This window comes from Onychomys torridus, chromosome 18 (genome assembly GCF_903995425.1).
Source record: "Onychomys torridus chromosome 18, mOncTor1.1, whole genome shotgun sequence".
Taxonomy (NCBI): domain Eukaryota; kingdom Metazoa; phylum Chordata; class Mammalia; order Rodentia; family Cricetidae; genus Onychomys; species Onychomys torridus.
In genome coordinates, this window is record NC_050460.1 from 35,289,112 (window position 1) to 35,400,457 (window position 111,346).

At 43.3% G+C, this 111,346-nt stretch overlaps 1 protein-coding gene and 1 long non-coding RNA gene across 2 annotated transcripts; one reads left to right on the forward strand and one right to left on the reverse strand.

Moving 5' to 3' along the window:
- Positions 1 to 10,272: 10,272 nt before the first annotated feature.
- Il1rl2 (interleukin 1 receptor like 2) lies at positions 10,273 to 50,382 on the forward strand. The gene is made up of 11 exons (XM_036167125.1): positions 10,273 to 10,329; positions 11,036 to 11,105; positions 11,887 to 12,121; positions 13,442 to 13,637; positions 23,465 to 23,627; positions 26,068 to 26,139; positions 32,731 to 32,860; positions 33,630 to 33,766; positions 38,949 to 39,092; positions 46,629 to 46,790; positions 49,234 to 50,382. Exons 2-11 carry the CDS (start codon positions 11,042 to 11,044, stop codon positions 49,644 to 49,646), a joined length of 1,716 nt encoding a protein of 571 aa, XP_036023018.1. The 5' UTR covers positions 10,273 to 10,329; positions 11,036 to 11,041; the 3' UTR covers positions 49,647 to 50,382.
- LOC118569357 lies at positions 47,868 to 88,723 on the reverse strand. Its single transcript, XR_004943070.1, has 4 exons — positions 88,534 to 88,723; positions 55,975 to 56,111; positions 53,716 to 53,943; positions 47,868 to 50,190 (listed from the first exon to the last, which is right to left on the reverse strand). It is a non-coding gene; the product is annotated as an uncharacterized LOC118569357 (long non-coding RNA).
- Between the last annotated feature and the right edge of the window lie 22,623 nt (positions 88,724 to 111,346).

The following is a 111,346-nucleotide window of genomic DNA, read 5'->3' on the forward strand; positions in this document are numbered from 1 at the left end:
TTATAGAAATGGGTTAATTTAAGATGAAAGAGCTTGCTGGTGAGAAGCCTGAGCCATTAGGCCATATCATTTGTAAATAATATAAGCCTCTGTATGTTTATTTGGGTCTGAGCAGCTGCAGGACTGGCGTGTGAGAGGTTTGTCCTGACCATGGGCCAGGCGGATCACAGGAAAACTTCTGGCTACATTCTACTGAATATCATTGAAAATCTGTCTGTCCTTTCTTCAGCTTACATACACTACAAGGCCTGATATAAAGGACTATGCCTTTTGCTGGGTGTTCTTCTTGGGGAGGGGCAGTAAAAGTCTGTGCTGGTTAGTTTTATGTAACTTGACACAAGCTAGAGTCATGGGCAAGGAGGAAGTCTCATTTGAAAAATACATCCATAACATCAGGCTGTAGGCAACCCAGTAAACCATTTTCTTAATTAGTAATTTATGGGGAAGGGCTCAGCCCACTGTGGGTTTGTCCACCCCTGGGCTGGTGGTCCTGGGTGCTATAAGAAAGCAGACTGAGCAAACCATGAGGAGTAAGCAACAACTCAACAACTCCTCTGCATCATGGCCTCTGTATCAGCTCCTACCTTCAGGTTCTTGATCTGTTTGAGTTCCTGTCCTGATTTCTTTAATGATGAACAGTGATGTGGAAGGGTAAACCAAATAAACCCTTCCCTTCCAAGGTTGCTTTGGTCACTGTGTTTATCACAACAATGATAACTCTAAGACAGGGTCTGAGGTCACTGGTCAAACAGTCCCATAATCCCTGATTTCCCTTATGTAGCCCCATCTGTTCCTTTGTTTATGGAGTGGATTAAGGTCTAGGCTGTTGCTCAGTGGTAGACCAGTTGTCTAGCATGTGGGAGTTTGATCCTCAACACAGCACTAAATTGGTCAGTAAACATATATAGATCTTATATCCTGTTACTGTTACCATTATTATTATTATTATCATTGCCCCTTTACCCTACATGCTTCATGAACCATCTATGGACTAAATCAAATGCAGTAAAGATGCTTGACTTCAATGATCAGAGATTGTAGTTTCATTGAGTATACCATTCAATAAAAAAATTAAAATGTAGGAGCACAAAAGTTTGCAGTCTGGCATCTAGAAATCTTGCCTTTTCTAAATTTCCCATAAAAAGAAACCAATGTTCCAGCATACTTCTGTTCTTTGACAGTATTTGTTTTAGCAATGTGTTAGGTCAGATCTAAAACTGTTAATAAGTCATTTGTAGCCCCTCTCCATAAAATAACATTCCCTGCTTATTTTAAACTAGCTTCTCTTGGAGGGAGAGGTCTCTGGAATTATTTCTCCATAAAAGTGCCACCTGCTTAAAAAGACCTGAGTTATGAATTCCTGACCAGGCATAATTCTGAATGAGAGCAGAGCACCGGCTGCTTTGGACCCCAGCTTTGGTCTCTGTAGTAAGACTTCATATGCGTCTAGGTCATGTGAGCACCTCCGTCCAGAATTCATATGTATCTAGGTCACACATGGAACACCTCCATCCAGTATCTGGGACAGAATCTCCAAATATACCTTCTTAGTTTTAGCAGCTAGTGAATGGTACATTGAAAGGGGTTTTCATGTTCACTAAAGTAAAATGCACCGCTACAGCAACAAGATCACATGGGAGAGGAAATCATAAACAAAGAAACAGCGTGCAAGATGGGGGTGAGGAATTTGGGGGCGTAATAATATCATTTTATAAACAGAATAAAGGCCTCCCTGTGTGTAGGAGGGAAGTGGACATTTGCATGTGTGCCCAAATAAGTTTTAGAGGAGGAAAACATTACAGGAAATGGATGATTCTGTTTAAAGTGAGCACTAGTCTTTCCCCAGGCTGCTGAGGGGGTCTGCTGAGCAAGGCTTGGCAGATTGAAGCGTCTAATTCCTGTACATTGATTCATCTTAAATCTGAAGGTGAAACACTAACTCTGCCTCTCTGAGATGGGAAGCTGTTAGACCAGTTGGGCCTGAACTACTAGACTCTGGGCAGGAAGGATCCTGTTGACTCCCCACTCTGAGCTCAGCCTGCTGGGAGCCATGTTTACTCAACCTTTTTAAGGAACTTTTACCTAGAAGTGGCTGTGAGTATCATTTGGGCTCTGTTTCCTGGTCTAGGACTGGGGGGGGGGGGCTTATCTGTTGTCTGTCACTCGCACATCTAGAAAAGGACCCCTCAGACTTCGCTGGTGACAGGGATTGCCTGTTTCCAACTCACTTGGGACTCCACCTCTACTTTTGTCCTGTGCTTATTTCTTATTTCTGCCGGGCTCCTGCTCTCTCAGCCCCCTCTCTAACTCCCCAGCCATCTTACTTACGTGTTGGCTGAGCCTGAGTCAGATGCAGCACCCTGTTTACCCTGAGGGCTGTGGACAGTGGCTGTCTCTCTGGAACACTTCTGATAGTTAAACAGAATTCCCTGTTCTACTTGGTTGCTTCTGAAGCCCCAGTTGCCTTTGCAATTAGATCTGCGGGCTAATCTCCAGACTCTAAAATGAATTGCAAAAACCAAATGCCAAGGAAACAAAATGGCTACTAATTGAATAGCTAGATTGCAAAAAAGGAAACATAAAATGGGCAGTAAATATTTCTTTAAGTGCTCAAGATCCAGTCATCAGGAAAATACAAATGAAAAACTACTTTGAGATAGGATCTCACCTTAGTCAGAACAGCCGTCATCAACAAATCTGGCAACAAACGTTGGAAAGAACCTGAAGGAGAACCTTATTCACCACTGGCGGGAATGCAAGTTGATACAGTCATTATGGAAATCAGTTTGGAGGTTCCTAAAATTGAAAAAAATAGAACTCGTATATGAACCAGCTATTTCATTCCTGAGCATTGGCCCAGAGGACTTCATACCCTTCCACAGAGGTATCTGCACCCCAGTGTTTATTGCTGCTGTATTCACTATAGCAAGGAAATGGAACAACCTAGTTGTCCATCAGCAGATGGATGGATAATAAATATGTAGTTCATATTAAAAAAAAAAATCCTACTCAGCTCTAGAGAAAAATGAAGTCACAGGAAATGGATAGATGGCTTTAGATGTGTATGTGTTTGCACTCATGTGCATGTGCCCAAACACGTTTTAGGGAAGGGGAAAATTACAGGAACTGTCATCTTTCTCCTCTTCTTCAGCAGTTAGACAGCCAGACACCTTTCCTCTTCGACAGCTTGGCCTCTTTCTGTCAGGCAGCTGGCTGTCATGTCCCTTTCAGTGCCCAGCTTGCTGACTGCTCAGCTGTCTCTGCTGCTTTGTTCTTCAGGCAACCAGCTCAGCCAGCCCCTTCTTAAAGTTGGCAGGAAGAGACCATGCAGGAGAACTCTTTCATTGAGCTAATGTTACAACTAAAGGGAGTTAAGACGGTGTCTCAGCCAGTACACCAAGTGAGTCTGAACAGAATGCTTAGGTAGATAGAAAAGGGGGTTCGGAGCCAACTCAGCACAACACATGCAAATGAAGACATTGATATCACATGTTATACGCAATCCCTCTACTAGGCCACCAGGGCATGTGCTCCCTCTCTGGTCTGGGTGGACGAGGATGCAACAGCCTTTGCCATTCACTAAGGCCCAAAGTAGCAATTAATCTAGTACAATGATTTGAAACTACCTGGCTGAGGCTACACCTTCAGGAGTCAGCACACTCAGTGGAGATCTTGAGGTGCTTTCTCAAGGCATCCACGGAGAGTTCAAAAGGGCCAGTGTTGTCCCACCTATAGTCAGGCTGGCTATGTGACTGACAGTCCATTTCCTGAAGGCAACAAGAGCAGCAAGATTAGCTGTAGCAAATTAGGTCGTCAGATCACCTCATCCTAAGTATCTTTACTCATTTACAGAAAACTTACCAGGAGTGCTTACAATGTTTACAATAAGATTTTAAGGAATCCAGCATTAACACCAATAGCAAATTTTTAACATTTTTCAATGGCGCTTTCACAATATTTAACACCTGTCCAGTGCCGAAGTGAGCAGTGGGCTCCCCTTACCCATCTATGCATGATAAAATGTCTTATCCTTCACTGAATTATTTTGACTGCAACCTTTGAAGTAAGTTTTCTCAGAGGTTATAGGTTAAGTGCTCATTATAGGCATAGAGAAATTAGGTGGCATTATTGTGAGTGGAAGGAGAAGACTCCATCCTAGAATGCTTGTCTAGCATGCCCTCTCTTCTCTCCCACCCAAGACATCAAAAGCTGAGAGGGAAAAGCCAGTAGGCAGTGGCTATGGCAATTCATTTGTTTTTTTTTTTCTTCTCTCATTATTACATCCTGACCAGTTTCCTCTCTCTTCCGTCCTCTCAGCCCCTTCCTGGATACCTCCCTTCTCCCCTACATGCACTTCTCCTTTTCCCTTCAGAGATAAGCCAGCCTCCCAGGGATATCAACTAAATATGGCATAGCAGGTTACAATAAGATTAGGCACATACTTTATATTGAAGCTGGACGAAGCGACCCAGTAGGAGGAAAAGGGTCCCCAGAGCAGGCAAAAGAGACAGAGACAGCCCCCCTCCCACTGTTAGGAGTCCCACAGGAACTTCAAGCTAGACAACTATAACATATATGCAGAGGATCTAGGTCAGACCCGTATAGGCTCCCTGATTGTCAGTTCAGTTTCTGTGAGCTCCTAGGAGCCCTGGTTAGTCTGTGGGCCTTGTTCTCCTGGTGTCCTTGACCCCTCTGTCTCCTACAATTCTTCCTCTCCCTCTTCCATGGGATTTCCTGAGCTCAGCCTCATGTTTAACTGTGGGTCTCTGCATCTGCACCCATCAGTTGCTGGATGAAGCCTCTCTGATGACAATTGTGCTAGGCTCCAATCTATGAGTTATGAGTTTAGCAGATTAGGAATCACGTCATTGGTTTTTTTTTTTTTTTTGGCCAGTCATGTTTGTTTCTATACTAAGCTCTCTGGGCTATTCAGCAGCTAGTTGCTGGCCATCCAGGCAGTGTCAGGGGTAGACTCCCTCTCAAGTTAGGTCATTGTTTGGCCACTCTCAAGTTCTGCGCCACCTTCACTCCAGCACATCTGGCAGGCAGGACAGATTGTAGGTAGAAGGCTTGGTGGCTGGGTTGGTGTCCCGGTCCTCAAGTGGAAGCCTTGCCTGGTTACAGAAGATGGCCAGTTCATTCAGGCTCTGTGTCCCCCATTACTAGAAATTTGCTCTAGGGGCACCCTCGGAGATTCCAGGGAGTTTCCATTGCACTAGGTGTCTACCTCATCCCCCAAGTGTCCCCTCCCCCATTTCCAGTTGTCTCTCCCAGTACTCTGTTCCTCCATCCCTCCCCTGACTCCAGCTCCTTCTCATCCCCACCTGTCTCCAGTCTACCAGAGATGATGAAGATAAGAATAATTAGTAACTAACCAAATAAAAGTTAAACATGAAAGGCTGAAAGTCAAGGACTAACTCCTAAAAGTTATCCTCTGACTTCCAAATGTGTGCCATGTCATTTGTACACCTGCACACACACACACACACACACACACACACACACACACACACACACACACACATCCACATTCACATACATACAAAAACTTAGCCCACATCTTTGTTCGTGCTAATATACTTGAAGAATGCGCTCTAAGTGGTCATTAAGGGCTGCCAAATGGATGGCTTTTCTGTTTTTGTTGGCTCTCTAGATCCCTCCCCGCTCAGTTTTTAAATACACACAGCCTAAATGATAAAAACATCCTTCTGAAAATAACTTTGGTCCCCTCCCTGATGATTTACTTGGCGTGACTGCACAGGACATGGGTTTTTCAGGTTCTTGGCTGACTACACTCCCCCAGAGACATTGCACAACACTTTCACATGCAGGGCAGCAGTGGAATTGAGTACTCAACTGGGCATCATTGCAAATTTGGTGGTCAAAAACAATATCCTTTGAAATGAGTATTTCTTTAGTTAAGTATTAATGTGTCTAAAAACTGCAGTTAGACGTACCTGGCCTTTGGGACAGCCTTTGCTCACAGTTCATGCCAGCCCTCATCAGTGAGCAATCATGCTGAGACAGGAGGCAGGTGCCCTAACCACCCACTTTCTCCAGATGGCATTGATGCGGCACCGATATGAGCCCTTTCATTTTTGATATGGAAATATATCATGGCTGGTTTGAAAACATGGCCCAGGAGCAGCCAGAGTAAGAAAGGATTTGGGGTGTTAATGGTAGTGCTGGGTGGAACCAAAATATGCCATCAGCTTGTGGATCCTGTGACTATGAGCCTCACCTGCAGAGTGCTAGGAAAGATGGCTCCCTGTTGTCCAGGCTTGAAGGACCAGGAGCCATCAATAAAAGGTGAGGGTCCTGAAGACTTGTCTGCACCTCTGACTTTGGTTTCTTGTTCTGGAAAGGAGGGTCATCGAGGAATCCCAGCAAAGTTAGATACACAGCTATCAGACAAACTAGGTTCCTCTTTCTACAGACCTAGAGTACCGAACAAGAGTTCCCAACTGAAAGCCACACAGCCAGGCTTCCTTTTTCTGCAGGGGGAAGTGATCTGCTTACAGGACTTTACTTTGGAGTGCGATGTCTTGGAGGCAGTGGATTCCTTCAAGCACAAGCTGAAGAACTTGTGAATGTGTGCCTGCATGGGTGTGAGTGTAAATATAACACAGAATCCATTAAACTCTATGGTGGTGGTTATTAGACCAGGCAGTGCCCCATCTAGAATCAGGTATTTGCCACTCTACCCGGCAGATGTCCAGACTTTAGTTTCTACTCCATTGTGTGGTTTGCTGCTCTCTAAATTTCATATAAGTTAGACTGATATGAGAAAGAGCTGAGACATTGGTTCAGACCCAAACTGTGTCTCCAGATATTAATCTCCACTGTCATGGGTAAACCCCAGCCATGTCACCTATTTCATAGGCTGTGTAGGAGTCGCCTGACTGGGGCCCTGTAACCCTACCTCCTAAGAGTTTTTCCCAAGGGATTTTCTTGGTTTATTGGGGTGCAGGTTTGGAAAACGTACTCTATAAGTGAGCAAACCAATGTCACAAGCATACAGGTCCAAAAAAGACCCCAATAAGGGAGCATCTTCCTTGGGTATATATTGATAGATAGTTTGTCTGACTGCTCAACTGAGGCTTTCCTGGAGGCCCTGATGCATGGAGAAAGAACATAGCTCCTTCTCTAAGCCAGGAATCTACTTGGTTGAGCCAGTAGTGGCCTGAGGCTAGTGCCCTGGGGGAGCTGTGGCTTCAGAGCCTGAGAACCCAACTCCTCCCACTGTTTGGGGCTATTGCTTATCAATCTCAAGGCCACTCTGAGCTTGGTCTGTTCTTGAGATACCCTGTGTTCCCCTTGTGAACATTGTTTGATTAGCTTCCTGCTGACCTTGTCCCACTGTATGGTAGCTCCTTCTGACCACCCCATTTCTCCCTGGGAAAAGTATATAAGATGCTGCACTTTTTAATAAGCTTGTGTGGCATAAGGTGTAGCTTGTACAAACTTCCTGATCCCAAACTTTCTTATCTTCTAGCCTTTTTATTTTCTGATATTGTGGTCCTCTCTCTCAGGACCTTGTTACTGAAGAACGACCTGCTTGCTGGTCTAGGTCCCAACCCCCACCACCAGTGTCCCAGGGGAACACACTATCCCGATGTTTATTTAGTAGCATATACCGACTTTGCCTGGTTTTGAATATGATGTCTACCCCTTTCCTTCCTCAGATTGTCCCCTACCCCACACCATACCATTCCTTCCCAACTTCAAGTATTCTTTGTTTTCAAAACCCACAGAGTCCACTTAGTGGTCTCTTTTGGTGGTCTTTAGTGGTAAAGATCACATTGAAACAATGAGTTTGAGATTATACTTTCCCGATGTAAGTATTCTAACATCTTTTAATTTTATCTATAATAAACTCAGTCATTCTACTGTTGTTCTCTGGCCCCATGTGATCTTGCCCCATCTCCTTCCATACCCCTTCTTTGCTGTGGTGACCACATTACATTCATTCCAGTTTTGTTGGAATTCTCCAAACTCTGTCCTTTAGAGATTTTGTACTGATTTTTCATTCTCCAGGAGAGCTCTCCCCGGCAGGGGAGACAGCTCAGCTGTTGCAGAAGACCAGTTTGGTTCCCAGAACTTCTATCAGGTAGCTTACTACCCCTTGTAATTCCAACCCCAAGGGATCTGACATCCTCTCCTGGACCCATGATTACTTGCACTCACATGCACGATTAAAATAATAAAAACAAACCTTAATAAAGAAAAGGAGAACTCTTCTCCTAATTGTGTCCCTACTGGGCTCCAGGCCACTGCTCAGGAGCAAGGCTGTGACTATGACACCCTTCCTATCCTCTCATTGGATTTTCTATCTTATGTGCTTCTTAATTGTTGACTATCCTTCAGAACTGGATTTACCAGAAAACAATGACTGCATGCTTTCGAAGAGTCCATCTCTCTAAATCTGTTTCCAGCACTCAGCGTGTCATCGGGCACATTGGGAATGCATTTAATGTTTGGCAGGAACACCGGGCAATGGAATCCTTCTCTGGAGGATGCTACCATGGAAACAATTAGAGGTCTGCCAATGCAGATGAAGACACACTCATTTAATAATCTGGGAACTGCTCTCAAACATGCAAGAGGACATTGCCAGGCTGACACAGCAACACTCTTTACAATGAATAGCAAAATGGAAAAAGTTGGAACAACCACAACAGCCAAAGGAGAGGGACCTGTAGGTTGCACACACTCATACAATTGTATGCTATGTAACAGCATGCCTGTGTGAAGAAGGACGACACCTCGAATGTTTAAATCCCACAACTATAATGCTTCTATGAAGAAGACAGTTATATAGGCATACAATTTTATACAATGACTAAGGAAGCCTACTTAAGAATACCTTATATTGCTTACAGAACTCTCTCTCTCTCTCTCTCTCTCTCTCTCTCTCTCTCTCTCACACACACACACACACACACACACACACGCACACACACACACACGCACGCACACACACACACACACACACACACACACACGCGCACACACACACACACACACACACACACACACACACACACACACACAGTGGGGAGGAGGGGAGAATAAGCACCTAATTTAAGATGAGAGTTTGGGCACGGAGGATAGTTACAGGAAGCCGGGGAGAAGATTCCTTCCTTGTTTGCTGCTTACATGACACAACTTGCTTGGAATTACGTTGCCCTTGACAACCGCATGGCACACACTTAACCGGAAAGACATGAAAGTGAAAAGCAGAGTGGACGAGGGAAGAGACTGAATTCAGAAAGTCCTACCAAAGCAGGCTTTCTTCTGGCCATCACAAACAAAGCTAAAGTTGTTCTTTGGACCTCTGCAAGTTTGCGTTCATCTCCTTCCTACCTGCTGTTCTGGGAGATTTTGCAGCCAAACGTTATAGTTTCTCATTTTCATTTTTAAAACTTTAATCAGTTCTGTGTTAATTGTTTACATTACAGGTATTCGGTTTATACTGATCAAATCTGGCCTCCCCTTACCGGTTTCTCCCACATTTGAGTTTTCTTTTTATTGAAATTCCATACTGGCAGGACCTGTAGCATCTATTTCTTAGACTGTTTCTTATTTTGCTTCACATCATGTTGTTTATTGAAAAGCTCACAATCCTCAAATCTGTTCTGTATCCCAAGCCCAATGATTGATTCTTCAGGAGTCAAAAAACTTATCCGACACGGAGATCATCCTGGAAGTGTAAGGTTTGGGTCCAGAGTACTTCTGGTAAGGCAGGATGTATGACACCTGTCCGTCCACCTTAACTTCGTGAACCTGGGACAGCTCACAGACAAGCCTGACGCTGTGGTTGTTTTGAAAGTCTCACTGTCCCTAATTCCACAAAGAGCACTAGGAAAGCCTGGCTAAGAAGGTGGTGGGCTGATTGCACTGATGTCTTTCTCCTCTTATCGGTGCCCAATGGGGTGGGGGTTGGAGGGTCTCCGCTGTCTCAGGACAACAGGTCTGGGTGAGCAGCGCTTTAAGGCGAGTTTAGACCGGAGCGGTTCTCAACCTGTAGGACATCTGCTTTACAGATCTAGCGTGACGACAGAGGGTTAATGCCTTCCCGCAGAAGCCATGGGGAATGGCTTCTTCCACTTCTGGGATAGTCCATATTAGGGCAGTGCTGGGCATGTAAGAACCACTCTAATAGAGCTGGAAAGGAAAGGAACTTAAAAAAAAAAAAAAAAAGCGATAATCTGAAGCAGATTTAAGCCGGCATTCCCGATAGATGAACATGTTAGCTTGGAATCAGGCAAAAAGGACTGAACGTCTCTCTGGGGCTAGGTTCTTTCTGTCCTGCTCCACTTGGGAAAGGTGAGTCTGCTCCGCCCGCGGCAGAGAGGCGATGCCCAGGCTGCGGAATGCGGTGACTGACGGGGATCCGGTCCCTGGCGGGGTTCCCGCTCTGGCCCACGAGACCCCGCGCTCTGCGATCCCATAGGCAGGTGGAATCTCTCCTCCCCAACCCCCCGCCTCGCTACCCCTGCCCCGGGCAGCATCGACGCTAGGGAAGGGCAGAAGGGGAGTTAGCGATCTCACTGGGGTGGCTTGGCGACTGTTCCTGCCCTGGCGTGTAGCCCGAACGTGAGTTGGGGTTTTCAGGCTCGGGTCATTCTCTCCGCCTCCTGCCCGCCCTTCCCAGGATGTACCTGGGACCACTGCTCAGCTAGGCAGAGTCTGATGTTTCCCGGGAAGTTCAGCTAACCCAGGCGGATCTCAGGCGCACGCTGGGCGGATCCGCTCTGGCTGCGGTGGGATCGCTCTAAGTGGCAGAAATATATGCCACTATATCTGCCCCCTGTCCCCCAAACTCCCCTACTGGTCCTCTCCACAGGCCAGTCTGAGTTTCCTGGCTTCTGAGGATCTGGCACAGTAAAGTGGCGTGGAATAAGGGTGGGAACAGGCCAGCTTTGGAATGGTGAGGCCACCATGGAGGACTGGGTTCTCAGAAGTCTGAGCCTTGATGCCTGTGGGAAGGGGCATCCAGTCCAGCTGCACCTCTTTCTTTTTCCTTCTGTAGCTCAAAATGGGGATGTTGCCCTTGCTGCTTTGCGGGGTGTCTTTCGCCCTTCCACTTTTTGTGACAGCAGGTACGTTTGTTTGGGTCCCAGAGGCCTGTCACTTTGCGGGGGGGGGCATCCTTTATTACCCGTCTCCAGGCCTCTGACTTAACCTTCAAGGCCTCAACTAAGCCCCAGCCTTGCTTATCACTCTTGCCCCCCAGATGATCTGGTAGGCAGAGTCCAAGACAAGGGGAAATAGAAAAATTTCATTCCCAAGTTCTTGGGGGCTCAATCCCAAATGTCATCTTGGAAGTTAGGAGTAATTTAGGTGATATGGAGAAGTCCAGATGCTCGTGGACTCAATTCCAGTGCTTAAATGGCTGGATTACTAGTGGCGTCTGTTTTGTATAACGGGTTATTTTATGGTCCAAAGCTACCAGAGACAGAATGAATTTCTAAGAAAAACTAACTTGGTAGAAATGCGCTTTAAAAGGAAGGCCTCTTTAAAACCATCCACTGTGGCATGAGGATGCCTTTAATTCAAGGCAGTAATGGACTGCAAGTCCGGAAAGAACAGATGACCAGGATGGGTTGGTGCTGAGGAGTAAGTCAGAGAACTAAGGACAGAAGATTAGAAGAATAAAGGCAAAAGGGAGTGGTGGTTTCGTGGAGGGGCCTGTGTCCACGATACGTTTGAAGGCCTTGGCATTATGCTTCTAAACGACTGGGTTAGTTTTGGGAAACTCCCAAATAAAAATTCACGTTGCCCAGAACAAGATGTTTTCTAAAATGAGTAATGACACCAGTTTTTTTTTTTTTTTTTTTTTTTTTTTTGTCACGGTTCTTGTCCTTTCCTTTCCTTCCCTAGGGACGTGTAAAGATGCTGATATGCACTATGAGATCATTTCAGAGGGCCAGCCTTTTGCTTTCAATTGCTCATATCCTCCAGCAACAAACGGGGCAGTCAATCTGACATGGTACAAAACACCCAACCAAAGTCCACTCTCCAATAACAGACAGCTTAGAAATCACCAGGACCGGACCTGGATTTTGTTTCTTCCCTTGGCAAAGGGGGACTCGGGCATCTACCAGTGTGTTATAAGGTAAGTTCATTTAAAGGAGAACCAATCCACACACTTCCCTCTTCATTTCTATATACATCTTTGAAGGAAATGGGTACTATTAACCTTGGTTTTTGAGATATGTTACATAGCCTAGACCAGTTTCCGTCTTACCCAAGCCCCTGAAGTACTAAATGACAGGTATGAGCCACCACAACCAGCAAGGATGTGTGTTGAGGCAAAGCGCATTGAGTCAACATTTCAGGATGGCCTTAAATGGTTATGAGGTGACTTCCAGCGAGCACATTTGAGAGCAGAACTGATTTATGAATCAGTTTTGGAGCACAAGTTGCATCCTTTTCATTGAGATGTTGTTTCAGCCAAGACCAGCTTACAAGGTATGCTGATATCAGTATTATCGCTGCCATTTTCTCAGAATATCGAAAGGTTTTTGACCACTGGTTGATCTAGATCAAAGCGAGCCTCCTTCAAAAGGTTTTCATAAGGCACCTGCTTAAAGCCGGCATTGAAAAGGTAGCCAGCCTAGGAGATGTTCTAGAGTCTACATGAGCCCCTGTGCCAGACGTAATCCCATTGAGTGACAGTGGCCTTTTGAGCTATTTCTGTGAAAGGCAGTTGATCTTGGAGAGAACTATAGTCAATTGGAAGCACATGCCCCACCAAAGGTGCTCTTTTTGCTCATATATTCTCTGTTTGTCTGTCTGTCTGTCTGTTCGTCTGTCTCTCCTCCCTCTCCCTCCCTTTCCTTTTCAGTTTGTAAAGCTTTTCAAGATTTCGGTAAAACCCACCTGTAAATCACGTTTGGCTAGGGAGGTCTAATTCTGTGACTTCCCACCCTAACTTGACTGACAACAACGATATTGTGCGATCTCTCCAAACCTTGCCTTTCCCACCTGTAGAATGGGCGTGTCCCGTGTACCTTTAATCTTTATTAATCTGGAGCAGCTCTGGGTCTTTGGTTTTCACACCACCCACATTTTTAAGGAATACAGAGAGTCATTTCACATTTCACCTCTGACTTGTCAGTTACTTCTTCAGGAGTAAGTATAGGTGGCTTTTGCGGCTGTGACAAATCCAGTGCAAACACTGTCTAGTCTCTTCAGAGAAACAGTGCCAGTGTTCATTGGCCCCTCCTGGGCCGTACTGAATGAGATGCCACTGTCTCCACTGTACAAATACCTCTTCTCCTTGGGTGATGCATGGTTTGTGGGCTGCTTGTTATTTCCTATGAGGCACAGGATCTGTACAATGTCTAGAAAAGAATTAGGAAAGGTGTGAAAATGGCGTATTGAATTCTGGGACTTTGCAAGCATTCACTGGGCTCAACCTGTTTTCTTACAGGGATGCCCACAGCTGTTACCGAATAGCTGTAAACCTGACTGTTTTTAGAAAGCAGTGGTGTGATTCTTCCACGGAGAGCCCTACAGATTCATCGGATGAGTATCAACAAACCTTACCCCTGGGAAAATCAGGCAGTCTGATGTGTCATCTGTACTTCCCAGACAGTTGCATCTTGGATTCAATAAAGTGGTATAAGGTAACAACCAAGAAGCAACAACATAAAAAACTCTATTGATACTATTTTCTCCTCTTCCATAAAACATACTTTCTTTTCGAGGGAAAATTAAGTCCTTCAGGGCAAATTTGGTATTTTGTCTGTCTAAGACAACAAGTGGTAATGACCCTGATAATTACTTTAAACTTATGGTTGTTATTGTTTTGCAATATTGTATTTTCTCTATACTCACGATTATCCATATTTTCAGGCTTTTGCTATCTTTTTTCACTCACATTGATTTGTTTGAGTGACTGCGATGTCCCGATGCTATAAAAACTAGGAATTATACGAAGTCACGCCTGAGAAAGACCCCTGCCATCCGTGTTCTGTGTTACTTGCCAAACATTGCCCCCAGCCGGTGGCTGCCACTATCAATTCTGGTCGCAGCCTCATATAACGCTGTATTTGGAAGTCAACGTCTGTGTCTTAGCCGGTCCCCTTGAAATGTGAACAGTTTCTCATGCTTGTCTTTCCTCATCTCGTTTTCACTGCAACCTTGGCTTTGTCTTGACAGAAGAGCCACAGTTTAACGCTGGATCTCGGGTCCCTCTGCTTGCTTCCTAGTCCCCACTCCAACCACTTAGGTTGTGAGTTTCCTTTATGGGTTTTTCATTGTCAGGTCCCCTCCCCTCATTTGTTCTGTGATGACAGGATTACTCACATGTCTTCCTTTTTTCTTTGCTGAGTTCTGGTAGGATTTTGTTTCCTAAGAAATGGAACATTTCACGCAAAGTTTCACCTCTACTGGCAAATTGTCTACTAACTCTTTTCTCTATTGTCTGCTTCAGAGTGTAGTCCTCGTTCCAGGGTAGGGTATCACTCCCACCCTCTCTCTTTCCCTGACCTGGTGCAACTACCTTCCCATGCGAGGTCATTCAGAACAAAGCCTTTTGTCCTTCGGAAAGCTCACCTGTGGCATGCTTCATCTTCACTTATGTTCGTTGGCTCCCGACGTGAAATGTGGAAATCAATGTCCTTACACCTGTCTTAGGCATATTTGACAGTGTGACATTCTCAACATGACAAAGGCGCAAATCAGTAATTCATTCTGCTTCACTGATGTCAAAAATTGCTTCCAAAGTTTTATATCAAATTGACTCACTAGGCCTGTAGGCGATTCCTTGTAAGGTTAGGATAACTTTGTCTGTAATTACAGTTTTGCTGCCTGGCCCACAGTCAGGACAAATCTCTCTCACCCGCCAGGCCCATAGACGCTCAGAACCAACCAAGTAAACACACAGAAACTTATATTGCTTACAAACTGTATGGCCGTGGCAGGCTTCTTGTTATCTAATTCTTCCATCTTAAATTAACCCATTTCTGTTAGTCTGTACTTTGCCACATGGCTTGTGGCTTACTGGTGTCTTTACATGTTGCTTCTCCTGGCAGCGGCTGGCAGTGTCTCTCCCCCAGCCTTCCACTTCCCAGAATTCTCTTTTCTCTTGTCCCGCCTATATTTCCTGCCTGGCCACTGGCCAAACAGCATTTTATTTATACAGAGCAATATCCACAGCATTCGTCTGTAAACTTTAATTTTCAAAAATCAGTTTGATTCAGGAAGCAGAGGCAACTTTGTGAGTTCAAGGTCAGCCTGGTCTTTATGAAGAGTTCCGGGCTATATAGAGAGATCCTGTTGGGAAAAAAAAAAAAAAAAAATCAATTTGGTGAGCATGAAATGCTGCCTTGTAGTTTTTATTTTAGTTTTTTTTCTCTTAATTATAAATGGGATCGACCATTTGTTGAGTTTATTGCCTATTTTTGAATCCTCTTCAGGTCTGCCTATGTCTTTTGCTGTATTTCTTAATTTTTCTTATCGTTTTATTGTAACTTATAGCAGATTTTACACATTTCTTTGTCTCGGGAAACAAATGACATGCATTAAAGTATTTTCATTGAAGCTTAAAATATGTGTAGAAAATAGGTGAATGACATACAGCTAGACATATGATGACGGGTTGTCAGAAAGTAAATGCATCTTTAATTGCCCTTACCACCAAGGTCAAGATTAACTACTACCATTAGCTCCAAAGACTGCCTCTGTTGCCTTGAAAAGCCAAACCAAAATATGCCTTCCTCATTCCCAGGACCACCACTTTCTTAATTTAGACTCCTACGTTCCAATGTGTCTGTATCTGACAGCACAGGGTGTGATTAATCTGAGTTTCCTTCCTCTCCCTTCATCCCTCAGTGCTCGGAATGAAACCCAGGGCCTTGCACGTTCAAGACAAGGGCTTTGCTACTCAGCTCCCTGCAGCCTCGCTCTTTGTAACATTTGCTTTTCAGGTGACAGACTATATCCTATTCTGTCTTGACTACATTTCCTGATGAATGATAGTGTTTGTCCCTCTTGAGTTTGATTGTTGTAATTAAATATGAGTGTGGTGTGGTGGTGTGTGTTCATGTACTTGCTATGACATGCGTGTTAAGACAGCTTGTGGGGCTCAGTTCTTACCCCTTTACCATGTGGGTCCTGAGGATTGAACTCATGTCCTTAGATTTGAATGCAAGCACTTTAATGATAAGCCTTATCATCAGTCCTTCATTGAGTTTTTTCTTTTAAGTGCATAGTGTTAGCTGGGCCCACCCCCAGTGACCGACCTCCTCCAACAAGGCCACACCTCCTAATCTTTCCCAAATAATTCTGTGGACTGGGGATCATACATTCAAGCCTATGAGCTTATAGGGGCTTTTCCATTTAAACACCACAAATGACAAGATCACTTTGGGGATCTTACATTCATCTTCCATTCCTGGAATCCCTCTGCATGGTGTGTACACACTGTTAACATTTAACTTGCTAGATTTTTTTTTTTTTTTAATTTAGCTTTCGTATCATGAATGTTCTGGGATCTTGTTTCCTGTGCTATATCTATGTCACATTTTCACACATGGGCAGTAAATAAAGCGAAACTTCAGTTTTCTTTACTCTAGAAATGTTTCAGATTTTTAGAAGAAACTAGAAAGTAATAAACCCATTAGCTCTCCTATTACATACATAAAGACCTGAGTAGTGACATCACCCAGGACGTGGACGGACATTCTCTGAGGACAAGGTTCATTGTCCTATGCAGTTGTCTTTAAGAGCTAAAGAACTATTCATCTTACCCGGTTCTATTTGTGACAGAGTTGATAGGGTGTGCTCATTTAGAAATTTTGATTTTGATACACTAAGATGATACTATTAAAATATACTTCTATTTTCTTTTTAATGTCCATAGGATTTAGTTTCCAGTGTCTTTCAGCTCCACTTTCTTCTTTTCTTTAGTTCATTACTCTGCCCGGAGTTTGTCAATTTTAGAGATGTCTTCAAGGCTCTGACTGCAGACCTCATAAATCTTCTCTTAATTTGTTCTTTTTTTTTTTTTTTTTGCTCCATCAATCTCTGTTCTTGTCTAGTTCTCCCCACTACTTTATCTGATTTTTGGTTTTAATTTGTCATTATTTTGTGAACATTGTGAGACAGACTTTTCTGGAAGCCCAAGTTTCTAATATATAGATTTAATGTTGTGGCTCCCTTTGAAATGGCATCTTGGTTGACTTCTGCAGGTTTTAACCTATCATTCTCAAATTATTCCGATTTTCCTTGTGACATCTTCTTTGATTCTGGATGTTTCTGAAGGGTTGCTTTATTTAGAAGTGTCTCAATGTCTGGGTATTCTGTAAGGTAACATTTCTGATTGTGTCATAAAGTAGCATGACGGACAGCACGTTCTAAGAAATTTCAGAACTCTGAAATCTGAGGCTGGCTTTTTGGACCAGCCTATGTTCAACTTCTGTCACTGTTTCTTGTGTATGGAAGAGATGGCAAACACTGACATTCAGGCTTGTGGACTGCGTCATGCAAGTCAGCAGGTGCATCCTTCCCCATTCTCTTTTAGTTTAACTGAGACTTGTTAACACAACTTAGTGTGATTATTGATTCTGCAATACTTCTGACTTTATCAGTGTTTGCATTATACTTTTGAGATGTTATTTCCGGGAATATTTCAAGCTACTTTGGCTTCCTGCTGCATTGAGCTTCTGAGGGTTGCCTTTTTCTTTTTTTCTTGAAGTTTACCTCCCTTTGGTCCTAATACCACAACACCAGCTTTCTTGTGGTAGCTGGTGGGATACCGACTCTCCTTTCCTATATTTTTACTTTTAACCTTCTGTATTTATGTACTCTTAGGGCATGTTTATTTTAAGAGGCAGGTGTCTGGGCCTTTAAAAGGTCTAGATTTTTAGTCCTCAGATTTTCTGGGATTCCTGATGGTGGTTTTCATTCATCATTCTGGTTCTAAAATTATTCCCTTTCTTTTTCTTACTTTTTAAAAATCAAGCACTTATCGTTCTTCTTTATTTTTATGAATTTCATAGTGGACATCTTCAACAATTTTTGGCTGGTTACTCCATCCCCAGTCAGCCCTCAATTATTGACACTTGATATGAAATAGTATTTTATCACCTTCTGAAGAAATGGAAGACTGTCATGTTTTAAACCCTCCCTAAAAGGTTTTTTTGGCTTACACGCTATTGTAGCTGCTGGTTTTAATTTCCTGATAATTTAAACACCAAAAGACATTCTTGCTATAACTAATCAGTATTCTTTTAGAATTTCCCCAAACATAGAACTTTCTTTTCATCTATAGTCTAATCAATATCTCTGAGCTTGTGCATGGAATCGTTTTTTAAAGATTTCTTTATTTTCAGTTTACGTGTGTCAGTGTTTTGACTGACTGTAAGGTATCCCACATGCAGTGCCCACAGAGACCAGGAGAGGGCATCAGATCCCCTGGAACTGGGGTTACAAATGATTGTGTGTTCAGCTGTGGGAGCTGGAGGCTGAACCAGGTCCCCTGAAAGAGAAAGAAGAGCTCTTAACCCTTACACAGGGCCATCTCTGCAGCTCCTGGAATGACTATGTGTAATATATGTGTCCAACTAACATCACTCATGTATTTTCTGAGTGTGAATTATCATTTTCTGAAGATGTTCTTATTTTAATTTTTTTGGTGCGCTATTCTTTATTCGTGGCTAGGTGTTTATTTTCACTCTGCAGTTTGAAAATATTATTCAATGGTTTATGATTTCCAGCACTTTTCACGCTCCATGGACAGGGTCACCTTTCTTATTCTTGTCTTCCTGCCCTTTTTGAAGATGATAGGCCTCAATCTCTGAAATCCTTGAAAATACTCCCCTCAACTTTGCAGTTTAGTAGTGTGGCTCCAGTGAGTTGAGACAGAGACTCCTCATCTATTCTGCACAGGCCTTTTGAAATGATAGCTTATCATGTATTTCCTCCATTATTCCTTAGTTACTACTTCCTTCGGTATATTCTTATTGTCTCCTTGGGAACTCTAATGAACTATATATTCCATCTGTTTTTTTAATGCGATTTCTACATCTCACATGCATTTTCCTGTTCTCAGTTACTTTGTGTGCATGTGCCTTAGTGGGTACCTCTTCCTTGCATGCTTTCCAACATACTCCTTTTTTTCTCAGGTGTGTAAAACCTTCCATGAAATTCACCAGTTCACTTAAGTGTAGCTATGGTAATATTCAAGTCTCTATATAACTCTTTTACTTTTTCCATTTTGCATGTATGTTTTTTCATGTGTGTGGGTGCACATGGGTATGTGTGCAAGTGTGTGCAGGAAGTTGGTGTCAAGATTCATCCTCCATTGCTCCCTTACATTATTCAATGAGGGAGGGTCTCTTAATCAAACCAAGCACTTACGTATGCAGCTAACCTTGCTAGTGAGCTAACTATGAAAGATTCAGTCTCTGCCTTTGGAAGCTGGAATTACAGGCGGTGGCCTCCCCCACCTGGCACTTAGCTGGGTTACTGTAGATCCAAACTCTGATGCTCAAGCTTGCACAGCAAGCCCTTTCACCACTGAGCCAGCTACTCAGCCTGAACTCTGTAATTTGTCTTTGTCCTTTCCCGTAATTTACCGACACATGGCTGAGGTTCTCAGAGCTGCTGGTAACCCCGTCAAATCAAGCACCACCACTTTGCGGCCCCTGTCTGATCAAGTCATTGCTTGCTTTTCCTTTGTGCCTTCCATTTCTCTTAATTTAGATCAAGTTGAGGCCATGAAACGTCCCTGTTTCAAATTTAAGCTTCATTATTGATGTTTTGCTTTCTTTTTGTGATCTCTACTTCGGCCTTGTTTTGGGAATGGTGTTCTAAACTGCTTCCCAGTCTTCGGGAACGGCCCATTTGAAAACCAATGTGACTCTCTTCGTCTCTTGCCAGCTGTTCTTTCTTTTGCTGTCGCTTTAGGTGACCAAACTCCCGCCTGTCTTACTGACTTCATCTTCATCAGACTTTTATATCCAGTGTATATTAGAATATTCTGGAGCATTTTGCATTTGGGAAATACTGTACTTGCTGAGCCAGAGGTACAAAACATATTTGAATGCATGTTGGTAAATACTGTATTTTCATAGTTGTCATTATCTGACTAGATAAGACATCTACATTTACATGGTTCCCTAGAGCTTAGATTATTTACAACCTGCATTAGTTAAATGCACTAAAGACATACCCAGAGGTCCTCAAATGTGCTGGTGTCACATAAAGGAAGGAAAATTCAGCACTTACCCTTGGATTAATTTGACCAGGAGCCAATTCCAGTTTGAATTCTTTTTTCTCCCTGTGTCTTCTGTCTGTTTTAGTTTGTGTTTTGGGGGTTGTCATTAGTCTGTTTGTTGCTGAGTCTGAAGCTATCCTTGTATCTGTGTCTATCTATGCCTGTTTGATGTCTTTCTGTCTCTTGCCGTGTGTCTCCAACAAAGAGCTCTGCTCTGTATTTATTGAACATTGTAGCATCATGTGGGAAAGGAATGAGGGATACTTAACAGAATTCCTTAATGGAGTTTTACAAGACTCCCACTGACCCCAAAGCACTCGGTACTGAAGGCATACCATTATCAAGTGATATCTGGATGCTATTTCCAATGTTTATGCTAGATATTTGTTGCCTCAGATCTCTTTACATGTGTTTGATGTTTCCAGCATTTACTACTGTAACATGCATACATGCATGCATTCCTCTCTGGGTGAGGAAGAGTACATAATTTGAAATTTCAACCCTGTATTAGTTATGTTGTAAAAGCTGATACATGGAAATCCAAGACAAGTAAGGCTGGTTGTTACGTTGTTCTCTTAAAGGTAGGTTATACAACCAGGCTGAGGACACAGGAGGATATCAGATTAAATCTTAAGAGATCTTAAGGTGCCTTAGTAACTTGGCTGTATGCTTCAAAAAAAAAGTTCCAGTCTCTTAGAATATAAGATATATTTCCATAATAATGCATCTCCCTAACAATCTAACTAGAAAACAGTAGATGGATGCTATTGTTATTATTTATACTTTAAATGTTGATAATGAGATATTTCCTGAAATAAAGAAAAAAATCAAACCAACAGAAAGTCTGTACACTCTGGTAGATTGGAAAAAAGGTGTTGTTAGTCACTGTAGTGGGGCAAGACAACCCTCACACCGTGAGGTTAAGTGTTAATGTGATTGATCATTTGGCTATGTGGAAGAGGTTAAGTGTTAATGTGATTGATCATTTGGCTATGTGGAAGAGAGAATGAGTCAGAAGTGGAGTGCCCAGCCATGAAGCCCAGCACAGATTGTGCCTAGCCAGGCATCACCAGTTAAGTCTTCACAGAAAAGAGATTTTTGAAATCCAAAGCATTCAAAATGTGTGACTCTGTACTCTGAAAATTTCTAAAAAAAAAAAAAATATGAAATTTACATAACTGCAAACTGAAGATAAGCCCCAGACCCCGAACTACACACAGACAGAAGACACAGGGAGAGAAGAGGAGAATTCAAAGTTGAGTTTGCTCTTGGTCAAATTAACCCAAGGGTAAGTGTTGATTTTTTCCCCATTAATGTAACACCAACAGATTTTGATGCCTTTGAGATCAGCTTTAGCGTGTCTAATAGATGTAGACTGTAAATAATCTAAGCTCTATGGGACCATGTAAATGTGGATGTCATGTCTCCACCCCATTGCTAACTATGAAAACACCCAGTATTCCCCAACACTCATTTGAATGCCTTTTGTATTCAGAGCAGCAATTTTATTATGAGGGGCTGATGCTTTCATCCTTCCACTTCCTAATAGTAGCTCCCATCTATTGGTGAACAATTGTCAAATGATAACTGGAATTTTCTTACATTCTATTGGAGCAATGTAAGAAATCTAGGAAGACATGTTACACAAATCATGTACTTATTCTGACATTTTTTTAAATTTGAATTTTGCTTGCAAAATAGATTTATTCTCCTTGTTCTGGGCTGGAGAATAAGGACTCATTTGTGGCTGGCTGAGTCTGGAGAGAATGTAACACCGACTCGGTTACATTTTTATTGAATTAGGATTTTTATCTGTTTTATCTATTAGATTATGAGCTTCCTGAGGACAGTCACAATGTCTAATTCCCCCGTGGTTGAAGTCTCTCACAGTGCTGGGAAAGATAGAAACTCAAATATTTTAATTAAAAAAATGGACTTAACTAGTCGAGCAGCCTCTCTGAGGAGTGGGGCTTCCCACAGGAAGGGGAACAGGCTTGGGCAATAGTCTGGAAGTGGGTATGTGAGGTGAAGATGATTAGCTTGATAAACTGAGATTTGGGAACAGAGAAGGTGGCTCCCTTGGTTAGATGTTTGTTTTAAAAACATGAGTACCTTTGTTTGACGCCCCCCTCCTTTAAACACATATAAAAAAGCTGAGTATGGTGGTGTACTGGAGACTGGCAGATACCAGAGACTGGCAGATCCCTGGGGTTTGCTGACCAGTCAGCCAAGTTGGTGACTGTCTCAAAAGACAAGGTGGACAGCAGCTGAGGAAGACACCTGATAGTGACTCTGGTTTCTGCATGTGCGGAAAGAGAAGAGGAGAGGAGAGGAGAGGAGAGGAGAGAGAGAGAGAGAGAGAGAGAGAGAGAGAGAGAGAGAGAGAGTGGAGATGAGTGTCCACCCCCCCTCTTTCTTTCTCTATGTTGATTGTCAACTTGAGTTGATTGAGAAATACTTAAGATTTTAAAGAACACCTCTGGGTGTGTCTCTCAGGGCATTTCCAGTGAGGACTAATTAAGGGGAAAATACCCGCCCAGGGTGTGGGTTGTACCATCCCCTAGGCCATGTTCCAGATGAAATCAACAGGAAAAAGAGAAGGCCTGTTAATGCAGACATTCTGTATACTTCCTGGCTTCCTTAGTATGTTCTCTGATGCTCCTCCACACACTTCTCAACATGATGGAGCAAAACCTCTGAAGCCACAAGTACATTAAATGTTTTCTTTACGTTGTTTATGTCAAATGTTTTTGTCAAAGTCACAGAAAACAACTGGCTAGCACAACAGCCTTAATCTATTTGTTTATTAATCCCACTGTCCTATCTATCTATCTATCTATCTATCTATCTATCTATCTATCTATCTATCTACTATCCATCCATCCATCTATTACCTATCATCTATATATCTATTATCTATCAGTCAATCAATCTCTCTCTCTCTCTCTCTCTCTCTCTATCTATCTATCTACTATCCATCCATCCTTCCATCCATCCATCCATCCATCCATCCATCCATCCATCATCCATCCACCTACCCATCCATCTAGCATCTATCTGGCATATATTATACATTGTATTCTGGTTAGATTGTTAATAACTAAGGTTTGAATTGTTGGTGACCATGTGGATATAGAAGTTGTGTCTCCCTGGAGCTGATAGGAAAATGCTAACTAATACAGTGACCAGCATTTGCCATTCCTCATTCAATTCTCATGTGTGTGTCTTTAGGGTTGTGACGAGATTAAACCAGGGAAGCAGTATACTTTTTCGGGAACAAAGCTTCTTGTGAACAATGTCGCTGCAGATGACCATGGGAGCTATTCGTGCACGGCCAGACTCACACACTTGGGGAGACAGTTCATGGTTAGAAATTACATTGCTGTGAGCACCAGTAAGTTTACTTAAATGTTGCTGTCTGGTTCTCAGCTTCACGGGAGCTGCATGTGTCCTGGCTATCTGCTCCCATGGTGGCTTCCTGCTGACCACCTGCAGCCTCTCCAGGGCAACTCATGGTGGACCCTTTATTACAGAGATCCAGTCCTCTGTATCTTAGCCTTGTTCTTCCCAACATGGCTCTTCCTGCCTTATCTTGCATTATTTTTTGTTGATATTACTCACGAGATTGAAATATTTTTGGATGGTCTTCAATTTTAATATTGTATCTCTTCATTAAGAAAACAAATTGCAGTCTATTTTGTGATTGTCCCACTCTTGGGCTCTCCTGCTGATGGTGTCTTCTGGAAACAGCCCCTCACCTTGTTCTTACTCGGATCCCCTACTCTCTGTTAGGAATAGATCCATTCGTTGCCTGAATAATTGATGGCCACAATCCTTTAGTCTTACATGAGTAGCTGAGGAAATTTCTTCAAAGGATAAGTTTCTAAGAAGTTGCTGGATCTAAGAGTCCTCATGCCACATCAGTAGAATCAATATTTATCCACAGTCTGTTATATGCTTAGAATTATGTTTGAAACTAATAATTAAAAATTAAATACGTAATTCTTCTATTGGGAAGCCTCAGATGCATGGGTAGTGAGCTCAGAGCTACAAAGGGGCTGTTTGGGCATTCTGTGCTAAAATTAGAATTACAGTTCATGTTCTAGGGAACAGAGAACAATCAGAAGAAACTAGAAGATTGGCAAACAAGCAGGCCAGGCAGACTTCCAAGAGGAAATGAGTTCTCTGTGGGGTTTGGAAAGATGGACGGATCTTTAAATCATAAAGAGAAATAAGAAGGGCTATCTAGCCACAGATAAGGCAAGGGCAACAGTGTCAGACACCATGGTTCTTGTTGGATCCACAGTGAATTTCACTACAGTGTAAGTGTGTCAGGGAAGAGGAGGGTTGGGAGCTGAGTTCAAGTTGGGAAAAATTTCAGGTGACCACCCATCTGTAGCCTTTGTCACACGCAAACTGAAAGGCCTTTGGGAGGATATGAGTGGGGAATTAGGGGGCCGCTTTGGAATGGGAGAAACTGACCATGGGATGGTTTGAAGCAAGAGCGGTTGAAGAAAGCATTGAGTCCTGGATACCACCTAGGATATCATAGTAACATCCAGAGAGTGTTGGCAGTCACAGCTCGGGTGCAATGGTTATTCAGTGACTCTTAACTGAGGGCATAGGAAAGGCCAGACTTATGGTAGGTAGAGAGAAAATGATGATGAAGGGAAGAAATATCTGTGTACTGCCATGATGAAGCTTGAAGTCTGTGAGGCAGCAGAGGCAGAGACAGATGACAATCCACTATGAGATGTGTCATTACAGGGGAGGTGATTGCATGCCGATAGGCAGGAAAGAGTTCATAGATTGACAGAATGACCAAGGTATTTACAGACAGAAGATGAAGAAAGTGTGGAGGCCCTAGAACAAGAGGAACCATGTTGAGTATGAAGGATGTAAAACAGGCAAGTTGGCCTTGGTTGATGAGATCATGAGAGGTGATGAGGTTAGAGAATCAGTCAGGAGTGAGGGGTAGGTGGAACTTGAATTCCAAACAGGGCAATGTGGATTTTGTTCTTAGAACATGGCAAGCAGCAGACAGTGGTTAGGAGGCAGGTGCAGAAGTACAGGTGAGACATCATGCAGGCAGAGGCACCATGGTAATATGGTTGATGGGTGGTCCAGATACAATCACAGCATCTCCAAAGGGGGGACATAAGAGTTAATTGAGTAGCGAGGAAGGAAGGAGTCATGGATTCTAGACCTTTGGGCATATGCTGCTGGGTAGAAGGTGACATTAATCAATGAGACAAGACAGCTGAAGGAGAAAACATGTGTGGGAGAGGTTTAGTCTTTAGCAGGATGATCATGAGACATGCAAAGGGAGAGATAGGATAGGCCATGACCTCTGTGGCTCTGGAACGCAGAGGGAGTCCTGGAGTTAAGACTTTCTGGGCATTGGACTTTAGAGGGTAATTCAAGATGTGCATGGGTAAACTAGTCTAAAAGAAGTAGAGAATAGAAAATAGATGGTTCTGAAGTGAAGACAGAGGCCCAGCCTTTGAAAATTTAGGCGATAACATGTGATGTGCTGTGAGGTGAAGAATGGGAAGAGGATGAGGAAAAAGCCATTGACGAGAATGTATGTGATCTAGTAGGTGGCTAGCTGATGATGACTTCTACTCATGAATAATGAAGTGAAGAGCTTTACAGAATGCAGCATCATTACAGTCATCCTGAGTGTCATACTCTTGAGTTTTGGCTTTTCTTGACCAGTGCTTGTGAAGCTCTTCTCTCACTGTGCTTCATGCCATCACATTGGGTTTCTGGGAAGCGTATCATTTTCTTTGTAGTTCTAATGAGTGGTTCCTGTGGGTGTGATTTCTTATCAGAGGAAGTTGTGTCTGGAGGAAGGATTCCTAATATCACATATCCAAAAAACAACTCCATCGAAGTTCAACTCGGTAAGTAAAGCTCTCGGAGCCCTCTCTGGGTCACCATAGGTAGAGCTCACCACACCCACTTGTTTCAATGAGTACATTAAATGTTCAAGGTGTAGATAACCTCAGTACATGTTTAATTTCCAACTCTGGGTGGGCCTTGGCTCAACAGGAGGCGTATCAAAGTGAAAACTGAGAGCTTGGGATACTATGGCGTTGACATTCTGGCACCGAGGACTGTAGTACTGTGAGTCTCAGTGACTTCTGTGAATTCATTTATCCAAAGGCAACGAGAGCATAGACACAATTACTGAAATGTGAAACTACTGCTACTAGATAATCTGGATCAGGAATCCTGGGTTATTTATTCATTATTATTATTTACTTATTATGTTATTTATTTATTATTTATTCTGGAAAATCCATTCAAGGGGTAAGGGAAATGACTACAGTATATCCATCATTCACACAGTAAAAGACCAAAATTCACTGACTCAGAATAGGGGCTCAGATTTTTTTTTTTAATGTAGAGATGTCACCAATAAAATAAACAGAGAGAGCACTTTCTAAGAAAGAAAAAAAAAGTGATTAAATCAAGTCTTCATTAAAAGGAAGCTCCTCAGATACAGTCAATATCACAATCCAGTTAGGATTTTTGTCAATCCAATAATATGCTTTTTCAAAAGAGACACATGTAAAAGTGCATGATCTAAAAGATTAAAAATAACTGCCCTAGCAGGGTACCATTTGCAAAAATTATCATAAAAATCAGTTTGGGTGTCTTAATAATTTTTCAAGACCCCAAATCTTAAATAACAAATTGAGTCATTTTATTTTAATTAAAACTGCAAAGCCTTTTAAAATACCTTTTTTGGTTGTTGATACTAGGGCTGACCCACACTGGACGAGTAATCTACTGCTGGGTTATAGTCTCAGGTCTTTTTGTTTCTTTATTTGGAGACAGGGTCTCACTAACTTGAACTCACTCTCTATTCCAGGCAGGCCTTGCATTTCTAACTTTGCTGCTTCAGCTACTTCTCCAGCAGGCCTAGAAAAAATACCATTTTTATGTCACCGTGCACTAAATACATAAGGCTAAAAGTCTTAGAACTGCAAGAATAATACAATAAGGCAGAACAATTGTTTCCATGTAATGGGAAACTTTAATATACTTATTTGACCAGTTTATTAGATAAGTAAGATCCCAAAAGATTAAAGCAATGTACTTAACATCACTATCTGTGGGAGATGCTGCCTCAGGAGAGGAGGCTATATAGACTGTAGTCATAGCATAGTACCTGGGAACCTGCAACTAAAATCAAAACAATTAAAAGCTTCCTCATTAGATCAGTGAGATAACGCATGTGTTACTTAGCTTGTGTCTTAGGGTTACTATTGCTGTGATGAAACACCATGACCAAAACAACTTGGGAAGGAAAGGGTTTATTTGGCTTACACTTCCATATTACTGTTCATCATTGAAGGAAGTCAGGGCAGGAACTTGGAGGTAAGAGCTAATCCAGAGGCTATAGAGGAGTGCTGCTTACTGGCTTGCTCCCCATGGCTTACTCAGCCTACTTTCTTATAGAACCCATGGCCACCAGCCCAGGGATGGCACCACCCACAATGGGCTAGGCCCTCCCCCATCATCACTAATTAAGAAAATGCCTTATAGCCAGATCTTCTGGCACTTTCTCAATTAACTCTCCCTCCTTTTAGATAACCATAGCTGTGTCAACTTGACATAAAATCAGCCGGCACAGCATGATTTAGTTATTCTACAATGTAAACATGTACAAGCATCATATTATACCATATAAAAATATGCTATTCCTATTGTTCAATTAGAATATTAAAATTTAAAAGAAAGAAAAATTAATTGGCCACATGCTTATTTTCTAATTATTAGCATCCTTAGTTAGAAATTATGTCAGAAAGTAGTGACAGTGAGACACCTCCAATTAAGTGTCATGGCACATGGCCAGTCCTGTTCTCAAAAGACAGTTAATTACAATTATAATTAAGTATAGAAATAATCAAAGCAAATAAATAGCCACTTATGTCTCTTTTTAAACAACACCTTTCATGGTTTGAATGAAAATGGCCCCATATGCTCATGGGGAGTGGATTAGTTGAAAGGATTCAGATTTATGGCCTTGTTGGAATAGGCGTGATCTTGTTAGAGGAAGTGTGTCAGTGGGGGATGGGCTTTGAGGTTTCAGAAGCTCAAGTCAGGCACAGTGTCGCTCTGTCTCCCTGCTGCTTGCCTATCTACATGTAGAACTCTCAGCTCTTGCTCCAGCACCATGTCTTCCTGCATACCACCATGCTCTCCACCATGATAATGGACTAAACCTCTGAAACTGTAAGCCAGCCCTCACTAAATGTTTTCCTTTATAAGAGTTGCCGTGGTCATGGTGTCTCTTCACAGCTAGAACACTGATGAAAACAGCATCTAAGCAGCAAAGATGAAAGTAGAGATGATGCATTTACTGTGCTACTTCTGCTAATAATGGTAGTAAGTAGAATGAAGTCCTCGAGCTTGTTCAGGAGGAAGGCCTGTGGCTATGAGGAGAAAGACTTAAACTTCCGGAGAATCATAGACTTAGAAATGTGAATGTCTGCAAAACAGATAGCGTTAAAGAGATACAAATCTGCTCGACAGGCCCAAGCTCGGTTGTTTTAGGTGTTCCTTTAAGTTTTTAGAGAGGTATGAACGTTCCTAACAACAGACACTAGTGTACTCTGGTTCTTCACCATGGGGACACTCCTAGAATTTTACAAACACCTACAAAGACTAGCTAGTTCTAATTTAACTGAATCCCCCGCCCCCCATGATTGTTTTTGGAAGTTGTAGGCCATATATTTAAACAATTAAGAAAACCTGGAGGGGATAGAGCAGTGATTCTCAACCTGTGGATCAACACCCCCTGGGGGGGCAGTCACATATCAGATATCCTGCATATCAGTTGTTTATATTACATCACAGTAGCAAAATTATAGTTATAAAGTAGCAATGAAATAAGAAATTTATGGTTGGGGGTCCCCACAACATGAGGAATAGTATTAAAGGGTCACAGCATTGGGAAGGTTGAGAAGTACTGGGCTAGAGAGATAGCTCAGCAGGTAAAATGCTGAATAAGTATGAAGACCAGAATTTGATCTCCAAAACCCATGTAAAAAAGCAGGGTATAGCAGTACATGCTCATAGGAAAGGCACAAACATGAACCTCCCTGGGCTTACTGGTCAACCAGGTGAGCTTATTTTGCTAGGATCCAGGCTAATGACTCTGACTAAAAAACCAAATTGGACAGTTTCTGCATCCACACATATACATACGCATCCCCACACATGTAAAGTTGCCTGAATATATATCACCTACACACAAACATGCATACACATACACACAAATGCACATAAGAGAGGCAGGGAAATTGAAGTTTTTAAAAAGAAGGGTAAACATAATTATGCTGAGGGATCTTTGGATATCTATGTAGCTATTCTAAAAAAAAATTATCTAAAATGCCCAAATCACTTGTACTTTTTCTTTAAAACTATTCTAATACAATAAAAAATTTCAAAGCTGATTTTACATGTCTGAAACACTAGTATAGTATCTTGACATTAACATGGTTTGTTAATGACTCCGCCAGGCTGTTTCTTCTGGGATACAAGTACTATAGAAAATTATATGTTGGCAAATATCTGTCCTATTGGGTGCTCTTAGCATCACCCATCTCTGAGGCACCAAGGACACTTTTCCAAGAATATTTGTACAACTATGTTGATATCAAGATAGATGTTAATTGCAAAAGCATTATTACAGGCCAATAGAGATGTAGTGATCAAATTTTGATTTTGAATCTGTGAATACATAATATGATAACATGACCTTAACAACTTGTACATTCAGAGGAACAGTGTTCAGTAGTCAAGTACTGAACTCTTTATCAGTATTTCAATGGATTTTAAAAAGTCAGATTAATATGCTCTCTTCCATAGCTTTTTAATAGTTTTTTGGTTGTACAAGGATAAATGAAATTTAAATTAGGAAGAACTAGATTGGATTACTAATAATGTCAAGATGTTTTAGGAGGCTAACACATTTATACACTCTATAGCTGGTATAAGCAATGACTACAGAAGAGAAAGATCAGAAATACTCTTACACACCAGTCTTTTGGGTTTTGATAAAGGTACTACAGAAAAGTAGATAATTTATAATAATGAGAGAGAGAGAGAGAGAGAGAGAGAGAGAGAGAGAGAGAGATCATGTATCCTGGACTTGAACTCCTGATCTTCTGACCTTCATCTCCCCAAGTGCTGGGATTATAGGTGTGTGTTACCATACAAGCTGGAAAATTAAAAATCTTTAAATAAGTAATACTTGTTTATTAGATGTAATATATACTAAAAGGAAGTTTGACCTCTCCTTCACAGCATATAAAAATAATTCTGGGTGAGTTGTAGACCTGAATATGATAGTCAAAACACAGAAAAACATCTTCGTGATTCTGAAGTAATAAAGGATATTTTTAAAATTGGGACAAACAAAACCTTAGTTGTAAAGGAAAAATGTATAGGTAAGATGCTGTTAAAGATAATTTCTGTTTATTAAAAGACTATTAAAGGTATAAAAATTTTGGAGCAGAAGGAAATGCTTATAATAGGTGAACATGGACTCTCCACATTTATAGGGAAAATAGAACCTGGGAGAGGAGGGAAAATGGACAGTGTTCAATCAACACCATCCATGTGACCAACAAAATCTAAGGTGGCTGTTTGCTCATGTGCACTGTAGATAAATACAAATTAAATTCAGAGCATGGACATCTATAATAAAATGGTCTGACCGTTAGTACTATTGTGTATATGAAGCAACAAGAAGTTTACACAGAGCTGCTGTTGGAGCCCATCGAGGTTTCCTAAGTCTCCTGCTGGTGGCTTTACCCAGCAGGACTGCATAAGAGGATGGTTGGACCACGGGCCTGAGTACCAGGTGTTTGGAAGGGTCTGCATTGGCTGTATCCAGCAAGGGGAAGGTCTTTGCCCCTCCCCTTGGCATTGTTATAAAAAGCTCTTTGGAAGAAAGTTCTGGGCTGGTGGATAAGGATCCAGGCCCACCTGAGGCTATTCTGCATTTCTTTCTGTTTCTCTCCCCTCTATTTCAATCTAAGTATCTTATTTCTCATTCCTCAAGAGTCCCTGGGGTGAATAAATGTGGGAGCTGGTCTACCACAAGCTGGTAAGGGTGGAGCTTGAAGCAACCCTCTGGGAAACAGTCCACCATAATCTTGTGAAGTTGAGTATTGTATATATCCAATACTGGAGAAGTTATGTGTTCCTATCATGTATATGGATCATATGCATGTATATGTACACACACACACACACACACACACACACACACACACACACACATACACACACAAACACACACACATACACACACAAACACACACACACATACACACACAAACACACACACACACACACACACACACACACACACACACACACACACACACACACACACACACGAAATGGGTTCATGCATGCCTTAGGAAATATACACATGAGAGTTCCTAAAAGATTTGCCAAGCAAATATCAGAAACACATACAACACAAATGACTTTGTAGTGATTTTAGGAGAAACAAATAGACAGAGTATATTCCCCTGTGTAACACATGCAACAGCCTCCAAAGTAAATGTTAAGCAGCAGAATCTGGTGATAAATATGCAATCAGTGCAATACAAATGAAGGAAAGGGAATATTGGAAAATCTCAGTTCTGGAACTACACTGTTTTCTCCATGGAGGGAAGATGAGGGGGATGTTTACTTTCTTTTAACCCACTGATGTTTAACTGTACTCTATGTTTTTTTATTGTATGTGTTACACATCACAATAAAATGTAAAATACTACATAGACTGAAGAACTCCTTTTGAAAGGTGAAGTAGGCCTTATTAGACGTAAGGGTAAGATACATTGAAAATACAGACTTACTAAATATTATTTGGGGTGTTTGGATATAGGATAAGGGAATGAGGAGAATGGGTACAGGGGCTGCATCTGTTAAAGTTGGGCATCACTGGATTAGAGACTAGGAAACAGCTCATGTCTCACGTTTCCCTACAATGCATGTGTCACCTAGAGCAAGCCCCTCAGGCTGTCTGAACTTAAGTTTTTCATTTGTCACAAAAGGAGTACCTTCCACTTTTCTTTACTGAATTATTTCAAAGATGCATGATCTTGGGGGTGGCGGCTGAGTAGGAAACACTCTGTAGACTGTAAAGTACTTTGCTAACATCAGTAGCGGTAGACGAAGTAGTGCTTATGTTTCCTGTTGTGGGAGACTCTCCTCAGAGATGTTGCTGTCGGGGAGTGTGTGCAGATCTCTTCACAGCCCAGCCTGGAAGGCTTCTCCTCCATCCCTGCCTTTTATGCAGAAAGAGGAGCAGGCACTTTTATGTCAACCTGGGGGATGTTTCTGGTAATTAAACATCTCAGGCTCAAAAGCAAGGCGTATTTGTTCATTGCATGATCAACCAGGTCGACAGCCTGAGAATCTGTAGCACTCTTACTCAGTGTGGGTGAATTTGATTGCTTCAGGCTCCAGACTTATCGTGGACTGCAACATAACAGACACGAAGGAGAATACAAACCTGCGGTGCTGGAGAGTCAACAACACCCTGGTGGATGACTACTACAGTGACACCAAACGCATCCGGGAAGGATTTGAGTAGGTGCTGATTTGGGGGCTTCTCTGAAAGCGAGCAAGAGTTCCTCCATCCACCTCAATATTCTGCGACCACTGCTTTTGATGGACAGCTCCACTGGCCTTTTGATTTCTGCTCTTGGCTTTGTCTTTTCATGATCATTATGTGCTGTATGTAGCCAGGCATCTAGCTCTGATAATGCAATGCAAGATGCTTATGTTTTCAGCCGAATCAGTGTCAGCAAAGCATGAGCTGTGTCTTAGAGAAACAGCGTCCATGTATGTCAGCCGCCATTCAAATCCAGCCCATCCCATTCAGTTACATTAGGAGCTGCCGTCCTTCACTGTGGAGTTAGCACAGTGAGAATCAGTGCAGGATTTCTTGTGGGAGATTGTGCACAGGCAGTGGGGTTCAAACTCAACTTATGGTGCTATGATTTGTGATGTAAAGGAAATCAGGACTAATGATTGTGGGGAGCATTGCTGTGTGGACACATTAGGGTATTATTGGGGAATGTGGGGGTGGGTGAAGATGCCCATTAGCGTTGCACTTGGGACTATAGTCAGCAGAGTCACACTTTTTTTATGACTGTCTAGATGAAAACGAAAACTTACAACTATATAATTTCTATATATTGAGTCACTCCAGTAAGTATCTTAGAGTAAAATATGGCCCAGAGAGTTCTCTAGGAAAAATGAAACAAAACAATCCCCCACATTGTTTCTAGAAGATAAGCCATACCTTATATTGGGGAAACCTGGCTCACATACTAATGGCTGACTTTCTTCCTAGAACCAATGTTTCTTTGAAGGATCACATTTCGTACACAGTGAACATCACATTCTTAGAAGTGAAAATGGAGGACTATGGCCTTCCTTTCGTATGCCATGCTGGAGTGTCCACCGCCTACATCATGTTGAAGCTCCCAGGTAATGTCCAGCATATCACAGGCTACCCAGAACATTGAAAATGATGGCTGGGGAGGCTTACTATAGAGAAGTGATGTCATACATTCAGTAGGCAGCAACAGGAGGCACAAAAATAGAGAACTTAGGGGTACCACTTAGTGGAAGATGGTGCCGCATCTGACGGCTGTCTGTCTTGGGATAAAGCTGTGATTCTACCAGAGTACTTTTGGCTGGGCCATCTTCATAGACAGTGAGATTTTATGCAGCAAAATTCCAGAATGGAGTTTCCCTTTTTGAACCAAATTGCTCCATGTTTATGGACTTTAACTTGTGACTTTCAAGTTTCATTTTATCATAAATAGTCCGTTAAACAAATAAAATGTTTGTATTTAATTTTCTTTTACCTTGCAACTTCGTGACATTGTCTATGAACCTGGTGTCTGAACAGGAGAACTTTCCACTACAACGGTCTCTTTGTTTCTTCTTGATCATTTTCAATGACTCAAGATCTCTTCTAAATGTTTTCTTTCATCTTTGTTGTCTGCACAGGAAGAGAAGGCGCTGTGATCACATGCAGCCCCCCCCCCCTCCCCCCCCGCGGTCCTTTCTTACCTGTCTCCTGCTCCTGCTGGCTCTCTGATTCTTAACTGGTCTGCTTCCTGCTTCCTGGTCGTCTCCGTGACTATTGGAGAGAGTAAAGCCAGACAGCAGAGTGCAGGGGAGAAGCTGGCCTTGAGAATAACTTGAAACTCAGAACATGCCAAGGGGAAAGTACAGGAAACCTTGTGAGATGCCATGTGTGTGTGTGTGTGTGTGTGTGTGTGTGTGTGTGTGTGTGTGTGTGTGTAGCTATAGGCATAAGGGAGGGCTTGAATTCATTAGAATATAGTGGTAATCAATTAATCACAAGCCGGGTGATGGTGGCACATGCCTTCAATCCCAGCACTTGGGAGGCAGATGCAGGTGGATCTCTGTGAGTTCCAGGTGAGCCTGGTGTACAGAGTGAGTTCCAGGATATTCAGGGATACTCAGAGAAGCCCTGTCTCTGTGAACAAATGAACAAAATATCGATTAATCACATGCATCAAGGTAAAGCAAACACATTCCACATATCCAAGTGTGTTCTCTCTTCCTTCATGGCAGCCTTGCCTTCCTCCTGTGTACAGACAGTAATGATAAAAATAACTACAAATATATTTTATCTCTTAAACCTTGTTTTCTTACCTTTGCAGAATACGCCCTCATATTTTTCATATACTTTAGACTCAACGTCGGATGCCATCTTGATCCTCTTGCGTCCTTATCAATGGCAAGGGCTGACTAACTTGCCTACTCTTATAGTCTTCCTCGGGCCTGCCTGCTACTTCTGTCCCACCTGTCCACTCTACTGGCTAGCTAGATGGTGGGGATGCGTTTGCACCTAAGGACTTAATCATTGGCATTTCTATGTTCAAGTCCTGGCTTTAGCATTGGGCAGCTGCTGACCATCTAGTATCTGAGTTTGCTTGCCTGTAAGTTGAGAATCATGAGAACAAACTGAAATTTTCTTTTTTATTGTCAAAGATAATATACACAGAAAATGTACATACCACAAAACAGTTATACTGCAAATTAAATACAAGTGAAGCTACCATATCTTCCTTAGGGACAATAGATAAACAGTATGAGATGGAAAGCCTCCTATGCCCTTCCTGGCCAAAACATCTCTTTTTTACTTTGACCCATACACCTCTTAATTTTAGGAAAGTCATTCCTTTGCTTTGTGATATCTGTTGATCTTCCTAAAAATAGTTTTTTTTGTTTTTTGTTTTGCCTGCTTAGGGTCTTTATATTGAGAGTATTAGATGACATTATTTCTTCTATGACATGATTCTTTTCTCAGGTACCTGGGATACATTGGTTCATTGATAATGCAGAAAGAAGCTAATTTTTTTTCATCTGAATTCTAGAAACCTATTCCACTCAACAGTCAGGTCATCTTTCATCAATTACATGATAAATATGTGGTTATTTGAACTGTTTTCAGATTGGGACCGTTAATAAGAAAGGGCACTATAGAAGTTCCTGTGTGTATGCCCTGGTCCCAATGTGGAAGCATTCCTTATGATATATTTTTGAGAGTAGAATTGCTAAATGAACCTCTGTCATCAACTTTACTATATAATACCACATGGTGACTGTACCAGATCATACTCGCTTCCTACAAAGTAGTGTAGGAGAGAATCAGATGAGATAAGTTTGCAAAGCAAACACAGAGGCCAACATTCAATGAGGCCTAAGACATTGGGTTACTGTCATTGGTACTATTATGGTTTGGGCCATTATTATGTGCTATTTGCACGATTGCATCAGTTTTCCAAATGATGTCCTTGCCTAGAGAACTTTCTCTGGCCTTGTGTAAGTTATTTCTCCAAGGATGGCTGAAGTCCCACCATTGCTTGTTTCTGCCTGAGATAGAAGAGATCCTCTTGCCTTGGCATTCTTAGCCTTCGTGATCCACCTTTTCCCATTCACTTTTCATCCATAGTCTTTGTCTGGCCTGCAGAGCACAGTAAGCCTAGAGCGAAGAAATCCCTTCCAAAGTCCTCCTGTTTTGATGAAGGAGCCGATTTTAATAATCCAGTGGGAATATGTTTTCTCCGCCAAGAAACAGAGAATAACCTGAAGACACTCTAGTAACTTCCAGAAGAAAAAGAGCCTGGCTTAGTTAGGCCAGGGAGTGTGACCCCAGAGAAAAGAGAAAAGCCCGCTCTGGGACATACCTTAGGGAATGTGGGACACCTAACATGGTTCCAGTTTCAGTCTAACTTAACGTGTAAGTTTGAGCACATTGTTTAGTTACCCAGCCCCAAGATGGCCAATACAGATTTTGTTCATCCTGACTACCTGACTACACTATGCTTGGAAGGATTTTGAGGCCAAATCCAGGCTCAGCGGGGCTAATGTTATCAGCTAACGAGTTAACACCTGTCAGTCATGTGAGAGTGGGAGGGATTATTTGTTCGGTTAGTTTGGACCACTACTTAGGAAACTCTTGCTAAACATCCTTTGGTTTCTCTAAGCATTCCCTCCACAGCCCACACACAGTGGCTTTTTTTGTCAGCTGTATATACCTTGTTCTGTTTGCCTTGAGTTCTTAGGAACCTCACCCTCCTAAATCTAAACTCCTTGGTTTATTTGGTGGCAGCTTCTTCATTTGACTTCCTCATTTTTTTTTTTTTTTCTGAAGATACTTCCAGATTTCTTACTTGGATCATCTGAGGCAAGATCACTAGAAAGTTGTCATTCTGTGAAAGTCTTTTTTCTTTCTTTCTGTGTTTTTTTTTTTTTTTTTGAATCATTATTAACCCTCCACTCTCATCTTATCAGAAAGCTGCTGATGGCAGTTATATGAACTCAAATAACAAATCATTCCTTTTTTTTTTAGATTTTATTTTACTTGTATGTTTGTTTTGCTTTCATGTACAAATGTGCATGCATCACATATATATTCCCAGTGCCCATGGGAGTTGGAAGAGGGCATCAGCTCTCCTGGAACTGGAGTTACAGGGAGTTATGAGCTGGGAATTGAACCCAGGTCGTTTGAAAGAGCAGCCAGTGCCCTTAACCATTTAGCCATCTTTCCAGCCTAGACAGAGCCCTTCCTTAACAAGGGTATCTGGTACAACAGCAGTGAGTTTTACATTTATTTCTATTTCAGAGTACCTGCTCATTAGAGCTTCTTCACTAATAAGACAATTCCAACGCTGTCATCTTTGAACACATTTGCAGAGCAGATCATGCTAACACTATTCAGTGCAAGAATGATGGATTGGAGAGTTTCAGGGCACGCTTTGGTGGCCAAGGGTTCTTTGAATCTCATAAGTCCTGTGGGTTTAGTCATGGGCTAGTCATATCACACTTTGCAATTCCAAGAGCTCTGTCATAGACTTCGACTCTCCCAGACTAGATCCTCCCAAAGGGAGATATAGTATTACTCACACAACTGTGATAAGAGCTGGCAGAGATGATGGGTGGGAGGGGAGACTCCATCTCATAGTAGGAAGGTGGATGACAAAGTTCTAAAGGCGGGCTAGGATCAGATTGGGCAACAGCCTGGGGAGCCGTCTCGACTGGCTAGGCTGCACCAGAACTTACTCAGTGGACTGATTTGGGGTGAGGGTATTACCTAGTGTTTTCTGTCATTGTACTTGATTGTGCTGTTGTATCTAGAGACATTTGAAAATATGCAGGAAGTCTTAAGCCTTACAATGTTTACTGTGTGTGTGGCCTGGGGAGGATTTGATAAGCTCCTTCATGAAGATTTTATAAACTGAAAGTGCTTGTTCTGGGAGACCCAAACATAGGTGCCTCCTCCTCACCTCCTCCCCCACCCTGCCCTGGATCTACCAACCCCCTTCTAGGGTGTGTGGACAATCTGAATGAGCTAATAAAGGAAGTGGTTGGGGAGATGGGTTCCTTATTCTCTTCCCTCATTCCAAGGCACCCCTCCTCTGGCAGCACCCATTTGGGTTGTGGCAAGGTAGGGTGTTGCATGGTTCCTCTTCTTGGTGTTAGCCATTCTGGAAACAACCCCGACTTCCCTTCTGGAGTAACTGATTCTTCCCCCAGCTGTCTGCCCACTTCCCTTCTATTAGAAAGGCTCTGCAGCATGCTCACACAGCAGAGCAGGCAATGGGTACCATGTCAGGAGCTCTCAGACAGACACCAGCCCTGACTTCAGGGGCCCTGGGAAGGGCTGCAAGGGGCCTGTGTCACCTCTGATCTTCTGGAGCCAGCACTGCTGGTTTCTGGGCAGAGGGCCAATGGCTTTTTACCATTTTTACCCGGAGTCCCTCTGCTCAACCCTGAGGGGCCGGAGAAGCAGTATAGTAGAAGTGTAATCAAGAATCCCCAGGGGGAACCCTTGGGGGCCATTAAAGATATGGCCAGACTGTACCCCAGGAAGGCACCTGGACCCACATGCTCTGAAATAGTCCCCGTGCAACTAGAGTCCTGGTGCTCCTGCATCCGCACCTAGGGCGTCCTGGTTTTCAAAGAACTCATTTGTTCCCAAATTCCACAGTCCAAACTGAACCTATCCAACTCCCATACTCACCAGGAAACGTTGAGACATGGTCAGTCAGTGTCTTCATGCTTCCCACCCGGCATGTGTAGCGGCTAAAACTCACCTTTTAACACTCACTTTTCCTTTCCTCTGCAGTTCCGGATTTCCGGGCTTACCTCATAGGAGGGCTTGTGGCCTTCCTACTTTTGGTCGTGTCTATCCTGTGCATCTACAACAGTTTTAAGATCGACATTGTGCTTTGGTACAGAAGCGCCTTCCACACTGTCCAGGCTCTAGATGGTAAGTTATAGACAAATTTCTAAACAGTCTTATTAAATAAGAAACACAGAGCCAAATACAGAGACATTTCAGCATACTTAAAATATCACCACGGTAAGTATGTGTGGTCTTTGGAAAAAAAAAAAAAAAAAAGGCCTCCAAATGGCTGCCCACTCACCTGTGGAAGTTCTCTCTCTCTCTCTCTCTCTCTCTATCTTTTGTTTTTTTGAGACAGGGTTTCTTGGTGTAGTTTTGGCTGCCCACTCACTTGTGGAAGCTATTTATTTATTTATTGGTTTTTTGAGATAGGGTTTCTCGGTGTAGTTTTGGTGCCTGTCCTGGATCTCGCTCTGTAGACCATGCTGGCCTCGAACTCACAGAGATATGCCTGGCTCTGCCTCCCGACTGCTGGGATTAAAGGTGTGCACCACCGCCGCCCAGCAGTAGGAGCTCTTTATTTATTTATTTTTTGTTTATTTTTTTTTATTATATTTGTGCTCCAATCCTACACATCAGCCATGGGTTCCCCTGTCCTCCCCCTCCCGCCCCCACCCCCACCTACCCCCATCCCCTCCCCTCCATTCCCATCTCCTCCAGGGCCAAGACTCCCCTGGGGATTCATTTAAACCTGGTGGATTCAGTACAGGCAGGTCCAGTCCCCTCCTTCCAGGCTGAGCAAAGTGTCCCCTCATAAGCCCAAGGTTCCAAACAGCCAGCTCATGCACCAATGACAGGTCCTGGTCCCACAGCCTGGGTGCCTCCCAAACAGTCCAAGCCATTCAATTGTCTCACTTATCCAGAGGGCCTGATCCAGCCGGGGGCTCCACAGCCCCTGGTTCATAATTCATGTGCTTCCATTCGTTTGGCTATTTGTCCCTGTGCTTTTTTCCAATTTTGGGCTCAACAATTCACGCTCTTATAGTCCCTCCTCTTTCTCGACAATTGGACTCCTGCAGCTCCACCTGGGGACTGGCCAAGGATCTCTGCATCCACTTCCATCAGTTATTGGATGAGAGTTCCAGCTCGACTGTTAGGGTGTTTGGCCATCTGATCACCAGACTAGGTCAGATCAGACTTTCTCTCAACCATTGCCAGCAGTCTACAGAGGATGTATCATTGTGGACCTCTCCAGCTCTCTGCCTATTCCTGTTCTCATGTGGTCTTCATTTATCATGGTCTGTTATTCCTTGTTCTCCCTTTCTGTTCTTGATCCAGCTGGGATCTCCTGCTCCCCTAAGCTTTCTTTTCCTCAAACCTTGCCCTTCATTACTCCCATTGTCTTCCAGGTTGTTCCTGTAGATCTCATCCATTTCTCTGTCATTGGGTGATCCCTGTGTCTTTCCTAGGGTCCCGTTTTCTAGGTAGCCTCCCGGGAGTTGTGTAGCAGTCTAGGTAGGAGCTCTTTAAATGCTCTTCTCGTGTTGTTAGAAGCGAGACTTTCCTCTGGCTGGAAAATTTAGTGTGCAGCGTCTCAGCAGAACTTCATGTGCTTCAGAGGAATGGTCTGTGCCTGGCTATCTGCCTCCTGCGCTAAATAAGCTAGAAGGCGGGTAGTGCCCAGGAAACAGCCACTAGGCGGCAGCAGTAGGCAGCTGTGGGCCATCCTGGTTCTTGGAGCACAGGTGTGAGAAAGGGGCCCATTTTTCTGGGTCTGTGAAGTAAGGAGATGTCTGCAGGAGCAAAGTCTCTCTGACATGATGTGCACTGCACCCCCAAAACTCAGCAGGATAAACAGTAAGAGAGGGGGCGATCTCCTATCTCTAAACCCTGTGCTTGTTACCTGAAGTAATTTACATCTCTGTTGTGAGATTAGAAAGATATTTTCTTCTTTCTTTCAGCTACAGAAGGAGGGTCATAGAGGGAGAGGAATGAAGGGAGGGAGGGAAGGATGGAGGGAAGGAGGAAGAGAATAAAGGGGAAGGAAAGACCCAGACTCTAGCCTTGCTGAAGGAGTCACCACGCTGAGGATGAAGAAGGCAAAGTTAAAAACTGTCTGTCCTTGTTTGGCTCTGCACCCTTAGTGGTGTCTGTGTCTGGCCACCATTTCTTTCTTTCTTTCTTTCTTTCTTTCTTTCTTTCTTTCTTTCTTTCTTTCTTTCTTTCTCTCTCTCTCCCCCCCCCTCCCTCCCTCCCTCCCTTCCTCTCTCTCTCCTCTTTTAGACACAGAAATGTCTCTGTGTGTTCCAGAGTTGGCATTTCTCTCCATCCTGGTTGTAAGATGATGCAATTAAAATGTTAGTCTCAGAATGAATGTGATCTACTAAGAGCTTGAAAAAGAACAAACAAATCTGCTTTGGTGTCCCCTATTTGCTTATACAAATGAATAAAAAGGCAAAAGACATCTACGCAACCATCGCACATGGAGATGAATAAATGCTTACCTTTCTAGGCTAGACATTTTTCTTGAATAGGCACAAGAGAGTGAGGGAACTCAGAGTCTAAAAACATTAATGAGTGCAAAATCCACTGGAAAAAATGCCATTTATTCTAAGCAGCTATTCATGCATAAAAGCCACCACACAAATTATTGTCTACATGTCTGATAAAACACAGCTGCTGTAACTCAGATTGCGCTTAATTCAATGTCAGAATTCAAAATTGTTAACCCAGAGGCTGGGGTGTATCCCAGTGGTGATGATGAGATGCGGCCATGGCCATTGTCTGGCCAGCCCAATACAATTTGAGGTGCTAGAAGCACTGTAGATCTTCAGGGGAGGCGTGGTTAGGACAGGTGCCCTCTTGACTCTGTCCCCTGTGACTATCCTTCTGGCTGTCTCTGTGACGAGAGGGCTCAGCCCCACACCATTTGTTTCTTCTGACCCAGATAGGCAGGGTTTGTCTTCTTTCTGGCTTGACTCAGAGAGCTTGACATTATTTCATGTAATCTTTCTGGAAGCTCCGGCCCCTCTGGCCTCTTGGTGTTTGTACCTCTGACTCACCATAACTCCCAGGAGTGTAACTACAGCCTTGACTTACAGATAGCATGGCAAAGCTGCCTAGTAGAGACACTGAGTTTGACAGAGAGAGACAGAGGAAGAATGACTCACCCCAGCAGGACAGGGGAACCCAAGAGATGACACATCAGGACCTCACCCTCCCTAAGATCAGCACAGCCTAGACTCTGCACAGCTGTGGGGTGGTGGCTTTGGATATTGGAGCTGACAGCCAGCCGGAGGGGGGGGGGGTGTCATGTTTTTCTTTGTTGTTATTTTTAAATTTTGAAATGTGTGCTTCAGTTTTCCCATATTTCCTTCTATTTCAACCACCCTGTATTAGAACTTTGAATAAGGGCTCTAAAGTGAGCAAGTAATGAGCCTCCGAGGTTGATCCTAAATCCTGCTTGGATTCTCTTGAGAGAATTTTCTGAAACATATACAGTATAGTAAATATGGATGCAGAGGAGAAATTGTCCTTCTTGGAAAAGTTTACCACAAGCTAGTTCATCAGGCTTTGCCACGAGTAGGTAAAGGTAATTGACTTAAGAGTTATAATAGGACAGCCATCCACAAACCTGGTAGAAGTCAGGGTGTTCTGTATTTCTATGTGGTCATGGGTGCTTTCAGAACTGGCCTGTTAGGTGTGCTGGTCTCTGCAAGCCTAGAAGGGTCAGTCAGTGACAGGCCATTTGAGAACTACGTGTATGCCTGCTTTTACTCCATCCAGACCTCCCGGCAGTCTGCACCGGGGACAGAGGGGTGAGGACCAAGCCAGCAGGTGCACTGGGAAACAAAGGACAGAGAAGTAAACTAAGCAACCTGCAGGGGTTGGAGATTTAGCTCAGTGGTAGAGCTCTTGTCTAACAAGCACAAGGCCCTGGGTTCAATCCTCAGCTGGGGGGGGGGGGGGGGCGGGGAATGAATAAGCAACCTGCAGAGCTAAGGGGAGCTCTTGGTCTCTAAAGGTAAATTTGCTTTCCTGCCTGACTGAGTTCAGTTGATTTTGGCTTTTCCCACAAGTGTTTCTGTAGTTTGTGAAATAGCATAGCATAGCTCATTCTGGGGGCTCATTTCCAAAGCCTGCAGAGAGTCCCCATTTACAGGAGTTAGCACCCTGTAAGGAATCTAGCCTTCAGTATTCCCAAAGTGAATGTGATCAGGTGTTTTACGTGTCTTTCCTTCTAGTGTCTTCTATGCATGCTGGGGGTAGACACAGCAGTCCTCAGGCTAGACACTGCAGTCCTCAGGCTACTCCGTAAAGGACCTCATATAGAGTATCTTTAAAATTCAAGTTTCATCTATCAACTCTGCTTGATTTTTCCATTACTCTGAGTTTGTCGGGCATAAAAATTAGCAACATCAAATTGAGAGAGAGAGAGAGAGAGAGAGAGAGAGAGAGAGAGAGAGAGAGAGAGATGAGAACTGAAGAAACATTAGGTGATTTTCTGTAACTATCAACCTGTAAAGATAATCTTGTTCGGGCTTTACAAACAGCAATAGAGATGTGTACAGCTGCTTTTAGCTGACGGAATGGTTAAATAGCCTCAGAAAATAGAAGAGCTTGGCCAGGACAGAAATACATTGCCACCTCCACTTTTGAGAGAGGTGGGTATTGGGAACAGGAGCCAGTACAGGGGAGTCTCCTCAGATCAGCCACCAGAAATTCTAGAAATTCTTCAAATCATTTGCTGCTCTCCATTGCTGTTTCCTTCTGAGCTGCTATTCCTGTTTATACGGTTGGGAAACAAGTCACCTTGGAACTTCACTGTGCACAACAGGCCATCCATTATGCTTGTGTGTGTTGTGGGCCTTGCAGACGATCACAGCTGGGTGTCTGGGGCCTCAGCTGGATGACTAGAAGTCATCTTTTCCTCAGTGCCTATCCACAGGGCATCTTTTGTCAGTGTCTCTTGGTGGCAGAGGTGGGCTTCCTTGAAGTATAATGTTGGCTTTCCGGAGATAGGCTGAAGAAGCCTTGTTTTCCATCTGAGCTGTTTTGTTTTGTTTCTTTCTCTCTCTCTCTCTCTCTCTCTCTCTCTCTCTCTCTCTCTCTCTCTCTCTGTGTGTGTGTGTGTGTTCCATCACACACAGCTTTGGAAAACTGCCCAATTCTAAAGGAGTAGAATTACATGTCACTTCTCTGTGGGGACATGGCATATTTCTGAAAAAATAAAAACAAAACAAAAAACAAAAAACAAAACAAAAAACAAAAAACAAAAACATGATCAACCGGAAGTGTTTCTCTCCTTGGAGAATACATCTCTGATGGAGCGGAATAGGTCAAAGCATAAAGAAATCTGTCCTGAGTTTTCTGATTTGGCTACATCAGGGGAAATGGGCAGCTTGGGCTTAGAAAATTCTGCATGCCTTTGGGAAATCATGCAGCCCTGTTGATCTCAGCTTCCTTCTCAGAATCGGAGGACTCAAGGGTATCTGTCATAGTTAGCCAGCAAGTAACTGGTGTTGCTGTCTGTTCCTGTCCTTCAAACTTCAGGGAACTCAGGGTTGGAGAGATGGCTCAGTGATAAACAGCAGTGACTGCTCCTCCAAAAGGTCCTGGTTTGAGTCCCTGAACCCACACTGCAGGGGACAATGGTCTTTAATTTTCAGTTCCAGGGGTCTGATGCCCTCTTCTGGCCTCCTTGGGCACTGCATACACAAACACAAGCCAAAAGCCCCGCACATATGAAATAAAATAATAATAATTTTTAAAAATCGGAGGGCTGTAACAAAAAGGCAGATGTGGATTACAAATGGGTCTTTGAAAGTGGTGGAAACCCAATGCATGTGGAGAGCAAGTCCCTAAATCATACCTTTGCTCCAGATCTTGGTCTGAGGGTTGGTGATGCCGCTAGTTCAGTGGTCAAGTACACTTAGCACCCTAGGTTTGGTCTCCAGCATGGAGAGAAAACAAACTTAGAAAAAAAAAGACATGAAATTTGGGGGCCTGCTTTGCTTTGCGTTTTCAAAACACATGTGACATTGCGCCACCAGTGCCCTCTCCATCTGTTCCGAGGACAAAGTGCTGGAGACCAAGGAGAACTTGTGTCCCCAGATGGCTTGTTTCAAAGGAGAACTGGGATTCTGTCAAAAGAGAGAACACCTGGCAAGTGTGGTTTCTTTGTTTGCTATTTAAGTAAAGTCAGTGCGGGGAGAGTGAGAAACTTTGAGAAGAGAAGCCAGGGGCTGTGCGAGGCTGGGGAGCGATACATTTGGGTACTAACCTGGGAACTGCATTTTCCAAGGATACTTACTCCCTGCTGTTCATGGAGCACCAAGCAGCCAACAGCTCCCAAGGGATGCAAGTCTAAACACTTCTAAATCCTTACATGGGAAGGTTCAATTCCTTCTTAAACTGTCAAGAAATAAGAACTTGTGAGATCTCTGTTTTTCTCTTTATTCTTTCCTTTCACCCTCAATCAAACAAACCAACAAAGACACAACAGCAACAACAACACAACCCCCCAAAACTTGAACTTTGGCAAGTCATATTTAACATTAAATTTTATACAGAAAAAGTTATCTATTTCCCGCAGTTCTATCTGGTGACCTTGAAGATGTCACAGGAGCTTTAGCTGTGTTGGGTTTGATTGTCTCCAAACACACATCAGTCCTCTAGTACATGCTTATGATCCCCAAGCCAAATCAGCTTGTGACCTAGACTTTCCCCACCTCCTACCTTGGTTCTCATAGTCAAGTTCTCTTGAGATGTTCGGTTAGTATTGATGGAGGTCTCCCCACTACAAGGTCCCACTTAGCTCTACAGCGGCTTCCTTGAGTAACAGTGGGCAGGGAGGCAGACACATCTGTGCTGGCTTCTCACTAATCTACACCTAGCTCCTCACCTGCGCCCACCCCCACCCCCCAGCTCTCCCTGTGGTTTTTACATCCAGGAGCTGTTACATAGCCTCTATGAATATTGTCTATCAAGAGTGGCCAGTCAGTGAGATTTTTTTTTTTTCTTTTTTGTGTTCCTTTGGCGGTTGACATCTTGAATGTCACATGCCATTTTGTTTTGCGTGTGTGAGTGGTGTGCACAGTTAGATGGGCTGCATTGTTTATATTTGCCCTGGTGAGCACAGTGATGGGTCTTATAGTTGACCAAGAAATACTTGTCCACAATGAACATATCGACCCCATGTGCTATAGGATTGCATGTGTGGGATTTTTCAGTGATACCTGACAGATTTGGCATCCACTGAGGCTTGTTCTGTGTATGATGAATTTTCTAGTGTGCTAGAGATTAGGAGGGACTCAACTCATTTTGCTTGACATGGTTAGTCCAGGTCTCCATTGCCCACAGCTGCAGTTAATGAGACCCGGGCTCCGAAGTCTCATTTTCAGCCCAACCACAGGCAGTGGGAGACTTAGGATTCAATTAGGAATGGCAGAAATGGCACCACCTGTTTGATCTAGATTTCATTCTCCTGTAGTGAGGATGAGACATGTCTCTGATGGGTCAGCTGTGAGAATGCAATATAGTAGCATGGAATGCCAGTGGGGCATATGGAGGTTATTGAACCCAGGATGAAGTGTATCACAGCAGTGACCCAAGGTTCACTTTATGTACTTGAGGGATCTGATAGGGTCATTTTGTGATCTCGTCTCTTTTCCCTTTCAGATGAGAAGCTGTATGATGCCTATGTCTTATACCCCAAATGCCCAAGAAAAAGTCAGGGCCATGATGTGGACACATTGGTGTTGAAGATCCTGCCTGAGGTGCTGGAGAAGCAGTGTGGATATAAGTTATTTATATTTGGCAGGGATGAATTCCCTGGTCAAGGTATGTTTTAACTGAGGCATTGTACAACAAATGAAAAAAAAAGGGGGGGGGGGCATGCCTGTGATCCCAGCACTGGGGAGGCTGAGCCAGTATAAATGAGAATACAGGGCCAGTTGGGGCTGTATGTAGAGACCCTATCTCAAACAAAAACAAAAAAAGGAACCCCCCCCCTCTGCTTTCCTCTCTAATCCTCTCCTCTCCCTATCTCTCTTTTATGCTACAAATGTCCCTGGACACATGGGACTTTCAAAAGTCTATGCACAGCACCTCCTTGTCCCACTACCTCTTGTATTCACAAGTTATTCCTTTGCTTCATTAGGCTTATTGCTACAACACAGTGTTAGGGAATCCTTGTTTCGGTAATATGAGTCTCTTCAGCATAGGGATACAGTAAATTCAGTCATGGGAACAAGCAGCACTCTTGGTCAAAACTGAAAAAACTGGAAATAGTCCAGTGGTTATTACCTTTACTGTTACTGAGAATAACTGTGGTCTAGTTTCTCATTAGTTCAAATATGCAAATACCATGATGTTTATAGTTGATTTTTATACCAGAATATTTCTTTTGGGCCACCAACCAGCTCCCAAATCATGACATGAAGATTTAATATTAGTTATGAATGTTCAGCTTCATCTTATGCTTGTCCCACTAGCTCTTATAATTTAACCTGTTTCTCTACATTTTGCCTCAGGGCTGGCTTGCTTTCTTCCTTCCTTCCTTCCTTTCTTTCTTTCTTTCTTTCTTTCTTTCTTTCTTTCCTTCCTTTCTTTCTTTCTTTCTTTCTTTCTTTCTTTCTTTCTTTCCTCTTCTTTCCATGTCTGGCTGGAGGCTGCCTGGCTTCTAACATGGGCAAGTCCTTCTCTTTCTTCTTCCTCTTCTTCTCCTTCTCTTCTCTCTCCTTGTATTTATTTTCTCTGCTCTCCAGCCCTGCCTATTCCTCTCCTACCTAGCTATTGGCCATTCAGCTTTTCATTAGACCAATCAGGTGCTGTAGGCAGGTAAGGTGAAACAGCAACACATCTTTAGATAATTAAACAAATGTAACACATCTTTACATTGTTAACAAAGGCAGCAGAAACAAATGTAACACATCTTTACACAGTTCAGGTAATATTCCCCAGCATAAACAATGTAACACATCTTTACCTACTTAAAATAACATCCATAGTAGATTTTATAAACCATAATTTATAGCATCTCTTCCATTGTATAAGATACTTGTCTGTGGCTATGATAAAAAATACCCTGCCAAAGGTGGTAAACGGGTTTACAGTCCATCACAGTGAGGAAGGCATGGCAGTGGGAGTGAGAGGCCAGTCTGGCAGTCAAGAAGCCAACTGATCATATTTCACACTTGCATAGGAAACAGAGAGAGGAAAAACAAGAAGTGGGGCCAGCCTATAAAACCTTCAAGCCTACTCCCAATGACTTACTTCCTCCATTAAGGGTCCACAGCCTGAAGTTTATGATCATCCCAAACAATGCCACCATCTGGGCACCAGTGTTCAAACAGAAGAGCCCAGTGGGGGAAATTTCATATTAAAACTATATATACAGCATCCTCTGTCTAAATAAGATGGATAATTCTTGTTTACTTCTGTTTATTAGGCATGTGGTTTAGAGCAGTTCATGAACACCAGGGTTTGCATGGATGAAATAGGGATGAGAATGTTTTCCTGGCATGTCTGAGACACTGGCCTGGGTAAATGCCATCACAGGGCTCATCCTAAACAAACCCTCCCCTTGTAATTGAATACTGAAATAAGCACCCCTTTCTTCTCACTGGGAAAAAGTATTTTCAATGTTATTTAAAGAATATGTATTGGCTATCTCTAGATAATGGGCTGTTTATACAGTAGAAATACAAAAATAAGCGAACTGAAAAAGAACCTGTCCTTAGAGATAGATGACACTGTCTTCTTACACCTCACAAGAGGCAACCATAGGCCAAATAGAACGTGTAGAGTTAACATTTGTTGGGCCTTTTTCTCCCCTCCCCAAGAAACCATCATGGTGTGCTATTTGGCTTCAAAATTAGTGATATTAACCCTGATCATTTAACTAACTATAAAGAACTATGAAGAAAGGTTCCCTGCTCTTTAAAAATAGGTTTTAAAATGTGCTTATTGTATAGCATACATGAAGATGTCTGCTACTGTGGGAATACAGCCCAACAGTCTTGGGGAAAGAGACATAACAATAGATAACAGGACATATGTAACCACCAAAGGACACAAACAAGAGGTGACTGATGACTCCAGTGGACCAGAGCACAAACCCTGCCCAGAACAGTTGGTAATGAATGTTAATCCACCTGTGCCTCTATCTTGTCTACTTGAAAGTCCCTTTCCTTTTCCTGTGCTCATTTCTCCTATTTCTGGTAGTGTTACAGCCTTGCTGTTTTTTATGATTGATCTTCTGAATTTTTCTTCTCCATTCCAGCTGTGGCCAACGTCATTGATGAAAACATTAAACTGTGTAGGAGACTGATTGTCCTTGTGGCACCAGAATCATCCGGCTTCGGCTTTCTAAAGAACATGTCAGAAGAACAAATCGCTGTCTACAATGCCCTTATCCAGGATGGCATGAAGGTCATTCTGATTGAGCTGGAGAAAATCAAGGACTATAGCATCATGCCTGAGTCCATTCAGTACATCCGACAGAAGCATGGGGCCATCCAATGGAATGGAGACTTGACAGAGCAGTCACAGTACGCCAAGACCAAATTCTGGAAGAAAGTAAGATACCGTATGCCAGCCAGAAGGTATCCACCACCATCTTCCCCAGTCCAGCTGCTGAGGCACACACCCTGCAACTGCAGACCAGGCAAATGGGATGCTGCCACAGAGCTCTAAACTCTGTGACAGAGAGTGGACGGTGTGTGGTGACTCACGGCTACATCCTCTTTGGGTTGTCTACCCCTGCCGCTTGTTCTTTTGAGCTGTGAGTGACTTTGTTCTTGTCCTTGTTGGATTTTTTGGGTGCTTTTAGTCAGACCTGATTCTTTAGTACTCCTGTTTGCTTCATGGCTCTTGTACTCCCTTATTCTCTCCTGAGCGTGGGGTACCTATGACACTGGGCCTCCATGCCAGTGAGATACAGTGGATTGTCAACATGACAGATCAGATGGCAAGGATGCTTGGTCTATGTCAGGGATGAGTGGTCAGGCAGTCTGAGGATACCAAGTGGGCAGCCTTGGGGAAGGCCAGCAAAGACAGTAGCATAGTATTTGTGCTCCTCTCGTTTCTACCAGGCTTTGGTCCCCAGGCTGTGTAGAGTGCTTCCGAATTGCCTCCACACTACCACTGCACTTAGATAACTAACCATAGCTAGCATGATGCCTCTGGAAGCCACTTCAATGTCACCTGGACCAATGGACTCCAAGCTTTGAAAGATAATCTGTCAAAACAAATTAAGAAAGACATTTTCGACTTTTTAAAGATGCTTTGCCTGCCAGAATTCTGAGGAACATTTGAGAGATACAAATTACAGCTCTGTGGTGATGCAATTCTAACCCCAGTAAATCTATGTGAGTGTTTGGTTAATAAGTGCATCCTTTATTATAGGGCAAATTTATAAGGAATATGGGTGAGGGGCATGGTGATATTTTACCTGTGTCTCCCAATAAAGTTTAACTGAGGACCAGAGGAAAAAGCCAGCCACTTTATTAAACATAGAAGTCAGCCAATGGTAGCACATGCCTTTAATCCAATCACTCAGGAGGCAGGGATCCATCTGGATCTCTGTGAGTTCAAGGCCACACTGGGAACAGAGCCAGGTGTGGTGGCACACGCCTTAAATTCCAACACTAGTTTATCATAAAGGTCTGGAGGTCTGTACAGACAGACAGGAAGTGACAAACTGGGCTGGAAGAGGAAGTGATGTAGCTGGGTGGAGAGAAAATGAGTTGACAGAACAGAAAGGCATATAGGCGGGGTGGGGGTGGGTCGACAGGAAGTGGGTCTCTTTGGAAGCTGCGGAGTTGGTGAGGTGAGGTTAGCTGTGGCTTTTCCTATTCCTCTGCTCTCTCAGATTTTAATCCCGATATCTGGTTCTGGGTTTTTTTTTACTTAATAAGACCTTTGAAGAATTGTGTTACAGAGGGGTGAGTTACAAGAGCATGGATAACTCAGAGACAACTGCATCATGGAAGAGCCCGCCGAGCACGGTGACAGCTTAGTTCCTGTGAAGCATTCGTCACAGCCACTGTGTTCTCTCCTGGCAGCTGTTTCTGTTTCTACAGCCACGGAGCAGGGTCTTGAGACTCTTTTTCTCGGATTCCTGAAGACTGAGCAATCTAATCCAGAAGGGAAGTTTCAGAAGTTTGGAGGAGATAACCACGTAATAAAACACTGGGGATTAATAAGTGACCCTTATTGAGGAGGGAGTGGGAGGCGGCTTCCTGGCCACAGGCAGGAAGGGACAGCTTGGGAGGAGAGGGAGCAGAAGGGACAGCAGGGAGAGGAAGGCCTCATGTGAAGTCCGTCTCTCTGCTGTGAGAATTCACCAAAGCAGGCTGGCATCATGGCACTCATGACTTGACACTGGACCTCACTTTTTACTTAAATATTCTTTATTAAAAAATTAATTATGGTAAGATATGTGAGCACCACATTTACGACTAGTCCTTTTTAAGTTGAGTTGTTACTCAAAGCCATTAAGTATATTCATTGTCATCCCCCTCCTCCGAATCCTTTTCATCATAGCAAACTGAAACTCTGTTCTCAATTTAATAACTACGTCCATCCTCCCCAGTCCCTGGAAACCACCTTTCTGCCTCCCATCCCTGGGAATCTGACTATTCTAGGAACTTCAAGGAGGAGAGACATCATGAGGTATTTCTCATTTGATGACCGAATTCTTCCAAATACCACAGTGTCCTCAAGTGCTCCCAAGGTTCATCATCCCTTAGACTTACTTTTTGTTTTATCATTATGGCTAGTCTGTCTTTCTCTTTATTTTCTTCCTCTTTACATTTTGTTTCCTTCCTCAAAGGTGTGCTGAGAGGAGCCTAGATGTTTCTGGATGCTCTCAGAGAGATGAGCTCACTACGGGTCCCTCTAGACACACACTTGTAATATTGTGCTTTTCACCTTCTCTTTGCACCATCAGAATCATAACTTTCTACAGAGGATTTGCTGGTTCAAGTACAGTAAGGTATTCATTGCTTCCAAGAAATATTACTGACTGGTTCTTCATTCTGTCTTCCTCACCCTCCATGGGTCTTTGATTCTGCTTGATTCCTGGAAATTGCCAGCAAGACTGGAGGAACCTAGGGATGGGGCTGACTAATAGAACTCAGCCTTTCTTGTGTGGAGCCCAGGACACAGTGCCTAGTGAGTCCTGGACACACCGGGTGGTACCTCTAGGCACAGGTGGTAACATATCTGCCTGGACGATTTCCAGGCAGTGCAATCTGGACATTTTTGGGTGAGTGATCAACAACTGGTTCTTTGGTGAAGACTTGGGAAACATCTCACCCCATTTAGATTTGGACTCTTACTTCCCTGGTTATTTCCCTCTGATAGATTCAGGGAGCAGTGGCTGAGGCTGTGTCAGGCAGGGAGACTTTGCCCTGTGTCTTCTCTGTGAGGCTGCTTGACATGCCCTTGCCCACACATTTTAGGAAATGTATTTTCTAGAGGCTATTCATTTATTTCATTTCTTCTGGTTACATTTATGGGACATTAGTCAATACTGTCAGAAAAAAAATATATATATATCATCTGAAGACTGTTTTCTGAAACTCCCTGACTTCTGTGAGGCCAATTGTAACAAATTCTTTTAACCTTGATTTTCTTTTTCAGTCAGAAAGCTTTCATCTCGCCAACAGGCCTTGATTTTCCTTTTGTTTAACATTAAAAAAAGGTGTATTATGGGTGCTAAAACATGAATGTGTTACATCAGCACATTGATAGTTTTATTAAAGAATATTTTAATGAAACACAAAAGCTCCGTTGCTCAAAGGAATTACCACCTCATATGTTTGAACATCTGGCACGTGCTCTGGAGTTGAATACATTCTTATTTGTAGGCCGTTGCTTTCATGTGGGAATTGTGAAAACACAGACCCATATTTTAAAGATGGACAAGGCACATTCTACATCAGGGATCCCCAGTCTCTTTGACAGTGACTCCCTGTTGATCATTTGATGCCACGGTGACCATGTGCATAACCATACCCTCTTGACTATACTTACAGAAGGTGGTGGCTTCTTACAGCCTTTCAGTGAGATTTACAGCAGGCCCATGGGATCCACAACCCCAAACTTCCCTTTGCTATTGTATTTATAAAGCAGGTAATGGCATAATTTTTACAGAATTCTGTGTGACAGGCCAGTGATCAGGAAGTGAGTCATTTGGAGTCTTCCTAAGAATTAATCGAAGTTTAGTCATGTTTGATGAGCCATCTAGCCTAGAGCTCCCCAACTAGTGTGTCACAAATGAGTTTCAAGTCTACTGGGGTACAGCCATCTCCCATTATCTGCAGTGGAGTTGGTGCAAGAAACACAGTGGGTTCTTCAAACTGGATAGTGCTGAATTCAGCATATGCCACATTTTTCAAACATGTATGAACATTTACATATTTAATATATAAATGTATATTGAATGTACACTTTAGAAACAGATAAACAGTAGTGAGAACAAAACAAACATTTCTAGTGATATAGACAGTCATAAAATATATGTGAACATGGACTCTCTGTCTCTTCATGGAACAGTTTACCATTCTGAAGGCTCTTGCCAATCTGTGTCGATGTGAGGCTACCACACCTGGGTTGACTGAGTAGCTAAAACCTCAGAACATGAGACCACAGATAAAGATGGCTATTGTGGCGCCTCCTGGTATGTCCAGAATCTTGGCCTCATCTGTTCGTACCCATGACTATGTATACCAGTCAGGAAAAAGATAAGAACACTCACCCTCTGTACCAAGTGGTTCTCATTTCTCCGGGAAGAAATCTGAGGTCCAGAGAAGTGAAGTGAGTAATTGGAGACCCCTGGGACCCTGTAGCAGAGAACCACTGACGAGATTAGATCCCTCGGAAGGTAAGCCAGTCCCATGACACGGGCTGCTGGTTGGAATTATGCAGATCTCTGAGAGGGATGGGGCCTTCCTTGACCTCTGGACTTGACCCAGAGAGTAAGGTGCTGGAAAAAAAAAATCAATGGTCACCAAAAGTCAGCCTGAGACAGTGACTCTCAAGTTTGTTACTTTATACAGATGAGAAACAAAAACAATGAAAATGGAGTAGTGAGCAAGCACAAGCTGTTTTCCTAAGAAGAGGGCAGGGGAGACTGGACCTTCAAGAGTGGGAAGGAGGGAGCTGTCATCAAGCTCTTTGCCTAAGGGTTTTTATTTTTATTTTTATATTTTTAAAATTTTGTATAGGACTCATGTCAGAAGCTGGGTAATGATTAATGTGGTTTCTATCAAGATTGGTTAATTCTCTGGTGTACCATAGATGCAGCCAATGGGGGGCGGCTAGATACTCTTTGCATGTCCCCTTGGCCTACACAGGGAGATGACCACAGGCTGTTTGCCCAATCAGGGACTAAACCTATGTCATGGTCACCTTAATTCATTCTCTCTTGATCTCGGCTAGGTGTTCTAGATGTTTAATTAAGCCGTGCTTTCTTTGTCCTCACCTTTACCTGACCAGCTGGTACTTTACCAGGGACCACTGCCTGTTCTGGACATGGGAAATTAACAGCTAACTCCTATCAGTTACCAAGAAAACTACAATTTTCCTTGGGTAATTACAGGGTAATCTGGAGTGATCTCCTTCCTGGTCCTGGACTCGGTGGAGGCTTTTCTCTGTTGCAGCTGTGAAGACACAGCATGTTCCTCATGGGGGCTCAGTGAGGATCAGCCAAAGCCTGCCAAGACTGACCTTGTTGTTTTGCCAACAATATGGTTCTTTTTCTCATGTGGTCAGCGTGGCTGCCTCAGGCTTGGCTGCAAGCATTCCTATTTACCTTCCTTGGCGTTCCTGACTTTGCTGTTTGAATCTCAACACGTCTTTTAACTTCAACATTTGCTTTTGCTGCTACAGAACTGTGTGGCTCCTCCTGTAAAAATCTGGAAACCGAATTCCGGAAGCACGCAGGGTGGCCTCTGATTTCTCTTCACTTGCTCACAGCTTGGGGAGTTTATAGAGTTTTGTTCTGTGTGGTCTTGCCCAATGGTGAACAAACTGATAGTACTTGCATACACGTGGGATTTAATATTTAGGTCCAAGAATGCCCTGAATGTGTCTTATGTTTCATAAATGCATTCTTCCAGGGTGCTAAGGATTTTTTTTTTTAAAGATAAACAGGGTCAGGGAATGAGACTGTGTATCAATTATTGGTCTCTTGGCACAAGTTCCTAGGATACATATCTGAGACAAACCTTTAACATAGGGCTTCCTGAAGTCAACTGAAGCTCAACTATTGCCTAGGGCCCTGCTTCTTCCTGGGAGTCTTCAGGGTAAACCCCACCACCTTCATGTACACAAGTGGGGGAGTGGGTGGGGGCAGGATGGGGAAGGGGCAGTGAAGAGGGGGAGGAGATGAGGGCTGCTGAGATGCTGACTAGCCTCCCTGACTCTCCTCATTTAGTGACGGGCCTGAGCAATAGAAACGATGTGGGAAATATGGTATGCCATGACAAATGCATCACTCAGAGATCAATTAGATATGCCTGAAAGAACTTTGAAGGTTAGGGAAAGCAATAATTGCATGAGGGGAACTCAGCCACTCAGTAGGCATGGCTTTAAGAAATCCTAGACCTTCTGCTAATTTCTTAAAGTCAGTCAGTCAGTCAGTCAGTCACTCTGTCTGTCTGTCTCTCTTTCTTGAGCATGTACACACACACACACACACACACACACACACACACACACACACACTGGAGGTGGTATGTTCCTGACCTTGCATGGGGACTTATGGACTATATGTCTCTTCCCCATGTTGTGTAAGCTAGGTGGGGTGCAGGCTGCCTGACTTCCCTGATAGCTACTGTCCTGCCCCTGTTAGGTAAGCATCGCAGCTCTTCCTGATCCCCTGGACATTCATAAGGTTCCATTCCTAGTGGCCCTCTCACCTACTCTCCTGATTGTTTGCTTTTGGTTCTGGAGAGGAGGAACTTGCAGCATTTTGAAGGGCAGTCCTGGCAATTTCCCTATAGGACTATGTTACCTTCAGAGTTTCTGTAGCAGGGGTGCAGAGGCATTCTTGTTTGGGGTAGTGGTGGTAGAGAAAAAGCTTTAAGTAGCATTTGTAGAATGGTCTGCTCTCATCAATGATTCTCTCTTCTTGGTTTCAGTCACTGCGTTCTGAAACAATCAAATGGAAAATTCCAGAAGTAAAGAGTAACTAAGTTTTTAAGCTCCATGCCATTCTTAGGAACCACCTCTTTGTCTAAATAAAGTATCTGCACTGTATATGCTACCCACCAGTTAGACACTCAATAGCTTGGGTTCTTGTAATTCTTATTTCACCTAGTGATGGCTCCAAAGTGTGAGCATAGTCATGCTGGTAATTCAGGTTCTTCCTTTAAATATCATATCATCAGCCTAAGAAGGATCAGTATAGCAGGGGAAAGCTCAGGAGAGACCACATTCATGTGACTTTGGTTGCAGTATATAAATGCAATTTTATAAATTGTTCTGTTTTGTAGATATTGTTATTAATCTCTTACTGTATCAAAATTTTAAGTTAAAGTGTATCATTGGTGTGATCATAGAGGAAAGTCGTTATGTATATATTTATGTGTGTGTATACGGGTGTATAGGGTTTGGTATTATTCTTAGTTCCAGGCATCCACTGGAGAGTCTAAGATGAATTCCTCATGGATACAAAATACTTCTAGCTCTACACCTAGAATAGAGATCATCAGTTACCACATCAAAGGTGATGCTGAATCCTAGTGGAGGGCTGGTGGGAACGCCTGGGAATTCCTTCCATTCAAGCTACTCCATCACTTGATTGTGTCCACAAGGCAGTTATTAGAACACACCTTTCTGCTATTCAGTGCATATTCTTTCACTCTTGCATCTTGGATAGTTGTGAGAGGGCAGAATAGGGGCCCTCATGCATGTGGGGGTGGGAATGTAAACTTGGTGCAATGACTATGGAAATCGATGTGGAGGCTCTTCAAAAGCAAGCAAGCAAACAAACAACAACAACAAAAACCAAACAGGCCTACTACGTGACCCAGCTGTCCCTCTCTTGGGCATGTACACAAAGAAATCTCGGCTAGCACACTCCAGAGACACTGGTGCCTCCGTGTTTGTGGTTGCAGTGTTTACAACAGCCAAGATTCAGAAGCAACTGGAACACCCATGACAGAGAGGGAGAAAAGTGGTACATTCATAGGGGAGCTTTATCCAGCTGTGAAGAAGAATGAAATCATGTCATCCGCAGGAAAATGGATAGAATTGTGGATTCTCATGCTTTGCAAAAGAATTTAGATCCAGAGGGACACATAGTGCATGTTTTCTCTTACATGCAGAATTCATGTTTTCAGAACATAAGCCATAAAAATAGAAGGGGGCCTCTACGAGGTGTGGGGGAAATAAGAGAGGGTAAAGATGGGGGAATCTATAATTCTCTTATATATACAACATATATGCCATAAAATCAGAATTAGGTCTATTTTAGGGGCGACTGGCAGGCAGAAAGGGGGGGACAGAAGAGGATTCCATATGGTGAATACAAACAAATGTAAAGATATGCATGTATAAAAATGTCATAAAAATAGTAAAAATTTTATTATTTTGTTTGCTAACCAAAATTACTCAAAAAACCCATTTCAACAATTAAACACACAGCAAGATTGTAAAGACAAAGAATTGGGGCTGGTGAGGTAAATCAAAGGGTGCAAGCCTGGTGAGCTGAGTGTACCCTAAGAATCTCTGTAAGATGCAGGGAGAGAACTGACTCCACAAAGCTGTCCTGTGACCTATACACATACAGATGCCCCAACATACATTACACACATTAGGCACACACCACATAAATGTCTTAACGGAGCAGGAAGTGGAAGTATAAAGCTCACACCAAATGCTTGCCATTTTTCATGCTCAGAAATTCCCGTGTTATTTTCCATTTCATGGAAACATTCATGTTTGAAATTTCTGCTAACTTTTAACAGCATAGTAGGATGGCAATGTGGCAGAAAGAAAGTACTTGAATTGGTTTGGCTTTGCAACTGAAATACAGCTTATCTGTTTACCAGGAGCTGGTTTCAATGTCCATAAGAAAGAGGGGCCCTGTGTTCAGTAGTTACTGCACAGAGGCAGGTTGTGTGAAGGGGAGTGGCAATGTTCATTCCTGCATGCTAGGCCAGAGGGACCTGGTGCAGAGCTACAGGGTGTCAGCGGAAATTCCTGTTGCAGGGGAGTCTCTGTGCTGCTGTGTATCTAGAGCTGACCCAGAGATGGGGCTGAGAGTGGTGAGCATGTCAGAGATAAGGTGAAATACAGGTGCTGAGTCCTGGGTTACTCTGTAGTGACTAAGGCAGCCACAAAATCCACTTTCTTGTGGTCTGTTCACCATGGTTTGTCTGTGAAAGTGGCCTGAGGAGAGACTGAGGCATATGCCCTAGGGGGTCCAGGTAGGTATGATCTTTCTCCAGAAGACTAATTGGAAATATCTATCTATCTATCAAACTATCTATCTATCTATCTATCTATCTATCTATCTACCTACCTACCTACCTATCTATCTATCTATCTATCTATCTATCTATCTATCTATCTATATACATGCAAGCTGATGCAAGCTGAGTGTGATGGTGCAGACTGTAATCCCAATGTCAGAGAGCCTGAGGCAGGGGGATTGTGAGCTCAAGGTGGTTACATAACGAGGCCCTGTCTTGAAAAAGCAAGCCATAGACAAACAGAAGATGCTTATGTGGAAGCTCTTGGTTGACCCCGCGCTATCCCAGGGAGATGAGTGGGGAACTCTAGGTGGGGGTTGAATCTGAGTTTCCTCTACCCATGTGTGGGACCCTGCGGTGACTCAGATGGCTTTCTGCAATGTCACAGCTGACCTTTCCCCAGCTCTTGGCCCTGCTTTCCATTTATAAACTTTTCCCCGACACATGCTTGTCTGGTGAGTGAATACAGGATGTGTTTCAAGATGAAGAAAGTGGAAAATTCCTTTCTGTTCTTTGGATGGCAAACACACAAAGCCAGCTTCGTGTCCTGGCCACTGAATGCTGCCAAGGGGTTGGAGCTCAATGGCCAAGGGCCCTCTCAGCTCAAGGAGAGTTAGTTTTTCTGGGCCCTTGAAGGTTGGAACATTGAGGGCACACCTACCCAGAATGCATTTGGAGATCCTACGAGTTGCCATAATGCAAGGACTTCACAGTCTCCTGGTCATCCACAGCAGATTCCTAATTTGGGAAGGACCTCAAAGCCCTGGGTTTCTCCCCATCCTGGGGTTCTCACACAGCTGCTGCTGTTTAGCTTAAGGCTGTTGTCTAACCACCCCTGAGAGGACAGTTTATAAGAAACGGAGACCAGGGGTTGCCCTGGAGGGCTTAGACTAAGAAGCAGAATTCCCCACTCTCAGCTATGTGTGTAGTTCTGCCTCCAAGCACCCCAGGAAAGGACACTGCCTGTCATTCTCCAGGTCAGACTCCAGCTGGGCCCAGACCAGGGATATGCACAAGTGACTGTGCCCTTGTTTGAACATGCCTTTCTCTGGTGTGCTGTTTCCTACTGTAAGGAGGCTAGGTTTGGAGTATGGACATCTAGTTCATCCTGTTCCCTGCCATTTAACCCCATAGCCCAAGTCTTCTGGCTGGACAGGGTGGGAGGTGGAGGCATCACATGAGATGTAGCCCCGGATTCTGCTGGGGACCTGGGACTGGTTGGTGTTTGTTTTTTATTCCCTATCTTTCCTCAATGAAAAATTAAACTGACTGTGAGAAATGACAGATGTCCCTGAAAGAAGGTTCTGTCCTCACATTTGGAAACAAAATTGTGGTGTTATTTGATTGACACTCATTTGAAAATATATATCATCATTTTTGTCAGACTAGCAAGTAAGAACCAATTTCTGCTCCAAGCAAGTAGCCAGTGTGTGGACATTCAGCCCCCTTTCCATCTGGATTTCATTATCCTGATGGTGGTATCATCTCAAAAGCTTGGCAAGACTCCATATGTGACTGTAGTTCTGGGAAGATGTGAGGCCAGTGCTCAGTATAGACCTGCTCTATAGAATCTACGCTAGAGCAGCAGGAAGAAGCCAGGAAGGCAGCAGGCACCCGTCACCAGAACGGTTGCAGAATGCACACTATACACATAGCAGAAGAACTCAATTATGCTGTTTGCAGGGAGATGGATGGGACTGGAGATCATGGTGTTTGGGAAGCAGCCAGACACAGGAAGATGAATGTCATGGAATCTCTTTCATATGGGACCTAGAGTTTGCAAAAGGATATGAAGCAGAAAGGTGACTTTGTGGGAAGATGAAGGTGAGGGAAACAATGACCCTCACTTCATAATAAGAATCCAGGAAGCCCAGAATAGCGGCAAGAAAGCAGTGCATGTCACAGCCTTGCAAAGTCAGGCATCAGCCTAGAGAAAAGGCAAAAATGGCGGCCTGCAGACTTGGGACAAAACTGTAGCATTTATATACCTGAGTTCTTCCAGGAGATAGAGTCTTGCAGTGTCTATCACTGTCCCCTGCCCCATCCTATTGGTTCAGGACAGCAAGCCTTATCTAATTAGTATTCTGGCACTTGACTTTCCCCTCTTTTCTGGTAAGAGGGCTATTTCATGTAGCAGGCTGCCTGTGACTTCTCAGCCCTAGGATGAACTCCCCAGTGCTTAGTCAAACAGATATCAGCTGTCAGTGAGGGGAGACAGGGTCCGAGTGGCCCCTGTGTATCTGGGATTCTCTGAAGAGCTCTGAGGGAACCTCCCTCTGAAAATGCACCAGGATGATTCATTTCTTAAAAAGGGAATTAGAGTGTGGTCATAGGAAGTGAGGGGGAGCTAATGTGGTTAATGGATGTAACAGATACATGTATGAAGGTGTCATAGAGAATTCCATTATTTTACATGATTAATGTGGATAGAGAAGTTAGAAAACCATGAGGTTGATAGGCAGTGCATGCTTTTCTACCCTGCGAATGGATTGTTTTTCACACTGACATCCATGGCTGGACTTATTCATAGTGCTGGGTAGCTGGGGGACACTCCAGGTCCAAGTTCTTATCTTCTGGTGGATCGGAGCCCCTCATTTCTCTCCTTTCTCTTTATTGCTGTCCTTCAGATTTAACCCCTTCTCTCAGCACGATAAATAGTGTCACTATGAAAAAAAAACAAACAAACAAAAAAAAACCAAGCATTTAAGATGAGGAAGAGTTGGGTAATGGTTCAAAAACCATTCGGTGCAATCAGGCCTCAGGCAGCGTTTTCATCTCTTAACTAATCCCACAAGCAAGACGGTGTGGAGGTGCAGAAGTCAGACTCCAAGTTTTGAGCTAACACACCGGCCTCAACCATCCATGAGGGCCCTCACAGGCTTTAAACTATGAGGAAGTGCTTGGGAAAAATTCGCATCTTATTTTGAACTCAGTAGATCCATGCAAACCCAGGACGTTAAAAAAAAAAAAATCGTTTCTGTGTTCTCTGTTCCCTTTCGTTTTAGTAACTTGTTTTAATGAACAGCTCTTGCTTTTCTGGTGTTATTTGTAACCTTTTAGTTGTCCGACTGTGTGCCAGTCTGCTTTTTTTCCAATGAACACAATTTCCTGCTTGTGTAGAAGGGTGACGTCAAGAGGAAGAGAAAGCAGTCCCGTGGGCGAGGAGCCTCGAGAGAGGAAAGCCAAGAGGCCAGGGAGAAAATCATGCCTGAATGTGCCAACGCAGAGCCAAGATGCCACTTGGCATCACCCCAAGGCTCTGTGGCGCCCTCTCGTGGTAATTATGGAAATGCTTCTGCTCCTGGGGCTGACTGAGACCTTCACCCATCAGAAAGGCTCCGCTGGTAGGTGGACAGGCAGGACACAGGGCTTCTAGAAGGTTCTGCACTTCCGGCTAAAACTGACTTTCTGCTCTTTGGTCTGTGGAGAAAATCGACCACTATGCCAACGAGTCACTGTTTTTAAGCCAAACTGGATTTCTTCTCAGGCAAGCTGCACTGCCTCTGTTAAAGCCCACCACATTTAAGATACCATGTACAAAAATATACTAGTAAGACCTCAATGAACACCCACATGTTGCTGTCACAGATAAGGTAGGCTTTGTGCAAGACCCTTGGGACCATACCTATTTAAGCTCTTTGACCATTGGGAATGGGCTCTGAAATATTTAAATATGCATGGTGAGATACCTTGGGGCTGGGACCCGAGTCCGACAATGAATTTTATTTATGTTTGATCTGTGCCTCATACAAACAACCTCCAGGTAATATAGCTCATATATTCAGTTCTTTTGATTTCTTAACACAAGAGGGCATGCTGGCTTTTCGGTCACAGGTAATGTGTCAACGAGAAGAATGATGCAGATTTGAGAGCATTTCAGAGTCTTGATTTTTGAGGCTAGTGACACTCAGCCTGTACACTGAAATAATTATAATTCTTACTACAGTAGTACTATTTTTATTGCTGCATTGACATTAACAATGATGGTTGTTGATGTTCACTGGGCAGGTATTCTCCTCTACGCTTTATACATGAAAACACCTTATCAGGGCTATGAGGCAGGAGCCCCAAGGATTCTACTTGCAGATGAGGAAGAGGAAGCCAAGTACTGTGCCAGAGGCAGCTTTGGAATCACAGTGCTTTGATTCAAGGTACCCAGACAGCGGGCCTCAGGGTTTCTTCACTACAGCCCTGAGAGTGGTTGTGAGGAGCTAGTGAAGCCAGTGCAGAGCCCTTTAAACACTACAGCCAGATGTGCCCAACCCCCTATGCGGTGACACGATGTCATCTACTAAGTTCATGCTGAGAACTGTGCAGTCAAGTTATAAAAGCCAAGCATCCCCATGTCTCATAATATTGAAGTGATTCTATGGTTCTGTGTTGGGCATATTCATAGGATCATTAGCCACACACAGAGTGACTGGTTATTGTCATTGATTCTATGTGAGCTTGGGAATGTTCTAGGCTACCTGATGTGACTGAGTTAATGAGCGAGATGGCCCCACCTAGAAAAAGCAGAGATATATAGAGAGACCTTAAGCTTTTTACATATCAAATTCAACACACACACACACACACACACACTATGCTCAAGGAACACATTAGTTATCAAAATACCCAAAGAGTTTCTTCCACACTCTTGAAAGTCAGGAGGCTCTTTGTGTCCAACTCTGTGAGCAAATAAAGTGTTCACATCTTGCTGCTTTTACAATAATCAACACATTCAATAAAAGGTACAGCCATGGGCTTCTCTGGAGTGGAGGACTCTAGCATGACCTGGGCAGCCATTGACCAATGAATGAATGATGGGAACCCAGCTGGAAAAGCAAATAAGAAGTTAGTTTCATCTCCTTCCTACCCATCCTCCATCTGGTAGCCATGACTTCTAAAGAGGTACCTGGACCCAGTGTCACTTGTATCTAATTGGAGTGGACATGGGAAGGTACATTAGGTGGCTGAGCTCACATTAAAATTAGAGTTGTACATGAACCCCAAAGCAACTACAAAAGGATTCACAACATGGCAAGCATACCCACAGAGGTGAAGGAGAGAGGTGGTCACAACTGTCCAAAGGACAAGTCAGTATCCACCACTTAATATTTATTCTCAGCAATGCAGGAGCCTCAGCCCTAGGAAAGTCATCAAAAACCTGTTCCACAGGTGACCAGGAACCCCCAAACATGCTTCCTGTGCTCACCCTACACCCATTTCATCAGGTGACAATTTTCCCAACACCAAGGGGAAAAATGACTCTAAATTACTTATTCTGCATCTTTGGAAATAAACGCTTTGGTGTAGTTAGTGTTGGGTGTAACAGAAGCCAACAGCTTGCCAGAAAACAGAATATGACCTATGGTGGCGGGTCTTTCCCACACTCTGCTGTTGCTTCATGGGCTGGGGAGTCAGGCCACCACCGGGCCCCTCTACCAAAACCACAGAGGTGCTGCTGGTCCTGACAAGTGGAGGCCACACTTGAGTCAGTCACATCTCTGGCTACTGTTGTGCTTTTTAAAAGATGTGAGGCATAAACATTCTATTGTTTCTCTCCCATGGTCATCTCCAGTCCCCCCTCCTCCTGCTCTCTGCCCACGTGACTCAGTCTTGTCCCCTTTTATGTAGCATCTCAAGGTTGCTTTCACGGACGCACACATCAGTGAGGCCTCCACAGCTCCTCTTCCATCCAGGTAGGAGAGACATCTGGTCAGTGGATGTCAGAAGATGAGAGTGTCACTCAGAAGAGCCATTCAGGGGCATTTGCTGAAACATATTGATCACACAAGGATGTCTCCTTGCCTGGAGAAGTGTATGAACTTTGGCCTCTTAAACTGTGGGTGGAGCCACTGAATGTGGAGGCCAGAAAATGTGGCAGCAGGAAAAGTGTCTGAATGCATGGGGCACAAATTTCAGCCTCTGTTCTGGGCATGCAGCATGCATACTTTGTGAGGCGTATGCTGTGTCCACTCACAAGAGCCACAGACCCTGCCCAGAGCACCTCAGCTCTGACTGCAGTATTTTTAGTGTCCACACAAAGTGTCTGCTCTTCCAGGAGCAAGATGGCCAAATTGCAGGAAGCCCAGCTTGGCTTTGGGAGTGCATCCCCATTATGTGGTGTCTGTTCCAGCTCTCAAGGCTGTGGCTTGAGATGGAGACTCCAAGGGTCACCTTCTGCTTGGGTTCCTGGAAACTCTGCCTCTGTAAAGGGACAGTGGGGATTTTTAAAGTTGAACCTTACACTTTCTCCCTCCAAACTGAAGAGAAGTGTCATGTGCTGTAGATGGGGTTTCTTCAACTGTCTTACTCTGATCTTTTTAGGCTTGGGAAAATTTTACCCTACTCTAAGTATTTATGTACATAAACAAATTACCTAAGTCAAGAATTTACTACTAATAAACCATAAAAAAGTCATTGCAAAAACAATTCCATTGACATACATATAATTTCATCATTTACTAATGATGAAAACAAAATTGCATATGAATGGGATGAATATACTTGTTTCTCTTTATGTTAAGAATTAAGTCTTGGTTGAGTGACATGCAGGGTACAGGATGTGGGCATCTTCAGAGCTTGGTTTTATAATAAAAAAAAATACTGAGGACTTTGCTTTGCATAAACACAGAGAAGAAATGGAAAGAATATTTACGGCCATTTCAGAAAAGTTTGGAAATTCTGTCTTAATCCCAAGTCAAATTCATTTGATTTTTTTCTTTTTAAATAAAACTCAAGTCACTCACTCAAACAGCATTTTTAGAAAATGAAATATTCTAACACAATACACTCTGAAGAGATACTAATTTGATACATGCTGGGGAATGGCAGGAGGGAAATACTAAAACTGTGTTTCTTGCAATTTGGCCATCTTGCTCCTGGAAGAGCAGACACTTTGTGTGCACATTAAAAATACTGCAGTCGGAGCTGAGGTGCTCTGGGCAGGGTCTGTGGCTCTTGTGAGTGGACACAGCATACGCCTCACAAAGTATGCATGCTGCGTGCCCAGAACAGAGGCTGAAATTTGTTCCCTGTGCATTCAGACACTTTTCCTGCTGCCACATTTTCAGGCCTCCACATTCAGTGGCTCCACCCACAGTTTAAGAGGCCACAGTTCATACACTCTGGAGGTGAGGAGACATCCTTGTGTGATGAGTGTGCTGATTTGAATAGGAATAGCTCTCATAGATTCAGGTGTTTGAGTGGTTGGCTTGTAGGGAGTAGCACTGTTAGGAGGTGTGGCCTTGTTGGAGTAGTTGTGGCCTTGTCATCAAGGGGAATAGTCACTGTGGTGGTGGGCTTTGAGGTCTTATATGCTAAAGCTATGCCCAGTGTGCTAGACAGTCTCTCTCTGGTGCCTGCCAATCAGGACGTAGAACTCTCAGATCCTTCTCCAGCACAGTGTCTGCCTGCACACTACCATGTTTCCTACCATGATGGTAATGGACTAAACCTCTGAACTGTAAGCCATCCCCAATGAAATGTTTTCCTTCATAAAAGATGCTGTGGTTATGGTGTCTCTTGACATCAATAGAAACTCTAACTAAGACAATTGGTTACTGATGTTTCAGCAAATGCCCCCGAATGGCTCTTCTGAGTGACACTCTCATCTTCTAACACCCACTGACTAGATGTCTCTCCTACCTGGATGGAAGAGGAGCTGTGGAGGCCTCACTGATGTGTGCACCTGTGAAAGCAACCTTGAGAACGCCACATGAAAGGGGACAAGACTGAGTCATGTGGGCAGAGAGGAGGTGAGGGGACTGGAGATGACCATGGGAGAGAAACAATAGAATGTTTATGCCTGTCATCTTAAAAAACACAACAGTAGCCACAGATGTGTCTGACTCAAGTGTGGCCTCCACCTGTCAGGGCCAGCAGCACCTCTGTGGTTTTGGTAGAGGGGCCTGGTGGTGGCCTGACTCCGCAGCCCATGAAGCAACAGCAGAGTGTGGGAAAGACCCGCCACCATAGGTCATATTCTGTTTTCTGGCAAGCTGTTGGCTTCTGTTACACCCAACACTAACTACACCAAAGCATTTATTTCCAAAGATGCAGAGTAAGTAATTTAGAGTCATTTTCCCCCTTGTTGTTGGGAAAATTGTCACCTGATGAAATGGGTATAGGGTGAGCACATGTTTGGGGGTTCCTGGTCACCTGTGGAACAGGTTTTTGGTGACTTTCCTCGGGCTGAGGCTGCTGCATTGCTGAGAATGAATAGTAAGTGGTAGATATTGACTTGTCCTTTGGACAGTTGTGACCACCTCTCCCCTTCACCTCTTGTGGGTTGCTCGCCATGTTGGGAACCTTTCTGTAGCAGGTTGGGGGTCATGTGCAAGTTTAATTTTAATGTCGTCTTAGACTTTAAAACCCCAGCAGAGGTGCAATTGGTAGGTTTCAAACCCATCCCTTCCATGGGTGCACAGGGTTGTTTGTTTTTTGTCCTGCAGGGGGCACCCTGGTGCTTTTCTCGGAATAGAATCTGTTTAGAACTAGGCTGGCTTACATGGTACTGGAAGGTGCCTTGTCTGCACACTCCTGGGGTAGAAAACTAATCCTTTGTCTTACCCAGCCGTGAAACCCATGACCTACACTAACGAGTGGACTAGCAAGATGCACACTGGTGCAATAGTGGAGTGGATATTACAGGGGTAATCACCCACCTTCTGGATGGATTTAAGGCCCACTCCACAAGGCAGAACTCATGCCCAGTACACTTAAGCAGGTCAATAGCATGTGGCTGGGCAGACCATGGCCCCTAGAGGTGAGCATACTACTATTATACTTCTAAATGATCCTGATATTAAGCTGCCCTCTGATATAATGCCACTTTATAGCCATAGATTAGCACATTAGTCAACCGTCATTAGAGAAGCCACTTCGGCAACAGATGATGATAATTTCAGAAACTCACGACTGGTTGATACATAGAGAATGAGAGATTGTGGCATGTTCGACCTTAAATGAGACATCTACATCACACCCCCTTCTCCAAGGTTCAAGGCATCATAATGGAAGAGGGGCCAGAAAGATTTCAGAGCTGGAGGGGTGGACACTTACAGTGATGTGGTACTTTACAGGCACAGCACGGCTGTTGACAAACAGTGGCTGGGAGTGGATGAGCAAAACCCATACAAGGTCAAGCCAAATCCCAGCATAGATGAGGAGGAGCTTTCGAAGCCCCACCCCTAGCTGAATAGCTATTAACAACTGATGGCTGCTGGGAGAGGGAGAGACTATTTTTTTCTGGGAGGTGTCCCTTGTGGGGCCACTGTTGTGGCCATGCTGGAGTAGACAGTCCTCCTCCTGTGCACATACATGAAGCAGCAAGATGACTTAGTGGGTTTTAAAAGGAAGGGTCACGTGAATGTGAATTTAGGATAGAAAAGTATTTGTGGGGCCTGGGGAATGATTTGGAGGTGAGAGAATACGGGCCAGATTTGATCAAAATGCATAATATGTGTGCATGAAATTCTTAACCAATAAAAAGAAGAATACATAAGCTTGACTTGGCAGAAAGCAGGGGACACACACACTCAGCTGACTGACACTGACTTTACATGCCTTTTTGGTGTGCAAAATCCCCTCAACACAACACACAGCTTTAAACTGCAGTGATTGGATGGATAAGTTCTTCTGCAGACTTTTCTAGGTATAGGCAGTCAAGGTTGAAAAAAAAGTCAACAATAAAACAACAATGTAGCTAAGGGATTGACCTGGATGCAGCCAGTTACAAACAAGCTTTAATCCTGGTATCAACCCCCTTCCCAATGTGCAGAAGTTCCCTTGGTGACATTTCATCTATGTTTTGTGGATTGGAAGCCACTTTTGGAGGAGGAAGAGCATGTGGGTTCAGAGGTTGCAACTCTGCTCTATATTTAGACTTCAGTCATTTGATCCAGGGCTGTCTCTTTCCAGCTGCTGTCACGGAGACACTGTACATGAAATGAAGGTGGATGGGGTGTTTCACATACTTGAATCCTTTTTCTCCTTCTCTTCTTCTCCATGGAGAGCCATGGGAGAGCAGAAAGAAGTCTGGGTTCTCAACTACACATGGTGTCAGCCCTATCTCTTGGGCACTCTTAGCTGCTGCCCCAGTTCATTGTCAAGGATGCGAGGTGGATTTTGGTGACACCTTCATGTCTTTCAAAGAATTGTCATCTTCACAGAACTCTAGCAGAGGCGGTTCTTGGAGAGATATGTCTATGCTTAGGCTGACATGCTGTGGGTGGCCCCATGGTTACAGAGGAGGAGACACCTCCAGTTCTAACTGCAGCAGCCATCTTGGTTTTTGTGTCCCCCAAAGAGAAGAATTCCCTTAGGGTACAGGTAGACTGAGCAAGTAGTCAAAAGTTACTTTGAGCAGGCAAGAAGGCAGAAGTGGAATGTTCACCATCCAGAACAGTGAGTGGGCTGAGCTGTGGCAATGGCAACCAGCTGCTGATAGGATCTGGCTCATAATTCTTGGTCAGCCATCTCTCTTTCCCCTTTCCCACCTCTGAGACAGTCTGAGATGGTATCCTTCCTGGGATAGGCAGAGGTTTTCTTAGAAGCCATCTTTACCCACCCTTCAATCTGTTAGCGTTAGGTTCATTAGATAAACTTCTGTGTATAAAGACATACCAGCCAGTAGAGCTGAGAAGTTAGCTAGAGCCAAGGGCTCTCTAGTGGGCAGCCTGAGCCTGCCGAGACTGCCTTTGCTGCTTTCTCAGAGCCTGTCCTTTCTCTCAGCTAGTTAGCTAGCTCATACCCAACTGTGAGCCATCGTCTCTTCTTTCCCCAGTGTTTCTGGCCTTGCTGTTCCAACCCTAACATTTGCTTTAGTGGTAGCATGCTGTGTACAGCTCTGTCCACACCCGTCATTCTATGTACCCGGAGTTCCTGACCCTGCTTCCTGCATTGGTCCACTCTCAGATACACCAGCACACTCAGAATCCTTTTCCTTCCGTTTTAGATACCAAAAAAGGTTATGCCCAGGTGTGAGCAGTCGCCTGTGTCCATGTCCCATCCCCTGGGCAATGCTCCAGAACCCCCTTCTTTTGAAGTTTACTGTTCTCTATTTTGGAGGCACAGGGCTTGTCCAACAAACCCATCAGTTGAGCTGACACAAAGCCAGACTTACCCAGTTCCTCTTTCTTCCTGGCACTCAGTTCTAGGAAATTTTCTTTTAGGGATCCCTCTTCCTTGTTTGGCGTGGTTAGGTGAGGAAGAGATAGGTTCTGTTGTGAATTAAACACTGGTGAAGGGTCTGAGGAAAACCCTTGATCTCCCCAGATGAGTAGTGATGGCCATTGGTCAGGTCAATGTTGGGTAGGATCAGTTTTTATGGGATCTTATGGAGCCTGAGCTGAGCTTGAACTTCAGCTCTTCTGAAAATCTGGGACAAGAGGAAACACTGACGCCATCATCCTTTGCTATCCATCTTCACATGAGGAAGGTCAGAAGGTTTGAGGTGGCACACTCAGCATCCACGGTTTAAGAGTTTGGTGCCCATGTCCACTGCGCCCTCCAGCATCATCTCAGGAGGTGCGTGCTGGAAATGGGAAGATTTGGACTGAAAGAATGGGGGCCAGATTTGATCAAAATACATAATATGTGTGCATAACATTCTCAACCAACAAAAAGAAGGATACATAAACTTGACTTGGCTACTTAGTGTTACCTGCATGAGTGTGGGTGTAAGACATCTACTAAAGCTCCTTCATCCTTGAAGAAAACTGATTCTCCCTCTCCCAGTAGCCATCCATTTTAACTAGCCCCTTAGCTAGGGGTGGGACTTCATATGCCATGCTGAGAGTCTGTCTGCCTTGATATTGTGTGGATTTTGGGCATCAGTGCCAGCAGCTGGGAGTTCTTCATGTGCACAACTGTGCAGTCAGGTCCAGCCAATACCGCTTCACTGCAGACAACGACATTCCTCTGGCTCTTAGAGTCTTTTGGTCCCCTTCTGTGATGCTCCCTGAGCTTAAGGCAGGACATGTGATATAGACAGTTCATTTAGAGCCAAGCCCTCCACAGTCTCACTGTGTAGCCCAGGCTAGACTCAAACTCTTTGCCTTCTGCCTCAGCTTTGCAAGTCACTGAGCTTTGGGATTGCATTAGACTAGTGAACGACAGAAGAGGAAATTCCAGAGGTTTACACATGAAGGGCAGATCCCTGGGAAGACTGGCTGTTCTTAGTCTGCCTGTGTTCCGTTCACTCAAGGGGGCATGATCAGAAAAGCCCCAAATACACGAAGTCAGGGGGGGCAGGTACTATGTTAATAGCTATAAAAAGTCACTGGGACCTCCTTGATTTGTCTCTTTGCTTCTCTTTACCACCTTGGAGCCAGGGTGAGATGTGGCACACCTCTGTATCTTTCCTTTAGTGAATTACCTATCTCCTTTCCCATTTCTCTCCATGTGTCTCTCCACAATTCATCATAAAGAGACACAAGAACCTGAAAACTCAGGGCCAACCCTCTTGACAAAGATCTCAAACTATTACAGTATCTGTTGTCATGCCTGATGTCCAGTTCCGCCCCCTTGGTTTTTCTTCTAGCCAGGAAGCCCTGACCTTACCACCATGAGCATGTGTGAATTCACACACCACAAAGGTGAGTTTGCTTTCTCATGGTTTCTACACAAAGGGTTGTTATTTATTTTTTTCTCACTTCCTTGGTTTCATGGCTCATAGTAAGGTGTTTTCCTTTGCCAAATAGGCAAACAAAATAAAACCAATAAGAAAGTATTGTGGAAGAGAAACAATATACCACAAGATACCATTAGAAGAGGTCAAAGGAAACTCTTGTAGACCTGAGAGGTGGGAGGGATTGGGGTGGCAGGGCCCATACAGGAATTTTCTAGAGGATACTGTGAACATTCAAGCATGCTTAGTGAAGGCCACGGTTGGCACCAGATCTCTGCCAGGCATGTCAACAGAGGCCCTTCTTAGGAACACTTCACAAAATGTTTGTTTTGAATGTGTTACCACCATGGTCTGTGAGTCAGGTGGCTAAGGTTAGGATGTTCCTTCAGGTAGAAGGTGGGGGAAAGGAGACTAGAAGAAAGGTTAAGCCAGCTCTTAACTGATGTGAAAACAGAATGGTACACCTTGCAGGGGAAAGGCTGAGACCCCAGAGAAGCCGTCACCCTGAGCCTTGAGTTCACTGGAGTTTTTGTGGAAGATGAGGGTGAGTCAGGGTGATATGAGCTTTCGGGTGCACTCTCCCCATGGGGGTCTTGTGCATGAATATGCAGTTTGGAGAACATCAGCATGTGCTGTGTGGAGTGTGGTTGTAGACCTGTAGACACATGCACGTAGGCCTTCCCTTACCAATACAGGGTTGGCGATGCCCCATGAAAGCTTATATAGTGATTGTACTCAATGGGGCTACAAGGCTAATGTGTAGTCAAGGTGTGTATCCTACTGTGAGGAAATAGCCCCCTGCAGCTGCCGCTGTTGGCTCTTTCACTGTGAGGTCTATGATAAGCTGCTTGGGAATTGCTTTTCCTTAACGAAAGGCCAACCTTTGAAAGTCAGGCGCTCCTCTCCTTCCCATACCAACCCCCCACCCCCCGCCATGTTACTTAATGACATTTGTGTTTGCAGGTGATTGAAATCTGACTGCAGAACTAGACTGCAAACATCTTTAGTAGCATTAACTGATTTGTTTCTAATGTCCTAACGTGAAACTGATAAACTGCTTCAATGTTTTACTTTTAATGTGTTTGTGTATAGTATGTACATGTGAATACAGGTGCCATCAGAGGCCAGGAACATCAGGTCTCCCGGGGCTGGGGTTCCAAGCAGTGGTGGACTGCCTAACATGGGTGCAGGAAAGAAACTGAAGTCCTCTGCAATAGCAGAATGTGCTCTTAAGCGCTGGACCATCCCTCCCGCCATCTCTCCTGGGTTTATATCTAAGATTTCAAATATGATTAAGACATGAACATTGGAAAATAACCTGATGGAGAAATAAGTAATACAACAACAACAACAGCAGCAACAATAAAACAAAACGAAACAAAATAAAACATGTCCCCTTCCCCAGCGAAATGCCAGCTTCAGTCTTATTTATTTTCTTTTATGTCATTTTTCTTTTGGTATAAATTCTGTATCATGTAGAAAGAGTGAGTGAGGAAGGCAAGACGTGGAATACAGAGAGAGTTTTCTGAAGAACCTTGACTTTGGTATAAGCTAGAATGAGATGGGGCTGGTGAGTATGGTGTGGGGGTAGAGTGAGGAGGAGCCACGTGAGAACAGAAACTCCAAATCACTGCTAAGTTTGCATACCACCAAGGGTGGCAACATGACAGTGCCTTGGGCTGCTGTACCGAGGACAGCACCAGGAACTTTGTGACTTTGGGTTCCTCATCGAATGTCCTTCCATAAACGTGCATGGCATAGCCTAATGTTCCTCTCACTGTATGTGATATCTGCAACCTGTATGGGATATGTTTTCCGGAAACACCCTCATGCAGTGCATGACTGTAGTTCTGATGCCCTGAAACACAGAAACCCAGAGTGAAGGTGCCGTGACCAGAATCCTAGCCAGAAGACTTGCACTAAGCTGTGCTGGTTGGCTTCCCACATCTGGAGTAAGACAAAAGGTTGAAAACAAGTGTGGTGCTGGAGAGATGGTTCTGTGGGTAACAGTGCTCATCTTACAGGCATCAAGACTGGTATTTGAATCTCTCGCATCCATGTACAAGGCTAGGTATAACCAGGTCCTTGTTGGAAATCCCAGTAGAGTGTGTGTGTGTGTGTGTGTGTGTGTGTGTGTGTGTGTGTGTGCAGAAATGGAGAATTGCTAGGGTGTGCTGGCCATCAGCCTAGATCCACGTTCACCCTGTCTCAAGTGACTGAGGTGGAGAGTTAAAAAGAGCAGGTCACCTGACTTCTGGCTCTGGCCTGTGAACTTCCCACTCCCAGCTTCAGTAAGGCCCAGCTTATCCTCCTCCACATATTCCACACACCTCTGTGTTTACAGTATGCTCATGCTTTTCCATATATTTCTGTATGTGGTTTTATGTCTTTTCTTTTTCTTTCTTTTGTTTTGTTTTTTGAGACAGGGTTTCTCTGTGTAGCTTTGCGCCTTTCCTGGAACTCTCTTTGGAGACTAGGCTGGCCTCAAACTCACAGAGATTTGCCTGGCTCTGCCTCCCGAGTGCTGGGATTAATGTGTTTTTATTGGTAACTTCACTTTCATTTGCAAGTGAAACTGACCTTTCTAAATGTCTTGTAGATATGTTGCTACTTTATTAGGAGTCATGAAGTTTCTGCCTAAAAAAAGATTTATTTTATTTTTAATCATGTGTATATGTGTATGTCTGTGTGAATATATGCCGTGTGTGTGTGTGTGTGTGTGTGTGTGTGTGTGTGTGTGTGTGTGTGTGTGTTTGTGCCCACTGAAGCTAGGGTTGTCAGATCTGGAGCCACAGGTGTGAGCCACTTGCAGATGGTTGTGAGCTGCTCTGCGTGTGGTAGAATTCGAACTCAGGTCCTCCGGAAAAGAATACAACCTCATAAGTTCTGAGGCATCTCTCCAGCCCTGACGCTTTCTGTCCTATGGGCTGTGACGACGGAAGTGTCCACACAGGCTGCTTGCTCACTGTTCTTCCCTATAGGTATAAACACTGAAACCAAGGTAGGAGCCAGGCACCTAGATCCTCAAATTACTTTCATGATTTCTATCCCATTTGGTGATTGACTTGGGTTTTTGCTTCCTCAGTCACTGACAACTGTCTAGAAACTCGGCATGTAGTATGACTTTCCAGTTCACCGCCACACTGAGATGTAAAGCAATCCTGAAAGCATTTCATGGTCTTGCTCTCAGTTGGTCTCTATCTTCATTGGCTTTTGCTTTCATTTCTTCCACGTGGTTTAATCAGGTTAATGCCCCTGTTCCACTGCCCGGTGCTTATTCTACCTGGATTCATCAGCACACACAGTTGCTCACAGACAACTTCCTGTTTAGTGTTTGAGTTGTTCCTGTTTCTGTTTGTTGTTGTTGTTGTTTATGTGTGATTATTGAGTGTTTCCTGGGTTCTCAGGTAAGTGCTTAATTACCTTATTAAGATACTTTACTTGTGTGTGTGTTCACATTGCTCCACAGCACAACTTTGCATGGATCCTGGAGGTTTTGTGACTGGGGAAATTAAGGTCCCCCCTCTCGGGATTCTTAGTCTTGCTTTTATTATAAAATGATTTAAGAATGGACTGAGGAGGGAGCTTGGGAACAACTGTCCTAGAGTTTGAAAGACTACTCAAAGGGCAGGCCAGCTGTGAATCCTTGCGGCTGAGGTGATGGAGAAGAGGGAGAGAGACAGCCACGCTTCTTGAGTTAGGGGGCGGAGGTTCATAAGCAAGCAGCCACATGGTAGAAGAGAAAGGGCGGGGTTCATCCTTTATCATGTTTAGGATATAGAAATATTTTAAATCAACCTGTGGCTTGTATGCATGCATTTGATGTTATCTTTCAAATAAGGAAAGTTGGAAATTTTAGGCAAACTGTCAGACAAAGCATACTTGGACTCCGTCAGCATGTGAAAGAGACAGAAAAAAATGCAAAAGGAATAGATGTCTTTTGAATTCAGCACTTGGAGAGCCAAACACACCTAACAGAGGCTGACAGTAACTCTGTAGTGACTGCATTGGGGTGGGCTTTGTAGGAAGGAAAGATAAAAAAAAAAAAAACCCATCTCATCAAAGGGATAGTTATTTCTCCCAGCTCTTCAGCGTGGCCCTACTTATGTGAATTCCCTTTCCCGAAGGCTGACCCCTTAGCTAGATGGTTGACTGGCCCAACTGCATTAACTCTTACGTTTTGTATAGTTTAGAATGTTAGGGCTCCATCAAGCCAGACAGATCCCATGCCGTTGACCAGAAGGGAATAACTTCCCCTTAAGGGACTCTCTAATGCCACTGTAAGTTGACGTGAGATATTCTTATTGGATCAGATTGGGGCATGTGCAATATAATTTTATTTCTGATTTTATTTTATTTTCAGTCAATGTCATTTGCTTGTCCCACTGGCTTGGTTTCTTTGAATATAACTTCAAAAATTATTTCTATCTAGTTTCATTATGTTATGAAATTAAAATAAATCCTTTGCCAGTCATAACATAATATAAAGTTAAATAATATCTTGGCACAGTTGTGGTCACTCAAGTAACATTAGAAACCAGATATAAGTTCCCTCATTTAACTCCATGTATGATTTACATGTTCTTAAATCACCAGTTAAGTACACAGGACCCTGTTGAGCTGAGCATACCTGGGACACAGGCCTGAGTATGGTCACATGGCTGATGCCAGGAGGCTGAAGTGAACAGGAACCTCACCTCTAACTTCTTTGTTCCTATTACTACTCAAGGGGAGCAAGTGTGTGATCACCTCAGACCACAGGATTATTGGGATTTGGGGAACCAACATTAGAGCCCGTGGTGTAAGCAGTGGTGGTTTAAATGCTTTTGGGGAAAGAGACAAGGAAAGAATGGGAGTGAGGTTTAACTTTCAAGCAGGTGATATAGCACCCATACAAGTAAAGATGTGGAGGAGGGCATGCCCAGAAGGTTGTGGACCTGGCTCGTGATATCCTCTTGGCTTCCATAATGAACATTAACTCAGGTCAGCTCTTGGCTTGTGTTCCCATCTGCCTTTACTTCCTGGCCATTATCCTTAACCTCTATGAGGACTCCCCCTCAGGTAGCCCCCTGACTGGACAGTATCTGTTCTTATCTCCCTCCTCTCAACTCTTTAAAGGAAGATACTTCCCATGACTCAATGGAATATGAACAAAGTCAGAGCCTCAGAGACCGTCCAACGATCCCTTATCCTTATATGGTAGGGTCTTCAAGTTCATTTTCTGGCTGGATGTCTTTCTGGTAGAGTCACTCATTACATAATAGTAAATAAATATCCCAGACTTTTTCTGTTAAGCCCACTAATAGTTACACATCTTTGAGCTTCTAGCTTAGACTTTGGCTGCTTTTCTACTCAGTATTCTTTAATATCATGTGGGTCCCCCATGCCATCCTTGAATGCTCTTTCCCTAAACTTCACATTCTTGCTCAAAGTTTAGGAAATCCACTCATCTTGGCTTGTTCATAATCTCCATGTCTTACTGTGCTCAAAATGTCCCTGCCTATTATTACTCCTACACCTTGTCACAACATCAGGAAGAATATAAATAGCCTGAGTTCAGAACCCAGCCTGGCGACACAGTAGTCAAATGACTTTAAAGATATCTCTTTAAAGGACGGTTATGAGACTACCTCATTGCCTGGAGTAGGAGACACTTCATGGAGAGAGTCATCTACAGCTTCTTCTCTCTGTACTCAGAGCATTTGGTGATACAACCTGTGCTATAGAGCTCACCTACGGAATCCCCCACCCATCCACTAAGACTAAAGAAATGACTACACATTTTCACACCTGGCAATGCTATTGTAGATTGAGTGACAGGCAGTTAGACTCTCAAAACCACATTGGGTGCATCTCCTGAGAGCTTCAAAGAACAAGGTGAAAAGCTTTTACTTCCCTTCTGAGAAAAAAAAGTGTGAAAATCACTTTTTCTTGTAAAGCGGTAATAAAAAACAATCATTGGTCACAACTGCTAATTCAGCGGCTCTCTAGAAGACATGCAACTGTAAATATTGATCCCTCAGCTCCTCAGCTTATCAACACTCCTCTGCATCACACACAGACACATACACACACAAACACACAGTGAGGGAACATACATGTGTATTGTGTATGTGCTCAAGCTTGGATTATTGATTTTTTTCTTTAATGTGGTATGAGTGTCATTTCTGATAAATACCAAACTTTCCATTCACTAGAGTGTCTTAGAGCCAGAGATTGTGTACAATGTTGTTACAAGACAGCATTTTTAATTAGTTCTTTAAGAATTTTGTACAGTGTGTTTTGATCATAATCACCTCTTCCCACTCTTCCCAGATCCATCCCCTCCCTACCCACCCAACTTTGTGTCCTCTTTTTTATTCACCAGTCAAGCCCATTTGTGCTGCCCAAACATTCTCGGATACACAGCCTTCTGCTGGATTGTGGCATGGGGCAATGCTCTTAAAGAAAAGACCCCCTGTCTCCCAGTAGCTATCACTACCAGGTAAAGGACTTTGTGCCCGCCTCCCCGCAAAAGAGTATTTTGGTTTGCAACTGGGTTATCTTTTTCTTTTTCTCATAGAGGAGCAGCTGTTGGGTCTGCACCATCAGGGGTCGCTTTCCTTTCAATTGTCCGAATGCTGGGTCCATGTATGGATCTGTGATTTCCTTACGCAGCTTCCTAATAAAAATATTTTTAAAGATACAATTTTAAAAAATGAATATATGGGTATGAATTGATTTTCTGAGACCTATTGCTTCTCAGCATGGAATAAAGTTTGCTTTCTTTCTTCCTTTCCTTTATTTTTTTTGTCCTGAGTTTGTATGGTTAGAATAGAATTTTAAATGTTAATATCCAGTCTTCTCATTGATAATCAACTGTAAACAAATACAGCTTGGTTTTCATCTAAATTCCTAATTCTTTTCCTTCATCTTTTGTGCATATTCCAGTTTTTGTTCTTCCATTGGTCACCATCTCTAATCTGTAGTTTCCTCCAGTTCTAGACTGATGTGTATGGACTATGTTGTTGGCTCTTGAGACTGTTTACACAGAATAATGTGAAGAGTTTAAGGAAACACCTGAGGCTGGGCTGGGTCCAGGGCAGCAAGTATGAGACTCTGGGCACAGACGATCTTCCAGGTTATTTCCATGGTTGACATTCTGTGTTCTGACAGCAACTGCCGGTGACGGATAGTACGTTGTCAAGGCATTGATCTCAAATGAAATGTTGAGGTTGGGGTGATGATTATGGGAACCAGTGTATTTATAGATATCACTAACCTAACCTTTGACCCAACAGTCTTATTTGTAGAATTTACCATTTATGATATCCTGTTGAGATAGGATTCTGTTGTGTAGCTCAGACTGGCCTCAAGTTTGGCCTCATCCTGTCTCACCCTCACAAGTTCTAGACTTAAATAAGTTCATCACCATACTCTGTATCCTAGCTATTTATTTTTTCAAAAATACTTATTTTTATTTTGTGTATACAAGTGTTTGCCTGTATGTATATGTGCCACATACATGCAATGCCCACAAAGGCCAGAAGAGGGCTAGGGATCCCCCAAGAGCTGGAATTACAGGCAGCTGTGAATGACCATGTAGGTGCTGGGAAGTGAACTTGGGTCTTCTGCAAGAGTAACAAGTTCTCTTAACTGCTGAACCATCTCTCCAGTCCCAATTATGTATAAAAGTATTCATGGAAAATGCATTGGCACTGAACACTTACAGACTATTTCTTGTCATTAATCTCCAATCACCACAGAAACAACTGTTTGCATATCATTTGAGTTCCTTAAATAGTGTAAGAATCTGGAGATGATTTGAAGTGTGTGGGATCATGTGCATAGGTTATAGGCATGTATTTATTAGGTTATGTTGTATAAGACCTGAGCATGGTGTAATTTGATAGCTTCTGGGAATCCTTGAATACATCTCTCATGGATATAGAGGCATAATTATAATATTGTGTCAAATATTTAGTTATGACAATGATGATGATCCCAGAAATATATGAATATGTAGGGAAGTGTGAATCAGGAAATATCTAAACAATGAGGGTACGATCATTGCAATGTCATACTATATACCATCATTAAATTTAAAGTGCTCAAGAAAAACATGCTACATCATGGGAATGCATGCAAAATGCTCCTGATGTACTATAGGAAAAATACGAAATAAAATAATTATTTTTTGGGGATAAAATCCATTATATATGAGCTCACATTTGTAGGGTTATAAAGCAAAATAATGACAATGTAACATTATTGGAGTAGGAAAATGAGAAGTCATTTTTATTTTTCCCTGACTTGCTTATCTTGTGTTGTGTTACATTGCTTTAAATATATATATTTAAATCATTCTCTAGTCTGGCTCCTTCTAGATTCATCTTCAGCCTGATTTGAGTATAGTCTCAAACAAATACAAAACTTCCATTAAAGCATGTTAGAGCCTGAAGGTTAAAATATTTTGTAGCTACTGAAAAGTATTTTAATTCACAGCTGGGCTATTTTTTTTTTTAAAGAAAACAATTACTTGATCTTCATTATCCTTATTCTTTAGACTTTCCTGTGAATCATTCGTTTTTCCATATTCCAAGTGATAGAACTTGGCTACGAATCCGTGTTTTGCAATCCTGAGTTTGAACAGTGGGCTGCACACTGCATCCTACTTTCAGGTCACCCAAAGCAAATGGAAGAAACAGATCTCAAATGTAAAGTGCAGGCCCAACTGAAGGAAATGTGTAACCAAGGTGTGGCACACGGGGTGGAGTAGGGGGGATGATTGCAGGCCTGGGAATGAACCTTCATGGTGGGGCACACACAATATGATTGAGACCCTGGATCCCATCTCCAGCACCATAAGAATAAACATGCAGGAAATATTCCAAACAATAGAGAGGTACAGAGCCTGGGACCCATAGGCACTGGCGAATGAGAAGGTTTTCCAACTTGAGAATAAGAGATTTCTTTAGGTAGAGCCAGTAGAAACATATGCACTGAGTTGTTAATGCACAAGGCATAGTTGATAAAAAAAATAAATTGGGTTTGGGTGATAAATCAAGGGAGCGATGTGTTTAGGGAGAAATTTGGAGAAGTCCCAGCCCTTACTCTGCCCTTGTGCGAAGCAGGGAAAGGTGCTTTCTCCTCTGACCAAACTCCCACTCGGCCTGGAGAATGGAGCTGACAATGATGGGGGGAGGGTTGGATATTCACTTCTGCTGTAGCAGCTGGGCACACCATACTCCACCCATACGTAACCTGAACGACCAAAGACACAAAATCACCGCGAAGGCAAACCATTTCCCTAAACTCGGCTCCGTGCCAATCATGTAACGAGTCTTAAGGAGCAAATCTGGGCATTTCTCTAGGGGTTGGGTGAGCCACTGATTGCTGATTTCCGAGAAAGAACCTAAACTGACTGCACTGAGGTGAGGATATACGTGGAGGCTCGTTAGGACGCTGCCGTTAGCGTCCTGGCGAGAGACGGCGAGGCAGCTAAACAAGATGAGGAAAGCAGGAGGCAGAGGATGCAGAGCCATTTGCAGCATGGATGAGTTTGCTGGTGGGAAAAGTTGAAGAGTGGAGGGGAGAAGGTCCGCCTGAAATGGGTCTACACCATCAACGTTTATTGGTGGTTGGAGTTGTGAGAATCTGTGAGAACCCTCAAGAACGAACCAGGCCCAGATCCTGGCAAAAGGCTTCTTCCATTTCCAGGAGGAACCGAGGAGGAAGCCCCAGGGAGCCACCAGCTAGATGAGAAGAAAACCGACCAGGGGGGACAGGGGAGGAGGTGATGGAAACAGGAGTGGAATGAGGCTCGGAGAACGGAGCATCAGGGAGGAAGTGGTCACCGTGACAAATGGTACCAGGGGAGAACCGAGAACAGAATGTCTTGTTAGCCAGTCTGTAGGAAACGCTCTGTTCTTTTGGGTGACTCTTTCAGTTCTTCCACCAATAATCTGACCAAAGGCTCCAAAGGGCAGCTGCGTGGTGCATAGTTCCTCTGCGAAAAGCCGAGTAAGGAAGTACAGAGCAGGTCACAGTGTCACACGATAGTGAAGGACAGATAGAGTTTTAGTTATGGTGGGCAGGGGACCGGCACTAGACCATGCATAGAGACCTCATGTGGGAAGCAGATAGACACTAATACAAGGATTCCTTTAACAGGTCAGACAGACCGCATTGCCATCTGGGAGACTTGAGGGGTCGAGTCTGTTACACAAGTGGAGGAGCTAAGTGTGAAAAGGGAGAGACATCTCTCTTTCAGTGGGGAGGGAGCAAAGATGGGTGAGGATCATGGGACATGCTGGCTAAGAGAGGATGATGAAAAGGCCAGTAATGTCCTTTTTCTCAGCTAGGAATGGAGGCCAGGGACTCTTAGCAAGGGGCTTGAGTTTTCACATCTGGGCTGAACAGAACATCTGAAAAGATTCTTGATAATGGAAACGAAGATGATGATAGGTAGAAGGGTTTTTTCCCCCCTGTGGCACATCAACGCCCCCTCCCCCAATACAGCTGGATAACCTGTGTCTCTAGGTTCTGTTTGGAGAGGATCCAGAGTTATTTTTTGTGCCACTCCATTAACACCACCTCTGCATGACAGGATAAAGCGCTTGCTCAGAGCTCTGCTCAGCAACTGCTCAATAAATACATTCCATAATTGTGCTGACTAGCGAAATTAAGTCTATCCAGTATTCGTTTAGCAGATGGTAGAGAAAATGAGACCAGAGAAAGGCAAGACATAGGCAAAAAGGGAACACTACCCCGATCCACTGATAAATGCAAAGCACTTTGGATAATGATGTTGATTACCTTGCCCTGCTAGCCTCAAAAGACGAAGGCGAGAAATATCTCAATCTCCATTCTATCCATGTTGTCTATTTTCTTTTTCTTTAAGCTGTCTGCCTATTGTGCACAACACCATTTGCATAGACTATTGCTGTTACTGGGGATAGGGTTTGCATGACCAGACATTTGGACTTGGATGGATTGTGGGCAGAGGACCTCCCATCAGTATGGTGCAGCCATAGTTTCCCATGGTGGTGCTGGTGGGTTGACTAGCTTTCAGCAGGGGCTGTCACTTTCTTCTTGACTCTCCTTTATGCTAAGAAGACTTTTCTGTTTTAGTTTTTTATTCACTTTTAATTTCTACCCTCTAATTCCCTATCTATCTTCCTAGACTTTGTCATTATGCCTTCACTCTACCTCCAACGCTCTTCTGGTCTTTGAAGAACAATGACCCCACCTTGTCCAGGATCTGTGCTTTGATGGGAACATCTGTCTTCAGAATCTCTGGCTCACCAATGTAGCTGATGTTTTCCTGAGCTCAGCTGACATGAGAACCCACACATCTCCTTCCCTGGCAAGGGGCAATCTGAGCCTTGCTCTGGTTTGCTAGATTTGGCTATATGTTTCCAAGATCTTTTTCGGGATGTCATTTACCCAGTGAGGTTCCTATAAGCAGTTGTAGGATCCTGTTACTTCCTGTCTGGATAAGGGGAGGCTACTGTTCTCCCCAGCTTTCCCTCTGAACCCACAAGTCCACCTTACAGCTCTGTCTAAGTGTCTGAACTCCCCCCAAGGCCTCCCGCTTTCCTGCTCACCCCAGAGGCACAATTTTTCCATCTGTTTTTCTGAAGAGCAAAACGTATACATAAGCATGGCACCTACAAGCGACAAGGTCAAGTATGGAGAAGTACACCATCACTCCCTGTTTGTGGTTGGAGAGGCTTGGTTGCAAGTTTCATGAGGCTGGTGACTTTCCTTCTAGGTAGCAGAAGTGCATTTCTTGTGCCATGTCACTTTCTCTGTGAGGCTCATGCTCGCCCCAGGGCAGCAGGATGGAGAGAAATGATTCACAATGACTAATGGAGTGTGTTTTTGTGGCACCACTGCTTATGAGAACTTGGGTAGTGTGGTGACGAGAAGGAGTGGGGCCATGGAAACCTTGGGAGCTAAGGAAGCCATGTTGCCAACGGCTGCCATGCTGCCCCAGTAGAAGCAAAACTTTGAAAAGTCATCCAGTGCCTGTTTTGAGGGCAGCCTTGAAACAATCATCCCTCCCTATAAATGTATGTGAATGTAGAGGACAGTCAACACTGTCTTCTCTGTTGCAACTAAGGCTTTGGAGGGGTGGCGACTGGGGAGAGGCCAGAATATAACCTGAGTTCCCATCTGCTGACATAGAAGCTCTATCTGCTTGTCTTCTTGGGTTGCTAGAAGGACTCATCACAGACTGTGTGAGTTATCTAACAGAATTGCTCAATCCTGGCCCTGGAGGATGGATGCTCAAGATCAAAGAGCTGACAAGGTCGGCTCCTCCTGAGGATTTTGAGGGACAGGCTGTTTCTGGCCCCTCATCTTTGTTTCGAAGTGTTTGCCTTCTCCTGAGTCAACATGTGGCCTCCATTGTGTGTACACATTCCTAGAGTCTCCTTCTCTCACAAGATCCCCAGGGGCTCTGGAACCTGGATAGTACTAAGTTCCCTGGAATATACTATGCTTTTTTCATATACATATCCTTTCTGAAAAATATTTTTTCTTGAATAAGTGTACATGTGTCTGTGTGAGTTGGTGCGTGACACATGCATGCAGATCCCTTGGAGACCAGAATGAGACATTGGATACCCTGGAACTGGAGTTACAGGAGTTTCTAAAATGCCATGTGGGTGCTAGGGACTGAATCCACTTCTTCCATGAACAGCCAGTGCTTTTAACCACTGAGCCATGCCTTTAGCCCCTCATATAAATACATTCTTGTGACTAACCAAATTTCCAAATTAGGTACAATAAGAGACTAAGAACAATTTACCATAGATCAGCACTAACTCAGCGTTTGCTTTCTTCCTTGAACGTTTTCACATTTCTCTTCAAAGAAGCACTTTCCGTCTCTTGTAGGTGTATGCAAATTGCTAGGCCACTACTCTTGCTCCTTGGCATCATTGACAAGTAACACAGGGATTGTTTGATGTGTGATCTCCCTGTTCCTTTAGTGCATTCCTAAGGTAATGAACTTATAAAACTATTCCGTTACAGTTTTGATGGTTTTGCCCATGATACCCTGGTCCCCATTTCTTTGGGCATGTAGCAGTATACCATTGCAGGAGTGTGTCATCCCACAGAATTGCTCACTGCAAGGCCAGGAAGTGGGATGGGGGTAATCTAGATGTCCTATTTGTGGCTGAACACTCCACAGAAACTTGTCCTCTGCACTCTGACTGGTTGTGTGTTTCTGCATTAACCACTGTCCACTGTCCAAAGAAACTGTTTCTGATGAGGTTTGAGAGCTGCACTAACCTATGGGTGTCGGGGCAGGGGCGGGGGAGAGAAATTTAGAGGGCAATTTGATATTATGTTTCTTTAGCTAAGTAATAGTAGGTTCATACCCGGGACCTGGGAGCTTCTTGACTATGGGTCTCAGACAGTGTTAGATACTTGCTATTTTGAATTATTCTCCCACTTCCCTGAACACTAGTTTAGGTGGGTTTCACGCCAACCATCTCACAAGCTCTGGATCCCCAAAGTTTACCATTTCCATGTTGATAAAGTCAAAGGTTCTTCCAAGTCTGCTTGAATTTCTGCCATTTCCTGCTGTGGTTGGCGATCCCTTCTCCTTTATGCTGTTCCTTACTTTGTTTCTAGACTCTGTACATTACTGGGTTTCTTCCCATCTCAATGGTCTGTCTCTGTTTACGTTGTTGTTTTCCATCTGAGAGCCCTGGGACCATTTCTGTCACTTTCTTATCCTGGTGATCTCATGTAGTTACATGACTTAAAGAATCAATATCATAATATCTCCTAAAGTTAGAGTTTGGCCCTCCCCACTGACCTCTTGATAGTCAAATCAACATGATCGTTTTAGTACATAAGATTTGAGGTCATACTACTTGGGTATGTAAAGGTACCCATTCACCAGAAACAAAAATTAATACAATTCTTCTGTGAACCAGCAAGGGCTTCCCTACTGTACCCATCCCAGATGCGGATGCAGCCCTTTTCTCTCCCCAGCTCCTGGACTAAGGTCTGAACTCAATCACACATGTTCTAGTTGGAAACTCAGATAATGACTGTACAGGTTTCACACCTGTAGACTCAAGCCACCACATGTTAAAATCAAGTTAGGAGACACATCTCTGGGCAAGTTGGTGATGATATTTGTCCAGAGAGGAGTAATTCCTGAATAAAATTCTCCCCTGCATGTGTGCTATTTTCCAGTGGGAGACCCAGATCTAAAGGGACCCCAGGAAACAGCGGTGTCGCCGCAGCCTGCCTTCTCAACTTTCTGAGTGCATACTGGTCTCATTGCTGTCTCCACCCTCTAATGACTCCAGACTCCAGCTTCTTCTACTTTTGACTTGGATGGAATAACAGCAGCAGTCCAGGAGGCTCTGGGTCTTCAGTGCTGGATTGGGGGTACTGAGGCATCCAGCTTTGTGAACCGAGAAGCTCTGGAGTTCCCATCTTCCTTAGTACACAAATGGCCATGTTTGAACTACCCAGTCCTTATTGTGGAATTCAATCTAATAAACCCCCCTTTAATGCACACACACACACACACACACACACACACACACACACACACACACACACACACACCCTACTAGTTCATTTCTTCTAGAGAGCTCTGTCTAATACTGACTTTGATATCAGTAGTATTTCTAGAGAAACAGAATTTTAAGGATATTTTTTTTCCCTAGTGGGCTTGTAGTATCTGGAGCTGGCTCTCTTATTTACACCTACAGTCCATGTAGATTTTCCTGATACTATGGAGACAACTGGTAAGCCATGGTGTGAACTGTTGAAAGCATTTCACAAGATGAATGCATTCATTACTCCATATAACACTTCTTGAACATTTCTAGAAAACTATGGAATATAATACTTCTGGATGGTTGCTTCTAGCATCTTTGTGTAAAGTGATAAAGGAAAAGAAGGAATTCAGAGATGCAATTTTCCAGGTGAAAATACACAGAGACTCCTTAAAATCTCCAAGTGTCCTCTGGGAAAGAATCTTTTCTCCTGCCAGCCTCATCATCATATGCTTGGCTGACTTAACAATGTAATTTAAAACTCAGCCTTAGGGCTTGTCTGCAGTTAAAGTGAGTTCACTGGTTGGGAGAACAGGATCCTGTATCTTGGGATGGACATGTTATAGGGGCACACTGATGATGATGAGGATGAGGATGATGATGATGAACTGTGTACTGGTACAGTGGTACCCATCTGTAATCTTATCACTTGGGAAGCAGAGGCAAGTGTCTATTTGTAAGTTCAAGACTGGTCTGATCTACATAGTGAGGCTCAGGTCAGTCAGAGACCCTGTCTCAAATGAATGAATGAATGAATCAATCAATCAATCTCAGGAAAATTGGAGTGAGTGAGGATCAGTCATATAAAATCCACTCTTGTGGCCGGGCGTTGGTGGTGCACGCCTTTAATCCCAGCACTCGGGAGGCAGAGGCAGGCAGATCTCCATGAGTTTGAGGCCAGCCTGGTCTACAGAGTGAGCTCCAGGAAAGGCGCAAAGCTACACAGAGAAACCCTGTCTCAAAAAAGAAAAAAGAAAAAAGAAAAAAGAGAGAGAGAGAGAGAGAGAGAGAGAGAGAGAGAGAGAGAGAGAGAAGAAAAAAGAATGAGTTTTGAGGACAGCACTAGCTGAAATTGCTTTTCTGTGAGAATTACAGAGAGCATCAGAGCTACTCAATTGGGTGACTTAACCAATGGGTCTAGATTCACAAGTGACAAGGAGCAAAGGGCAGCTGTTAGTCACTATAGGAAGGGTGTGATGGCTAATTTTGACAACTTGACACAAACTGGAGACACCTGAAAAGAGGAAACCTTGATTGAGGAATGCTCTCCATCATAGTGGCCTGTGGTCAAGAAAATGGGAGCCTTTCTTGACTAATGATTGATGTGAGAGGACCCTGCTTCCTGTGGGCAGAACCACCCTGTGCAGGTGATGTGGGGTATAAGAAAGTCAGTTGAGCCAGGTGATGATGATATATGCCTTTAATCCCAGCACTGGAGAGGCAGAGGCAGGTGGATCTTTGTGAGTTCAAGGCCAGCCTGAGCTACAGAGTGAGTATCAGGACATTCAGGGCTGTTACACAGAGAAACCCTGTCTTGGAAGAAAAGAAAAGAAGAAGTCAATTGAACTGTGTAGAGCAAGCCAATAAGCATCATTCATCCATGACCTTTGTTTCAGTTTTTGCCTCCAGGCTCCTGCCTTGAGTTCCTGCTCTGGCTTCCTTCCATGATGGACTGTAAGCTATAAGCCAAATAAAACCATTTCTCCTCCAGGTCAGTCATTGGTTTTGGTCAGCATTTTTACCACATCAATGGAAAACAGCCACAGTCAAAGGACGAACATGCTTACTGTAACAGACAGCAGAGACAAAGCACTAACCATGAGAGTCTGTAGATCACCAGAGCTGGCTCATCATTCGTGATGTTCCCAGAAGTGAAGCCGAGAGCAGGAACTCTAAATTCCCACTCAGAAAGTCCCAGAGCAATGCAGAGCAGGCTGCCGGAAACCACAACGGCAGAGAACCACAACGTTTCTTTCCAGATACGGACTGGAACCGATGGAGAGACAATACAGAGAAGGCTGGGAACCATTTAGATGGTCCCAGCTCTGCTTCTTTATTATTTGGTTTCTGCTCATCTTACCCAGAGGACAGGCAAGAGGGAAATAAGCAACTTTAGGCAATTTAGAAATACAGGGAATTATTGGGGAGGCAATAAATAGGATTGAAGACTAGACTAGACCTGCCTGGTCACTCAACATTTATTTACCAGTGTTTAATGAAAGATATGGTTTTACATTTTCCTCTTTCCCTTTTCCTTTTCCTCTATTTTTTTCTCATCTCTTCTTCCCCCTCTCCCTGTTTGTCTCCCTCCATCCCTCCACATCTCTTCTGTTGTGAGTTCAAGGCCAGCCTCCTTCTCTTCCAGAATTTCATAGGACACATGAAGTAGCTTTGGAACCAACCTCTCTCTGTGCTTGGAGGATGGGATAGGAGAGAAACAAGAAGAGGTTAGAGAGGCTTGGATTCTTGGATTCTAAGGTAGTTTCCAAGGCTTTCTAGTTTCTTTTCATCCAAAATGTTTAGCATGCCCAAGTATACTTTAGGTACTGTTTTCTGATGCCCGCTTATCATCAACATTAAAGCGCATTGGTGAAACGTGCCATTCCATTCCCCCTGTTTCTATAAAGGCTCTTGATATTCAGTGGTAAATTTTAAAATGGGCACAGGAAGAAACCTGTACTCTTGTCTTCCATCCGGATAAATTCTCAAGCTACTTTCAATCAATATATTTCAAGTATCGGCCATTAATAAATCTCTGAAACCAACTCTATTTGTTAAATGTGAACTAATGTCAGCAAATGTAAAATGGGGACAGTTCAGCTTTCCATGACCTAGTTGCTTTCTGCTCTGGAGACAGAGTTCTGCTGTCCCGTTACTGGTGTTCTCAATCTGACAAGTAGGCTTACCGGTCTCAAGGTGCGATACACAGATGAGAGGTCGTTGTTTACCAGGGTTGGTTCAGCAATCTGACATCGGTGTAAGGCTGCTGCAGAAAGTGCTTGGAATAAAGCTGAAAGTATAGTAATGTGCTGTAAAAAGGAGCTCTCCTCAGTGGAACCGGATGGTCCTGCTGTAAAAAGGAGCTCTCCTCAGTGGAACCGGATGGTCCTGCTGTAAAAAGGAACCCTCCTCAGTGGAACTGGAAGGTCCTGCAAGATCAAATAGCGTGGTGCTTTGAATGCGAAATATTTCCCCTAGGCTCACATATTTGATATTTGGTCCCAGTTGATCGTGCTATTCTGGGAACTGAAACTGTAGTTTTGAGAATTTATGGCTTCTCTTACCTCTTAAGACCGTTTATTCCATAGGAGAGCGTAGACTGTGCTATAGTTTGAGTTCATCTCCAGAAAAGCTCTCATTAGACAATTTCTCTCTGTCATGGTACTGAGGGGGTGGTGCCTTTAAGAGAGGTGGTAGATTTTTTTTGAAAGGATCAATGTTTTCTCAAGGGAGTTCTAACTCTTGTGGGACAAGATTCTTGCTGTCAGCACAGGCTGTTATAAGGGAGATTGGCACCTCCCTTGAATCCCTCTGCTGTAGACACTTAACAGTATTGTGCATATTCTTGGACCTCTAAAAATTGAGTTAAATAAACATCCATAAATTGCTTGGCATCAGGTATTGGGATGAAGACTTACTGAAAACATCTCAGGATGAACAGTTTTCCTGTTGCATCAAAAAGGGTAGTTCCTCTTGGTGGCACTTTTCATGATGGACCAAACATTTTGCACACATTTTCTCATGTATCACTATGATAATCTTGCAAAGCCAAAATGGTGAGGTCCATTTTACAGATTCGGAAACAGAGGTTTAGAGAGCTGAATAACTGAAAGAAACAGCTGAAATAACAGCTGAATGGCTGTAAACAGAGAGGAAACTTCTGGTAAACCCTGATGAGATCCTAGCACAGGTCACCTGGCTGACAGGCTTGTTAGCTCCTACCAAGGGTTCAAGTTCCTTTAGACTTTCCTGTTCTTTGACATTTCCTGTTCTAATCTGCAGGAGATTCCCTTCTTGCAGGTTAACTCAGAGATAGGTCAGAGAACTGAAGATGATGTAATAGAATTTGCATAGTTGTGGGCAGCCTAAAGGATGTCAGATCTGAAAAGAAAAGAAAAAAAAAAAGCTAAAATAAAATGCTTTATCTACATCGGTAAAACAGCTACCTTGGGTTTCCAAAAACAACCACAGAAATGTCAGTAGGTGGAGCTAACCGGTGCTTCATCCAGGGTGTTGGTACCACCAGGCACGTACAAACTCGGAGCATCTTTAGATTCTTGTTTCTTTTTTTTCTTTTTCTTTTTATTTGAGACAGGGTTTCTCTGTGTAGCTTTGCGCCTTTCCTGGAACTCACTCTGTAGCCCAGGTTGGCCTTGAACTCACAGAGATCCACTTGTCTCTGCCTCTGGAGTGCTGGGATTAAAGGTGTGTGCCACCACCACCCGGCCGGTATCTCCAGATTTTCAAGAGGACATTTTGGTCTACTAAAGGCTTTACTTCATTCGAAGGGGCAGTGACAGAGTTTAAGTACATGGGCTCAACTTTGCTAAGTATTTTTTCCAACTAGTGTTGTGAAAGCTGCCTGTACTAAAATGAATCCATATCAACATGTGTACATTTACCTGTTTCAAGTAAAGTGGAGCTAATGGAGCTTGAAGTCCATGTCTTGTCTTTAGTGCACATGTTCCCCGTACTTAGAGGAACCAAGAACATGGATTAAGGAATTCCTGGTTATGTTTTCTTTTTCAAAAACTTTGTTCCATACTTTGTTGTTGTTATGTTTTGTATTTTAGAAAAAAATATCTACAGTGTTGAAACATATCCACCTTCCTTGTTTTTTTGGCTAAATATATACAACCTCAAAGGCAACAATCTCACCTTTGTGCTTCAGGGCTGGATGGTCTCCTCGACACTCAGGGATTTGTTTCTCCCCACTAGGGGCTTTGAAAATCTTCACCCACAATTTCTGGGCATGTTCAGAGTACATGATCAATTCTGCAGTCTCGGAGAGCATGAAAGCTGATGGAAGATGTGAGAAAGGTTCTCTTCAGCCCCTTAGGCACAAGATCATTGCAGATACTGTAGTTACCTGCTATAGCTTCAAGCAGAAATTTCCCAGACACGGTATGCCAAACGTATATTTGGTTAAGGAGTGAGTCTCCTGCCATTCTTGGTGGTGTGGTCTTTGCATGGCAGTCAGCTCATGTCTTTCTGGATTCTTCATTTCTCTCTTTCTTTATTGTCTTGAGCACAAGTTCCTGATCAGTTAGGTCTGATGCATCTTCCTCTATTCTCTATAAAAATTAACCCTCCCCTTTAACAAATTTCACTCCCATCTGGTTTTTTTTTTTGTTTTTTTTGTTTTTTTTTGTTTTTTTTGTTTTTTGTTTTTTTTTAGCAGCATATCCACAAGACCTGCATTACTTAAAAAGAAAGATAATTCGTCATGCTATCTATACCTCTACTGACCACAGGGCCATAACCTATTTTCCAATGCTATCTACAGTTTATTTATTTGTACATGTACACACACACACACACACACACACACACACACACACAAGTATATATATATATATATGCATGTTTGTGTGTTGGTGGGCATGGAGTTGGAGTTGGGTGTACATATCAACATGCATATGAAAAACAAAGGGCAGCCTCAGTTGTATTTCATTAGGGGATGTCCATTTTTTTTTGATACAGGATTTGTCATTAGGCTGTAGCCAGTTAACTGGCTAGGCTGGCTGGTTATGAGCGTCAGTGCTCTAACATGTCTCTGTCTGTATTTTGAGTTATGGAATTATAAATCTGTGCTAGAAAACCATTTTTTTTTCTTTTAACATGGGTTCTGGGTATCTAGCTCAGGTCCTGGTACTGGAAAGATAAGCACCCTACCAACTGAGCAATGTCACCCCCCTTATTTATGGATTTTGACTTTGCTTAACAAGTACTATTGTTTCTTAGTCTCCAGGCCAGCGACATTCGAAGAAACAGTGCAAATCCTTTATGATTTCCTTTAGAGTTCTTGCTGATGTGTTTTTTTTTTTCCCTTTTGTATGTTTCTTTTGTTTGACCCCAAAAGATAGTTGACTTATGCGATAATGTCATCAGACTCTTTATCTGAGATAAAAGAACAACCGCCTCCAGGGGCGGAGCCCACAGGTTGGGCTCCTGAAACCAATCTTTACCAGAAATTATGCAATTGGTGGTCTAGAACAACACAGGGTTGTAAGGCAGAGAGCACTCCTCTCAGTAGGACCTTGTGTACAGGCACTGAAACCGGAAAGTCCTCTCCCAACAGGAAACCCTCCTTTTCTATTATAAAGAGGCCCAGTGTATAGGCAGGACACCCAGCACTGCCTGTGCTCATCTCCTGCCCCACCCGCTGCTACGATGGAGCAGAAGGACTGGTGCCCTCTGGCACTTACAACGGCCCATAGATGAGACCCAGAATAAGGAGAAATTAAACAGGTTTTTGACCCATGTCTCTCACACTTGTGACCCTAGGCTTTCTCCTATGATTCCAAGGTGGCGGAGCTGCCTAGAGCATTTTGAGGTGCTTGCAGGAAATATATCCTACCGATTTTGGAATGTGTGGTCTCACAGAAAGAAGTTTAAAGGTGACACCTGTGTGGTGTGGATTCCCAGGGGTCCACATACCCAGGCCATGCTGTCTCCAGAAGGCTTTTGTCTCCCCAGTGTCTCATTTGTCACTTGTTCATCAGTTTTATTTTTTCATTGACATAGTTTATGGTCTATATGGTCCACAGAGTTTTAAAAGAGCTCTCTGAGTTCAAAGATAAGGTACTGTTGTGCCTAGGTCACAAGACCCCCAAGCAAGACCACCACAGAGCCATTATCCGATGCAAGCACACAGAGGTATTTTTTTTTATTAACAAAACAAGCAAGCTTGGTCTGCAGTCCAGCATCTGACACAGCAGATAGAGAACGGCTCGAGCACTCACTTTAAGGGGTTTATATAGGAAAAGTTTACATGCAGCTTGGGATTGGACCAGGGGGCTACGGGTGAGGTAAGTATAAGGTTACTAATGGCTAACAGGATTCAGAATATCTATAGAGACATAAATTTTTATTCCCCATGTCCTGTTTTTGTTGACACATTCAGATTTATTGTTGCAGTCCTGCTTTCCTCTGAGGTCAACTTCTGGTCAGTTGAGCCCATTACTCCTCATATCTTGTTTTGCCAAGTCCAGGATGCATAGATTTCTTATCCCAGCCACCCATATGGATACGGGTGATCATAGCTGGTGGAAGTACCCAGTCATACAGGCTTTAGCTGATTTAGGGAGGTCAGCTGAAGTCTGCACAGCAACTCTGCTTGGGAGAAACTTCAGTTTCTGATCACTTCTAAAACTGCTGGGCTGCAAATACCTTTGGAGGAGGGGAGGGGAAAGCGTCTCTCAAGATGGCTACTGATTTTTCCCTTTCAGTACACATGTGGATCTATTCTCCCCTCCAGATTGTGGTAAGCGCCATGTCATCATCACCCTCTATAGAAAGGACTTCCTCCTAAAGTGGAGCTCAGAGGCTTATGACATAGAGTAAGGGTCCCTAACACTGGTGTCTTGACAACAAGAGATGGTCACTTTTTCTTAGCGTTCTCTTTCAACACTCCTTCCCTCAAGTGAGCCATTTTCTAGGGCTTTTGGAAGGTGTGTGTTTGGAATGTGTGGGACCCTGGCTCTGGGGTCTTACAGTTTTGATCTTCTTACTCATGGCTTCCATATTTACAAGTGTGTAAATTTTATTACAGGTCATGAATCAGGACTTTCTATGGCTATGCACAGGCAAAGAGAAAGGCAAGCAATCTGAGCTGATCACTTATGTTCAGTCTCAGTCTAGGTTGGGGAAGTTCCTGACCCTTGTTTCCACTTTATGGAGTAAACAACTTCTCATGCCCACTTTGTTTTACTTTATTTGCATTTTTGTGGTTTTTTTTTTCTTTTTTTTTTTTTTTTCTGGTGATGTTGTTGTTGGTGGTTTAACTGTTCAAATAGCATCAAGTGCTGGCTCATGTTCCTAAGCAACAACTGGCCTCATGGGGAGACTATGTAGTTCGGCTGGCTTCAAATCCAATGCTAAGGAATAAACGCTATATAAGAACTATAACAGGTGTAGATACTCACCACTTAGTGAGCATCTGGTGAAGAGGTTCAGAGTCACCTAATACGGCATGCCTCCTTGGTGTTGTGGTACATCATTCAGTCATTTGGTGCCTATGGCAACTTATGTACACAACTACTGTGACTAACGTCTGGCCTTGACTGGGAGAAGAGTTTTCTAAATTTGTTTTCTGACTTCTCTGGAAATGAGTGGGTTTAATGAGGTCATGCTTGGGACATTTGGGGAAAACAGAATACACAAAGAATGGGATTGCAGGAAATAACCTTAGCAGGGATAAGACTGACTGAAAACATTCAAGTCTCTTCTGGCTGAGTTTCACAATGAAACCCAAGGAGGAGAGAACTTTGGTCGTTAAGTCACCTGTAATTTTAATTCAGCCACAACTTAAATTTCCCCTTCATATTTTAATAGTGTAAGAAATGTAAGTTGGCCTGTCTGAGGGGAATAGGGTAGTATTATACTGCCATTGGATTTGTTGCTCAGTTTCTTCCGGCTTATCTATAAACTGTAACTGGGCGCTAGTGGAGATTAGAAAGAGGTTAGGCTGTCTCAGTGGTAGGGATATAGCTGATTTGTCCCATGCCAATTGCTACTTGAGCCATTTGTGGGACAAACCTGGATTCTTCTCTTTTGGAACAGGGGTGAAGCAGGAGCTTCTCTGGCCTCAAAGCAGGGAGTATGACTTTCCAATTAGCTGCTGCCTTCCTCTCCCAGGGAGGACAATCATAGCCAAGACAGTAAGAGTCTGGGCTGTTAAGCCCAATGAGTTAAGAGAGCTAGCCTTGAAGGACTGTCAGGACCTCATCTCTGTTTCTTCTTGGATCCCACAGAGGCTCCTGTTATTCATGAGACCAGATGAGCATTTCCTTACTGAAGTGGTGGGGCTATTACACTCTTTTTCCTAACTCCCCCCTTGTGTATCTAATCACTCCCGTGGACCAGGAAGGGGTTCAGAATTCCAGGCTTGTGTTTAAAGACAGAGACAGGAAGTTCTGCTCACTTTGTCAACCAGGCTGGTCTCAAACTCAGAGATCTGCCAGCCTCTGCCTCCCGAGTGCTGGGATTAAAGGTGTGCACTGGTGAGCAATGGGTTTTTATTTCCTTTTTGATATGGAGTTCATAAGTGTCATATGTTACGTTATGTTTTATGTCATGGCTAACATCCTTATCTTATTTCTATATATTGTATGAATCATTTTATATTCAGGAAAAATTTAATTAATAAAACAACTGGGATATTACAGAAAGTAGCAATGGCATGATACTTTGATACATTTCTTGGGTAATAGAAACTTAAAATTTGGGGTCTAAAGTTTTAGAGAGAGATGAAAATTTGGTCTCTACATGAACAGCTCAATGGAAAATTAAAACCAAGCAGTGCATTTCTCCAGCTTGAATGTCATACAGAGCAATGGTTGGCACACGACTTTAAGTTGACTTTCAGCTTTCCAAGTCAACATATAGATACAAAATCAGGCAAAACACTGGAACAACCAGAAGAGGTATTGGTGGTATTGGTGAATGACAATTGGTTCATAAAGATTAAGATGTTTAGGGTTCGGGCATTCCTTTAAAGGACTCTTTGTAACAGAAATAACTCTGAAAAGGAACACCAAAATAATAATATATAAAAAAGAAAACATTAACCAGTACGTTTTAATACATGTTTGGGAAAATTGTGCATCATAGAACTCTTGAGATTAGCATGGATGATGTGGCTTTTTCTTTGGAATTAAACTGCAGACTTATTGATAATCCAATTCTGTTCCCAAGGAATGAATTTGACCTACTATTTGGGTTTCTGGTCATTCTTCCTGACATACTGCAAATAGTGCTAGCCAATCATGGTGCTCTGAAGCCACAGATTCCTGAAGCTTTCTCATCACAGTGCTCTAGGGACTAATCACAGAGCACCATCTCCAAGTCATCAGAGTTGGCAACAGTGGGATTGCATTAGTCATTCTTTTCTTTAGTCTTCTCTTTCTATTCGAAGCAATCTACCACACTATAGTACAGTAACATGAGAAAGTAATATGGGGGAGCCTTGCATGTGGCTCTTAGCATTGCATTATATGTGACACTGGATGTGGCAACTAAGACCATAGAATAGTAGGGTCATACAGGAAGCTTCCCTGTGTGGGCACACAGGAAAGGAAGCAGGATGGGTTAGTCAGGAAGCAGGGAGGTAACAGGAAGTAGAAGATGACATCAGATTCTGATCTATAGGGAACTAGAAATAGAGAAGCCTGATCAGTGTGCAGGAATGATTTAAGTTAGCGTGGGATGTGCTAACTTCCTAGCTCCAGCAGTGTGTGGGATCTTTAAGTAGAAATGGAGGCTTGGGAAGAGGGAGAAGTACCTGGGAGGAAGAAGTCCTCAGGAAAGTGTCTCCCAGGAAGGTGTGAAATTCCAAGGTAAGTGTGGCCATGCCTGGGGGCATATGCAGGAGGGAACTGGGCTGCAGAGTGGATACTAAACTGATGGAGCCCTGAGGTTTACTCACAGGTTAACAGAAGGTAGAGGAAAGCAGGAAATGAAATGGATGAAAATTGCCTGGCAAATATTTGGTTGTAGAGACCTATGAAGGTAAAACAGAGTTCAGTCTTTAGTGAAGGCAGGGTGGATAAAATAAAAAGACAGTAGACATATCACTCAATGGATTTGGCTGAGTTAGGGCCACTGGTTATGAAGTTTCAAACCTGGGACAAAAGACTGAGTTCCCTATTTAACATATCAAAGTGGACCTGACCTCCAGGTTCTCCCAGCATCCTTCAGTCTCTGCCTGTTACAAGGTATGGCTGGCATACCCTGCCCTCTACCCTGAACTCTCTAGCCCAGGGGCTGGGCTGCCCTAGAGGCTCTTCCCTATATAATCTAGACATTTTGGTTACCCGTCCCTTTAGGACCTTCAGCCTTCTACATGCTGCACCTGGTGGTTCTCCCCATCTCCCCACCCCGCACACGGTGCAGCTCAGTCTGGTCCTGTCCACTCTGGACTCTCCCCCATGTCCCTGCCTCTGGCCACTCTCTCCATTTTATGGACAATAAACCTCCTCCTCCACCATACCTAAGAGCAGTCATGTCCTTTCCTTTTTATTTATTTATTTTTTTTCATTCACTGGTCGCCATAGGATGAAAGCGTTGAGTATCTTTCTAGGTCCCCGGCATACAGGCCTCCTCCGTTTCTCACTTCCTATTATATACACATTAAAGAAGCAATGCCGGGATCACCTCACAGCGCTCCATCCTCAGCCTTTTCCAGCTGAGCATCAGCGAGGCACCAATCTTCTTTAACTGTCTTTCCCTTGGCTTGAGGTGAAAGCTAATGCTACCCTGGCTTCTCTATGAACCCCTTCATCGATCTTTCTGCCACCTCTAGTCCACCTCTCCTCTTCGCCTGCTTCCTCATGACTGAAAAAGTTGGGCAGAATCTTATGTGTGTTTATTTTTCTCTCCCTTTATATTGTTCTCTGACACAATTTTAAACAGTAACAACTTCCACATTAACATCTATAACGCTTATTTTTGAGGTCCTATGTTCAGCCATCTACTAGACTTTTGCCTTGGATGTCTTAAATACATTTCCATTCAACAGATCTCAAGCAAAGCTCAAATTAGCCTTCCCACCAATTACAGCTGGTTAATCAGACCCTCTTCCCCATTCCATAGCACCAAGCATGCCCATCCTTATCCTTTCTGTAGTTAAAGCCTAGAACAGAGACATCATCCATCCTTACCACCCACCCTTTCTCTGCCATCAACTTAATCAGAAAGTCCTGCTACTTTTATGTACCTAGTACCCTTTCCCAAACTCTACTACCACTGTCTTAGTTCAAGATTCTCTCACTTATTACCATCTCCATGGTGATGGATTTTATCAACCATTTTATTATTTCAAACAGTGCCTCATGGTCTCCGATGCATTTCCCATTGAATAGTGGCCAGCAGCCCATTTCTCTTGAATCTCAGAGAATCCAATTGTGCTGGTCAAAGAAGCATTACTGAAGTAGCCCCAGGTGTCTTTGGAGCAAGGTCACCAAGACATGGTAACCTTGCTTTGTTTGCTGGACTACTTAGGTTGGGCTCCATGACAACCCAGCCATATAGAGGAACAGCATGTGGACAACCTGGGTGGTAGTCCTAGCCGCTGAGTCACCAAGGCACAAGCAGTGAGTGAGACAGTGATTCTATCCTTTAACTAGCCATTCACTCCATTCTTCCCACCTACGCTCCTAACCTTATACAGAGGCCTTAAGTCACTCACTCTTTTTTCCTGTGTTCCAGCCCTGAATGCCTGTCTACATCCCAGGAAGATTTACTCCTTTGGCACAATATAAAAAGAAATTAATTTGGTGACTTTTGGGGGCAGTTTGGTATGCAGCAATGGTAACTGACTCATGGATATGTCTCATTTATCTTCACGTATATTTAACCTCCTAGAGTAACCTCCTTATTTAAAACTGCTAAGTCCATCTCACTGCTCTACTGCTCTTGGCTAAGGATCAGAATTCTTTTCCTTTTTTTCCTGAGACATGGTGTCTTTGTGTAGCCTGGGATGTGCTGGAACTTGCTCTGCTGACCAGAGGGGCCTCGAATTCACAGAGATCTGCCTTCTCTGATTCCCGAGTGCTGGGATTAAAGATGTGTGCCACTGCCACCTGGCAGGATCAGAATTCTGAATGTGACACTGAGGACACTGCAATGTGTCTCCACCCTCGTCTTGCAGCACACACACAGCCTTTGCTCAGTTCTCCAGCCACACCAGCTTTCCTTCAGTTCTCTGAATTGGCTCTGCTCCTTTTCGCCATAACGATTCCCCTGGGTGCCACTCTCCTCATGCCCCCTGGCTCACCTTTCATGACAATCCATCCAACATAGATCATTCCAGATCAGTCAGGCTTCTTCACAGAGGCCTGTTTGACCACACACTCAAGGTCAGATGTCCCTGTTGTTTTCCTTCATGGTCCCCTGTGCATTTCCAGTATGACTCTGGAATAAAGTCACTGTTATAGGAACTTTATACTTCTCCCTGAAGGCTAGAACAAGACACAGAATGGCTTGTGTTCAACATTTGTAGTATTAATCTACTGAAAGGATATAAAATGGATTGAATTGAGAATCATGAATATATTTTTACATGTTGGGGGTTCTTGTTACTTAGCATTCTGTTTCTGTAACAAACACCTGAATCATCAGTTTCTAAGGAGGAAAGGTCTATTATTATATGAGGATTTGAGCTATAACTGCTTGGTGCTATTGTTGTTGGACTGTGGTGAGGGAGTACCTTGTGGTGGGGAGCATGTTGGAGAAGAACATACTTAGGTCATGGTGGTTGGTGTTTTCGAGAGAGATAGAACCAATAGAGAGGACATATATTACAAAGGCAATGGATTTGATTGGCTTATGTGATACAGGCTAATAATAAGGTACTCTAATAAGGATGCTTTACAGAGTGGAGATGTAACATACTCAGGAGCCTACCAGGATGTTGGGGGTTGGCACTCAACAGTGCCAATCTGGGGTTGAAGACCTAGAGCAGTGGTTCTCAACTTTCCCAAGGCTGTGACCCTTTAATACAGTTCTTCACATTGTATTAGCCCCCAACCATCAAATTATTTCATTGCTACTTCATAACTGTAGTTTTGCTACTGTTATGAGTCATAATGTAAATGTCTGATATACAGAATACCTGATATGTGACCCCAGAGGGATTGAGAGCCACAGGTTGAGAACCACCAACCTAGAGGATTTCTGGAGAGCCAATGGTTTTCCTTCTCCATTGGGAGACCAAAGAAGCTGGCTTCCCATGGCAAACAGCAGCAGTATAGATGGACTGAGTAGTAAGAAGCAAAGGTGAGCTTTTCCCTTGGACCTCTGTATATCTACTGGAAGGTGCTGTCCATGTGAGGGAAGGTCTTCTCTTCTCATTTAATCCTCCCAGGAAATGCCATCCCAGATACCATATCCAATGAAACTAACAACTAAAACTAGCCATTGTAAGTCCACTCCCATGTCAGCTTGATACCCAACAACATCTCCATGTGTTTTGCTTAATTTTCAAATGAAAAATAAATGAGGTCATCATTCTGCCTAATATAATATAACAATACTACATGTAACCAAAAGATGCACAATTCTTCTTCTAGAGCAAATGACAAAGTCTCTTTCAAAAATAGTTATTTTTATATGCATATGTGTGTACCTGAGTGTATTGCATATGCACTGCATATGTCTAGGAGCCCAAGGAGGTCAGAAGAGGCGTCTGATACCCCAGAACTGGAGCCACAGATAGCACTGAAGAGTAGATGCCAGAAACTGAACTTGGGTCCTCTACAGGAGCACTAAGCACTGTTGACCACTGAGCTATCTCTCTAGTCCAGATGGCTCTTGAGGAAATAGATTCATAACAGTTAACTACCAATATCTCAGTTGATGCCACATTACATGATAAAGAAGAAGGGGAAAGAAAACACACATTTGCTTAATGTTTGTATAAAAAAAAGCACAGACACAACAAAAGGGGTGATTAGAATCCTCCTTTCTGTAACTGGTCATGTGGCGTTAGCTGGTATCTATAATACCCTTCCTCTACTACATATTGTGTATTTCTTCCACCTTTAGCGAGCACCTCAGCAGCACTCGGTTCTCTGCCTGGAAGAGTGGTTCACACATCCATTCTGGGGAATCTAGGACACTTATCATCTTGCCTGGATTGGGTTGTTGTAGTTTTCCTGTTGCTCTTAATCACAGGACATGGAAAAACCCTGAAAAATCTGTTACACTCCAGATATTCTTTTGTGGAGAAGCAGTCCACCCCAACCCCCCACTTCGCCACCAGTAGTTAAATCAGTCACTCCTGGTAGCAATCTAACTCCTTTCTTAGCTGCTTCACTCGTGGCTATCAGGAGCCTGAAGTGACTAGAGGAAGTCTGAAGTCTTATCTTTCAGTTCAATGGAATATTTTTTGTACCCCTGATGGAAGTTCCCCATTAGCAAAGCATATACCAACAGGAACAGGATGCGAAAGTGTTGCTCGTGGGTAACTAAGAATGGTGATGGGTCATATCATTCTTATTTTCACTCCTGTGTTGGAGAAACTGTACTGTATGTACCGTGCAGAGGATGCTGATGTAGAATAGATATAGTCTGTTGGAGAATCTGCCCCAGGCCTGCAGGCTTTTGCCACTTGTCAGTTCTGTAACTATATCTTTGAAAGTCCACTTCACCATTCTTTCAGACAGTCTGCTCCTGGATGGCTAGTGTATTCTGTGAGCATGGGTCCACTGTTGTACTTTTCTGTGAAACAAGTTCCTTTTTCAGGAGTAATGCTGTATGGAATAGCACTATGGGGGATAAGGCATTCTGTAAAGTCCATGGAAGGTTATTTTGGCTGAAGCATTACACACAGGAGAGGCAAAACCATACCAAGAATAAGTGTGCCAGTGAAGACAAAATATTGCACTTTCCTTGGTGGAAGTGGGCTAAGTTAATCAATCTGACATCAAGTTTCTGACAAGGCACTGTGTAAAATGGTGCCATATTGGCAGCTGAGAACTGGTCTCTGTTGTTGGTAGATCTGGCTGTAGCCTGGTCAGCCTTGGGAAGTGGACGTCCATGTTGTTGGTTCTATGTATCACCTCCAACCTTGCCACCATGGCCACTTGTTCATAGGTCCACTGGGAAATGACAGGGATGGTCAGGGAAAGAGGTTGATAGCATTTGTATGAAATGCACGTAACTTTATATCCTTTGACCATTTGGAGGGATCGCCCCTTGGACCTTTCCTCCGTATGTATGGCTCATCAATTTTCCAATCATTCTGCTAAGCCACAAACAACTGGTTACAGCTCATGAGTCAGTATATAATCATACATCTGGCCATTTTCCTGGGAAACAAAGTAAGAAATGGGTAGTATATCAGCATCCCACAGTTCCATTGGGGGCATGTCTTCCATTATATGACTCCCTCCCTCCAGTCAACACCTTTAAAAAGGTTCCAGTACCTCCATTTCATGCTGCCAGCCAACTAGTGACCAAACCGTTAACACATGGATCTCTGGGGGACCGTTATCTTACAATAGCAGGTGCTTATTGGTATGATTGATAGATTGATTGACATCTGTTTCCCATAATAGGCAGTCAGCATCTCTAGGGAGGAGGCCATGGCTATTTTTGTGTTGTTTCCAACAATGTTCTTGTTGTAGCACATGTTACACCTAACAGAATGTATTTATAGGAGTAAACAAGCCTTAGCAGCCAAATGAAAAGGCCCTTCCTTAAAAGTACTTCTTAACTAAGGGACTATACTTAGTAGCTTGAGGAATGGGGAAGAGGAAAAGATGAAGCAACTCTAAGTATTCTCTTGAGGAAATTGCTGTCCCGTTGGAGAATCAAGACAGATTTTTAAATAGCCCTCCAGGCCAGCTAAGCTTCTGTTCTGATACTCACTGTGATGTGGTCTCTCCCATTCTCTGGTTTGTTTTCCAAATCCCAACCAACAAGTACTGTTATAATTCTTTGTTTTCTTTCTTTCTTTTTTCTTTTCTTTCTTTCTTTTCTTTTTTTGTTTTGTTTTTCAAGACAGGGTTTCTCTGTGTAGTTTTAGTGTCTCTCCTGGATCTTGCTCTGTAGACCAGGCTGGCCTCGAACTCACAGAGATCCACTTGGCTCTGTCTCCCAAGTGCTGGGATTAAAGGCATGTGTGCCACCACCACCCAGCCTATAATTCTCATTTTTCAATGGAAGAACCGAGGTTGACAGAGACCAAATAACTAGACCAGGATTCTAGCCACTAAGTGTCTGGGCATGATTTGAACCCTGGGCTTTTATTGGAATAACTGGCATGAGAACAGGGTGATGTTTTTTGCATGCCATGTTTTGGGAAGAGGAAAAGTGGGAAGTGAAGCTGGTTGGATTACCTTTTCAGGGCTTGGAGCTCTCCCTGTTTGTATGCAGAAGTGGTCTCCTAAATAATCTTGAAAATAGAGTGATTAAAATGAAGCCCTCGGCACCTAGAGGAGAGCAACTGACATTAGATTAGACCCGTTACTGTAAATGCTTGGAAAACTGAATAGGGACATTCACAGGGTAAGGTAATGGGCAACAAGGCAGAGTAGACCCTGGTGCAGCCATGTCCAAAATCTTTCAGAGGACCATGATGAGTAAACTACTTTACTAGACAAAGATTCAATATGCAAAGAAAACAACAGAATTCAGAAATACGGTAACTCCACATCCAAAATAACCAACATGCAGTTTTGATCACTAGACATTCAGAGGCAGGAGAATATGATTCCTAAATCAAGAGGGGAACCATTGAGTGGAAACAAACACAGATCACAGAGATAATGGAATCAGGAGACAAAAATTATACATATGTATTTTAAGTCTGTTGAAGGTTCAAAGAAATGATAATAAGGTTCATGCAAGGCATCTAACAGAAATGGAAGTAAATAACCCCCCCCAAAAAAAAAAACAAATGAAAACTTGCATAACTAGAAAAAAATACAATGTCTGTAATGAAAAAGTGACTGTATTGAGGTAACAGCAATGAAACTAAATAGAAGAAAAGTACTAAGGGCCTGGAAGACAGGGTAAGATAACCAACAGTTAGATTACACAGAAGAAAAATCCCAGGGGACTTGAGGATATGGTAACAGAGATTAAGAAGCCATAGAAGAGGCAGGGAGAAAGGCTGAAGAACTGAAACAATGGAGTCGGGGATTTATGACCCAGTACTGAACAGTCTCACATACATGCAGTGGTGGGTGGCCTGAACCTCTGAGAAGCGAGCAAAGTGCCTTATGAAAGAGAGGAAGCAGGTAAAGAGGCCATTGAGTTGAAAAATGCAGTGAAATGTGGATCTCTTTTAATCCCATAGAAGCAGACGCAGGCTTGTCTGATGATAGGGTGTGGCTTGGTGCTTGAGCTGATGTAAGAACTGTGGATGAGGGTTCCATCTAGAGATAAAACAAAGGAGAGTCAGATGTGCTGGCTGGTTGATGGAGATAACCAGTACAAAGCAGCTAAGGCAGAGCCACTAAGGGGGAAGGAATTAGGGCACATGGGTCAGTACCCACCCTCCTGCAGATCTCCAAGGACCCACCTTGACACACGCATTCTGAGAGACTTTAAAACCAGTTGCTACAACTACCCCCAACCCATACTCTGTGCATAGATAAACCCTGGAGGGCCTGCCAAGATCCTAGGGAGACTCTACTTCATCAAAGAAGAACCCACAGTCCCTTCTGGTTTACCTCTGCTCAGATGAAATGCCTCCCAAAGTGGAGAACGCGCAGTTCCTGTGATCAATGATACTAGAAACAGAGATCTTTGGTATGTATGACTCCCTAGGTCCTGGACCCCATATATACCAGTCCAAGCAGGGAAGAGGATGGTGCCTGCCAGTGGCCTGCTATGAGTTGGGGCTTTGGGATTGTGGAAGAAAGTTGGTTCAGTTCAGTGTTTTTTTCAAAGTAACATTGGGGCTGGGAAGTTTGACATCTCCTCTGGTTGCATTTTGCTTTTGCCACTGATGAGATCTTTCTTTTCCTGGAAATGCTAGTGTGGGACAACAGGCTTGAGGCAGAGTTGTGGAATAGAAGCTTTTCAGGAAGCTTTTTTCTCACACATGATCTCAGTTGGCCTGTGAATATTTTGTTGAGTGTCCGAGAGTCCATTCCACTGACACTTCTCTTATCTAGAAAAAGAATGTGTCAGGCAGAGTAATTCATACTAGAATGTGAATGTGAACAGATCCTGATAATATCACAATGCCTAGTTCCATTTGTACAGGTATGTACCTTCATGTTTGAGGGGCCGGTGAGGTTCCCAAGTGACAGAGGAAAGCATAACTTGTGCTCTGTGAGGGATGGGGAACTGTTATCTGGAACATGAAAAGGTTGTTTTGATTAAAGCTCATCTTCTCCCCACATTTGTTAGAATACCAGTGTCATTCATCAATTTTGATTTCTTTCAAGGCAGTGAGGTAGTAGCCCCACCTATGACCACACAGCTCTAATTTCATAAAGTTTCTTTGTACAGGTTGTCACAGCACCTGTCTCCATACTCTTGGGGATATCTCCATCATATTTCTACTGCAGATCCTGGTTTGGAAAGAGTTGTTTGCTCTGTTATTTGGCAGAGCCAGGGTGGCAGCCCCAGTCATTTCTTCTCTGAAATAAGTCTTTCGGTGCCTTCTGTTTCCTAGGACTTGGTTACCTACATGGTAAAACTTCTTCAGACTCATCCTTCCTCATCCTGCTTTAAGAATCACCATGTTTAACACACCAGGCATTTTCTCCTCGGTGGGGATCATAATCTCAAGTGTTTTGCTGTATCTCATGTACCCAGACAGATTTGTAGTATAGGTCTAAATTCATGCTGAGAAAGATGACTTTGTTTTTATTGGGGAAAGATATGACTGAGAGCAACGACGGCTGGTTGTTTTTTTGTTTGTTTGTTTGTTTTGTTTTGTTTTGTTTTTTCTTTTTAGCAACTTTGAAAAAATGAGATAAGGGGTTGAAGAAAGGGAGCCAGACATTGAAGCTGGAAGGGTGGGATTGTGTGTTGGGGATGATAACAGCCATCTAGGAGGAAAGAGAGGAACAGATGTAGTGGGAGAAGAATTGAGAGCCAGCTTGGGAGCCGAGGTGAGCTGTGGATGGAAACCTTCCATCAGAGTGGAGTTCGGTACTGCAATCCCTAGGTTACAAAGCAGTGTTTGAGCTGAAGGAGTCTAAGCCAACTACTGACTTCTTAGAGGAAGTAGTCCTGTCGGGTATGCTGCATGGGAAGTGCAGTGTGATATCATCGGGGAGAGGCACTTCCTGTCCGTTGAAGCTTCAAGCTTTTCTCTTGGAGAGTTTGGTATCAAAGGCGAACCCTGCTACTGGATGGGAAGAGCATTTGCTCTGAAATGCAGTGCCTGCTCACTCTGCAAGGCAGTAGGAAATGCTTCACAGAGGCAGAGCCATTGAAGGGAGGTGCAAAAGGGCAGAGCTTTGGTGAGTTATGTTTGACTCTGTCTTCACAGTGTTGGGAAATGGGGAGCAGACAGACCCTGTGCTTATCCATGATAGCTCAGTCAGATTAGCTTTCAGTTCCTTTGAGGTTAAGAGCACTGAGTCCTTTTCCAGAGGATCCTGGTTCGATCCCTGGTATCCACATATTGGCCCACAACTGTCTGTAACTCCAGTTCCGAGGAATTGGATATTGTCTTCTGATCTCTGAGAGTTAGTGCACACATGCAGTATACATACATGCATATATACTCAGGCACATGATACACATAAATAAGTACATAAATATTGCAAGTTCCTTTGAGGAGAGGCCTAGAGGTAGAAAACATGGATTTATCTTAATTTCAACATTAATATTCAAATTTTCTAAGTTAAATTTTTAAGCAGAAGTTCAGATTAAAATAATTTGGCAACTGGGCGGTGGTGACACACACCTTTTAATCCCAGCACTAGGGAGTCAGAGGCAGGCAGATCACTGTGAGTTCGAGGCCAGCCTGATCTACAGAGTGAGTTCTAGGACAGCCAGGACTGTTAGACAGAGAAACCCTGCCTAAAAAAAAAAATGATGATAATAGACAATTTTAAGTCTAGCACATTTAAAAAAACTTGTAACAAGTGGTTATCCCATTTACAAGTTTATCAGGCCAAACATTTCTAACTAATTTAACCATTACTTATTAATTTAATGTATCTTATTTTTTCCTTCTTAAGTACTTTGACCAAAACCCTCCCAGGTTATGAATTAATTCTTACAAAGTTACTTTTCCTTGGGAATTTCAATGTTACAGATAGGCTTAGAAATTATATATATGAGATTTTACTTAAAACTGCAAATCTAATTACACTGCTAATAAAGGAAGATTTGAAGGAGACAGGGATGTATTTTTCTTGATTTTTTTCACTGTTGTTATAAAACAAGGCAATTCTGGGATTGTGAGATGGCTCACATGCTGCTTTTCTAGCAAGGGACTCAAGTTCAAGTCCCCACACACATATGGTGGTTCACAGCCATCTGTGATTCCATTTCCAAAAGGGATTCAGTGCCCTCTCTGGCCTCTGAATGCCCCTTCTTGTGGTGTATATAAAATCATACAGGTTCACACACATAAATAAAAATGAAAGCAGTTAAAAAATAACAAGATAATTCTATTGAAAAACTTCACAAAGCATACATCATATTCCCATGCTGTTTATTTTAGCACATTTTCAGACTTAGTTAATGGATCCTTTTGAATCCTACGTAATAGCTTGAGTTAAAAAAAAGCCCAGCTACTGCACTGGAATACTGACTACTATCTTCAAGGTATTCAGAGATCTGCTGAACACCATGTGACCTTAAAATCAAGATGTTAGCTCAAAACAAGGACAATGAGGATGCAGCATGCCTTGGGGTGTTAGAAGCTGAAGTAGCATGGCCTCTAATGTGTTCTTGCAAAGTTTCTACAAAATCCAAATGCTCAAAGAGGTAGCTTGTGTCTGTCTTGGAGGCATTTGCCTGTAACCTCAGCACTCAGGAAGCTGAGGCAGGTGGCTCCTGAGTTTGCGGACTGAAGCACATAGCTAAGCCCATCTTCAACAAAGCCAGGTAAAGCAAAACAAAACAATAACAAACCCTCAAACTAGGTGGGAAGGAGAATGAGACATCATGGAATAAATCATTCTTTTCAGTCTCCTGAGTCACAATCATTTCCTTTCCTCTAGCACACATAAGTAGGGAGAAGAGTCTAGACAGTCCCTGGGAAATCTGTCCTTCATATTGTCAGTCTTGACCAGCAATCTCAAGTCACTGTGTCTACATGATACAGTGTGCATTAGTCTGGGCTGAGAAAGTCCGAAACCATTGTCTTAAACAAGATTTCAATCTGACTTTCTTCTCACAGGCCTGGGTAGGCAGATGCTTGAGGAATAGTAGATGGAGCTGGATCATGAGGTCACTCAGACTTCCAGTCCATGCTAGCTCATTGCTCCTCATTCCTTTGGAGTGTGGCTCTTATTGTTGTTGAAACTGGCCTGGCAAGGTCAGTATGCTACAATGTTCAAGAGGAGAATACATTCAGTCAAGATGTGCTTCTTGTATAGCTCCATGACTTGCCTGCTGAATGAGGAATTATTCTATGCCTGGCCAGAGGTAAGATCCATGTGCTATTATTGCACTGGATGCCAAGGGAGCTTTTCCATAAAATACTCATCTGCATTTCTACCACTAACTGTCTGTTCAACTTGCATGTATTTGTTACATCTCCATCTCCTTGAGCAATGAAAAGCAACAAACACTTATATTGGCTCATGGTTCTATAATGGTTCAGTCCATGGGTGTTTGGCCCCATGCGCTTGGGCAGAAAATCATGGTGATAAGAGTATGTGGTAGAGATGCTACTTCACCTCATTCTTAGGACACAGACAGAGGGGAATATAGGAAATGCCTCAGGAAGTAGCTCCAAAGACATAGCCCAAGGACCTACTTCCTCCAGAAACACTGTGTGTGAGGTTTTTTTTTTTTTACCATCTTCCCAATAAGGCCATCATACTATGAATGGACCTAAGATTTAATTCTCAATGAGGCCAGAGTCCTTGTCATTTTACTATTGTTGGGAAGGCCCTCATAGATACACTCAGAGCTGTGCTTCACAAATTTAGGCATTTCTTAGCAATCCAATCAAGTTGACAATCAGGATTAAGAGTGTATTTCCCAACGTTTTCTTTTTGTCTTCTATGGAAGGACTATGGGGAGTCATTAGCTTGACTCTATAATGTAAGTTTCAGAATGGTTAGCACACAGTTATTTGGGGCTGATTTTTTTTTTTTTATTAAAGGATCTATTACTGCCCAACATTGTCAGTGCTTGTCACAGTGTGATTGCATTCACACCACTCAAAAACTTCACAGATCTTTCTGCAGATAAAGCACCCATGTCATGTTTAGAATTAATGTGATTTTTCCCGAAAGCTGGACAGAAGTCTTCCGGAACAAATAGTGGTTCTAGGAGGGAAATGTATTGAAAGACAAAATGAACAACTTTATGTGAAGGCCCCTTCTTATCTTGGGGCTGTGTCTGAGTGGTTTGTGAATTATCCATGTGGCTTTGGACATGCCCCATCCCGCTTTCTCAGGCGTCAGTATCTGCCCTGACAAAATGAAGGAGGTAGAGATGGATGTGTTTGTTCTTAAGTGGCTCTTTCCTTTCACGTTTGCCCTTTAGCTCTCTCAACTTTGACTTCTGCTGCAAACATTGCACTAACTGATCTAACACTGCTCACCAGCTACTGAGAAACTTATCTGATCTGGCAACACATCGGCTGATTTTCAAAACGTAAGTATTGTAGTTACTTTTTATCAACAGGCTGCTATTTGGTGCTGGCCTTTGGCCTCATGAGCCAGGAGATGTGAGGGAAGTGTAGGTGCTCTTAGCGGGTGTTCCTCGGCCGGTGGGGCTTCGGTGAAGGAGCCTCAGAATTCCCCTCCGATTTCACCTTCTAACTGAATACAGGACCTGGAAAATTAATTCATTTGCTCAGCAGCTGAACATGAAGTCTTTCTGTTTTTTTTTATCAGTTTGGTAGAACATATAGTAAGAGTCTAAAATGCATTTTTATTATGAGGGTGCAGAGTATACAGAATATTTATGTGTTTTTGGCCATTTGTGATTTTTATTTTGTTTATTGTGTTTTTTATCATTATATTTTTTTATTGACTGACACAAATCTCTTAATTTGTTAGGGGTGTTAAAAGTTGACACAGGTCAGGAACTTCTCTCCAGCTGTCATAGAAGCTTTAATTTGTGTAAGAATTTATTTAAGTCATTCTAGGAGGGAGATTTCTATTTGTGAGATTTTTATTAGCATACAGAATTTAAAACTATCACGTGGAAAGACTATATGTTTTCTTTGATGATTTCTTGTATATTTTATCACATTTCTTTGTCTAGGTGCCTTTTGCCATGAAGACAGGAATTATTTGCTATTTCCACATCACTATCTTAATCTCAGGCACATGACTTGAAATGCAAAACATGCTTGTAACTGTTTCTCAAGCAAAAAAAGTAAAATGCCATCATGGGAGATAGCTCAGTGGTGAAGCAAGCACGGGACCCTGAGTTAGCCGCTTAGAAATCTGCAAGTAGTAGCCTACCTTTGTCATCCAGTACTGAGGAGAAGCAGGTAGATTCCTGGGCTTACTGGCCAGCCTCTTTTAGCCTACTTGGCCAGTTCCAGGCCCCAGAGACACCTTGTCTCAAAACCAACTGTACAATGTCATGAGGAACAACATCTGAAGTTGACCTGGACCTCATCTGGCTTCTACACACACACACACACACACACACACACACACACACACACACACACACACACAGAGTTTACAGTATAAAGAACATGTGGGAAGCAAATGTGTTGATCAGATGTTGCATGTCCTGATTAACTAATTAGGATCAATGTTCATACCTGCACTCTGCAAATTGAGGTTTGGACCATCTGGGATGCAGACTACTGGCAGTGGACAGTCAGTGTTGAAGTTACACCAAGAAATTGGAGACCACATCTATGGAATTCTCATAATGGTCATAAGACATTGCCAGAGAAGAATAGATGTTTAAGTGTGTACTGAGGCACACATTACACCATAGTTCTTCTCCATGTCTCTTTAAAGATCCAGAGTCACTGAATTACATTAAATGTTACTAAGGAGAAAGATTGGCCAGAAATACGGTACATGCCTGTGACCCCATCACTCAAGAGACAGAGCTAGATAAGCCAGTCAGTCCCTGGAATTATCTGGAACATGGCTATCTGTTCACCTTGAAATTCTGGAGCCATATTTAGAATCTTGTCAATAATAAGTCTCATTGAGCCTGTCTCAAAAATCTCGCTTCTCCCTCTCTCTGTCTGTCACTCTCTCTCTTTCCTTCTCTCTGTCAATGTCTGTCTCTGTGCCTCTGTTTCTCTGTTCATCTCTGTCTCTCTGTGTCTGTCTATCTGTCTCCCTCCCTCCATCCCTCTGTCCTATCCTTGGCTTTAGGACATTTGGTCTTGAGTCACTTTTGAAGTCTGTGCTGTTTTTGCAGGGAAACATCCTTGCTTTGAATTCTGGGAAACCCCCATGCAGCAGCACTCTGCTGCAGAGCATCTCCCCAGACAATCTACTTGAGAAGCGTTAACTGTGGGTTTCCTCTGTGCTCTAGAGTCTGCCTTGACACAGTAATAGAGATCTGTTTTTCCACACTGGAGATTGGAAGTGATCATCATCACCATTCTACAGAACTAACATAGAAATGTGAGTGTTACAGAAAATGCCAGCAGATTGATGGTATAAACACATTTGCTGGAGTCTATGTTTATACACGGAACATTCCATTTTTGGAAATAGTAAATCCAGAGTAGTGAAATCAGGAGAAAAGCCCACCCACCATCTTACCCTTATAGATGGACATTGCCATCAATTTGGGATTCTTGATTTTTAGACATTTTCTACCATGTAAGTGTGCATATGCTATACATACACATTTGTTGGCCTGTGTATGTATTGTATACATTAAAGTCATGGCATAAGCTACCTTTTA

What these genes read in the sequence shown, in the direction of transcription:
- Il1rl2 (XM_036167125.1), top strand. Translation starts at nt 11,042, where the DNA reads ATGGGGATGTTGCCCTTGCTGCTTTGCGGGGTGTCTTTCGCCCTTCCA. An exon ending in TCCACTTTTTGTGACAGCAG is followed by an intron (nt 11,106 to 11,886) that starts GTACGTTTGTTT and finishes TTCCTTCCCTAG; the next exon opens with GGACGTGTAAAGATGCTGAT. An exon ending in ATTCAATAAAGTGGTATAAG is followed by an intron (nt 13,638 to 23,464) that starts GTAACAACCAAG and finishes GTGTGTCTTTAG; the next exon opens with GGTTGTGACGAGATTAAACC.